Below are 121,896 nucleotides of genomic sequence, written 5' to 3' on the forward strand. Positions count from 1 at the left end.
GGGAAGTATAGAGAATATCACTAAACATGTTCTTTATTTCTTTATTCTTTATTTACATTTTTGTTGTGTTACTGTTTTGACAATTGAGGAATCGCTTAAGTTAATTTTCAAGCAGAAATGACAAACGGTCCTTGGTTATTTGTGAGAATGTGCTTCTTTCATAGTCTTATGAGTCAGTAAAATGAGCAGCAGTCTGAAGATGTCAGCCTGGACATTTTATTGACCAAGTGATTAATTAATAAAAATTAAATCAAATTTAATAATTGACTGAATAATCTCTAACCTAAATAATTGTTTGTCGCAGCTCTACTTTGGTAACATATTAGAACCATGTAAGTGATTCTCGTTATAGATTAATGTTGCCAAAAATATCAATTTATCAATACATATCAATTCTGAATATTTGAAACCATTACATTACTCTCTACCAGCCGTGTGTTTTCACTCTCGTTTCCAACAGTGAGTTGACACATTCACCGCTGCAGTGCCCACATGGCCCCACCTCCTCCAGAAGAAAATGAACTTTGATGCTGTTTTCAAATATTGGTATTTTTCAAGGTATTGTATCAAAGTTAGAAAGTCCAGTATCTTGACAACCAGGGCCATCGATAGTCTTGCTTGTGCCCAGGACAAAATGATCTCCAGCATAATTTTTTAAGGGTTAGCATGCCTTTTTTTTGCCCTTTTGGCCATCCTATGACTCAGGGCCTAGGAAATGTGACCTAGTGTCTTTTTTTAAGGCCATTGGCAGTGCGCTCACCAGGATGAAGCAGTTGTGCAGTGAGAGAGAAAAAACTGCACATGACTTAACACTCTCTCAATGTCTTAACATTGAGAATTAATTTCTTCCTAAATGAAGGAAGAAATATAATTAATATAATTAAATATAATTATGCTCACAATGAAATTTAACTCTGTCTCTCTATTCATTCATTCATATCAGCTTGTCTTTGTTAGCTTATCGAAATAAACAGCTACCTTGACAGCCTCCACTGTGGCATACATAGACAAATGGACAAGCAAGAGGATGGAATTCCTTCCCTAAAATGGCTGCTGGGCTAGCAGCTAACTAGCTGGCCTCGCTGTGTGTCTCTGAGTTAGGGTGATTGATTGAAGTCATTACGCTGGTGAAGAGACTCCTTACCTGGCTAATCCAGGAGTGAATTTAGCTGCAGGATGACTGATGGCCGTATTACACCCCCAGAATCTGCTGCCGGATGAGCTCTCCTGCACAGGACCTCCGCTATCAATTTATGCAAAATGGCTTGTATGATACACTTATCTGTAATTTACCTGATCTATCTTCAAATCCCAACTTTTGCACTTAATTCAAGTACTCTGAAAACATAAATGCTTTATAACTTGACTTATTAAATCATTATATTAGTTGTTCAAAATACATAACTAGAAAGGCATTCAGTAGAGCACATACCTCCACCAAGGCCCAATAGTCACCTTTAATTCAATCATGCCTAAACCAATAAAGAATTACGTCAGGCCTGGACTAAAAAGAGGACTCAGATGCAGAGGTTTTCGCAGATCAAGCAGGCTTTTATTCTGTGAATTCACTTTTCAGCTCTTAAGACAGAGTGATAAAAAAAAGGTTACATAACAAGGCTAGCTTAAACACTGCTCTGAAAAAATTACAACACAAAATCACTCTACTTAAGAGGAGACAAGGGAAAAAGAATACCAACTTTGACGCTGAGGACAAGAACTGTGACCATGGGGCTGGAGGCACACGAACAAACGAGATACTCTGGCACAGGACAAAGGGAGACGCGGACTATAAGGCACATGAGGGTAATGGGGAACAGGTGGAAACAATCAGGGATCAGGGGAGACGTCAGACCGGTGACACAAGAGGAAGGGCAAGTGACCTGAAATGAGAGGAGAGTTACTTTTCAAAATAAAACATGAAATTCACAAGATAGAAAAATCCCAAGACGAGACACCCCTCACCGCGGTGTGACAAATTAAACATATTCTGCTAGATACAGATTTCTACTAGGATCCAAATCTGCATCAAATTGTACTTTCTCATAGATACAAGCTACCTAAATACATCTGATGTTTTTCATCAAGATCGTGTTTCATAGTTTCTCCTTGCTGCACCAACATTAACCCTCTTTGTTTCACCATATTTACAGTTGTGTATGGAAGAGCGATCTCTGCTCCTATTGGTCAAGATTCCCAGTCCCAAATGCACTGACAATTGTCATCCACTACATATGACACACTACATGGGATAAAACAATTGAGTGTCACGCCCAATGTCAGTTGTCGCCCCCAACCCGATGCCCTATGTCTGCTGGATCGGGCTATAATCCGGCATATAAAATCTGAACCAGGCACAACACACACATTATACATGTCTCACAGACACACTGCAACTATGTATTTTATGAGTTTTAGTTAAAGCCATCATTCTGCCGCGTGTGTGAATGAGGCACAGCAGCTGATATGTGAGCTGGAGCCTGAGATGCCGGAAAACGCCCCAAATTGCAGCGTCTGCCATGCGGTGAGCCTCCCTCACCAAGACAGTCTTTTGTTCTTCCCTGCCTGCTAGCGGGAGAAGCCTGACAGCTCTGAAATGATCCTCTCTCCTCTTACACACACACACACACACACACATCCCTCCTTTTCTTTTCAACCACTCTACTATAGATTTCCCCATTTTGCGTGCACACAAAAGTGGTATATACACACATGCACAAAAACATACATTCTCATGTCTGTATATAGCCTCTGTTTCTACTCCCCACCTCTCATTTTCTCTTGCCGTCTTTCTCTCTCATTTTTCCTCACTGGCTGGCTGTGAGGATGGCGACTCCCTCATGGATTTCCGGAGGGTATCACCATGGAGACGGGGCTCTGCCACACGTGTCTATAGATCCTCCTGCTGGATAGGGGGCAAAGCCAGAGGTGGTGCATTCCCACCAACACTAGTCTGCTCTGCTGAGAGTGACAACAATGAGCCAAGGCTGGGGGGAAGGGGTTGGAAAAATGGGGGAAAAGTGGAAAGAGTATGTTGGGAAATATCGAAGAAATATGAGAGAGGAATTGAGGTAATATATACTCAAATATATATGGGGGAGGTAGAGAGAGTGTATGTATGGAAGGAAAGGGAGCAGGTGAGGTTATGATGGGTGAGAACAGAGGGGGAAAAATGATGTGGTTCGAATGTTGGGTGACAAGAGGAGATGATGAGAGAGAGGAGTCAAGGGAAAAGCAGCAATGAGAGGCGGCTGAAGAAGAGGCAACAGTGGCCTCGTCGCTGTGTCACAGATACAAATAGCATGTGATGCTAATGACTGGCTAAAGCTTTTGCCCCTGCTGAGAACAGCCGCTAATATGACTGCTAATAAAGGCACCGTGGAATGCTGTCGCATTCCAGCAGTCGCTCAACTGTCGCCCAAAATTAGCCGAACGGGAGTTCTCCGCTCTATTCTCCTGCCTCACATTAATGCTTCAGAAATGAGGACCTTTTTGTAATGTTTCCAGAAGGTTTTGTCTGCATTAAGGGCCACTTGCTCACAATGTAATAGAATTTGTTCCATCATATAATGCTGAGGATGCCCACTCCATACAATATGAAGTGGTCGTTTTGTTATCTGAAGCTCTTTTCTTCTTTGATTGCCACCTCTAATACCACAAACTCCTCCTGGAGGATTTTGTGATTCTACCAGGGGACAAAGCAATGGAGACTTAGAGTGACACAGTGTTTTCTCATCCTTTCCTTTTTCTGCACAATGCCTGCAGAATTTATTTTCCTTTTTAATTTAAATGCCACCAAATTATTTCTGGAATTTTAATTGCCAAGCAGTGAGTGGGAAGCATTGCCTGTGATGACGAATGTTGTAGCCAAGGTCACACAGCGACAGAGCCATGGAACGTGGGATGTAGGAGCTGTGGAGGCTTCCTGTGCCTTAGTCATCGCTGTGCATAGGAGCGTCGGGGTAAACACACCTCTCACAGTGTCACAGCAACCTCACAACGCCTTAACAAGAGTATGATGAAAAGTCATTTACCTTAGATGATCTGCAGTTGCATTCGATGATCATGAGCTTTTAAATAGGAACCAAATATCTGTTACACTGTAGGTGGATCTTTTAGCACATCAGGTTTTGTTCTTCACTCTCTGTTATTAAAAAGCCTTTTTGTTTGTACAATTCTGACTCAGGATAATGAAGTGCACTTGACTCCTTTTAAAGATACAAAACACACAACCCTTTTTTGATTCAGGTGTAGTCACCACTGAGCTAAATTGTGACTCAATGCTTGACAGCAAATGCTGTCTTAAGACTTTATTGTGAAGATAAAGGTAGAGAAGCAGGAGACAGAGAGGGATAAAGGGTTGATGGCCTGTGTCTGTCTGCCATTCCCACAGCACTTTTCCCTCTCCCTCTTTCCATGCCTGCAGTGCTCCCCCTCCTCCTTCCTCCCACTCACCTATCCTCCTCTCCTGCCAGGCTGCCTGCCTTGGCAGCCGCTAACCTGCTGGGACTGGCCCTTGATTTATTTGGAGAGGGCCCTGAAATGGAGGGGCCAGGATGAGTGGCATTTTAATGTGCTTTTGAGATGTTTAGTCACAAGCACTATTGATCACAGTGCCGTACCGCACACCCCCGCTCCCTCACTGTCCCACAGACCTTCGTGCTGCCCTGGGGGAGAGGTCTGGCTGTCAGGCAGGGAATGAGTTTCCATGTGGGCTTAGATTAATGCAATGAGGCCTCTGTTTGCGGGGGGTACAGGGGGTCAGACCATTAAGAAATCCCTGGACTGTGCAAGATTGAACCTGCCAGCTGACTGGACCCTGGCTGACTGATGGACGTCAGGGAGAGGGGGATGGATAGATATTACACTGTGGGACTCACTATATAACAACAGAAAAAGAGGAAACAGAAATCAGTTTGGAAGATTGTGATTCACCATCCTACAATATCACCTCACCATTGCCATGATCCTTTTCTATAGCAACTCCACCACAAAACCAGCACACATTGACTAACACCTACCATTTTCTTAGTCTCGCACACAGCCTTGTGCCATTCATTCACATCAGGTCTTACTCTAAGTAGCGTAGAGCCAGGGAAATGTCCAGAGGTTGTAAAAATAGGAGCCAGGGATATTTCACAGCTGAGTGAACATGCCCAAAGCGTGTTTAGCTCTCTTACACTCCAGCCTGGACAGGGGGTTTATTTGATGGCCAAAACACTCAGCAGAACTCATCATAATTCTGACTGTGTGGGTGCCTTTGTTCAAATGTGCCAAATGTTTGCACACAGCCACACGCATACACAAACTCATACATAAATGTACAAACAGTAGCACTCATTCTAAAGTCACACTCATGCAGCTTACTTTGGGGGGGCAGGTAGCAGTTCGGGGCTCTCAGAGGTTTGATGAGCGAAATGGATTAAACCCCTGTGATCAATAGCCTGAGCGAATACACAGATTATCAGATTAGGATCTGTCCCCCTGCTGCCTAGGGGAGCCAGAGAATACATTAAAATCTGAGGTGCCTTGGCAAGATTCAATTAATCAGGCTGCAGGTTGTCTCTTACAGTCAATTCCAGACAAGCAGTTGTGTTTTGCTGCACTTGGTTCACATCAGAACAAGGGCATACCAGTCTGGAACAAAGTGTTTGCAGAGCATGCACAGTGATTTTCTTTTGCCTGAAGAACAAATTGATGCTACCTGAATATAAATGAAACTGAAAATAAACTTAATCTTCTGCTTTGTTTGCTTCAAAGATAGAGATTTCATCTATTTGTATCTTTTTTCTGGAAGAAATAGAGCATTTAATATTATTGCTCAATAGTTAATGATTACATATCTAATTATGTTGGTTAAGCAAAGTTTAATATATCTCCCAGCAGACGAACTTAAGGTGTGTGTGTGTGTGTGTGGGGGGGGGGGGTTCCATTGCTGTTTTGTGCTTGTATTCTTTCCAAATGTAGTTTGTAAAGCACAACACCTTAACACAGAATCCTGACTGCAAATGAACATTAGCACTTCTGGCCAGGTGAGGCTAACAGCTAATGGCTGCCCTCTTATCTCCCCTCTGCAGTGTGTACGGCTGCCCTCTGGCCAAGAAGAGAAAGAGTCTAGACAGACAAACCCTGGAAACGTCCCCTAAGAGGAGCACCTACCTAGGTGACATGAACAACTCCACCATGGAGGATTGCTACGAGACAGACGGAACAGAAGAGATGGACAACAGGGAGGAAGAGGAGGAGGAAGGAACAGTAGAGGAGGAAGAGGAAGAGGGAGAAGTGGAGGAGGAAGAGGAGGAGATGGAAGGCTACATGGACTACAACATAGAGCAAATGGAGCATGAAGATGGGGAGATGGAGAGAGGGGACGGAGAGGGTGAGGAAGAGGAGGAAGAAGAGGAGGTAGAGGTGGAGCAAGAAGAGGAGGAAGAGGTCTATGAGGAGAGAGTGCAGGAAGCAGATGAAGAGGAGGAAGCGTTAGAAGAGGTGGACTTTGACGAGGGAGAGGAGGAGGAAGGAGAGCAGAGTCAAGGGCAAGGTGAGATTGCTTTCTCATCATTGAAACACATTGGATAGATGTCTCAAATACACCAAATGCACTAGAACAACCTTATAGAATTTTAAAGGAATAGTCCAACATTTCAGGAACAAATTTGGCTTTGAGTTGGATGAGAAGATATGTTGCACTCTAATGTGTATATGGTCAATTTTAGGGCTACAGTCAGCCCTCTTAGCACAAAGACTGGGAACAAGGGAAAAAGCTTGCCTGGCTCTGTCCAAAGGTAGAAAGATCCACTTAAAGATACAGTACTCCTAAATCTCAGTAACATGTGATATCTTGTTTGATTATTTATATGAAGACAAAAATGCCAATTTTCCATTTTAATGGGGTTATCTTTGCTCAGTTGCCACTTATCAGGTAACCAGTAAACACTCCAGCAAGTCACTGTGCCCAATAGAAGTAGTCTGGCATATAACCCCTGTAAAATGGCAAATTATTGTTTTTACACTTAGGTTTTTGTACTGATCAAACAAACCAGATCTAATGTTGTAATTAATGAAGGTGCTGCTGATAGTTGGAGTTTGTTATTTAGTTTAGTTTGTTATTTAGTTTAGTTTCATATTTACCCTACACACAGGAGAATAGTATCGAGCTTCCCATGTAACTTTCCACCAAAAAAACAAATTTACATATTTCCCTAAAATTCTAAACACTTCTAAACATTTCTATCTATTTTAAAATGTTGCCATTATTGTCAAGTACTGCATCTGCATATCTGTGGTTTATATTGTAATATCTGATCCAACCATCAGTGTTTGAACATCAGATGTTCAAACACTGATGGTGTTTTGCATTGGAATGAGATAAAAGACCTGAAACAACATACTTAGTCCAGCATGACTAAAGCCATACAATGTATTAATCCTGCAGTGATTGAATATTTCTTTTGTATAGTTTTTAGGCAATTCATTCATGAATTCATTTGTGCATTTTACTTGCATTATGCATAGTTATTTTCAAAGGCTTTACTACACTGCTAGTCTAAACCCACTAAAAGCTGGACGAGAGGTGCACTGGCGCTAAATTGTTAGCTACTTTCTTGATTTTTCATAGCGCTCTATTTCTTTAAAGTTATCTAAAGTGATATATGAAATTAGCAGGGTCTTCCTTTGCAATTATTTCCCACCCATTGAAATGTTTTAACCTTCTGCATAAGACCTTTGCCAGAAATATTAGATGCTATGTGGAGCTAAATCATATTAAATTGCTAAAACTGGAGCCATGATTATTTTTTTAGGACTATAAACAATCTAAATATTTTTAATAACAAAATAATGTTCAGTTGTTTGTCCCTTGACAAAATTAAATCTTAAGAATGTTAGAGTTGTTCAGAATCAAAGCATTATTTTAATCATGCCCATCTTTTTGTACACATGATACTGTACAAAATACATGGGTTACATCTAGTTTTGGGACTGGGATTGGAGAACCCCAATCCCTCAACGTGGCCAAGACCAGATTTGGCAGGTTTCTCTCCAGCAGATTCTGCATTACACCCCCGCATCACGATTGGATCTGACAGTGCCTTCAAGTCCAATTAAGAGTGAAGCTCTGAGAGAGAAGTGTGTTAACCCTGTTTGATGCGTAGCTCTACCCACACAAAGTGTTGATGTGGCATCTCAGCATCCATGCCTGTATTTTCTTGCAGAATGTGAAAACATCTGCTACAGACTGGTGTTCATTAGAGCCTACAGCCGAGGCCTTACCCTTAACATTGAGAAAGTGGACTGTTGCCGCTGTCTCTTCAGCCTGTCAAGGCTCTCTATTTCCATGGGTAGTAGCTGATTACCATGTCTTTTTGATAAGTGCAATGGACATGGTCACAGTACTTGTTGTTGTCACTGGAAGGTATTCACTTTCCCGATGAATTCTCCAAATTCTTCTAATCATTGAGCTCTTCAATTATTATGTGTGCTTTATTAGAACAGAAAGACCTAACAACATTAAAGTCTGCAGCATTTCCCCAAAGAAAAGCAGAAAAATCTTTCCTTATGCATCTTTATCATGCAATACTGGATGGTGGCTTGGCAGATTCTAGTCTCCTACATGTAATAGAGGTGACATTCTGGAGCTTCTCAGTGTTTCTCAGTGGCTTGCACATATGTGTAGCAAATCCATAGCCAATTCAGAGCAGGACAGTCTCTCTGTTCCCTCCTCTATCTGTTTTTTTCCCTTTTGTGTGCCTTGATTGCTCTTCAAATTGCGTTCCTGTGCCATGTTTCATGCCATCAAAAATTAAAACCCTGGTGCAGGAGGTTGCTGTAAGAAGCCTTCCACTGTCAAAATATGTGTCTGGTCAGTCGTGACTGTTTCCTCTTCCCACTCCAAAGCCTTCACCCCCAAAGCACTGATACTGTGTTACTCTAAGATTGGAGTGTGTGTAAGCATGTTTGTGTACAGTATGTACTAGGCATGAGTGAGGGAAAGTCAGTGTGAGTGTCTGTGTAGTCTATATGCAGTACAAGTATGTAGTTTGATATTATTCATATTTGTTTTTGAATGCATATTGTAATGTGTTAGCAACCTTCATATTTGTAATTTTGATCTGATGAGTCATTGTGTATATTGTGATTACAGACATGTCTTTGAACCTGGTGACATTTAGTGTTTCATCACTTGCAATTGCACTGTTGTAGTTACTACTAACTACTACTACTACTATTATTTTTTGTCTCTTCAATTTGGTTGGTTGGTTGGTTGGGGGGCGGGGGGGCAAATGTGACGCCAGTGTGAGCGATGTGCTCTTGGCGGCTCAGGGCGGAAATGTGAAAGGAGAGATTGGAAGTGCTCCAGGAGTGAGTGCTTGAAATTACTGACAGAAGAGGTTCAGTAACCTTTTGCAGCCTGTCAGAATCAATTAGGCAGTGAAAGGAATTCTAAAGATACTGATGATTGAAAGAAAAAGAACTTTAGCAAATGATGAATAGCTACTGAGTGTGGCAGATGGAACACTACATTATCTCTCAGATTTAAGACTCTCCTGTAAAAAAAAATTGCTATCTCTAACTCAAAGATTTCTCACAGTGTTTTGATTTACACTGCTGAATAATGAATAAAATGTTATCTCATTTGCAGCTATTTACAGAATTCTTTAGCAATACTGTTAATTATAAGACCTGTGAATATCATTTTCGAAAGACATCCAGGAAATAAGGCAAATATAACACTTGCTAAAGATATAGTCCCTGGTATCATTGATTCTCTTTTACTAGAGCATCTTTCTCTGGAACCTTCCCCAAACACTATATTTAACTTCCTGTGCTGATTCACAATTCAGAACACAAGCTGCTGTTAAGACTCTCAAAGTAAATTATTAGGGGAAGCAAAGAGTTCCTTATCCAATTTAGATGGACCAAGCCCAGAAATCTGATTTGCCAGTAAAACAGAATGACGGAAATTAAATTATAAGACATTTGTTCTTTCTTTCCAACAGAGGACGATCAGATGAGCAGTGGCCAGGGGGCTCAGGGCGATGGTAGAGGTGGTGGTGGTAATGCCACATCTGGCCAGCTGACGGAGAAGGACGACAACAACAATGATGAGTACGAGAACTACGATGAACTTGTGGCCAAGTCCCTCCTCAACCTGGGCAAAATCGCAGAAGACGCTGCGAACCGAGCCATGACGGAATCTGAGATGAACAGCAACTCGTCCAACAGCGCTGAGGAAGAAGAGGAGGAGGAGGACGAGGAGGAGGAGGAGGAAGAGGAAGACGATGAAGAGGAGGAGGAGGAGGAAGAAGAAGAAGAAGAAGAAGAAGAGGAGGAAGAGGAGGAGGAAGAAGAGGGGGAAGGGGATGAAACACAGAAGGGTGATCTGAGTTTGGACATTGACAGTGATGTCGTTCGGGAGACGGTGGACTCCCTGAAACTGCTGGCCCAAGGTCATGGTGCAGTAGTGGTTGACAATTTAGATGGACAGGAGTTTGGGGATGGTACAGCTCAGAATGGGGGTGAGAATGACTGTACTCACAATGGTGGAAATGCACACAATGGTGGTAACGGACAAGTTAAGACAACTAGTAATGGACAAATAGAAAACAGTGATGAGGAAGTGTGTTTAAGCAGTCTGGAGTGCCTACGGAACCAGTGCTTTGACCTGGCTCGGAAACTAAGTGAAACAAAGTCCGCTGACCGAAATGGGCCATCCCAGCAAATTCATTTTTCATGTGGGGATCCCAATCAGCAGTCCCAGCATCACAGCTATGGGGATTTCAGCCACAGCCAAGATGACAGGCGGATGCTTGATAGGAATTATTCTGACATGGACAATCTCATGAAGCTTGAGGAACAGCTGAGCCCACGCTCCAAGGCCTTCTCCAGTTGTGCACAGGACGACAGATATCACTCTATCCACCGGGACTTTGATGAGGACACAGCCTCTGTGACATCAGACCGATCAGAAGAAGTGTTTGACATGACAAAGGGTAACCTCTCCCTGTTGGAGAAGGCCATTGCACTAGAGTCAGAACGTGCTAAGGCAATGCGGGATAAGATGGCAGCTGAGGCTGCCAGGAGAGACGGGGTGAGGTATAACCATGACGACCACAGCCAGAGGCATGGTTACGGTGTTGAGCGTAAAGCCCGGCTACCTGATGGTATGAAGAAGCCTTTCTACCATAAAGGTGAGTGGCTCTTTCAAACATGGACATGCTCAGATGCACACCAAGGATCCATTGGAAACCATATCTACACAAGTGTAGACATGTTTACCTCATTTAACAAGCTCAGGTAAAATGTTTGTCTGCCACTGTTTGGCTCTATATTCTATCTATCCTGTACTGGAGACTAGACAGCCCACATGCATTCTGGGAACTTCACTATAACCCCAGGACAAGCTTTTTCAGCCAATTTGGAAATCTCGCATCTCGGTAGCAGCGGGAGCAGCAGCAGCAGCTTATGTTGTTAAAATAGGCCAGCATGGAAACATCAGAGGGTAGGCTTGTCAGGCATAAGTAATGGCAATCTGCACGGACTGTTTGGACCGCAAATCTCATCCCTTCGATGCAGCTTGGGGTAAAGCTGCCTATTTTTAAACCTGCACAAGCACTTGGGAGTGGAAGCTACAAAACAGAGACCCTCTGTCTTTAGAAAGGCTTCATTCTGTAGGGTACAAAGAAGCTTTTTACGTTTTTCATGACGCTTGTGACCTACTGTTCAGGTTGATACTTATTGATACATTACATTACAGAAAGACAAACACATATAAATGGATACATAGCACAAAGACTGCAGTATTCCATCAGTGGTAATTGTTATACAGTGTACAGAATATGCTTACATACGTGAGAGTAGAGTAGCAGTCTTACAGGTACTACAGTGGCATTTACAGTGGTCTGATTTCATCTTCCTTATTTGACTCCTCATCAGATCCTTTAGTGCAACAATATTCAGACTTTGTTAGGTTAAATTATTTCCTCCTATAAGGAAGGTATCGGATGAGGCCAACAAATAAGAGCATGCTAATTCACAGCAGGGTGATATCACACCTTAAATGCCACACAACTCACAGCAGGTATATATTGCGACTTAAATGCCACACAAATGTTAATTTCAAGAGCCTTCAATGGCCCCTGTGTCTGACTAATGTTGGAATAATGAGAGGACATGAGACAGTTGCGTCATGATAACATCTTTCCTTCAGGCAAGATAGTAGCAGACACTCGTTGACCAGGGTTCCTGTGTGATTCATAAAACAGAGCATAGTGAGGGAGGGGGAATGGGGGATGGGGGGTTCAGAGAAGAGCCCAGCTCCGAAGAGAAGCACAAGGCTAAGATGAAAATTGAACAGTATCAGAATGACCAATAACGAACGACAGGCCCACTGACTGTACATTAATTATCCAGAGATGGTATGGTAATGGAGGCCATTTGCTATGCAAAGCACAGACCGTCCCCAGCCACAATCAATATCCCCTGCTTTCTAATATGCCTTTCACTTGGCTCCTCTGCAATGGAAGCGTGACAGACAAAATGCACAGGCATCATGTATGTGTACGTGTGCGCTCGTGCATGCATGTGTGTGGAAATGAAGAATTATTTACAACTTACTGTTCAAGCACAAAGTCAGTGTAATAATGTGCCCCAAAATAATTAATTTTAATGAAAAGCCACATTTAACATGCAGACCAAGTTCTTTATCAACATGAAATTTCCCCGCCTTGACTGCACTGTTGCTAACAGAAGAGCCAGACATGACATCGCAATATTGAACCAAACTCATATACTTCTAACGTGACATAGATAGATGACAGCCACAGTGGATAATGAGGTCCTTTTATCTGATGAATGAGACAAGGGATTTCATTTGGTGACCAATTGTAAATGGATGAGTTGGTGTGCTCCATCCCACCTCTCAAATTTGTCCTTTCTCAACCCTTCTACCCCTTCAGTTGATTATTCGTTTTATTGCTCTTATTCCACAACCTCTGTTTCATTTTGGTTTGTCAGTAAGTGCCTTAAATGGAGATACTAAGTTGCGCAGGCCTGTAAATTTTAAACAGTGGTCTGTCTTTCTATGGCATGAGATAATAGCCACTCCCTTTTCCCTTTTTCCTGCTTTGCTAATCTTGCTTCAGATATTCAGATAAAGGTTTCTGTTACTCAAATGGATCCAAATTGATTGTACAATCTGAACACTATGCTCCTGTAACTCTGCTATGAAAAGATATTATACAAAACTATTATTAATTTGTAAATGTTCCTAATTTTCATTGCAAGTGGTAATGTCAACTGCATCAACAAGAGCCATTGCATGTTGATTGTAAGAAGAATCCTTGACCTTCTTTGAGAGTCAGAGTGTTTTAAAGGTGAATGGTTACATCTGCAGAAACGATGCCAGTTGGCTTGACAGTGCTGCTTTTTGGGGGTAACTATATCTGATCTGGGTTTCCGAGAAACAGAAGAACCAGATTTTGGGAAGAGAAAGACAATCCCATCCGGTGTGTGTGTGTGTGTGTGTGTGTGTGTGCATGCGCGCATGCTTTTTGAACCATCAGTGTCACACTCACCTTAATGAAGGAAAGTATGAAAAATTCTTAATTGGAACTAAACTGAAAGATGAAATTTTTTTGTTGAAGGTCAACGACACAAGAGTTGCATTGTTTCACAAATTTACAATTTCATTACAGTGAACAAACATCATGACCAAACAATCTGTCATCAAGCCAGTTATTGAGTCTTTGTCCTTGTCAATCTTCACTGCATTTCTTCAAATAAGCACAGCAATACATAATGGACTATGAATAAAAAATAAAATCCACTAAAAATTCAAATGTTTTTGGTTGCAGTAGTCAAGGGCCTAAATTTGGTTACAAAAGTGGGTTCTTCAACTAAAACTGTTTCCTGGATTTTACATATTTTTATCAATCTAGAAAATAGCACATAATCATGATTTGTATTTTAACATTATGTTCAGACTTACAACTTCACTACGGCCTAACCGATACTCGATTTTTGGGGCCGATGCCAATACAGATATTAGGAAGTTACAAAATGCAGATATCAATATATTGGCCGACATACACACATTTTTGGCAATGATCCTTTAAATGTTGTTATCATACACTTGTGACAAAGATATCAAACAGAGTAAACTTCACTGGGAAATTAATGATTACAGATTATCCCAAGCATGTTTTTCTGCATTATAATTTCTAAAAAAGTTTTTGTATCGGCGCATTGGACAACTGATCTGCTGATACTGATACCAGATACTAATACTAACCCAGCCAATAATTTCTGCAAAATGATATCAGCCAGGCTCTAATGTTCATCCAATAGAGTTATGTTATAGTTATAATTATAGTTATGTGGCTGACATAGTGCCAGCCCCACCTGTGCTATTTGGTGCAGTCCACCATTTTGTTATATGTGATGATCTTATTATGATTTTCTGGTAACAGATGCTTCACGTGCAGACAAGAAGGAGAGTCGGTGTCCGACACCAGGCTGTGACGGCACGGGTCATGTGACAGGCCTGTACCCCCACCATCGGAGCCTCTCCGGCTGTCCACACAAAGACAGGGTGCCACCAGAAAGTAAGCACTTCAGTCACACACCAGGCAAACACCGGTTTGGCTTATTTACCCAACCTATGGCCTTCATGTTCTTTGATGTTCAGGAATCGGCATGTTTCCCGTAAACAATACTGTGTCTAGCTTGTTTGGTGTGCTGTGTACTTGCTGTCACGACTGGACTGTGTTTGATATTTGAGCGGGGGGTACAGTGAGGGGTCACTTTGGTTGCAGCTGCACTCCTCTTGTGACCTTATGCATGGGGCCATGGTTTTGCTTGCTGATTGCCTGCCTAGTGTGCCGTGGTGATGAGATGGGAAATAAGACCTTGGTGAATAGTGGCCATGCAGCGATTGGTGGAATGGTCAAAAGCTGTCAATCAGTGATTTATTTGAGTGCATGAGACTATTGACTGACAGGGATTATAAGCATGCGATAATCCCATCAATTGTTGTTGCTTTTATCATTGTAGGGTAAATAATGGCAGCATGCTTCTTCGCAGCATGTTTTACTGACTGTGAGACTGATAAGAAAAGGTGAAATATCATGCTGTTATATTTCATTAATCTGTTTAGCTTTTTAATGTTAATTGAGTCTTAACATTTCATTTTTCACAAAACTTGAAAATGTTCACAGACCTTGATAACACTGAGCAAGGTTCAGTCATCCATGCCTTAAACCCCATTCATTTATTTGTATTCCTAAATTATGTTCTGTTGAATTGAAAGGCAGTGTCATATCTCTAAGCCACAGATCAAGTGAAGTGGCAATAGTGAGTTTTCCCTTTAAAGATTTCACCCCAGTTATTTAGTCTCATTCACCTTGTGCAAACTTCTCTATAAAAGCCCCTTTGCACGTTTCATTAACCGCTGTGTGAAAATCAAGTTATGATCTGCCATGATCCACACTGCAATCAAAATAAAAGAGGGCCTTAATAATGGCAAAGAAATTAGTTACCATGAAACCCAGGCTTGTAAAGACTAGCAGTGTCACAGATACATTTTGTTCTGCGGAGCGCCACTCACACAAAGGTCCCTAATCTGAGCTGTACCCTCCTCCCAGAAATGTTAGATAACTCAGAGCAGTTGACCTTGACTGGGATCTAGAGCCCCAGAATGGAATTTGGCATGGGCTTGAATTGATTGTCACTGGAGATTTTGGAATATTATGTCTGTGTTCCTCATCCTATTCCTCACTTGTGTTCATCAGGCTGACTTGTTGTGCAGACGACACCACTAAAATGCTTCAGATCACAAGAAGTTATCTTTTTAATCAGAATCAGAATCAGAAATATTTTATTATCTCCTATGGGAAATTGTTTGTGTTACAGTTGCTCCCATTCAAAATTCAGAATATGCAGAAATAATAATAATAATAATAATAATAATAATAATAATAATAATAATAAGAATAATAATAATAATAATAATATCAATATCAACAAAAACAAAACAAAAATACAAGAAATATACATATATACAGAGCAATAATGCCACACTCAGAGCGAGGAATAGCGAGAAAATTAATCTCTGTGGCATCATCTTCAGTACTTCTTCCCTGACTTCAGAAGGATACTTGAGAGTGAAACACACATACACACAGTCTTGTTGCTGTAAAAAGGTGACCTGCTTTAGATGGCATGATTTATCGCTATTGGGTCTCTGCATTATCAGCCATGTAGCAGCCAGTCACAGGTTTCTGTTATATGACCTCAATATTCTCATGCAGTCTGAAACCTTGATCCACCACTTTAAAAGTAAAGATGGGTACATGTCATACCTGTAGCTGCCTGTGTGGAAGATTCAGCTATGGGCAAGTATCTCCCCTGTTAACACATTTGCTGTACTGAATGGACAATGTATTATTAATGCACTGGCTTCATTTAATTGGGAAATCACACAGTACAACCAGGCTGTTCCTTGGGAAATGTGAGAAATGATGATTAAATTATATCTCAAATTCATTAATTCCCGTTCCTGTAGCTCTTTTCTGTCAAATGCTAAAATATTTAATCAGCTCACATGGGAGTCTTTGTTTTGTCTTTAAAATGAATTACCTTTGTAACATACAAGGCATTTGGAGCCACATTGCTTCCTCATGTCATTCTTTTCCTCAGCATCCCTGTAGTTCTGTCAGTGCCCACTGAATCAGGCCAAGTGCTTTCTTTCCATTTTATCTGTGTCTTTGCAAAAGGGCAGGGCAAAACTGGGATATGCATAATGTATTGGCTTGTGGCATGTTGAGGTGGCAGGTTTGTCCAATTACCTGCACCGAACACCAATTAGTATGTACGGGAAGGAGGATGACGAGGGGTTAAAGTTTAAGGGGATGATAATGATGAAGCTGGTGCCGATGGGGTTTGGCCCTGCGCACAAGACAACCCTTTCCTGTGCCTGCGGTGCTCCGACGGCTCCTCTCGGACATCCATAGATCATTAATCTAATTGGCTGGTTGCTGAGGGGAACTGAGACAGTTATGGACTGTTTTAATGGTAAATGGTATTGAAGACTGCACTCTCTACCCTAACAACGTGCGGATGATAACAAAGCACACTCTATCAAGGAGCTGTATTCCATCTGTCTGCTTCTTCCATTGATTTCAAGGCTTGTGTTTTGCATGATTGCTAGCTGTTGGTTGCTCTACTCTCTGCATGCCCTAAATTTCCTTCCATTTCTCTCTCTCTTGCTGGCTTTGTCCTGTTAAACTTAAATGACATCTTTTTATTCATGACTGTCCCTATTCCATGAATACTAATTTGAAAGGGCTGGGTAAGTGGAAGCAATATGGTGGGAAACCTTGCCTGCCCTCTTAAACTAGTCTTCATTAAAATGAAGAAGAGGTCATTTGGGTTCACACAGGCTCATTTCTTAATGATGTTTATAATGCCAAGCTCCTCACACACTAATAGAGCTCATGCGTGATTGTAAGGGGCTCCTAACCTTCCCTGTCTTTCACTCCTGTCTCCTGTCTATATGAAGTTGTGGCTATGTATGAGAATGTTCTTAAGTGTCCTACGCCTGGCTGCACGGGACGCGGCCATGTCAATAGCAACAGAAACTCCCACAGAAGGTAAGCGACAGCCTGCCCATGTGAAACTGGCACTGTCCATGTTGCACCCTCCTTTTTTCACAGTGGGACTTTTTTTCTAATGAGCTACCTAAAATAATTTTGTCATCCTCAGTTTTTTTTCACATCATCTTTTCATTTAGTTATTGTTAAATCCATTCTCTTTGTCTTTCCAACACATTGTCTTTTGTGTGTGGATAAGTACAGTTGGTCTTATGATGTTGGGTAGAAAGAAATAATTAAAGTATAGTTCAGCTGCTTAACGATCCCACAGTTTAACTGAGACTGATTGGAATGCAGCAATTCACACCACAGCATAAATCATTTATCAGCTTGTGGTGAAAAATGGCATCTATCAGGTGCAGGTTTGGAGGGAGAAACTGAAATAGCAGGGCACTCCTGCCAGTGCTGTCAGACGGGGCGAGGTGACAGTGAAAGAAGAGTGTCACCCGCAGCAGATGCTCAGGGAGTCGGGCATAGCAGCAGCCATTAGCACCTTTCTGCCACTCAGCCAGGGTGACAGGAGAGGTGCAGACCTGGGTGGGCCAGAATGCCTCCATGCCGTGCTCAGTGACACGGCTGCAGTGCAAAATAGGCATGCACAGTAAACTTTCACTTTAACTAGAAAGAGCTGTTATAAACCTCCATACACTACCACACGCTTCCGAACCTGATACATACTATTACCCCTGCACACATTCAGGTACGTCTGATGACAGGTGCTCATGGACACAACTCTATACTGGCTTCAGGCCATTGTCAAAGCAAATTTTTTCAGCACCACCCGGTACACTACAGTTGACAGACTGGATGGAGAATAATAGGGGTTAAGGATAACAACATGAACTTTTGTCACATTTGGTCAGTTACTTGTCAGGAAAAAGTTTTACAGTTCTAAATTCTGTAGGTGTAGATCCCAAGTGTATGTGAGTGAGTGTGTGTCTTGTCAGCATGTGTTTAAAGGACACAAGATGCTGCAGCATGCATGTAAAAATGCACATTTGTCCATAAGGGAATATCTATTCTGAGAATTATTTCAAGCCACTCAACCAGAGACATGCAAGCCATCACCAATTTTGTTGTTATGAAAGTACTAAAAGTAAGTCAATACAGTCAGTTACTTTCAAACTGATAGACAATGGAATTGATTGGCTGACAAACAGAGGTGCACAAGCTTTCAGGCTGGCAGACTGGCTGACAAGTACTCTAACAAGCCAAACATCGTACAGCATGTGCATTCAATGTAACATTTTCACATATCAAAATGTGTCTCTGATGCATGTTTCACTATTCCACTGAAGTCACTTTCTCATTTCAGTCTGTCAGGATGTCCTATCGCTGCAGCTGAGAAGCTGGCCAAAGCCCAGGAGAAGCACCAGAGCTGTGATGGCTCCAAGTCCAACCAGGCCTCTGACCGAGTTTTAAGGTAGCATTCACTCTTCAGCTGTGGTCATTCCCTGAAAGGAAATGCAAATATAGATTCTATGCTAAGGTGTACTGACTGTAATAAAAAATAGGAGTACTCAGTCATGTTGGAATGTTTTGTTCTTTTTTCCCCAGCAATTTGTAAAGCTATTGAGATTTTATGTATCCCTTTTTTGTTTTATGTTTATGTTCTCCTGTCCACTGAGAATACTTTCAAGAAACGGCATGTTCATTTCTCTCCTCACTATTGAAGGCAAATCGCTTTATTAGATTTTAACAAAATTGTTCTCATTTATCACAGTAAAGGCAAGGCTTTTTGAATGAGAGTTTCTCTGATAGTCATGAAAATGCTATGATGAAAAGTCATAAGTAATTGTAAATTTTATATTTATATCTAACTGAACATCAACAGTGCAAGATATTACTTTAAATTTTTTTCTGGCCTTAGATCAGGGTTATAAATGCACATCAAATGATAAAAGCATATCAGAAGTGTGCAAGTATAATAAAAGGAATGCAGAAATTCAATTTAGTTTTTTATTGACTAGGGATGAAAAAATACAAGTGTTTATAGGGTTATTTTTGTAAAGCAGAGGAAGAAAACATCCATGCTATGGTGTATAAAAGGGAGGCCCTGCACCCTAAATCACCCCACCCTCCACCAGTATCATCCTCCATATTCTAAGCCTGGATTATTACCATAGCAGTCTGCCCCTTCCCTTGCATCTGCCCATTTATTAACCAAACCCCAAGTTCCCTCTCCTCCCCCTGGGCAATGTTGAGTGCCTCGGTCCAACTTCCACCCCCTCGTCATTTATTTTCCAGGCCTATGTGCTTTGTCAAACAACTGGACTATCCACAGTATGGTTACAAGAACAATGTTTCCACCAGCACGCCCCGCTCCAACCTGGCCAAGGAGCTGGAGAAGTACTCCAAGACCAGCTTTGACTACAGCAGCTTTGATGGCAGTAACAACCACCAAGTGTACGGGAAACGGGCCATCGCACCCAAAGTTCATGGACAAAGAGACACCTCCCCCAAAGGATATGACGGTAATACTTTACAGCAAGATAAAATTGGCTTTGTTTATTTCCACTGTACATTCCCATTACATTCCTTTCGCTTCTCCTATAGTGGATTTACTGTTTTATTTGTGTTCAAGATGTAGTCAACTCATAAATGAACACACAATTATTAGTTTTAAGCATAAACATTTTGGTTGACATAAGAATATTTTGTTGGGTCTTCTGATGTGGCAAATTATTTTAAATTTGGATAAGACTGTCAATTAAAATACCAAATCTATCAGACCAATAATGTTTTATTTTCAAGGCTGAATCTAAAAAGTATAAAAGTTTGACAGAGTCAATAATCTCCTTCTTTTTAACTTAGTTCAAGATCCTAAAATGTGAACAGTGTTTGACAAGTTTGCAGGTTTTAATTTAAACATACACTACATGAAAACACACATTCAATTAACATGTAAATCCATATCATACATAATTGTAAGTATTCATTGAAATGGATTAAGCCCTCTTTCGAATGTCTTTAATGTGTCCTGCAGCCAAACGTTACTGCAAAAACTCCAGCTCAGCCAGCAGCACCACCAGCACCTACGCTCCCAGCAGTAGCAGTAGCAGCCTGAGCTGTGGAGGTGGAGGAGGGGGCGCAGGAGGAGGCAGAGGGGGTGGGGGTAGCAGCGCCAGCAGCACCTGCAGCAAGAGCAGCTTTGACTACAGTCACGACATGGAGGCCGCCCACATGGCAGCCACGGCCATCCTCAACCTGTCCACGCGCTGCAGAGAACTGCCCCATGGCATGGGAAGGAAGCCCCAGGACCTGTGCTCGCAGGTAGGAGGGTTGATGAAAGATCATTTTATGTTGTACATTTTGTCAACAAAATGCTAATAAAACAAAAAACATTGAGATCAACAGGTCTCAATAATCACCCTCTTCTGGTGGGTTTTTGGTTTGGTTGAGCAGGGCACTCTTATTTTGTAAATGAAAGGATATTACAAACATTACCCAATTTGACACTGCAGCCTCACATGACTTTATATTCACTGCACCTTTGTCTCCTGCTGCTGTCACAAAAAATCCACTGACAGATCATCTCTGTGCATCCTTCATTATACTAATGCTGGCAGTGAAAACTGACAAAGATAGGGAGATTTCTGCTGCGCACACCACATGGATACATACACACACTCACACACACACATTCCATTAAAGATCCGGGGCTGTGTCTTACACTCAGAGCTCAGCAGGGCAGTTTTTTATTTTCCGTCTGGGGATCAGATAGGACGAAGCAACGTTTGACACGGCGTGAGCCTAGTGTGTCATTTCTGAGGAGATAAGGTGACCATGTTTCTGTATTATCTGAGCCCAGATGCTGAGCTGGAAAATGGGGACCAGAAAGAGAGCGCACAGCAGAGGGCTAATGCTGACTTAATGCTAATGTTGATGGCGGAGATTGTCAGAGAATGAGAACAAGGGTGATAGAATTGAAAATAAAGAAAGAGAGCAAAGAAAGCCTTTTTGGTGGGAGGCTTCTAAATGTCACAAGTGCAGAGGGAGAGGAGAGAAGAAAGAGTTACAGAAGAGGAGAAAGGTACTGAGGAATAAGAAGAGAGGGCAGAAGAAAGGAGGAGGAAAGGCTAAAAGCCAAAAGCAACGTACTTCCAAAGAAAAGTGGAACGGAATGAAGTTGGTGGGAACAAATGCCTGAAGCAGTCAGGACTTCCTCTGGTCCTACCTCATTTTATTGTCTGTCCTCCTCCTGCTTCTGGGCCAGACAAGCAGGATGCTCTCAGGGCAGGATGGGAAGACGGGAGACTTCAGAGGCTTTTTTTTTTTCTTCCTCTCCCTCTTTCATCTCAACACCTCACCTCGTGGCACACACTGTTCTTTTCTATGTCTGAATGAAACTTCACACACATCTATTCTCGCCTCCTTGTTTTTTCAGCCTGTCCATCCACCTGTTTCTCTTTCTCTCATTCTGCTGACTGAATTTCCTGGTCGCTGGATAGACTTAAATACTGAAATGAACTGTGTATTTATTGTCCTAAAGTCACTGGCCAAGTATTTAAGCAGTTAAAGAGAAATTCAGTTTTTTTGCATAAATTATTAATTTCACACCTACTACTCACTACAACTGAATACTATACCTAACATTTATGCAAATACATTTTCAAAGCATGCCATGCTATAGGTTTTTCATAAGTTGTTTCTACGTTCAGGCAGGATGTTCCACTCCAAATGCCACAGACCTAAAACTTACTCTCACATTCAGTGTCTGACATACACGTCATACAAATGCACACAGGTGTAACACACACAGAATATTATTTCTCGCTATAATGTGATCCTTTTCACTTTTACAACATAATTCATGTTATTATATTTCATTATTACTAGATACCAAATTATTCAAATTTTACAAAAACCTGTCTTGTGAAGCCAGTTTATGCTTGATCCTTTTTACTTGTTTTAACAACATATAGCACATACTAATTGATCACGTGTTTTAATGTGGTACACTTATTTGGAAATTATATCTGAAACCGCTTATCCCTTTCAGGGTCACAGGGGGTCTGGAGCCGATCCCAGCTGACATTGGGCGGCGGTGGGGTACAACGTGGATAAATTGCCAGTTCACCACAGGGACAAACAACCATTCACACTCACACCTCGCACCTACAGACAAATAAGAGTAACAGATTAACCTAACTCTTGCATATCTTTGGATTGCGGGAGGAAGCCGGAGTATGTGGCAGGAACCCACGCGTGCAGATCTCTCTCTCTCTCTCTATATATATATATATATATATAGAGAGAGAGAGAGAGAGAGAGAGAGATACAGTATATATATATATATATATATATATATATATATATATATATATATATATATATATATATATATCTTGATATAAGTAATAACAAGAAAAATGTCTTGTTAAAACTGGATAAATTGTAATAAGAAAATAACCTGAAACACATCTTGTTATAACTAGGAAGAATCATGTAAAAGGTATTGATGAAGGTTCATCCAGTCTAGTCATTCAGAGAATTACCATGTAAAAGGTATAACACTTATTCAATATAACCAGAAATTATACAGAATTCCTTTTAGTCAAGGTGGCAGCAAAATGCTGTCATATACTGCATGTTTCAAACACATAATCCACTTCCTATTCTAGTAGTTATAATGTAATGTCTTTTAAAGGATATTAAATATCAAAGCTTAGAACAAAGTACAAAGTTTTAATTCATCAGCTTTAGAGAAGCTGTATTTCCCTTAGCAATGCTGTTACAGGTTCCATGGGCATCCCAACGTTTTGCCAAAATAAGATCATCTTGTTATCTGCATACTATTAAACTGCACTCAAAGGCATTAAAAACCATCCATGAATGTTTGTTAGGTTGGAAAACCAGCGACATTTTTGAAAAAAGGAGCCATCCTTCTAAAGACTATGAAAAGGAGGAAGGATGGTGAGCACAGTGAGAGAGTGAAGAACATTCAAGCGAGGAAGACAGGACATGATGCTGCTTTTATTTTAGGACCTGAACTAGGTGGGCAGAAGTAATGTGGCGAGAATTAGCAAGTGACCTGTCACGCTGTGGCCCTATTTCTCCCACCATTTCCATGGCAACTGAGGTCAGGGGTTACTGCGGGGCAGAGTGAGAGGGGGTGGTCTCTAACGAAGGAGGTGGGCTGCATCCTCACACATCACCCTTAATTAATTGTTAATTCAATATGAAGGGGTGGGTCACATTAATTGGACGGTGACATATAATATGATGGCTGACAAGAAGAGGGCAGTCCGTTGAGCATATTCACAAGGACAATACGAGTCATGACAACACATGATGAGGCATGTGCCATTGGATCTATTCCTCAGCTGCTTGACCTTTATTTTACAGTGACTGTTATTGTTGCTCTTACTGTCCCTTCTTGTTTCCTACTCATCTTCTGCCTCCTCTCTCTTTTTCAAGCTCCTAGCCAAACATGCAAATTAACATTTAGTGGAGTTTTTAATACCAAGTGTGTCAGCCTTACAATGAACAGTCTTTGTGTTTAGCACCACTTTCATCTCTGTGTTTGTTTTGCATGACTCCCAACTTTTTTGTCGTACATTTTATTTTTCAGAGTGAGATATGATTCTACACAGACTAATGACCAAGCAGTAATGATGTTTTTGCCCTTTCTTCTACTATTTTTAAGTCCTTGGTCACAGCTCTTGCAGTAGCCATGCCCAGTCCCAAATCTATCACCCTGTGTGTTTGAGTCAATGTGCGTCACAGAGGTTTTGGCTTCAGACACCAGGAGAATCCACCCCTAGGGACACTGTCAGCTGGAATCAGCATTAGAGCAGGCTTTCCTTCTTATGAAAGGGAGTGAGGAGGATGAGGAAGAGAGGGGAGATGAGAAGAGGGAGTCAGAGAGAAGGATATTAATGACAGCAAGGACACAAACACATGCCTACCAAAACATAATCCTAATTGGAGTGGGTCTCTTTCGGTATGTGCCCGTTGTAGATTAAAGAAATGAATGCTACATGTGTGCATAGATACATAGATCGAAACATACACTCAAGAGGCAAAGTGAATGTTTTAAGTGAACAGTCAGTCTTGTTGGATGTGGTCCACTTTGTGCCAGAACACAGTATAGTTCTGCCTCTATTTTTGGGTTTTGCAGCAGTCTAGTTCCAGCCACTGCTGCTCATCACTGATCTCAACCCCACCCCTAACCCTAAGCCCCTGCCCTCCTGTGATGTCCACTCACATTAGTCTCACACAGCACACAGCACAAAGTCATGCACACACCCCCTTCTGCCTGCACAGAAAACAGTCAGACCATAGCGGGATGGAAGAAAAGAGAGAGGCAGAGAGAGATGGAGAAAAGGAGGGGTTCACAGAGGGATGCACTCGTCCTTGAGCACTGATCACCTCCTCTTCTTTTGACCTTCTTAGAGTGTAAGACTACTTTGTTACTGTAGACTGCAATAGTATAATGTTTCATCCTAGATAGACTAAAAACAAAAAAGGATTGGAATATTTTTTCAGGTATTTGAACTGCAGGTGTTCTTGATCCATCTTTCCAGACATCTAAAAAGTTCACAAGTGAAACACATCACTGGAAGACCAGAAAATACAAGCATTTTTCACGTACTTCTTTAGTATTCATCGTGTACTCAGCTACTGTTTTGCCCAGCTCTGATCCTAGACTATGAATATGTTTGACTGCTATTTAATCAGAAACTCTCTCCCTCTTTTATCCCTCTCTCTCCTTCCCTGCCTCCTTATGTTCTGTGCATCCTTTTACCCATCCTTATAATCATCTTACTAAAAACACACAACTCACCACACACACACTCATCTCTTCCACATATACTGTCCTGACCACGGTCCCCCGACACACACACATGCATGCACAACACCCACATCCACATGCATTTTCCAGAGTCCTGGTCTAGATGTTGACGAGAACGGTACATTGGACCTGAGTATGAGCAAGCGTCTGTGCAGCAGCGGCGGCGGTGGAGGGGACTCAGTGCTCACCCCCCTAGAGCCCATGTCCCCCCAGAGGCAAGCCGCCCTGCTCGGCTCCCGCTGCTATGGCATGGGGGATGCCGCTGACTGCTGGGACCTGCCTGTAGACTACACCAAGATCAAACACATAGATGAGGACGAGAAAGAGGTAAAGGAGAAAATGACAAGGACAATGTTGAAAACTTACTTGACCGCTAATGTCTGGTTGCTGCTAGATAAATTAGATATTATATATCATTTTTTCAGGAGGGAGGGTACATGAATTCGCAAACATAATCATTTATGTTTCAAATATAAAAGAAGGTGCCTGTAAAGGTTGATTCACTTTAAAAAGATTAATCAAACTGTGCTATATGAAGCAGAATACCACATCAGTGTTTTTCATAAAAACATTTTGTTTTTGATAGCTAAACCTGAAATGCTGCTCTATTCTATGCCTGAGAATGCTGCATCCCATATTCAGTTTCCTTGAAGATGGTCATGATGATACTATGATTGTGATTAAAATGATGACAAGTGATGAAGAGAAGAATAGCAGAGAGAGATTACAAACAAATGACAGACAGTTGTGATGATGATGACGATAATGATATAATTATAAAGCAGTAGTATACGACAGTTTGCTGTTTTGGAAACTGATAGATAGCACAGTTGGCATGCATCACTTTTACTGTCTATTCAATGTGTCTCTGCCCAAATTATTTCCCTCCAAGCCATTGATTCAACACAGTGTCTCCAAGTCAAACATTTGCATTGCTGTCTGATTGTCTTCTAGGTTTCTTTCCTCCATGTCTGACTCACTGATACATGTTGAATCATTAGAAAGTCATATTAGGGATTTTTGAGGGAAACCTAATGAATCTGCATGTTAATTGATGTCAGCGTTGCCATGCACAGAGGTATCTGCTCTGTTTGTATCATGCTCCCTGCGTGCTGGCTTTCTGTTTTTACATTTCGCTCTCTTCCAAAATGAATTATGCAAAGTAGCACCTTGGGAGGGAATCGGAATAGCTCATCTCATCAAAGAACTGCTGGAAATCAATGCACCACTGCTGGGTGTGCCTGTCAGTGTGTACAGGCGCATGCATGTATAGTACATGTGCCTCTGTTGGTGTGCATGAGATGTGAATTTCATGAGTGTGTGTGTCTGTACCCACGTCTCTTTGGGAGTGTGTCTGCATGTATATGCGAGTTCCATCCCTAGCCTACTTTCTGCTCTGCGTCACTGCATGTATGCATGTGTCGTTCTCCTTCCTGTCTGCCTCTCAGCCTGCGCTCCCCTTAATTGGAGAAGCTCGCTGGCTGACCCAGCGTCATACACTCCAAGACAGCTTGAGCACTGGATAATTTGGGCTGTATCTGGACCTGTCTCTTTATGGGCATTACTGTACGTACACTGCCAGCATGGAAGAAAGGAAAGCGTATTTGCATCAACAGCCGTCGTGCCCTGGCTGCATGCACTGCAGACAAAGCATAGCCCCAAATAACACAGCCAGCAGCAGTGTGACACTACACCACAGTGCCATCTACTGACTGACTGCTGCATTACAAGAACAGAACTAGCCAACTCCCTGAATGTTCTGAACTCACTCAAATTCTTAAAAGAATGCTCTGTGAACATGTGCATACCCATAATACACACACAGACACACACACTGTTCATCTGGCACTGGGTCATTATTTCCTCATTGGGATTCTATTTTCTAGCTCTGTTAGACTGACAGGTGATGCGCAATAGTCACACAGGTTCAACCATATTTAAATCGACAAGACTATGGTCTGACAGGTGTGCATGTGGTGTTTGTATGAATGTGTGTGGAAAAAACAACAAAGAGATAAGAAAGGTGTAATGAAAAGAAAATAAGAGTTTTCATCATCTGGCATTTAATTAATAAAATATATTTTAACAGTCAGATTTCTGATTACATTGTATAATAATTAATAATAATAAATAATAAATAATGATGGAGTGTGATACAAAAAGCCCTCTTCATCTTTCTTTTCCCATTTCTCCTTCTGTCTTCCTCCTCCCATTCATCTCTTCTTCCTCTCTTCACTCTGTTCCCACCCAATCTCAGCAGGATGACCTCGATCCCTTCCATGACCTGCTGGAAGACCGCTCCTACACCACAGATGTTAACATTCCCAGCCCCAAGCCTAAGTATGTCCAGTGCAAAGAGAGTAAGAAGGACCTGATAACGTAAGAGCCCTCCTTCTGTTCCCAACGTCCCTGTGTTCCTCCTATCCACCTGACCCCACTTGATTCTCCCCACTCATGCTCTGCTCCACCACCCCCCCCCCCCCCCCCCAACCCCCCACCCCCACCCCCATCGTATTTCTTGTTTTTGTCGCCATCCCTGTCTTTGCTCCAGTTACCCTCAGAGACCCACTGCTCTCTCTCTCTCTCCCTCCTCATCCTGTGCTGCTGGCTTGCTATATGACTTTTGGTTAATAGCATTAGCCATTTGTCCACACTGATCTTAGAACTGGTAGCTCCTACTGATGCCTTCAGTGTAATTGACTTCTTTTGATATGCTTTATCTTTATAAGACACAACACCAGCTGTCAGTATCGTGCTCTATCGAGTGTAGCTGATCTCAGCAACTGCTATCTACATTACAGACAGTGAAGCTAAACTGGAAACAATGAAATCCAACAATTAAAAAAAAAAACAGAAACAACCCCTTTTTCTGTAATTTTCACATTTTCGTCTCCTTCCCTTTGGGCTTATAAATCTGTCTATTTTTCCGGTGGCAGATGTCCCACACCGGGGTGTGATGGAAGTGGTCACATGACAAGCAATTTCGCCTCACATCAAAGGTGTGACTTTCTTTTCTCCTGGTGGATTCTAAGTCTATTTCACTTTATTGTTTTCAGCTTACCTCGAATATACTGTCAAACACCTGTAGGAAGAATGTATCTCTCTTATTTGTTGGCCCTTTGACTATTGGCAACATGACATCCTATACAAGAATATCATGAAGTAAGGAAAGACTAAATTAATTAAGAAATTGGATACATGCTAAACCCTGGGATAAATTATTTTCTCAATAGGCCGTGTATAAAGCCTTATAAGCTGGTGTTAGTCAGTCCACTGGCCATTTCCACAGTGCAATGTAGACTAAGCATTTACTATTCAGGGCAGAAGACTCAAGCATAATTGCATAACTGTTGCAGTGTGAGGTGAGTCTGCAAGGACTGAATTATATCAGTCAGGGGGCTGATACGGCTGCACGTACATGGGTTTTCCGCTGTACAAGCTCAGGATTCCGACTAAGTTGTCATCTTTGAAAACAACTTCCAATACACTATTTTTTATTCAGTCCTAATTAAATATAGAGCAGAGCTGACCATGCATCAAAACAAGACATCCCTGTTATTACATATGAATACAAATACTCAGAGGGTTAACGTATTTAAATCAACTCCCTGCACTTGCACCATGGCTTTTTGCATTTCCTTGTTTATATTTTACGTGTGCATGTGTTTGTCTGTCTGTGTATACAAGGGTGGTCTGAGTGATTATTTTGTGTTGCAGTGGCTGGGGTGACTTGTCATCTTAGAGTAACTAATGTTCCACTGATGTATTTTTCAGTCTCTCAGGTTGTCCTTTAGCTGATAAAAGCATTCGAAGTATGCTGGCCAACAACGCGCAAGAGCTCAAGTAAGGCGTGAGATGACCCATTGATATATGTATGATTTGTATGTCTTGCTTATTCCTTGCCTAGGGTAAGGTCAACCTTACTGATGTTAGTGCACATAACTGCAAAAAGTGGCAACGTAAAGCACAATAAAAATAGAAATGAGGAAGTTAATATTAACTATGGAGTCATAGAGCTTTATCTCACTTTATCTAAGGAAATCTATTTTCAGTGTGGTGATATCATATATTTTTCATATTGCCAAAAAAAAACATTAAAAAGACTCTTAGACCCAACTAGCAATACATTGATCCTGCTAACAAGCATTGTGTGTGTATCAAAACCTGCTATCTTTTCATGTGCCATAGACCTCCAGTGTTGTCCAAAAATGTGTTGCATTAAAAACACATCAATGATCCACGCTGTTCCGACATGTTCCCTTTCTACCATGAACACGCACACTGGTTTATTTTCACATTATGCACCATCCCAAATACTCTCGCCTCACCTCTTTCACCCACCAAATGTGGATTAATCCACTGCTGAAAATAGTACACAAGAAATACACTATTTACTATTCTTTTAAGTAATGTTTGCTACAGTGCCCAGCTGTTTTAGGAAATTCTTTTGTCTTTTTTTAATGAAACTATATACATTCATCACCACCCATTTTTAGTCTGAGTATACTGTATAGTTAGATTTAGATTTAAGTCAGTAGTAACCATGGGCTTGGGGCTGAGTGCCGTAGAGCGGGTAGGGAAATCAGAAAGTATGCATCATAGGATTTGCTGACAGTAAGAAAATATACTGTACCATATTACCAGCCTTATTCCTTTTTAATCTATTAATTATAATCAATGTGGGAAATACATTGAGTGTCAGCGGCTCTCAGACTCAAAATCAAATATTGGGAGGTCTCAAAAATGATTAAATCTATGTTTTTAAAATCAATTTGATGTTGAAATCTTGAAGTGTATACAATACATTCTATACATACATAAATTCATTTAACCTCCAGCCTCTCTTCTGTATATTGGAAAGACATGATTTCAGTTCAACAACACAAAGCAGTCTTTAAATAGATCGATAAAAAATAATGGCAATTAGGCTACACTAAATATGCTCACTTTTATTCTGGAGATAATTTTAGAAAAGGTCCTGAAATTTCTGGAGGGATTAAAAATGTTTTCACTAACCCTAACCCTAACCCCTCCCATTTGTCATAGTGTATTTTGGATTCTGTGGCGTCACGGTTAATAGACAATGGAAACAACAAAGACTGTAAGAGCTGTAGATTATTTGCACGGCATGGGGTACATTATCCACAAGATACTGCACTGTTGCTGTAGACCCTGAGCCCTTTTTGTGTTTTCTGCCCCAGGTGCCCGACACCAGGGTGCGATGGTTCGGGACATATCACTGGCAACTACGCCTCACACAGAAGGTACAGCACACATGCATGAATCAATTCCCTGTTCTCAATGTCTCTCCTTTCTGTCTTACATACTGTTCATCTTACCTTACTCTGTTTCTACTTTTCTCCCTCTCACTCTGTCTCTCTCACACACACACACACACACACACACACACACACACGCACACACACACACACACACATGCACACACACACACACACACACACACACACACACACATGCTGTATGCTTCAACTTTGTATCACTGTCATTTATCTGCAGTCTCTCAGGGTGTCCACGGGCCAGGAAAAGTGGGATAAAGATCATCCACAGTAAAGAGAACAAGGAGGACCAGGAGCCTATCAGGTACAGTACAGACAATGATCACCAGTCTTCTGTCTCCCTTTAAAACTGTGATACTGAAATTCTTTCTCCTGCTACCATCACTGCTCACTGTTCACTGCTTAATTTACATTTCCCATGTAGAATATAAAACATGACATATGAATTTCCTGTTCCAGTGTACTATTAAAATGATCCAAGTAAGCTGTATGAATGGGAACAAAAGAGACGTGTTTTGTTTTCTGATCAGTACAATACTCTTTGACTTGCACTGATGCAAAAATGAATAAATCAGTATTAGCTCTGACAAGACAAATTTGGTATAAGTTTTAACCCAAATCTGAAGGTGCAGGAGAAACTTCAGAAGAGCAGGGTTGTAGCAATTTAGAGAGTGGAGATTCTGCTGTCTCTGGTGAACTCTTGCAGACACACAGGTAAGGAATGACAGAGAGGGAAGGATAGAAGCAGAGAGAGATTGATTAGACTCTACCTAAATCCCACAATGGGCTCCTCTGGTCTCAATCCTGCAGCTGCATTGATTTCTCTGGTGGTGAAGAGCACAAATAACACATTTTGGCTATTCTCGATCTTGTCATTCTGTTGGATTCTCAGGACAGTTTGCCACAGGTATATCTGTCAGTGTGCTCTGTTGATGTTAAAATAAAATAAAAAATATTGAATGTACAATTTGAAACTACTGTTTGAAATAGTAGGGAACATACTGTGCTTTGAAGAATAATTCCTTGATGTATGAACAAGGGATTACTGGTAATGTGGCAATTATTATGTCTTTTTTCAAATATAGTGTGTGTTATACATGTCTTATAAAATATGTTTTATTAATTTGTTAAATGTTATGCATCATTTGTTGGTAATTTCACTTCTGACGTTTGATTAATCTGCTGATAATTTGCTCAGCAGATTAATCGTTTTGTCCATAAAATTTCAGAAAATAGTCAAAAATGTCCTTTATAATTTCCTCATGTGGATGTTCTGTCTTGTTTGGTCCAACCAGAAGTCCAAGATTCAAAGATATTCAGTTTACCATTATATACTACATATAAAATCATCAAATGCCCACATTTCAGTGGCTGGAACTAGATAATATTTGGCCTTAAGAAATGACAAAAATGATTTTTTGATTATAAAAATAAATTAATTTTCTGTTGCTCAACTTATTGATGAATCGACTAATCACTGCAGTTCTATTAGATTGTATATTGTTATAATATTTCAAGATATTGGTGGAAGGTTTTGCTGTTTTTTTAAGTCATGGGGATGGGCCAGAGAAATCATTAATATTGCAGGTGAAGGTATTTTCAAAGACCAGTAAAAAAAAATAACATTTTCCCTGCTGCCTAACAAAGGTTTAACCCTGTTTTCTAAGTAGTAATAGTGCCAGACAAAGAGTTAGAAAAGAAATTTGAATGTGAGGTTGAAAATCAAAACATTACCAGATTTTCTTGGAATAAATCAATTGATTCAGAATGAGTGCACCTTATACACATCATCAGCACTGGGGCACAGAGATTCAGCAACAAAGGCTGTACTTGAGAACAGCTGGAAAGGGAGGTCAGACTTGACAGAGAAGGAAGTGATTGCATTAGTGGATTAAATTAAAGCTATGACTGTGTGTGCAGAATTTGAAAACGTTTGAATTATGCATCAAAGTATCAAAGAAAACACTGGGTGATGAAAGCAGCAGTTAAAGATCCCTTTAAGTTCTTACAGTATGGACACTATCCAATCATATTCAAAACGATCAAGATTTAAAATTTGACATCAATAAGCCTGAGGTCATGCTATTTCCTACAACTTGCCTTATACTGTACTAAGGTTTTTGTTGTCTTGTCAAATTTGTCAAAGTCATATTCGAGAAAAAACAACTCAATACTGAAAGTAGTGGCATCCCAATGTCATACATACTACTAGAGATCTATACAAAGACCAAAGAACAGCAAACTTTAACATCTGTGTCCAGTACTCACGTAGACAAACACACTGTGGATTATCTCTTTTTGTCACACAGCTTCTCAATTTTACATGTTCAACAACAATTTTATAAGTAAGGATCGATCTTATGTAAAACTGTTGTGGCAGCAATATCTTGAATTTGTACTTGAAAAGAATTTTAATAGAATGTGGTTAATATCTTAAGCATACATGTGTAAAGTTTACAGAAAACAAAATATTAGGAGATAATAAGAGATTTTCATACGTTTAAAGCTGTAGAGACAGAAACTGAGGAAGGACAATTGGTGTTGAAAGTTCAGTGTGGAATTGTTTAACGGAGTGTAACTTAGTCCAACCACACTAAGCTGAGGAAGCGTGGGTGAATGGATTAGTTAAGCCAATTTCTTTGACTTGTGACCTGAATTTACAAGGGGAAAGATCTTAAACACCACAGAAAAAGACACTGTGGTAGACAGCAGTGCACATGATACCCACTGTATCTTTTCTTCTCTGCCAAAATACCACAAAGTTTAACTAAAGCCGGGTTGCTGCTATATGCAGATAGAACTGATTATTTCACAAATGTAGCAAGCTTTAGGCATAATCCATTTTATGAGGTGTGACATATGGAATATTTCACTGCCTCATTGAGTCTGGTTAGCACCGGTGTTGATGCACTGTCAGCATTCCAAAACTGTGATAAGGCTCCCACTGGGACAGCTTTAAATAAGATGATGGTATCTTTGTTCATATGATAGCAAAAGGTATAGAGGGGGAACAGACAAATGATATTCACTCAAACAGTATATATAGTTTTACTACTCAGGAGGCAAACAGACTGTAGTGTATGCCAGAGAGCAACAGCTAAGCCTCAGCAGATCACTGTTTGATGGAAAAGAGGATGATATTTCCAATGATTTGAAAATTTGAAGTGTAAATAAAGCAAATAAAGACTATTGTTCAATGAATGAAGGTGTAAGTTAACCAATGAGAATGAATCAAGCTGTTGAGTGAGTCTTCTCTGAGAATATTTCATTCTGTCCCCCCAGGTGTCCAGTCCCAGGTTGTGACGGTCAGGGACACGTTACGGGGAAGTATGCATCCCACAGAAGTGCATCAGGATGCCCCATAGCAGCCAAGAGACAAAAGGACGGATACCTAAACGGCATCCAGTTCACGTGGAAATCTGGCAAGACAGAGGGCATGTCCTGCCCCACACCAGGCTGTGATGGCTCAGGTCATGTCAGCGGCAGCTTCCTGACACATCGCAGGTGGGGAACTTGGCTGTGTAATGTTGCTAATAAAGTACTGATTTAAAGGTGCCCTGTCCTTTTTTGGTCAACAAAACTAAAGTTGTGTTTACATTCAGTGTGACTCAACAAAAAGCATAGTGTGAATTTTTGAGGTCTAACAAACGTGTTGAATGCATTTCCTTCCTCACAAAAAAAGCTCAATGCAGCTAATGTAGCTCTTGCATTATTTACAAATAGTGTTGACTTGCTAGCAGTCCTCTGCTTTCCTGCATTTTTGGGGGCATTGCAACAGATCAGCTTATGTTAGTGCCACCTGTCCTGTAGATCAGTGAAATAGTGGGAAACCATTTGAAGGAATGCGTATTCTATCCCCCACATGCGCATCCATGTGCATGCACATGAGATGAACAAAACAGGTCCATATACTACACCTAAAAATGTCCAAAAAACAGATTTAGTTTAACATTCTCCACTGACTTGAAACTTAGATGAAAGGATTGAAAGCAGTGAATAATGACAACAGTTGATGCACTGATACACTCTGGGTTTTGTAGGGATTAAATAAACAAGATGTGACGTGTTAATTTTAGGCTTTAGAGACTTAGTGCTGGTTTTCCTTACCTTGGACAGAGCCAGGCTAGCTCATGTCCCCCCTGGCTGTGGCTACATACAGTATTTACCATACAAACATGAAAGTGGTATCAATCTTTTTATCTAATGCTCGGCAAGAAAGCAGATTTTGACCCATTCTCTTAATACTGATATCAGTGTCTCTCATACATAGACTTGTCTTGGGCAGGTCACCCAACTATATTTGGCAACCTGTTTGAGCATTTTTTCCTTTTTTTATCTGTGAAAGAGAAAGTTGCCATCTGCGTGGACAATCTGCCCTCGCTCTACCCCTCCCATCTACTGACATTTGCACATGCTTTGTAGAGAGACAGAGAGACAGAGAGAGAGGTGTTCTCTGGTGATAAGGTACATGCCTCCTGTAAAAGCACTGATTTTGATGTGACCTCTCCTATTAAATTCAGGCCTACTTATACAGTTGTTTTTCGGGGAGCTTTCTAAAATATGCAGCTGACAAAGAAAGTTAGTAGAGCAAACACATACAGGGAGAGCAAGACAGAAAAGCAAGGCAAAGCAGAGTGTGTGCATTGAGGTTGACAATTAAAGCAACACTATGTAGGCAAACTACACTGGTACATGGCCATTCAATGGGATACACTACTGACATTAATGGAATAGTTATTCTCAACTTCCCTGTATATAAAACTCAGCAGTCTATAAACCATGTTGAATAATTGTGTATGTGTGTGTGTAATATACAGAAACAATGCTTCTTCTCCTTGTTGCTGCCTCTAGTCTGTCAGGTTGTCCGCGTGCTACCTCCGCCATGAGGAAAGCCAGGCTCTCGGGAGTGGAAATGCTTACAATAAAGCAGCAACGTGCCAGCAACGGTAACTACAATTACCACTCAGCTACACAATACAGCCAATCAAGAACATAGATGTGGAATGATTTGCTGAACAGAATGCCAATTTCATATAATAAACCAATCGGGAGTGTGTGTGTGGTGAGCATTGTCTGTGTATAAATTGCCATTCAGGGGCAGGGTGCAAATAATTAGAAGATTTTTGGCAACAATCAGACATGGTATATCTGAGCTAGCTTGTAGTTGTGTGCCCATCTGTTTTCCTAACAATTCACCCTGGACTTCAATGTATCTCAATTTCTCAAAAAGGGATGTGACAGGATCACAATGGAATTTGTCTGTGAGATTGTTGAGTCTTAATCAACTAAGATGACCTGCCCCAGTTCTATTGTAGAGGTGAAGACAGTGAAAAGCAGAATTCTTACTTAACGAGAGTCATATTGTGTCATTTTTAATTTCTCTAGTCCAACAAAAGGCTGTTAATCTAATTTATGACTGAGGCTTTGTGGTTCCATGTTAGTGCTAAAGCTGCCTCCCACTTTGTAGGACTGGAGCATGAAGAGGACATCAAACAGCTGGATGAAGAAATCAAAGATTTAAGTGAATCAAATTCACAAGTGGAAGCAGACATGATCAAACTTAGAACACAGGTAAGTCACATTCTGTCTGCTAAATTATTGAACTGTGTTTTTGTATAACAGTGTCAAATGTGGTGTGTATCTTTGTGTCTATGAATACAAAGCTCTACTGCAACATCCTTTCATCCACTCCTCGTCTCCTCAGATTACAACAATGGAGTCCAACCTGAAGTCCATAGAGGAGGAAAACAAGGTGATTGAACAGCAAAATGAATCTCTCCTGCATGAGCTGGCCAACCTCAGCCAGTCACTGATTAACAGTTTAGCTAATGTCCAGCTCCCTCATATGGTAAGGGCCACCAGGAACGGCTAGCTGGCAAGTTCCAGAATATAGCTTACCATAGCACTATAGCAAGCTTATTAATTTATTTGTGTATTTAACCACAGTATATTGTGCATGCTTAGTCAAAAATGTGGAACATTGCTTGTCTTTCTAAACAGTGAGGGGGAGTTGTGAATTGAGGTTTGATTGGGCATTTTACAGTGTTAGCAATTCCAATCACAGAAATGTTTAGGTTAATCAAAAGTATATGCAGCATATATTGAGGTTTAATCTGCGTTTTAAGAGAGGTTTTATTGTAAAGTATATTGTGAAGTTGTTGAAATTTTTGAGGAATGAAACCAGTAATTTGACTGGATATCCATGTGCTTCAAACTCTATTATATTCTATTCTATTTGCTATCATTCTATCTTCTTTTTTTTCGCTCTTGTAGATAAAGCAAAAAGTATTACATTCTGTTGCTAAGCGTTTTACACACTATTTCATCCTATTATTCATCCTTCACAATGCCATTCATCATGATATTCTCTTGCATAATGAATTAGTTGACATTCATTGACAAAAGAAAGGATTATTCATCAGTTGAGCATCCTCATCTAAGTGGCAAGCCATTTTAATGATCATATCCTCCTTTTATATTATAGCAGTTGTTCAGATAGAAAAAAAACAACAGTCAATGACACTGGAGTAAAATAAATTTAAGCAGTTGGAATTTTACAAATGATACCTCCTTAAAACCAGCAGGCTATTCTGACACCGTGGACTGGGTTGGCTCTGTGGCCCTGTTTACACCTGGCCTTAGCGTGCATCTTGGGTGCAAGTGGACAATTAGTAGTACAGTTAAGTACAGGTGTGAATGCACCCAAGAGGCATTGAGATACGATTGCTCAGACCACATTTTGAGGTGGTCTGGGCCGCATAAGGCAGCATTCTTTTAGCAGTGTGTACGCAATGGGCCACATTGAAGGGGCGCCTGCTCAACTAACGTTCTCTGCATAAGTGGAAGTATGTAGTTATCACTTGCCAACTTCATCATATTAACATATGAAACAACAAGAATTAACCAACACCAGGCAAAATGGATTCTCCTTGATGGAGTAGACATGAAACATGCTGTCTGACGACATCCGGCTGCTCTGCCTCAACTCACTGTGATAAATGCAGGAACTCCAAACTCTTGTTTCATTTGTGGTCTGATAAATAGTAAATTCATCAAATTCAGGTTAAAAACAACAAAGCAAACAATGTTTTGTTTATTTGCATATGGAGCGGAGAAGTGAGATTCGATCATGAGTGGTTACTCAAGACCCATGTGGAGATACATTCCAATGCCAGGTGTGAATTGAGGTATTCAGAGCTGTCCACTTGTGATCAGATCACCCAGGCTTGTAAATGCCAGATTTAAACAGGGCCTTTCTGTGTCTTGATGTCTCGTATGTCTTCATCTATAACCAACTTCTATTTTTCCAGTCAATATACGGTCTTAGGTGTGTGGCTATATATCACATACTGCCACCTAGAGTATATATGTAACAATTACAACTTAGTTCCTCAAATCAAGCTAACAGAAATGTGTCCCTCCTTTTTTTCCATAGAAACCACTGGCACACAAAGAACCTCCTCTAAGGAATAACAGCTGCTTACAGTTGCACCAGCAAGCAAGTCAATGTTTTATATCATTTAAATTGCTTTGTTCATGCTCTGTACTTAAATATTGTATTTCTCTTCTTCTATAATGTTGTCAATAGTGTGGAAGCAACAAAAGGCCATAAGGATATAAAAGGATATGAAAAGCAACTGATTATCTAATTGTGAACCACAATACTTAATGTTGAAATTTAAATGCTACTAAATGTATGTATTTTGAATGATCTTTGAAAAAACTTTGTTGGTAACTAAATATTGTTGGTATGGAAGCCGTGAGAGACAAGTGAGAAAAATGACGTAATCAACCAATGTAACATCAGTGTCATGTCTTTCACATAAAAATAATTGTACCATGTGTTTAGAGCAAATTAAAATTCACCTGGAAGAGAACATGCTTTTAGTCCTTTTAAAACATGTGGGAGTGGTGCACTTCAGCCTCTTGTGGCCAAAATGAGTAAACAAGAAATTAGGGAAAATTATCCTGGCAAATCTTTTCTTTTTTCACTTATATACATTAGATTCAAATAGAAAATTCCAGTGCACAGAACAATACTACTTTAACATTTCTCAATTTCTATTGGTAATTTATCAATCAGACCTCTCTCCTATCAGTTTACAAAGTCATGTGACCCAAGACAGAGAAATCCAAATGATGTATTCATTTTCCGTCTGTATTTGCCCCCCTTTGTTTACTGTATAAAGTAATACTGTAATGATATAAATTCAGTGGTATTTATATTTCAACATAAAGTATTATGTGGGTATTATCTGCTTATAAATTGTTATAAATAAATTGAAATCATTATGACCTTTATTTACTTCCATACATTGTACTTTATGCATTGTTTTTCTTGTCATAAACCACATACAGTAGGTTTTTCTGATTTTGTTTTATCATAATTATGATCAATGTGATGGGAGCATGAAATTTAATAAAGCCTATCAGTCTATTGTCGTTGTGAAAGTGGTTTTGTTTATTCGTAACTATGCCTGACAGTAGACAAATCAGGTGGTACACAAATCAGTATTAAAAAACATATTTCTTCATATTTTTGTTAAGAGATATATTTGATCATATTTATTCTTCAAACTTTACATATGTGAGGAGAAGATTTTCAGACTTCTTAAATCCTCCCTCACCTCTGTTTTTCTCTAATAGCCTCCATCTTGTGTGTTTGGTCCCATAGGAGCCAATAAGCGAGCAGAACTTTGACGCCTACGTGACCACTCTAACAGATATGTACACAAACCAAGACCAGTTCCAGAGCCCAGAAAACAAAGCCCTGTTGGAAAACATCAAGCAAGCTGTTCAAGGGATCCAAGTGTAACCATTCAGCAAAGGGAGATTTTCCTTCCCCCAGCAGGTTCGGGTGGTGTATCAAATCCACATACAAACAGGCGGTGATAGTTTAATCTCTTCGGTTCGGTGCAGTAAAACATATAGTGTTATATATTCTAAATTCTGTTCATTCAAAAAAAGAGGTATTATGCTTAGAAAGACCTCGAGATTATTTCTTTCTTTTGTTCTTTTCTTTTTAGGCCTTGCTTTGAGGAAGAACATAAATGAGTAATGAGCAAAATACTTTTTGAGGACATTCACATTTTGTACGTTTTCATATGAGCTGACATAGTGTCATGTAATGTTTCTAGCTGCTCATGTATGCACATTTTTAGTGTATATTTCTGAACAGTAAGCTAATGATAACGGAACGTGAATTCTTTTTATTGCTTGACAACAAAGCATTTTAGATGAAAAAACTGGACAGTGAAATAAAAATGAAAAAACTACAAGCAAAGAGGAAGCTACTTATTTTTCTCCTCACTGGATGATTATGGACTTGATGATTTTAGATGTTTTTTTCTTCGTCTTCGCCTTCTTTTTAATGCTTGAGAAACGTTTGTGTTTTGTTTTGATGAAAAAAAAAAGATGTGTAGCTGTAGGTGGGGGCATTTTTAATTGGTGCTGTAAATGAATCCGGAGAGGAAACTGACCTGATGTATGTATGAATGTATGTATGAACAGTTATATTGTAAACATCATTACACGGAAACCTGATGGTGGAAACCCATTATCTAGGAGAGCCAAGTAATTCCTAGAGAAAGACATCAGTGCGGTGCATGCATGTTAACATGCTCATTCTTAACTAATCTCAAATAGAAATGATGTGTAAAGACAATGACCTATAGAGACCGCATTCTAGCCTTTCTTGTATCAAATCTGCTCAATTTCAAGACTTGTGTTGCTAGGATCAAGAAATGTTTCAGCAATATAATAAGTGAATAATTTGTTTATAGTAGGTATGGGATGCACTCTGCAAAGGAAAAAAAAGGTTGGGTATATGCAATTTCTTGTTTATAAGCATAGCGGGGTAACATGAATCTTTTTAATATAGCCTATGTAAAATATTGATTTTTATACAAATCTTTTAATACGAAAAGTCTTTTTAAAAAAGAGGAGGGAACCTGGACATTGAGTTTTAGAAGCGAAAGTATGAGTTCCACTTTTTTCTGTACGATTTTGCACAGGGACACCTTCGTTTCCATGTTTTGATGTTCTTACAGAAACTAAAAGCAGTACCCGAGAGCCTAAAAGGAGGGTTTCAGTGGGTTTTGTAAAGAGTATTTATAGAGTATGACAGCGGGACTTACAGGGTCACTGTCCCCACTTACGTGCCAGTAGACTATTTGCACTTGTCCTTGAAGATATTATCCTTACGTACGGCAGCGTGCAATTTTCCAGGTGACCTCTTTGGCACACGATTGGAGCAACCAACTGCTTGGAGCCACTGTAGGTGTGGATTTAGTACCACTGAGAGAAGAAGAACAGGGACTTGAAATCAGAGGAAAGGTTGACTATAACCATAGCAGTTAAACTGTAGGCTTTTATCAAGTGTAAAAACATTAACAATGTTCTTTCATTTTTGCTATGTTTTAGGAAGATAAAGTTATCCCCCAGCAGCACTTTATATCTAATCACTGTACAAAGGATTAAATAGTCAATCAAGTCAAGGTTTTAAAAAAAAGCAGAGGAAATGGTGAACAGACCTTCAAGGGGTGATACAATCCAGTGTCACGCCCGCGTGCCTGACTGTATGCACCCCTACATTCTGTTGTTCTAGTTGTTATCGATCATGTTCAGAATTTGCCTTTTTGAGAGCTAATGCAAAAGGTGCTTGTTGTTCACCTGATTGATTCTCATCTATTGTACTTTACTGTCCTACTTCAGGACTCTACTACCAATCATCCATGACTGCATATGCCTTTTTCCACAGCATTGTGTCTGCAGCTTTTTGCCAATATAGTAATGCTTCAGTAGAGTAATAGCTAGTACCAGTTTTTGAATTAATTATCATCATCAGTAAAAAGGGAAAAGGGATTTTAAAGCACAAACCGGCTGCTCATCTGATGTTGGTACATAAATAACAAACCTGAATAGAGTTATCTGTGACTATCTATAGGGATCACACAAAGGTTGTCACATATTTAGAAAGCTGATTTTTCATATAAATTATTGTGAATTCATCAGAGTTTATTATTTTATTTGAGCCAATTCATTTTGAGACTGGTTTTCAGTGACCATTAACAATGACAGGATTTTGTATGAACTATTGTGCTCTCTGTGGAACTGAAGTTTGATTTATTTTTGTACTACACAGCATGGATTTGTTGACATTTTAATTTTGCTATAAATGTGTGAGATCACAAGTTGCTGTGATATTTCATTTATAAATTGTGAACTTTGTACAATTTTTGTCATGCTGGATGTTGACACATCTTACTCTGAATAAAGAAAAAATGTGTTGCCAGAGACCTGTAAAATGATTTCTTTAGAGTGTTCATTCCATTGATAAACCGCAGATGCCATCTGCACTTTCATTCCTCAAGGGTTACACTGAACTCATCACCAGCAGATGTCAGCAAAGTCAAACTATACAATACACCAAATTCAAATTCAAATTCAAAGGAGCTTTATTGGCATGAAAGTTTTTACAACAATGTTGCCGAAGCATTAAAACATAACTTGTCCAAACATTCAGACAGAACATAACAAATAACAACACAAACACAACACCAAGATTGATTTACATTAATTATATATACAGTACATACAGTGTGTGTGTGCGCACCACAAGTATGCCTTTTGCTGTGCAGCTTTCAAAGGTGAACCATCACAGTGACTAGCTGCTGAAAAACAAATTTCCAAAGTGAAATGAAGTTAAGAAGTGAAGTTAAAAACATAATCACAGATTTGCAAGCTATCCTGAACTGGCACCCCTGGCACATGCCCCATCGCGCGCAGGAGTGCTCTGGCCCGTTCATCACTATATATCATTATACATACGCACACACACACACACACACACACACACACACACACACACACACACACACACACACACACACACACACATATATGTATATATATACGTGCACACACACACACATGTATATATATATATATATATATATATATATATATATATATATATATATACATATATATATACATATATACATGTACACATACACACACACATATATAAAATATGTTGTTGACTAATTACAAGTTAGGTTTAAGCATGTCAAGGATAGAATGCACCATGAAAATTTCATGTAAATTAAATAATGATTGTCGGACATTGTCGGCTTACTTCCTGTTGCTATTAGGTGGCGCAATGTAGATGTTTAATGGACGTGACATGTCAAATTTGGGGAAGATTTGACAATATACAGTAAAGTTACAATAGTTAAAGTTACGATAGTTCCTTTTCAAGGTGACAAACACAGTGCCACAGCAACAGCATCTAATGAGAAGCCACAATGTTTACAACACACCATAATCATGGCTATAAGGATTTTCTGAACAAATTTAAGGTGGATCTGGTCAACCTGTTAGAAAGAGTACACAGAACTATAGAAAAATCTCATTACCTGTTGCTACTCGGCAGTGCTCTGACTGTAATTGAATATTGACATGATAATTTGTTCAGGCCAGGATTCCTATCAAACGTGAAGTTTGGGGCAGTTTTGACCATGTACAGCACAGCCTTCAACAAAAAGCTTTTAATAACTTTTAATTGCAAAGCCACAGGGGCTGTTGTAAGAAGTAAAGAAAACTGTAATTTCATGTTGACTTTAACAGAATATTGACATGTCAGTGTCTTCAATAATATTATCAAATGTGTAAAGTTTGGGGCAGATTGGACCATGTATGGTTGAGTTACATGAACTTCCTGTTTCAAGGTGAATCATTGGCCTTTGCCGCTCTGCCACGGCCACATCCTTCGACAAACAAACTTCACAATCTTCATAATATAGCATCAGAAAGGTCTTAAGTGTTTTCTCACTATGTGTGAGGCAGATGTGGTCATCAGAGCAGTACCTCACAGTTTTAAAAACAAATCACATTTCCTGCTGCCACTAGAAGGGCGCAATGACTGTAACTGAATATTGACATGCATATGTGTTTGGGGTGGGACTTTACCAAATGTGTGAAGTTTGTTGCAGACTCGACCAAGTACAGTGGAGTTACAACAACTTCCTGTTTAATGACAAATCATCGACCCATGAGGCTTTTAATAACTTTTAATCACAGAGGCATTAAGGTTGGACAGATCAATTTGAAGTTGATCGGGTTAATGCTCTCGGAGGAGTTCAATAAATTCCAACACATGCAAATCACCAAAAATGAGCAGAAAAAATTCAAAATGGCTGACTTCCTGTTGGTTTGAGATACTGCCACCAGGTGCATTTTTGTAGGTGTCGGTGCAATAGATTTGTGCACCGAATTTCATACATTTATGTCAATACTAGCAGCAGGGGCTGTTGTGAGAACCATAGAAAAATGTCATCTTTTGTCGCCACTAGGTGGCGCTATGATTGTGCCTGATTGTCACCGTTTGTGTGACCAGCTCATTAATTAAGATTCAAAAGCAGCCAATCTAAATATACAAATTTAACATTTAGCCAAGATAACCCACTTCACACTGAAGCAATTAAAGGAGGCTGCAAGACCCTCTTCCATATCAATCTTCCCTTCTCTCTGTGTCTCTCTCATTTTAGTTCATACCTTATCTTGACAAGGGTAGGGTAATTACAGATTACATGTAATTAGGATTTTGTAAATTAGTAATTAGATTATAGTTACATTGTCAAGAATGAGCTCATTTCATTTTTTATTACATCGTTAAAATATGGCCATTTTAAACTTTTCATGATAACAATGCTCTATTAACTTGTGAAAAGGGCGTCTTGCATATGAGGTTCCTTCTTAATGATGATTTATGGATAGTAAAGTTTTTATTCCTTTTTAGTTAAAATGAAAATGGAAGATACAAATTTTGAGAAATTGCTTCCCCTGTGTTAGAACAGCAGCATCTTCCATGTGGCCTTTGATTTAAAAAACAGCAAGAAACAAAAATGTATACAAAAGAGGCATCATACCTCATGTTGTAGAGTATGCACAGTACACCTGTAGTTTGTGCCAGTACTGTTTTTGTAAGGGTAATTTGATTTGACCAGGTTATAAAGTAATGCTGAATATGCAAAATGCATTTTATTTGCTTTGAAAATATTTTGAGATGTCGAAAGAGAATTTGTCAAGCTCATTTTTTTGTGGAAAAGTGAATTTTTGTTATATATACACCGATAAGCCACAACATTAAAACCACTGACAGGTGACGTGAATAACATTGATCATCTCATCACAATGTGATGTTCTGCTGGGAAACCTTGGGTGCTGGCATTCATGTGAATGCCACCTGACACGAAGTGGCAAACACTGTTGTGGACCCAGTACACCCCCTCATCACAACAACACTACCCGATGGCAGTGGCCCCCAGCAGGACAATGTGCCCTGACACACCGCAAACACTGCTCAGGAACAGCTCGAGCAACACAATAAAGGGCCCAAGGTGTTGACCGGGCCTCCAGATCCCCCAGATTCCAATCTGATCGAGCATCTGTAAGACGTGCTGGAGCAGGTCTGATCCATGGAGGCCCCACCCCCCAACATACAGGACCTTGAGGATCCACTATAAAACGCCCTGGTGCCAGACACCACAGGACACCCTCAGAGGTCTTAAGTCCATGTCTTGACAGGTCAGAGCTGTTGTGACTGCACAAGGGTAACCTTCACAATATTAGGCAGGTGCTCATAATGTTATGCCTGATCGGTGTATATACAGTGTAATATTCAAATGTTTGATTATGATGTAATACAAACGTACTCTGATTAATTACACATTTTTGTAATCCAATGGATTATGTTACTTTTTACAAAATTTGCCCCATCATTTGTATTCAGTAACTGACTATATCTCAAATAATCTCAAGTTTTGTGGTTTGTAGTCCCCTCTTTGAAAAAACATGATATTAAATATTGTTGGGGTTTGTTGTTTGTTTCTTTTGCTTTTTGGAAATTTAATTTCAAGCTTGGATAGAAAAAAAGTTGCTCAAATTAAATTAGTAATTTAAAAAGTCAAGTCATAACATTAGGTTGCTCAAATTGGATTGGTTAAATTCACTGAAATTATAAATAAAAAAATCAAACTTTAACATAGGCTATTAAAGATAATTAATCAAGTTAAATGTAATCAATCAGACCTTTCTGCTATCAGGCTAACAGAGAAGTTCAGATATTGCAGTAACTGACTTGGGCTGCTACTGTAAAGACTCAACCTTAATACATGGTATATAATCTGTAGTGCATTTTATTAGTCACTATTTGCATGGTATGCATGTTTTAACTGTACACCCCTGATTTTTTTGTTAAAAGGTTGTAGTCTGTAAACCCAAACAGAGTTTACTCAAGCGATGTCACTCGAGTCATTTTCATTGCATTGACAAATCTCCTCCAGAGCTCAAATGAATTGTATGTGTGAGATCTGTAATGTAATGTAATTCTCCTTTAAGTGATGTTTTTTAATCTACTCTAGCACATTGGTTTTGGAATTAAACAGTGACTTTGCAGGAAAAAAGCTGACCCAGTGTTTGGATTCACATATAGAGTAGAGAGAACCTTTTTTACCCCTGGGTTATATGGACAGTATAAATCATGTTTCATTTCACAGACTCAATACACAGTCAAATTAAGAATTGTATCTGAATTAAAAAATGTTTTGCCTTTATTCAATAGCCACAGTGTACAGAGAGACAGTAACATGGGAGAGAGGGCTATGACAAGCATCAAGTCCACAGCAGCAAATCAGTTGTTTAACCATCAGGCTAGAGCATCCCATTAACTGTCTGAATAGTTCTGCATGTTATTGTTCCTTGGCAGAGTACCAAATGGTATCTGCATGGTTTATTTCCAGCAACAAAATGGTTTTGATGTATGCTCATACTTGGATTACTGATAGGGCAGTATTAAATTATTTTTTCAAGGTCAACCTCCTTAACCTTGTTAAGCACTTAATATGTATCATTTAAAGCCCCTTTTGGACACCTGACAGTGTCGAGGAAGAAAGGACACAAAGCTAGAGACAGACGTATGCGACAAAGGACCCCAACGGGCACCGAACTTGGGACACCTTAACCATTTTGCTAGTAGGGTGCTGAATTTTTAACCTTTATAACATGTCTAAATGGATACTTATCAAAGACCAGATTTTGAGAAATGGTTTGGTTTTTGTGTAGCAATCTTGTTGACTTCAAAATTGGCCAACAGTATAAGTCTTTGTGTGAGATTGAGATGAACTTTGTGCACTCTAGAAGTTAGGATGGAGAGCAATAATGACCTCCATGAGAAGAAAACGCACCAACGCACATCAATAAAATAAAATAAAATATACAGCTCCCTGTAAATAAAACACCCCAGCCCATAGACTACACTGAAACAATGCTACCATTGTAATTTGGTGCCTCCATGACTTTGGAAATGCGAACATTAGCAATGGGACAGCATTGTTAGCGGTGGAAATGTTAACAATGACACAGCAGCATGCCAGCAACATTAGACACAACTACCTCACACACACAATTCAGCATTCAGGGACGTGTATGTAGTCTACGCATGGTGAGCTGTTGCTGAGTAGAGGCTGTAATAGAAAATAAACTGCCAGTAAACTTATAGGTTATAAATAACAGGCTCTGGAGAGTAGCTCCATCATGGAAAAAGAGGCTGAGACTGTCCATTATTGATTGAAATGTGTAGAGACAGTTGGTGATCTTTATTTAGTAGAGCAGCTATTACGCCAACCACTTTTTCAGTTAAACTAATGCTTCTATGTTATTTTAAACACAAAACACATAATCTGGTGTTGATATTTACAGAACACAATTTAAAAAAACATAAAAATGTACATTTAAAATACTGGCATTATGCATCATTCTGTGTGATAACATATCAAATAGAATAGAATAGAATAGAATAGAATAGAATAGAATAGAATAGAATAGATATACTTTATTGATCCCAAGAAAATAAAAATAGGCTTATCTTAATTATATCAGGCTTGTAAATTGTTCCTTCTATTATATGCTACAGTAGCCTATATATTGGTATGTCACCTTATTTCTACATTTAACAGCAGATGTCAGCTAGGTAGGTTAAGGTTGACAGAATTTATCAAATTCATAGCATGGCACGGCTAAGCACAGGACTGTTTAACTCTGGTTGATGTAATGTAAAGCCCCACATCAATCAAACCACACATCAGCCAATTCCAAAGCACCTTCTGATTGCCAAGCATGTTACAGATGTGGAAAATTCCCCAGCCACGGAAAATCACAGGGCCCAGCCAGAGAGGTGACATGCCACACATGTGGAAAAAAGGACACTACAGCAAAGTGTGCAAATCAGCTAAGACAGTACATGTAATATATCCGAACAACACCTGTAATGACACAGGCACAGGCCCATGGTTTGCAGACTTGACAATTAGAAACCACAAGGTCAGGTTCAAGATAGACACGGACGCTGATGACACAGCCATTTCATCACAAATCACACTATAGCTGAGAACACTCATTGGGCCAAGCCAGACATACCGCTATTAGGCCCAGGTGGTATGCCACTTTCAGTCTTAGGTGTGTACACAGAGACACTGAACAAAGGACAATTCAGGAGAATGTCTATGTACTACAGGACTTACACACAGCTTTACTAAGCAGACCAGACAGTGTCAATCTCACCTTAGTGTCCAGAGTAGATAGCATTGACAAAACTGTTATGGAAGAGTCCTACCCAAAACTGTGTAAGGGTTTAGGTTTGTTGCAGCAGCCATACTCCATTAAGTTAAAGCCAAATGCCAACCCTTTTATCTGGCAACTCCAAGACAGGTTCCCATCCCTTTACTAGGGAAAGTGAATGCAGAGCTGGAACGCATGGAGAGACTCGGTGTTATCTCAAGGGTCTAAGAGCCTACCCACTGGTGTTCAGACATGGTTCCGGTGCCAGCAAACAAAGGTACAGTGCGTATTTGTGTCGACTTTACTCATCTCAACGAAGCTGAACATGTCTTCAGTAAGCTGGACGCTAACAGAGGTTTCTGGCAGATTCCTCTATCTATATTGATGCAATTGCTATTGCTTCCTCTATCCCCCGATTGCTGAATCGGGGGATGGAGGAAGCAATAGCAATTGCATCAATCTTTTTAAGTTATGACAACTTCAAAAGAAATAACATTCAATCAGCAGACTACATTGAGAAGTTTCATAGCATCAAAATAGAGACAATGATGGCCACGCCCCTGCTATTAGTTACTGAGGAAATTAAGCGTAATAATTTGGATGGTAAGAAACACATATCTAGATTTTATAATCTTTTGGCAAAGTACTCAACAGAATTAACATCAAATAGATTAAACTTAAGCTTGGAGAACAGACACACAGGAAGATATTGGTGAGGAAGTCTAGGAAATGGCATGTCTCAATTAAGACAAGATTCGAGGCCTAGTGCTCTTTCTGGGGCCTTGCATTTCTGTGCTGAGTTGATAGCCATGTTGGTGTTGGTGACGTATGTTGAGTGGGATGGTGTAGTTTCTTTATTTTCTTTTTAGATGAATTAATTTATTTTTAAGTTTTATTAGTGTATTTTTAATAGTGTATTTTTTCTGAAATAAGGTCCCATGGGGTCAATTGGAAGGGGCGTGACTTTGGCTCTTGTTGTTGGTGGTCTGAGCCCAATACTGTGATATCAGGATGGCAGAAACACATCTCTCACACTTGTTTTAGCATATTTGAATAAGTTGGATGTACTTGGATGAATTATTTGTATTTTTTTTTTTTTTTTTTGCAGTTTTGGGTTTGGTATTCTACTACTGGGATAGTATAAGGTACTTGTCCTTTATTGGAAAATTATCATTTTATACAACATTATACTACTTGATTACATTTCAGGGGCATTGGGTATTAAAGTGGCCTTGAAAAATGCAGTGGTGGTAGAAGTGCTCAGATCTTTTACTTAAATGCAGCAATGTTACATTGTAAAAATAATTACAAAGTCCTGCATTCAAAATCTTAATTAAATAAACATACAAATATTTTGTACATATTTTGTTAAAACATCAAAATATAGGCTACTAAAAGTTTCAAAAGTAAAGTGCTTATGATGCAGAATGGTCCCTCTCAGAGTAGTATATTACTGGATAATAGCCTAATCAGTGAGGTATTAATGTGTCACTTTAATGTTGCAACTGGTAAAGGTATGTGAAAGGTCAAAGGTAAGCTATTTGGGTAGCTTAACCTATAATAATAGACTATATCAATTCATGGGTTGATTTAAATTGTGTAGCCTATTAATAATCTGAATATCCAAAGGAACTTCTACATGAGTAGTAGTAGTAGTAGTAAAAAGTAGTTACAATGTTTCCCTCTGAAATATAGTAGAGTAGAACTAGAATAAAATAAATAAAATGGAAATACACAAGTACAAGTTCCTTAAAATTGTTCTTAAGATCAGTGCTTAAGTAAATGTAGCAACTTTGCTACATTCCACCACTGTGCAACTGTAGGCTTATGCAAAGTATTCAAAATTAGCTACATTTAGCCAATTCTGAACTTTTACTTATTTTAATGTAGGACTTTCGCGTGTAGGAAGAGTAGCTATTTTTCTCTTTGGAATTTTGGATCTGAATATTACACAAGGGACCTAAACCTTCATGTGATGGAGCCATGTCCCATACGGCAAAAAAGGTCTATAGACCCGAATCCCACCGTATGTTGCAAACCAAGTAGCGAACATTTTGTGATTATGAAAAATTGCAAATTATGGGCTTGGGGGGCGCTAGAGCAACTTTTGAAATGTACTACTAGCCTACATTTCAAAACTTTAGATAGAAGGTAGGCTACATAGCTGAAGTCGCAGCATTTCGTCTCTATTTGGTGCCTCATTGAATGACATTAAATACAGTTGTTCCACTCAGCTTTCTGTTCGACTTCAGTTGTGCTGGTAACACACTGCCCCACTTCTCTCTCTGTCTCTCTCTGTGTGTCTCTCTCTCTCTGTCTCTCTCTCTCTGTGTCTCTCTCTCTGTCTCCCTCTCTCTCTGTGTGTGTCTCTCTCTGTGTCTCTCTCTCTCTCTCTGTGTCTCTCTCTCTGTGTGTGTGTCTCTCTCTGTGTGTGTCTCTCTCTCTCTCTGTGTGTGTCTCTCTGTGTCTCTCTCTGTGTCTCTCTCTCTCTCTGTGTGTCTCTCTCTGTGTCTCTCCCTCTGTCTCTCTCTCTCTCTGTCTCTCTCTCTCTCTGTCTCTCTCTCTGTGTGTGTCTCTCTCTGTGTGTGTGTCTCTCTCTCTGTGTCTCTCTCTCTGTCTCCCTCTCTCTCTGTGTCTGTGTGTGTGTGTCTCTCTCTCTCTGTCTCTCTCTCTCTCTGTGTCTCTCTCTGTGTCTCTCTGTGTGTGTGTGTGTGTGTGTGTGTCTCTGTGTCTCTCTCTCTCTGTGTCTCTGTCTGTCTCTCTCTCTCTGTCTCCCTCTCTCGCTCGCTCGTCCCAACCCCCTCGCTATGTGTGTGTGTGTGTGTGTGTGTGTGTGTGTGTGTCTCCCAGTTGAACAAACTTGCTGGTAGTCAGTGTTTGAGGAGGAGTGGGGCAGCTGGCGCTCTCTGCTCGGCTCGGCTCACTGCTAGCAATGGCGCTGCGGGCTGGCCAGCTCTTTTCTCCGTGTCTCCTCGCGGCGGCTTTGTTATTGCTCGCTAGCGGACCACACTTTGTAATTAGCTGTCCGAGTCGCTGTTTATGCTTCCGAACTACCGTGAGATGTATGCATCTGAACTTGGAAACCGTACCAACAGTTTCTCCTCAGACTACCATTCTGTAAGTAGCCTTTTCCTTAAATCTAACGGGAACCAACCCTCCAGGCACACTGGACGGGAATGCAATGAATGCTTCAAGCCTTTGCATTTTATATTTCAGCCCCTTGCTTATAATCATAAGTTCTTATGGTTGATATCGCTTGAGTTAATTAATCGCAGTGTTAAAACAAACTTTTGGATTTAAAATAACTGATTTTAAGTTGAAATTTCAACAAAGGCTCGTGGAAATAATAGGTCCTGTAGTAGTGTAGATATTATTGCAGTGTCTCATGAAGTTTTCACGAAGTTCTGACACCTGCCAGTGAGTTCAGCTGTTGGCTGTAGAGGTTAATGAAGAGGGTTTTTAGGGTCACACAGCTGGTGAAGTCAGCCACAAGCAATATGGATTGTTAGGCTCTTCAACAGAGGTCACTGCATGAGAGGTTAGTATTACAAGAGTGACCATATTGGTGTGTTAACATCTCCTTTATGTACACATGCTTTAAGGACTTGAAACGATACATGATGATGCAATGATAGTTAGATTTTAGGTGAGACACAGATTTTAACTTAAGCCTTGTCCCGCAGACTTAATTGGGTTTGTTAATCATGTTTTGGGGGAATGTGTACACCAATTCCCAGGGATGATCCTTGTTCACAGTCAGGTTTGTCCAATGGCTTGTTTTTTCCAATCAATCTCTACAACACATTACAATAGAGAGGCAATGTGGAGCAGTTTCTAAAGCTGCTTCCTTCTCTGTGGTCAGAAAAGCTGTCATTGTGCTTGGACGGGTTTTGTTGCGCAGGTTAAACTCCATGTTTGACTGTCCCTCTGAGATGAAAGGAAGGAAATACTTCTTACTTGACAAGCACTTGTGACTGTGTCCTGGTTGACAGCAATCTACTACAGTCACCCAACTGAACAATTTCCTTTTTGATGTTGCTGGCCACAGTTTCTCAGAGCCACAATGAGAGAACACAGAGCTCCAGATCTGTCCATTCTCCCAAATATGTGGCACCCTTTGTCTTTATTTGGCCATTGCAACGTTGTTGTGCATTTCAATCCATAATACATGGGCCTATTAATAGCTTCTTTCAGCCTGTGAGCAGGGGGACAAAGGGGTAACTCAGCTAGCTCGTACCGCAGCAGCATGCTCAGAATTAGGAAGCCCATGGTGCACCCCTGCCCAGATATCCTCAAAAGATAGATGAATGTCCCCTCTTCATTTTAACATGAAAGGATTGTTTAGGTCTTCGGTTGGATGTGTCTAAATCTGTAAAAGGACTGATCAGAGCAGGAGAGCATGCTGTGGTTTCCTAGCTTTCATGCTGCTGAGCTTTGAAGCTGCATCCACTTGTCGCTTTTCCCCCTTGTTCGACTGTCATGTCAGGACATGAATGCAGCCTTCCCTCGGCTGTAAAGCACATCACTGGTCATATGCGGTGGGAAAACTTCTTCACACCTAACTCGAGCTCACCAGGCACTGTAGGGATGTGCAGGATTAGTCAGTTAAATGTATTTATATTTTTTGATTAATATACACATTTAAATTACATATTGACATAAATTGCAATAAAATGTCATGTTGTCTTAGTCAAATGTTGCTTTACAAAAACATTATCAACTGTTACAAATGTTAACAATGCCTGTTAACAGTTGCGTCTAAGATGTAATACATGCAATATTTTTCAGACTATGTTAACTTTACAGATAAAATTGTGTCCAGCGTTTTCTTACTATTAGACTACTATAAGTTAATGTTCCTGTTTAAACATCAGAAACATGAGTAGTTAGGAACATCCCTAGTCCAGAAGAATGTCTTAATGCAAGGCAGAGTTGTGTCCTTGCAGTTTGTAGTCTGCTTTCGATGGCTCATTGATTAAGCCTCATAACATGGTAGTCAAAGTGAATTGAAAAAGTTTTTTCACTGTCTTTTCATTGAGAATTTTGATGTAGAGGAGTGTACAGCTTCTAATTTTAAGTGTAGTTCTCTCTTCTGGTAACGTTAAAAGTGATAACATAGCAAATATGGTCCTTGAGTTCAAGGGCTCTTCCTCTAGATCCTGAGAGCTTTGCAGGATTAAGTAACAGTAGGTGAAGATGGTTTTTATTATATAGTCACTTGACCTGTAGGTATGTCCTGTATAGGCACTACATTCCACCTTCCATAAGCCTTTAGTGCAAAGGTAGTGTAACCTGATGAAAAGGTGAAGCATTTCAGTTATTCTGGGTAACAATCATTGTTAAACATAAGTATTTGTTAAACATGAAAATAATCTATTAATTCCATGTATTTTTTTATATGTTTTTAATATTTTGATTAAATGTCCTTTTATTATTAAGTCAATCCTTAATTTAGTTGTGTCTGTTCTTTTGAGATCTATTTATAATGCACTAGTATAAGGGACACCATCAGGTTTTTTGTAAGCTCAACTTCAACGTATGATAAACTTTTAACTGGTTATGAAACAGTCTAAATTTAATACTGACGCCTCTATGTGACTTACACAAGCTAACTAGACTAGAAATCTATTAGCTATTAGCTATTTCTATACAGTTATTCTTAATGGCTGTCAGCAGGACATGACAAAAATTTAAACTATTTTTTATGGTAGAGTGCTGAGGTTGAATTGAGGAGTTCCATGGCCTGAGGAAAGAAGCTGCTCTGTAGTCCGGCAGCAGATACTTCTGTATTGCCAAATGGCAGTAGAACAACTGGATTATAACATTTTATGTCGGCCTTGCTATTGAGCTATAACTTGCTGTTGGCTTATTGTTATGAAAAAATAACATGACAAGGGAATGTTAATAAATTTAGCTTTAGCCCAACAGAATTACTTTTACTGAACAACTGAATCGCTACCATGTAACCTTGGTGTATAAAAGTGCATATATTAATCTTACTTAGCCACAAATAAATACATTACCTCATCACCTGCATCCTTCCAAAACAAATACATGCTCTGGCCAGATCAAGATCTTGACAACACAAGGTGGTGGCTAGCTATAACTCTAGTGGAAGTAGCACCCGGAGTGAGATTATGCTCGTCTTTCTTACATCTGTTGGACTTTTTAGGTTTACCTGAACAACAATCTACATGCATTTTTTTGTTAAGGAAACACTCTAAATAACAAAGGGGCTAAATAAGCAGTTTTCTAGTAGTTTTATACATGAAATGTTAGTGCCCTCAACCGGTTGAAACTGAAAACATCATGTTCTGTTTCCTCTGGTCCACTGCAGTACAGAATAAGAAAATCTTGGCTCAGAAGTAAAGGTCCTATCAGTGCAGATTAATCGGCCAAACCGATTAATCGGTGCCGATAGGACCTTTAACAAACTATTGTTATCGGCTGCACAAACATTAATGATTTGTAAGAGTGGCATTTAACAATGTAACGGGACACTAGGGCTGTAATCTCCTAGTCGACTGGTCGATTTATTGGTCGATACGTTCTGGCTCTACCAAAATTTTGATTGGTTGATTTTTGGCGTGTTAATTACATGCTGCTATGGCAGTGCGTAAACACGCAGCGGGTCCTCTCCATCCCAATGCTGTGTGTCCTGCATATGGCATATTTGACTTCATCAGGAGGAAAGTACCAAGTGCTAATAGGGGGTGTTTTCAGAGCACCCCTGTTTCACAGGTAACAGTGTGTCTTCAGAACACCCCCCTTGTTTTCACTATTTTGGATTAGCCCAACCCACCACAGACAACAGATTGAAGAACGTACTAGAAGGCCTAGGTCCGGTGGTTTGTTAAATATGTATTTATTTTTAAGCGTTTCATTTACAGTCATTCCTATTCTACCATGTCAAAGACATCAGCAGTGTGGCAGCATTTTATAAAAATAGAAAATGGAAAAACAGTTGAATGCAAAGTTTGCAAACAACAGTTTGTATATCACAGCTCGACTACAAACATGGCATATCACCTAAAAACGGTAAACTGACTTGTCTGCGTTAGGTTGCTCCGTCCGTTTTAAGTATATGAACATATCAGAATTGGCGTATTTCAATGTTTTAGTCTAATAATCGTTTTATAACTGCAGGCGCACCCGCCTGCAACAGCAGCATCCCCTAGTTCGTGTCTCAGCCACGAAGCTGAGCTCCTGTGTTCAGTCTCATGACAGTCTCATGACAAGTGTCAAATCATAGCGTCTATAACATGACAAAAACAATTGTCTAAATATTCCTCAACAGTTCTTGTGCTGATATCACTAGTTGACAGTATATTTTTGGAAATCATGTGCTATGATATTGCGCAGATGCACGTGATGCAAAACGCTGTCTACCAAGACCTGTCTTAAAATATACATGACTATGTTGTACCTGTCCAGCTTTCACCAACAAAAAATAATACCCATTTTAATTATATAAATATATATTTTAAATCTCGGCCAATTAGTCGGCTATCAGCTTTTTCCTTCTCCCAGCTATCGTTATTAGATCAGCCTTTAAAAATCCACTATCTGTCGACCTCTACTCCGAAGTATGACTGCACATGGGCTTTGAGTCAAGAGCTTTTCTACATGACACTTGGACCAAGAAATGTCAGTATATTTTTCTCAGACTTTTGGGTGTTTTTTTCGGGCCTACATTTGTTTTTCAGCTGTTTTCTCTAAGGACTTTCTGTTGGAGGCATGACAGTAAATTACATTTCCTCCCTGTAATGACACTACTGCACATCTTCTCCGGGATTTGCTCGAGTTGGAGCACTAGTTTGCCAATATCAAGTCTGAACTGCTTGTATTACATGCATTTGCAGCTCAAGAAAATACTCAACATTCTTACATCTTTGTATGACATGCAGTATCAAAACTTGTCAGTGAAGATAAGAGTTCTATTTCACAAGTCATTAGCCCTGTGTTCCATATTTGGTAATCATAGCCATTTGCTCATTAATTTTCAAATGTATGTATTTTAAATCTAATTTTTCTTGTGTTTTGTTGCTCTATGTGATGCAACACAAAAAAACAAATTCAACATGAGCCATTCTATACACCACATATGTGTCTGCACAGCCTGGAACATGGCAGGCAGTTGAGAATTTGCCAATACACAAGTTCACAAAATGGTTTGTTACTGTCTTGTGTAGTTCTGTCTGGTCTGGTCTGGTTGGTATGAATGAGGTTCTTAAGCATAATTATGTTAAAACAAACATTTTGAAGCTTTGTACTTCTGCATTAAAGGTATGTCGTTGTTCACTGTGGGGCTGACTGTCAGTTCAGCAGCTGTGTGTGTTGGTTGAATAGCAGTGTTGAATGGAATTGGTGTCCAGATCATGAGTGGTTTCTGAGGTTTGTGGGCTCAGTGGGGGTTGGTGTCACCAGGTTCTCGATTTGTAGACTTGATTGCACAGTGTAGTTCTGCCTGGTAATGGCTGTGATAAGCAGAAACATTTCTCTGGCAACCCCCTTTAAGATCTGCATGGAGAACTACCTGGGGGTCAGCAGCCAGCCATTGTTCTCTGCCTAAATGTCTTAATGTCTTTACTCGTCACTCTGTTCGCTTGCCCAAAACAGTGGCCTGGTCTGACTGGGTGACAGTGTTGGTGAGTCAGGGAGGAAAAGTGGAGTTCCATTGTGTGGAATTTGCTGCAGTCAGGCTTTGTGAGGCGCTCAGTCTCTGCAGCATTATGGAATGCAAAGCCAGAAATCCCCAAAGCTTTGCTCATTTGCACAGGGCGATTGGGTCCAAGATAGTTGTTGAAAGGAACACTACTGGCCCCTTCCTGTGACCATCTAATGCAGGACAGCTGGTGGTTCACATTTCTTCTAAAATAGTTCCTGAATATGTATCTTTGTTAAACACTGAAATGTGGTTATTTTAAAACTGGACCTTATTTAACTAGTCACATCAGTAATTTCAAAGCTTACTGTTAAGGATGCTCCGATTTTTGGGGCCGATCACTGGAAGCAGAATCAGCCGCTACCGATCACCGATCACCGATCACCGATCAAAAGGATGTTTCTTCACTTGTTTGACATCTATAGTTGTTAATTGTTAGTGGCATAGTAAGATCATCATTAAAATGTTGAGGAAATAAATAACTATATTTAATTTATATTGATTCAAATAAATGTTGAAAACAAAATTAAAAGTTATCTGGAAACAGAATTTTGAAAAAATTATGTTTCTCATTCTCAGTTGTCTCTGTACTGAGGTCTTTGTGTTCTGAAGCCACTAGTCCACCACCTGGTAACTGCTTGAACCTGCTTGCTTAATGATTGATAAAATGTACACAGATGTAAAGTGTCAGTAACTCCAAACTCAAATTACTTTCACGTACAGACTGTAGTCAGCTGTAGTGTACTACAGTACATTTATTAGGTGTAATCTTGTTGTGTTGTCACATTAAACTGTAGTTCACTGTTTGACGCTTGATGTTCCTCTGAGCAGAAACTCTCAGTTGGGTTGTGTTTGTTTAGCTCCACTGTAAGTTATGAGCTCAGTCAGCTGTTAGCTCAGTTAGCTGTTAGCTGTGACAGAAAACTTATTTTTTTACAAACAGACAGTCCCAATGATAAATTGAAATTTATCTGTACTACTTCTGACTACGCTGACAACAGCGGAGCGCATCTTCTCCTGCTATTACCATAGTGATCACTCTCTCCACAGCGCTGTTTCAGCACTAGTTACAATCACTGACTGGCTTCTCAGTGCGAGACCTAACGTTACGATCCATCCATGTCCTCAGTCACAGATGGCTTGCTGGCAAGACGTTGTGAATATGAGAGTCCAGGGTCCTGCAGTGTGTATGGCTTTGTATCAGCACACAGCCACACTCACTACATTTACATGATGTTAGAAAAAGTCGGACTAATGTGTTCATCCGACTTAAACTGGTCCATGTAAACATTACACCCTCATTATCATAACCCTTAGTCAGACCTGAACTGGCCTCGGCGTTCAGTGCATGCACCACAGTCTCCTCGCCGGGCGTTAACCTGGAAGTCGTCAATGACATAAATCTGTAGCAGGAAGCCAGGAAAAACAAAAGAAGAAGAAGGCAACGAAGGTATTAATATATATTATACAATATGTATGTATATGTACAGCGCCGAAAAGTCATCCATGTTTTCACTGTTCGCTGTGTAGCCTATTTGCTGCTTCTTAACTTGTTTGGTATGTAACATAACAGGTCAACCGGAGGATGGTCCAGTAGCAACTACCTGAAACGGTGCATATCATCACTTACCGTGGCTGAGTCGGACATATATCCGTCAATAAAGTGATTCTCCCCAAGCCTCCAGGAAGTAGGTAGGAGTTTGAAGCCAATTTTTTGTAGTGGCCGAACAGTGTAACTACAGCATCACGTGATGCCCTGCGGCCCAAAAAAGACTTTTTCCCATAAGATAACATTGTGAAAGAAGGGGGTGTACAACGGTGGATAATTTTTTCTGAGCTTTACAACCCCCTTGAAACAACTCATGTCACTGTCATAATTTGAGCTATTTGGTCCAATAACATTTGGAAAGTCTAGGAGAAACTTTCTTCTAGACTTAAAAAAATTATTTTATCCGCTAAACCGGAAGTCTCTAGTGCGCACGCTCTATGGGCCGCTCAATGCGGAAGCTATGCAGAAAAACCTCGACCAGAGCATGGCCGGAAGTCAGGCGTTTTTGGCTTCATGTGCCACTGAGCAGCTTTAATGGGAATGAATGGGGCTCCGCCTTGAGGGCTGTGTCCACTAGTTATAGGTCCATGATTCTCCCCCGGTGCTTGTATATTGCGACAATGGGAGTAGTCCAATTTAATGGCCTAATCGAGCTAGGACCGTAGCTCGACTTAAGTGCGCATGGAAACGTACTGACAGTCTCTTGGGCGTCATAGAGACCACTGATCAAACTTACAATGTATATCAGCCAATAACAATTGGTGCCCAATCAATTGGAGCACCCTTACTTACTGCACTGTAGAAATGGGTGAACAGCCGGTTTGATGGAATACTTCAGGGAGGGCCAAGGCAACCTCTAACACATGAACACATGAAGCACATATTGTTACTCATAAAAATGTGCATTTACTTTCAAAACAGCCAATTATATGCCGGTTTCCACCAGCACTTTTGGCCGTGCCAAGTCAAACTGATAGGGATGCATGATAGGGATTTTTTCAGCCAGTACGATAACCAATAATTACGTGACTCTCATGGCCAATACTGATAAAATGACCCATAATAGAAACCAAATGTTTATGATTTTTATGCACGCCTTTTATCACAGGCTAAGATGATTTTATGGTTAAACTTAAGGACTTTTCCCCTCGTGTTGTGTTCTTCTTGTAAAAAAACGTTGTGACATGTGTGGCTCTACACTCTTGGCAGTTTGCCATTATCAGTGCAACATCAGCATGTTTGTTGTTCTTCTCTGTGCTTTTTGGCTGCTCAGAAAAAACTCTAAAGGTGCATACCACCACATACATACATTTACATACATAGATTTATCGGCTATAATTTCTTTATCTGCCGATAACCGATGATGCAAATTTTCCATTATTGGGCCGATAATTTATCTGTCCGATATATATCGTATGTCCCTACAAACCCAGATGCGCCGAATGGCTTTTCCATTACCAGTATTACTTCGACGTTTTGAGCCTAGCCAGCCGGCGATGGACCTGCTCCAGAGTAAGGCCAAGCCGTGGCCACCCCGCCTCCAAGCGGCAGACCCGTAATAAGCAACCATCTACCCTTCAAATTGACACTCAACTCATGTCTGTGCAGGAAACCTGAGAGAAAGACATTTTTAAAAGTCTGTGTGTTCAGCTCTCAGTACAGTTGTAGCTTCTAACCGAATCTCTTTAGTCCCTCTCATCCTGTTTGTACTTTCAAACATCTGCTGTGTTTTACTGTTTCATCGTGTTCGCTTTCAGCTGTTTCAGGAGTCATGCTTAGTTGCTGCTGGTGAAAACGCAACAGTTCCTGTAATGCTGCTTCGTAATAAAAGCTTTTAAATGACTAAATAATGGAGAGCGCTTTTCTTGTGAAGAAGTTATAGGAAGTGAAACGGAGCCATTAATTAGCGGCACCGCTTTGTTAGCATTGATTCTTCGATAGTACTGCAGAGATTGGGAAAAGCACGTCATTAGTTTAAGACAAACCTGCCAAGCAGGTAGCCAAGTTGTGGTGGAAATCCCAGCCGCGCTATGCTTCCGCACTGCCACGCCAAGTCACACTGAAAAGAGCCAGGCCAGCAGATGTTATGGCAATAGTCTGTGATATGATCCAACGTAGACTAGAGCTGCAAGGTTTTAATCAGTTTAGGAATTTTTAAAGAAAAAAGTCAAAATTCTCTGATTCCAGCTTCTTAAATGTGAATATTTTCTGGTTTCTTACCTGAATCACACTAAAAATCTCTCTCTCTCTCTATATATATATGTATATATATATATATATATATATATATACACACACATATATACGTATATATCTATATGTGTGTATATATATGTATATATATATATATGTATATGTATATATATATGTATGTATATATATATATATATATATATATATATATATATATATATATATACACATATATATACACATATAGATATAGACATACACCGATCAGCCACAACATTAAAACCACTGACAGGTGACGTGAATAACATTGATCATCTCATCACAATGCAATGTTTCTGCTGGGAAAACCTTGGGTGCTTCATGTGAATGCCACTTGACCCGGACCACCCATCCAAACACTGTTGTGGACCAAGTACACCCCCTCATCACAACAACACTACCTGATGGCAGTGGCCCCCCAGCAGGACAATGTGCCCTGACACACCGCAAACACTGCTCAGGAACAGCTCGAGGAACACAATAAAGGGCCCAAGGTGTTGACCGGGCCTCCAAATTCCCCAGATCCCAATCTGATCGAGCATCTGTAAGACGTGCTGGAGCAGGGGGGTATTCCAGAAAGCGGGTTTTGTGAAAACTCTGAGTTTGTTAACCCTGAGATGAGAGAAACTCTGAGTTTTCAGTTCCAGAAAGAGAGGTAACTTAAACTCTGGGTCTGTTACTGCGTTAACTTACTCTGTGAACCTAACCTGCTCACTGGCAGGTTTACCTGAAGAAACCCTGAGTCTGACGGAGCTGTCTGACAGCAGCTGTCCTTTCCTTCTCAGTCCGATCGTGTTGAAGCAGAAATAATTCACATAGTTTTACACCAGGAGGAGAATTTAGATTCATTTAGATGAGCTCTCACTCACTGACGAGGACTGAACCTCATCAGTCCGTCATTTATATTCTCCGGCCGCACAGCGAATATCAGGCTACACGTCATCGCTGACGTGCTCTCAGATCTGAACAATCCTCTTCGTTTTTAAAAAAAAATTTTAATCACTTTGCAGGTTAATCAATCACCTTCCAGCAGCCAGAAAAAGAGAAATAACTCACATTTCATTTGGCTTTCTTTATTTCTCACAGATAGCTACAAAAGTAACCATCAGTATAGCCTATTGTATTTTTTTTTCCAACAACGTAATTTCAAAGTCCGTGTTTCTAGTTTGCCGCCGCATTGAGTATAAGATTAAATGACTTCTAGTTCAATCTGTAGACAGTAAGTGTGTGTCTGCCTCTAATGTTGGGTCCTGGGGGTGAGTGACGCCCTCAGCCTCTGGTCACCCAGCGACCTGACTCAGGACCAGCTCCTCTGCCTCTGGCGGACGTGGTGGAGGTGGAGGTGAACACCACTTCATGTTCATCTACTCAGCAGGATGTTAGGACACAGATGTGTGTTAAACAGCATCTGTTGGTGGTAAAAGCTACTACAAGTTAAAATATCCACTGAATAAACTTTTACTTTGTTTAATATGTGAAATAAAACCAAAGTGAGGAGCCATCGTGAGACTGTTTTTATATTTCATTTTCAGCCGATTTAAATTAAATAAAATAGCCTAAAATAAAATAAAATAAAATAAAACATTGAACAACATTCAACCACTTCCTCAAAGGCTAATATAAAAGAAAGTGATGCTACATTCAAAATGAAAAGACAACCGCATCTAAAACTCTGTCAGTGATTTTTATTACGGCCGCAGCCATGTTACTTTTTTTTTTTTCCCAGAAAATGTCTGCTTCCTGTTTTCTCCCCTGTACATACATACATATATATATATATATATATATATATATATATATATATATATATATATATATACACATACATACATACATACATACATATATATATATATATATGTATATATATACATATATATATATATATATATATATATATATATATATATATATATATATATGTCTATATGTATGTATGTATGTATATGTATATACATATATAGATGTGTTTTGCAGAGAACCGCCGTAGCCATGTTTGGAGGTCCTGGTTCACTGTTCCTCCAACCAAGTGAGGAGCCAGCCATGTTCTTGTTTAACTAGTAATGACTCACGCACACCGAGAGTCCTTGGCAAATCCACTTGGGCATGTGTCACAAAGCCAAAGGACTCCCTTGACTAGAGAGGGAGAGAATGAGCGGAGAGGTCCACACATGGATCTCAGATGCTGGTTGAATTGGGCAGCAGCCAGGTTCACTCGTCCTCCATGCTCAGACAAGAATTTACAGAAACTTCTTCTGAAATTTTCCTTGCAGCTATATTCCCCATTTGCACAGAACTGCTGCTAGTATTATTAGTGGTTGATTATTTAGCAGGTACGCTCCAGGGTTAGGGCTCCACAACTAAATACATCATAGCAACAGTGAGACAGTTCAGCTACAAACATTTGGCAGCTAAAATGTACATATTCAGCACAGGATTCGTAAGTGATTTTTGTCTTTATCTATGAATCCAAAACCACAGCACACATTGAATGTTGCATGTTTATTAGCATTGCCTGCTGTCTTTGATGTTGAGATTGGCCATTTTAGTCTTACACTGTTATGTGCAGAATTTGTTGGACATGTGCCTGTGGACCCTTTCAACATGTTGTTGAAAGTGGGTCTTCTATTTCACCTCTTCATTGTGCTAAAGTGGAGCTATCTGCTTTCGGTCGTGCAACTGGTCACAGGTTCACTGCAGTTTTTCGATTAGCTCTCTCCTGATTACCGGTACTGTTGCTTTATTTTTGAGATGTGGAAGGTCAAATCACTCATACCACATACGTGAATATCCTGTTAACATGTGTGGAGCAGCCAATTAACAAACTGCAAATGTGAAATCATGTATATTGAAAAGATCAGATATAGAACATAACTATGCTCTTCACTTGTTGTGCAGAGTAACATAAAATAATATTAGAGGCTTTACTATCCTGTCAAAAATAATATTGTGGTAAAACGGTGACAGTGATGACACAGGGTTTTATTTTGAAAACTGACCAGATGCACTATGGTGTTTTGCTGTCTGACTTCCTGTCTGGCTCAATCTGCTCTGTGCAGATGTGTGATTTATATTTTTGTCAGACAAAGTTGCAATTATAAAACAAGAATTTATCAGCACATCTCAGCAGCTTGGAAATTAAAATGTATTGTTTATGGGCTTCTTAATAACTATTTCATACTCCATTGTCTGACAGCAGAAAGATACCAGGGTACCAGGATTAACATGTTGGCACTGAACTGTTTCTGCAAAACACTGATATGTTTACATTTGTACATGTCATGTCATACCATATTGTCATTTCTACAAAAACGTGTCATATCAAGTGAACATTACATGTTTATGACCTAACTTTCATATCTGGTGGTGGAAGGGAAGGTGTAGGACAGAGGTCCGGGTCCAGACCCAGACGCTAACCTATCTAGACCCAGACCTAAAATTGATAACATTTAGATTTTTTTTTTTTTTTTCACAAAACAGGACGTTCCTTGACATAGGACCTCCAAATCAAAAATAAATAATAATTGTGTGATAAAAAATAAAAATAATGATAAATATAATATAAGAAAATGAAATGAAATGAAAGGATAACAATTGGTATTTTACAAGGTGACAGACAATCTCAGCAGAGCAGGGTCAATAATATGGAAACATTTTCTATGGAATTTTGTTATAATATCGTTCTATTACAACAACCCCAAGACCTAGATATAATGTAACGCAGTTCCACCTTTAAGCAAAATTGTCCATCTTCATTTGTAGGCTTTCAGTCACTCGTTCCATTGTGTAGACCTGTTTATGTCTCTGCATCCATTGAGTTATTGTTGGTGGTTTTACTTCCTTCCAGTTAACAGATATCCTTTTCTTGGCAATCAATTAAAGAATCTGCAATATGTACCTCTGATCCGTGTTGTATGTTTTCTTAGTGACAGCTCCCAGCAGTAATAACAGAGGATCTAAGGGAACATTCACTTTTTCCTTTAACAGTTTACCAAAACCCTTGAATTATTGGGCAATACCAAAAGATATGTGTGTGATTCCCTATATTTCCATACTTCGTCCAACACAATGCGACAGGGTTCTTTAACATATAAAGAAATTATGAAAGGTGTATTGAAAGATCCAATTTTGATTTTTCATAATTGATTGTTCATTCCCTTATGACTGCTGGCACATACATCTTCCCATGTATTATCTTCAATTATGATATTTGATTCTAATTACCACTTTTATTCATTTTTGACTTTCAAAATGCAAATTTTTCAAAAGCTCTCTGTTATGTGTATAATCTTTTTTAAATGCAGCCCATATTTTACTTGAAAGAACATTTATTTACTAGAAACTGCTTATTTAAAGTCCCTTCAGTTCAATGGGAAAACTGACAATAAAATTATGGAACAGTACCTTATTTGATTTGACAGTCAGTTGTTGACTACATACAGACGTTGATACAACTGCTAGGCTACTTCAATATACTTTATATGGCACTGAATCATTATGCATTAGTTTGACATTATGATGGTCTGGACCTTCACTTACAGAAATTTAGGAGTTACAGGCAACAAGGCTGGCAAGCCAGTGACTGCAGATGTATGCATTTGTAAGGGTAACACTGCATTTGTGGCAACAAAAAACGGATTATTTTGTTTGGAAGTCACAACATCTCGAGCTGTGTTTGTGGGGACAGAAACAGGTGTTTTTTAAACAAGACCTGTTGACATAATCCAGCCGCGTTTGTGGCACATCCCAATCGCTGGGATAAATGTTGGATAAATGTATGTTTCCGCAAAACCACTGATACACTTAATGTGCTTATTTTCTGGTAAGGTTAGGGCACGAAAAATACTTAAGGTCAGGAAAAGCTGTACAATTGTCAGTATTTTATTAATAGAAAATGTTTTAATAATCATCTGGTTCTACATCAAAATACACAAAACTGTTCAAAATGCTCTCTTATACTGTTGAGAAAAACAAAACAACAAAACTAGTATACCATTATTTTTTAACTTCATCAAAACCACGTTTAAAAGGTTTCTGAGATATCTCAGAAATAAACAAATATGACTGAGTATGTCTTTGGCTGAGAATAATATGAAAATGAATTGTACGACAGATTTGACTCTGCTTATATTTATAAAAATCTCAACCTGAAACTTGGAAACCAAATCATGCGTGCTGGTTTCACACTAATGTTCTGTGTTAAACTTTTGAATGTGTGAGACACAACTCTGCTGCTTCATCTTTGTTGATCTTCTGGCAGGATGTGGAAAGGCAGGCGGGAGCAGTGAGGACAGGACAGCACTACTCTCTCGTAGAGTCTTTGGTGACCTGCAGTATCCTGCTGTCAGATACTCCATAAGGGCTGATGTACATGCTGGGAAAAGGAAAAAAATGTTATATAATATCACACACCACACCATACCTGTAACAATGACACGATATTCAAATACAATAAATACTTAGACCCCAGTCAATGAGGTACACCAAGTTAAAACTAATGCAGTCCAGTACAACAGCTCTGCAAGATTATGTATATTTATAATATACTATTTTTATCAGGGTTGGTTTATTTGTGATTTGTATAATGCCCTGTAAATGTGATTTTAATCTTTACCTTGAAAATGGCTTTGGCTTGGATTGGATCAAAAATAATTTTCAGTTACATATTGCACATGGTAAGTTGTACCTAGTGCCTGTGTGCTATGTTCATTCTTCGTTTTATTTCAAGGACGATGATGCTGATCGACAGAGCTAATAATAGCTCATGTTATACATAATCAAATGAAACATTTATAAATCTCCTTAAATTATTAATTGTGCCTTTGTAGGCTGTAAACTTGCCCTTAGCTATGGAACAACAAAGGCATACATTTAATGGACATCAGAAACTTTTAGAAAAATTTTCAACAACAAACTTGATCATCAGAAAATAATGCATTGTTACTGGAGTAACTGCAAATGCAGTTGGTCTCACCTGGTCATGGCATCGTTATGTAGTCCTGATCTCCATAATACCACCGGGAACATAATCCTCCTGTTTAAGATGAGTGCCTAATACAGCCATGGTTGTCATTGCAGATGCAGCAGTGAAGTCTGGAGAAAAAAAAAACACCAGGCACAAAAGCTAGCTAGCTAGCTAACCGTTAACTAGCTTTTTTTCTTAGGAAATGGTGGACTGTCTGGCTGAGTTTGTGAGTCCCAACAATCTCCTTTCGTCTTGTTGTCCAGCAGACTACCAGAGCCATGAAAAGCTCTGTCAGCGTAACTGGCACGTTATTATTTCCTAACTGTGTATTCAGTGTTTGCCTGGTTTTAGCGGGTTGACGTGTTTTTCTCACGTTTGGTTTGGAGAAACAAACCAGAGGCGCAGCTGATACAGGGGATTGTGAGCTGTAGTTTCCCTGCTGGTAAACACACCACCTGGCTGTCTCTTGCAGCAAAGAGCGGCACAACAGAATGAATAAAAGAGGTTGGTGTGTCTGTGTGAAGAGGTCGGAGTGTTTCTCCAGCTCAAGCACAGCTGAAAACAAACATTAATTGAGTCAAGCGTTGAGAACTAAATCAAGGAACCCAACCAATCAGAGGCGGCATAGGGCAGGTCTTATGATGATGTTCAAAAAGAACGATGCAGTGACAAATAGAGATAGTAGAATGCAGTCATACTGATTTCCCTTGATAGATCCATGACCTTTACAAGCAAAATAAACACATGCTAGGTTGGTAAGTATCGTCACAGTCCCACGACGATATTTTTTATCGCGATGTCGCCAAATTCGGTATATTGTTACATCCCTATTCCCTAGTACATTTCATAAGAAATTTTACTTGCAATATACACTTTAAGTGAAAGAAAAGAGCGCAAAGAAGGAGTTAGTTGTTTAAATGTTGTTCACTGTGGACATAGGTGTTTACAACAATAACTTGAAACGTTAATGTGGACACATTGTTTTCACATGAAGACAGTGTTTAAAATGTAGACAACTTTATGTAGGTGTATTCTAACCAGAGAAACTGCCATGTTACATGTTTATAGTAACAAATTGACCAATAAGTACTTTAATTGTCCTGTGTGGGGCCAGATATACTCTTTCCTGAAATCTCCTCAGTGAACTCACAGGACCTACTGCTCTGTCACACAAAATGTGCCCAAAACACTGCGGGCAGATTGTCAGCATCGTCTAAATAGGTCATTCTAATTATCTTTTGACAAATGTAAGGCTTGAGTTTGGTGTATGCCAAAAGCTGCAGTGCAAACCTGATGGTAAAATCATGCATTCAGTACAAAGTACAAAGCTCTCTTAAGTAGTAAGTTTGTTCTCTTTGTCTTTTGGCCCTGTTCTTATCAGCATGGCATGTAAAATTATGGGCCGACCACCCTGTGTGGGTAAATGACCAATTTCTTTGTTTCTATAAGGAAATCAAATCAGCATTTGTTCTGCCCTCACTGTATTAGTTCAGTTGTTGTCAAACTGAACTAGGCTCCTTCATCACTTAGCCAGGAAAGCAGTTTGGGCTTTTTGTTTAGGCAAAACCCAGAATAGTCTGTCAGCAAGCAGGGCTCCAGGGTGCCACCATTTTGGTCACATTTGCCTTCAAACAAATATTATAAACACAATTTATGTTGATTATTTCTTTAGCATATAGTAGGATTTCATGTACAACTTCAACATCTGGCCTGCGTGTCTGGGTTTGTCTGTGTGTGTGCGTGCGTGCATGTGTGGGATCCTGTACTCCGCCCACATTCCTTGGACAGAAACAAGAGAAATTAATACTGCAGGCAGTGATGAACGGACCCTCGCAGCTGTGAGCCGGGGCAGACCCGTGTACAGACAGGGACAGTTCAACACGCCTCTGAATCTTCATGTGTTTTGGACACTGCAAAGGAGTAAAATGTGACTTCTGAGTCCACAATGTGGCACTAGAGAACACTCACATATGAAGGGTAGACCACACTGTCTAAATGTCATATAAAACGAGTGGGATACACAATGCACATGTCATCAGCTCCAATACTTTTAGGACAGTCTGGTCAGCTGATGCTGCATCATGTGCTCCTGGGATAGTCCCACTTCCCAAGTTCAGAAGTCATTCTTCTGACTTTGGTGTGTTCGTATGCGTCAAGTCAGGATGTGGAAGCAACATGGACGATGTCTTGCTTTTTATCACTCTGAGCATTTTAACAACACATTGACGGTTGTTTCCGGTATTTGAGTGACAAGGAAGAGCAAAGGAAATGGATCATGTAGGCCAGCAAATATATTTCACAAATATTCATGTAATTCATCAACCCAATGTTTGCTTTCATCTGCCATGTTTAAGCATCACATGACGTCAACTCGGCAAGTTGTGTACCAAAATTTTCTCAGACTTTCCAAGTTGTCCCTCTGACTTGAGGGTGCTTTTGTGGATTTTCCCAGTCAGAAATACATTTTTCCAATTATTCCGGCACTGCATGAACGCATAATGAGCCTCCCCTTACCTTGTATCGATAGCTGAGGCCACTGCCATAGGCAACACTCGGCCTGACCTTTTGTAGCCTTCTCTGCAAACATCTCTACCATGACAGACACACACACAGCCAAAATAACATAGCCACCAACCGGGACAAATAGTTCAGTAAACAAACTCCCAATATTCAGGGGTTTGAATATATATACGATATGTGTGACAATACGAGTTAGGTGGTTTCTTTAAACTCACTGTTATTAGTTCATTTTAAGGAGTATGTATTGTTTTTTTTAGACAAGGTAAGTTTCGTCTGTGGAGTTCTCTTAACAGATTTAGAACTATCGTTTTCATCTATGCTGATGAGACGGGTGCTTTTCTAAACCAACACGTAGCAGCACCCTGCTCTCTTCCACCTCCTCGTTCTCGCCTCCATCCCAGTTAGGCAGTTAGGCAGAACAGCCCATGCCTTAGCATGTCGGTGCAGTGCACTCTGCACCAGGCCTGGAGAGAGGTGTTTTCCTAAGGGTGCTGTACCTCAGTGATGTCTGTTTTTCACCCCTCTTACACGACATGGCAGCTCATTTTCCTAAACGTCTCATAGCTGTTGATGCAAGGGACTCTTATTTCAACTTTGGTACTGTGAGGTTTTATGGTTTTATCAGTTCAGAAGCTATTGATAAAATCAAAATTGTGATTTGCAATGCAACAGTTTTATTTTGAAATCTTGTCTTGACATTAAGAATTTAATGAAGTGTCTGTCATATTAAAGGTCGTGCCAGAAACAACAATATCAGCGTAGCTGAGGACATTCCATGCAAAGAATGTCAGCTACAGAAAAGCTCTCTGAGTGAATTCTTGCACTAGCTCACAGCCTATATGAAAGGAAGTGAGCATATGAAAAAGTTGGACTCTGTCTGATTGGATCCATATGTGAGACCTTTTACAGAGCAACTGACCCATAAACATTTCACTGGCTATTAAATAACTTGATTTTATTATATGGCCCACATTTTCACAGAAATATGAGAAAGCAAAAAATCAGGAATGTATAACTTTATCCTGTGTTGCGTACAGAGAAATAGACAATATGAATGTTAAGCTAATGGATGAACTCAACATGTAAATTAAATCTGTATGCTTAACAGAAAAGGAGCAAAGGTAAAGCTGAAAAACACACTGATCTCAAGATTCTCATCACCCTGGTGTCTTGACAGTCTTGCATAATCAGTGAAGTATGTTATGCCTGTGTGACCCAGTCTCAGAGTATTTAGTTTGTAAGGTCATTGGCTAACAAGAATGTTGGTAGACAGTCCAAGCTGTTACTGGGGGAGCTGAGCTATCTAGGCGAGAACAGTTGATGTAGTTCTCTATTTCCGTAGTGGAGTGATAAATCTGCTATATGGTTCTACCCAATTGCTCTCTTTATTTTGTTAGCTGACTGGGTTTTCAATATGTTTTTCTGTCAGGATGCCATGCTTGGTTAAATAATGCACAACTTTTTACCATGATTGTAGTGATATAAAGGAATAACCAAAACAATATAATTGAATAAATAGCGATACACGTTAGAGAAAGATTATGTATTTTTGATTTTGGGGTGAACTGTCTCTTTAAAGCACCAGTAAAGACCATACAATTGTGGAGAGTGTGTGTGACTTTAGGAGCAGAGGGGGACTGAAATAGTGTTTTGAAATGCTCTACTTTAAAGGCTCCTCATATGAATGGCTGACTCCACTTGCATAATTTATCTTGCAAAAATACATTTAGTGAATGGCTTAGTTGAAGGTCAGATGACTTAGATCCTAAGTTCAACAATGATGTTCAGATGAACCGCTCCAATTTCACATAACTTGTCATTTTATAGCTAGTAATGCCACATGGAGTTCGGAATGATCTCACGTTCACAGGGCTAGATGCAGTAATAGGGTCTTGTCACTTTCATGGCATTTTAAGTCATTTGTTGTAAAACCAAGAGTGATTAGTGTCATGTCAAGCTATATTGTTATCACTACACAGCCTCTTTGAATTAGAGAGTTAAAGGAGAAATATACTAAAATCTGCAGACTGCTGCAACTAGCTAGATTGTTATCTTTGGGGCAAATATAAATCTGCGCTCATGATCAAAGCTTGACAAAGGCAGTCTTGTGAGATGAGTAATGTGTCTAATTATCCTTCAGGAATATTATGTGAAGGCGCTGCTGTGGATTATAGGTCATGCACATGTGTATTGCTTACTTTCTACACATTAAGAAATCTTCAAAGTACAGCTATTGGAAGTTATGTGCAGATTTCCTCTACAATATACTTAATGACATACTTTCCTTGATATAAATATATTTCCTTCTGTTCTACAGAGATCTGAGGTTCAACAAAATCAAGGATTTACAACCTGGTTCCTTCAGACGATTAAAGAACCTCAACACACTGTAAGTCTTTGCACTCTGCATGCGAGCTGTTGTAGACATATAGTATAACATCACCTTATTTTTGGTCTGAGATTGTTTCTGAAGAAATATGTGTATGAGTGTTAATGACATCCTGTTGGTTACAAATTTCAATACCTCTAAAAGACTACTATGGAAACTAATCAAGCCCATTTCCTTTAAACAGCACAAAAGTGATTGTCACTTCCCTAGAAAGTCCTGTTTGCATTACACACACACACACAGGCAAATTCTTGCTCTGTTCTGCTGCGGTTTCACACATGTAGGTCAGCTCGTAATCTGTGAGGAATTTATTTTTCCACTTCCACCCACAGGGCTATTTCTTATATGTCCAGCCTGCTACATGGTGCATTGCTAAGCTAATAAGGCAGAAATGTTCCAAGTGTTTGTATTTTTCATGAGCAATAACATCTTAGTTTAGCAACCTTCTCTCAAATTTGTGCATGCTTTATGTAGTCATATCTTGACAGCCCACATTTTAGACTGTTCAGCTGACTGCTCGAATAAATCAAACACACCTCACCTCATTCAAATATTTGCACACATTATTGAGATGCCTTTTCATCCATGCCTTTGTTGTACATGTGTGGAGTATGGCAAAAATATGCAAAGATCAGAGTAACAGCACCCTTTAGCATAATGCTTAAAGTGAAGCTGTGTAGGTTCAGTAATATATCCATACTAATTAATAAAGATGAGAATATGTGCAGGACATAGTGTCTTAGATTTAGTTTCAAAGTGAAGAAAAGTGCCTTAAGGCAGGAGAGAAGCCTAGCCAGCCACGCTGACTGTTGAGGGATTTATATCCTGAACAGCTCTTTATGGTTTCAGGCTGCAGTTCCACAGACTGAACAATAACACATCCTAAAGTCTATGAGTCTTGGAACCATAGCGACATGTTCAGTATTACTGTTGTACTGACACAAATACTCTATGTCTATAATGTCCACTGAAGGAGAGAGCCTTTTATCTTCTCTCAAGTTAGCCTATGACAAAGTGTCACTCAGTACAGCACATTTGAAATCAGAACCTTGTAGTTTTAATGATATAATAATATTAATAACGATCATTTTTGCATTACAATTTTCCTTAAAAAAATATTAAACTCATGATGAGGTGACATTTGTTGGGGTCTGTACCAAACAAGCATGTTTTCTTACATCTGGATAATAAGATTTGTAGGACAAGACATCTCTGCAGCACTACAGTACTTCATTATAATGCTGTTTGTCACACATTTCCTTAATAAAAATAAATGGATATTACACTTGGAATACTGCGATTTCGTTAATATTTCTCGGCAACATGATGTCACGCTGCAGTGCGCCGCGTTGGCTGATGTGTGCAAGAAGAACAAAGAACAAGACTAATGTGTATCTTTTAACCACCAAATAAGTTCTGTTTTCTTTTCTCCACAGCCTCCTCAACAACAATCATATACGAAGGATCCCCAGGGGGGCATTTGAAGACCTGGAAAACCTCAAATATCTGTGAGTTGCCCTTGTGTAAATTTTGTTTTGCTTTTGAAGAGATAGATCTTGAGACAATGGGGCAGAATCTTTTCCAGAAATTATAGGTTAGAAGACATTGTTCGGTTTACACTGTTCAGTCAACAGAAGAGGAAGCATGGTGAAACATGTCCTACACTTTTGTTGGGAAAAATGAAGTGTCCTTAAGTGACTGTAAAAGTGGAGGACAGCTGATGTTGCTCGACTGCTCAGTCAGTGAAAATGTATCAGTGCAGTACGGAAAATGCATCAATGAAAAGTCTCCGTTTGTCTGATCCCCTGTACTTATGTGTCTGGAAGTCTTGACCTGGAGGCAGAGTTGAGAACAGATATTTGAGGCGTGTGTAGCCTCAAGGTTTCTTTGTTAGTCACTTACATCATCATCGCACTGCCTCTGTTGTGGTGAGAGCACTGTTTGTGCTCAGAGTTAGATATGGTCTAACTCTTCTGCTTGAATTTGAGAGGACCTACATACTCTGTTGTTAGGTCAAAACTTGAAGATGTTGAACAGCATATTAAATTTTATATAATAGTGCTTGTGTTTGGGCAGATGTTTTGTGCATTTTGGGTCTAAGATGACATCATGTTTTCTGTTGTCTTTCATTAGGCAAAGCTAGTTGTCTGCATAGATCTGCTGAAAGATGATAAAGACAACATGTATAAGCAGTGAGTAATGGCAAAGGTGTGTGTGTCTGGGACAGAAGTAGTGTGATGTACTGTGAAATAACTGCACAGCTTGGACATACCAGCCCAATCTCACACCAAAGCATATAATAGAACCTCCGATCCACTAATGGACAATGTGTGTCACAGTTTGCCTTGCCTAAGTGCAAGAAGTACACACTTGTATGAAGGTGCAGTACCAAAAGGGGCCAGTAATGGTGACCGTAGTTCAAGGAGGCAGAATGTCTGCATAAGAAGGAAGTTGGTGTTGTAAGGGTCATTCACTTTTACCCAGGAGACTCAGGGTTTCAAATCCCATATGAAGGTAATAGTCAGTGGCGATTGTTTTAAGGTAGTAGAAAACATGATCTTTCCTAAACCTACTGTAACTAGAGCTGCACCAATTAGTCAATTAATCGAGTCAGGTCAATCAAAACAAAGTCAGTTGCCCATAGGGCCAGTAAGAAGGGCATCAACCCAACAGCAGGACTGTTACCTGCTCCTTTGTGCGAGGAGGAACGGGAGGAGCACTCCCAGAGCCCTTCAAAATGACCTCCAGCAGGCTACTGGTGTTCATGTTTCAGACCAGACTGTCAGAAACAGAATCCATGAGGGTGGCATGAGAGCCTGACGTCCTCTAGTCGGACCTGTGATCACACTCCACCACCGAGAGAAGCGAGAGAACACCAGAATTGCCAGGTCCGCCATTGGCGCCCCTTCTCTTCACAGATGAGAGCAGGTTCACACTGAGCACATGTGACAAGTGAGAAAGAGTCTGGAGACGCCATGGTGAACGTTATGCTGCCTGTAACATCATCCAGCATGACTGGTTTGGTGTTGGGTCAGTAGCCCCATTCACACTGCCGTTTGCATGCGGGGATCCTGCGCCAATTCTCCGCATCCGCCTCTGTGTGAAAGTGTCAGATGCGGCGAGGGGTGAAATTTCCCTCCGCCTCTGATGCGCCTCCAGAGGTAGTGTCAGAGGTAGTATTAGAGGTTTACTGATGGTGATTATGTAATTAAGAGAAAAATTTAACTTTGTCACTTTCCAGGATGTTTGGTGGGTCAGGATCCCAATCACAACACATTATAACAGCATCCATATGATTATAAACAGTCAGTGTGTACATGTTTAGATTATCAGGTAAACACCGGGGGAAACACGTTGAAAAAAACACGTCATCACCATGACACGTATCGTCACGCCTCTTTTGGAGCCGCAGCACCGGCTTGCTGTGTGAATTACACTCTGGTTTGTCTTTTACGCCGGAGCTGCCCGGCTCTGTGTGAACAACCAACGGCGGAGAATTGGCGAACAGCCGCTGCGGCGAAAATGCAGCGACTCTGTGTGAAAAGGGCTAGTGATGGTCTGGGGAGGGTTATCCTTGGAGGGTTGCACAGACCTCCATGTGAAATAGCCAACAGTACCCTGACTGCTACTGGAATGAAATCCTCAGAGCGATTGTTAGACCCTAGGTTCCTCCTGGTGCATTACAATGCCCGGCCTCATGTGGCCAGAGTGCGTAGGCACTTCCTGGATGACGAAAGCATTGATGCCATTGACTGGCCCTCTCGTTCCCCTGACCTAAATCAAACTGAGCACCTATGGAACGTTATGTATCGGTGCATCTGGCACTGCTAGTTATCACAACAGACTGTCCTGGAGCTCACTTATGCCCTGATCCAGGTCTGGGAGTAGGTCATCATGAGTCTAGTAGTAGGACACCATCCGCCGACTAATCAGGAGATTGCCCAGCGTTCTCAAAAGTGGCTTTGAGATACAACTGAACATTTAGCCCACTTTGTAAATAAAATGCTGAGATATTTATCGTGTATCGCCATTTAGCCTGAAAAAATAAATAAATATGAATTTCGGTCCATTTTGCCCAGCCCTACTTACAAAGTATTTTGACAATCAATTAAACATTTCAGAAATTTTTTAAGCAAAAATTTTAACTTTTGCTGGCTACAGTTTCTTAATTGTGAGGATTTGCTGGTTTTCCTTTTCATTTATTATAGTAATTGAAGAGTCTTTGGGTTTTGGACTATTGGTTTGGCAAAAATAATCAATGAAGACATCACTTTGAGCTCTGGGAAATTGTAAATTTTTTGACATTTTATAGACTGCAAGATATCTAGATAGATGGATAGATGGATGGATGGATGGATAGATGGATAGATAGATATTATAGATAGAGGACATAATTGTTAGTTGCAGCCCTAGTTACTGCCCTGCAGTAGTGATTTTAAGCCAAACCATGACGTAATAAGAACGTGTTGTTTTCACGTGTAAGCGGTATCATACACAACATGGTGGACCGATGGGTGTATAAGATGGTTTAGTGTGACACTGGGTTTGACATACAGCATACTTGATACAAGATCATCATCTCCACTCAACAAGAGAGAGGGAAGAGGGGGTGGAAAGAAGGGAAGTAGAGGCTTTTCTTTCTCAGTAGTTTGTCAGTTTACTGACACACAAACACACACATTCCCGGCATATATCCCAACTCAGTATGCTGTAATTATATCCTGTAGCTATTTAGTAACTATTTTAATTACAGAGTCCTTCTCACTTTACAGCAGAGTTGATCTAAAGCCTGAACCCAACCTTTGTGATTAGGGTAAGGTGTCTCTCCACCTCTCTCCCTTCCTGCTGATTCTGTGTTCTATAGCTGGGGGCTAGATTATATCTCCCGTCTCACGTCTTCACTTCCTTTGGACCCCAGTAAAGTTCATTCCCTGTCGTCTTTGTTCTCCAAACCTAATGGCCCCGATGGCTGTCTGTACAGGCGAAGCACATTAATGCAGGTTTCCTTTAATACATACTTAGAATGTATTTAAAGTTTCTGTTTTTGTGACTGTGTTGATGATGAAGTGATCAGCAGCAGTAAGGGGAAATCCTCCTGGGTCTCTCAACCAGACATCTTTTCTGGTTAAAGGCAGGCTGTTTCAGTGCATACTGTCTACTTTTTATGAGTATTACCACTAAATGATATCTGCTCACTCAAGTGAAGCCCCTTGTGATTTGAACCCACAATTTTCATATCCAGTTTTTCATGTAAACCCACACACACAGTGTTTTATTTATTCCTGCTGTGGAGTTCTCAAAAGTGAAACTTGAAGCCATTTCTGAGGTATTGAAACAAAACACCTTGTTACTCAGTTGTCAGTAAACTAAACAGATTACGCTTAAGGGTCTGAGTTTTCATTACCATCATAATTTATTTCAGAAATGCTCTGCATGGGAATGTAATAATAGTTTTGATTTGTTGTCAGTAGTTTCCTTGTAGAAGGTCATCCAGAACATGTATGCTCGCTGTATCATTTCACTGTGAATGTGATGTAGTTGTGGGTTTAAGCTCAACTTATCTTTAAAGTTGTTAATTTTTTTATATAAACCTTGTGTGAATCTTTTATGGTAGGAAACTGGATACCACAGACACAGACAGACTATAGCACTGAGAAGAGACTCAAATGATAAAAAGAGGGTGTTTATTTTTTCCATACATTGCATCACTTGTGCTGTTGGGAGATCTGTATCTCTCATCATATCTCATCATGAGTGATAAAGTGGAGAATAAAAGAGATAGATGGGAGATGAAAGGGCAGACAGCTGTAAGCAATTGCTTTTCCGGTACCACATTTCCTGAACAGGTATGATAGAGGCAAAACATGCACACGTCAAGAGTATTTGTCTTTCAGTGTGCTAAAACACTGTGTCAATCCTATACAGGCTGCATATTACTTCAGCCTGTTTCACGGTCAAATTTTGAGTGAATTAAAAAAAGTGGAGACATATGGAGGGATGATTTGACAAACATGGAAGTTGTTGACAACTGATTTTCAGTCTATTGTTGATAACTGATTTTTATAAGCACACACCATCTTAACAGCATTATTCCCTCCTTTTCCCAGAAATGTTCATCCGATCTTCAATTTGATAATGTGAATGTAAACTATGTAATTGGATGTTAGGACTTATTAACTGAATTTTATGTATTCCAAGAGTGTTAGACAGTATTTTATTGTAAAGTCTTAATGAGTTATGTTAAGTTGCTTTATTGTTGCCCATATTGACTTGATTACTGCAAGGTGTTGATTGATTGTTTTACTGAAATTGTTTTACTGAAATCATGTCAATCACCAAATACAATAATCTGTAAAGTATTCCATCACACACTGCTGTCACCATGGGAACATGGTGCATGTCTAATTGCTATCCAGTCAAGTACATCTGTGAAAATACTGTAGATAAGAAAATAACACTTGTAATTAGGGGTGTCACGATTTGTAAAGCGAAAATCAAATGTAATAAGCTTTCAATTTCAATCATTGAAATCAAAACCAAGATTTGCAGTTTTCCAAGTAATCTTTTTCTCCATCTTTGCAGAGAACAAAAACACTTAAAAGACAACACAGCTAGCTCAGTGTTAGCCTGCAGTTGCACCTCCAGAAACTTATCCTGTATGCACGGAGATGATCAACTGACTTGTACTGGAGGTGACTCCAACAGTGTCTGAGATGTTCAGTTAATTTTTATTTTCAGAAATCCTTTTTTGATTTGTTTAAAGGGACTTGGGGCAGGATCAAGAAATAAGACTCAATAGTGACAGGACGGCCGTTAGGGTAACTGCAGCCATCAGACAAGCCGGTGCGGGAGCGTGCATGAACTCTTCACAGCAGTGCAGCTGATGCCTTATCCCCTACACACATGAAGCAGCCGGCTCGCTGTGTGTAGCGACACACAAGCGCGGCGATTTACCGTTACGGTTGATGCAGTCTGACAGGCACAGGCGAAAGCAAAGACGGCATAGTGAGGGACAGAAATATCGTCTCTGATACGGATTGCTGTGTGTTAGCGGCTAATGTTGCTACACATACACAAACAAACCGTTAGCCTGTGGCTACAGCCAGCTGCTAACGTCACCTCCCGGATAACAGGTTGGGCTGTAGGTCCCATATATAAAGGGACATATTTCTAACTATTCAGTTTCAGACTAAAGGACCGTGGAAAATGCGCAGTCTGTAACTATTCAGTGTTACACAGCGGTGGACTAAGTTACATGTTTGCAGCTAACGCTACTTTGCACGTTAGGTCACTCCGAGTCCTCGGTGATCTCATATGATTTTCAAATCAAGCTCTAAACATGACCTGTAATGTTTTCTTACCTGGTTACTAGGAAATGAGCCATGTCAGCATCTGTTTTCAGTCCCAATTCAAGTTGAAGCTGCCTCCATTAGTTGAACGCGTATCCGATGTGTATTCGGGTGCCAGCCCGGCTTTGGTCGTAATTTCGTTTCGACTCACGACATGCCGCTGATAAAGCCTTCGTTTTCCTTGTTAGTATGACTTTTTAGTGGACTTTGTGTGGTGGTGGGTCGTTTGCTGGCCGTAGCAGAATCCATTACTACCCAAACACTAGTTTGGGTCCACCGCACTTGTCTTCTTCGCGTATCCAAGTCGAAAGACGTCGAGGATACGCATTCAGCGCCATCTTACGTCACGTCCGCAGGACTGCGCGGGAAATTCGGACACCGAATTGCAGTACATTATGCAGCACACAGCCTGTTCAAGGCAATGGAGAGATACGTGGGTGGGCTCATTCTTTTTGGTTTTGAACGCTTCATCACCCATTAGCATTAAAAAACTTAAAATGCATGTTTATTTTTTCACAAATCCTGCCCCAAGTTCCTTTAAGAAGAGGGTTTTCCTGGTCCTGGTTTTGTGAACTTTGGGATCCTTATTTTTGGTTATTATTTGAACTTGTCAAATCCGAACCTGCAAAAAGCCACCAGGATAAAGTCAAACTGTTGTGACATACTCTGATCTTTACAAATCCAGATGAGATAGTCTAACAATGGCAAAGCTGTCAGTTTGGAAAAAAAAAAGAAAAAATCTTTAAATCAATAATCAAATCAAATTGAATCGAATAACGGATTTGGAGAATCATGACATCCCTACTTTTGATGGATACAGTCAGTGCTCTACTTTTACCACAGAAATACATTCTCGTCTGAAATTTTAATTGTGAAATGTGTCTGATTTTGTTTCTGTACAACTGCTCAGCATCTTTGCAAGCTCAAAGAAAAGAGCCTCCCCTGCAATTAGCTACAACTAGTAACATTCATGAAGTAGGCTTATGTAGCATATACTTCACAAAATAAATACAAGTCTTAACATTTCTATCTTTTGTAAACGTAATGTACAAGTATTAGCACAACATGCTTATCTTTTTGAAAGGACAGCTGTAGAATTAATCAGAGCGTTTCTACTTTCTCTCATAATAACCAGGCAGAATTCAGATGATCCTGTGTGTGTGTGTGTGTGTGTGTGTGTGTGTGTGTGTGTGTGTGTGTGTGTTACTAATGTTACTGATTATCTCTCCTTTCAGCTATTTGTACAAGAATGAAATCCAATCAATTGACAGACAAGCATTTAAGGGGCTTGTCTCTCTTGAGCAACTGTAAGTGACCAACTTCCTCGTCAACCTTTTCTTTTCTGCTCACCTACCCTCTTTCTTTCCATTTGTAAAATCCCCCCCCCCCCTTCCTGAAAGATTGCTATAAACAATTCATGAAACCTTGTAAGGTCTACATGGTCATAAGTGATTTATAAGTTAAGTCATATGATGTAATAGTGCCAGGCATGTCACAGACGTTTTTTGAGCTGTTATGAATGCTTTGTGACATGACTGTGTAGGCCTTCTACAGGTATCATGATAGCTCTGTTCAGTTAGTTTTCAATACAGTGACAACCTCCCCCTCCTCCCACCCTACATGCGCCCCACTATCCACTTCTCCACCGCCACAATGCATGCCGTGTGTGCACCCACCCTTGTATGCCGTGCTGACCCTCTGTGACCCTTTTGCATGAGTCGCATGTCTTGTGATCAGGACGACAGATATGCGCCACCCCCTGCAAAGCTTCAAGCATGATATCTAGCCTTGTGCTGCTAGTAATGCTAGTGGCATGGCAGATTCTGCTTTAGAGCAAATCTTGAATGTATTGTATTGTATCCTGCTACTGCAGAAACCACTCCTCTGCTCTGATTTGCTAAAATCTGCTCCAAGTATCCATTTGTGAAAAACTTTGAGTGCATTATGTATGCTTAGTCTGTGTGATAAAATTCAACTGCTTCCTGCAAGTCTCGACTGTCAGAAACTTGATAGTTCTCTGCAGTTTTTACAAAAAACTCTGCCTCTGTTGTGTCTTTTATATTTGCATGTTTGACAAGAAAAATACATTAACAATTGCTGATTGATGTTATTATAATATGAACTGTTTTAAGAATAGAATTTCTGTGATCTCTGTTCGCAGAAATGATGACTGTAGTATGTTGATGAGCCAGCGTGTCATCATCACAACCAATATCGCAGCTATGCACCTTTTCCTTAGCAAATAAGGCTTTCTGTAGTCTTGGAGGAGACCGTGACTAACTGTACCTCTCTGTAACTGCAAAGAACAAATGGCTAATTCCCCAAGAAACACCAATTCCAACATCAGGCTCCATGCCTGGCAGCTGTTTTGAATTTTGCTTTTCTTAAATAATAGTATAGTATCAGGGAGCAAACAAAGATCACATAGGATCACAGCTTCACAATCAAAAATATTAAAAAAATATTCTGCTGATCCTTTTTACACATTTAAAGGGATAGTTCATTCTATCGTTCTATTGGTATGAGTTGCCGAGTTTCAGAGATATCACCTGTAGAGATGTCTGCATTCTCTTGAATATAATGGAACAAGATGGCACTCGGCTTGTGGTGCAACAGCACAGCAATGTTTATTTCCAGAAATCTTGACCCGGTTACTCAAGATAATCGACAGACCCTGTTGTAAGCAGTTTCATGGAACTATTTTCTTTCTGCCGAACTACACACGCCAACTGTATCACCAAACAGAAGGAAACATGCATCTACTCAGGGACGAGAGGCTCATTCTGGTGACAGTGCAGGATGTAAACATTAATGGCGTCCTTCTCGGCTGAGCTGTAATGTTAGCTAGCTTAGTTAGCTTAGCCTCTCATCCATGAGTAGATGCATGCTTCCTCCTGCACAGTGATAATGAAAGAAAATAGTTCCTACATGAAACTGCTCACTACAAGGTATGTGGATTATCTTCAGTAACCAGGTCATGATTTCTGTAAAGACATGAGACATTGCTGTTGAGTTTTTGAAATGTATGTTTTTGGCACTTTGACAGACATCCCTACAGCCGATATCTCCATATCTCAGCAGCTCACACTTAAAATTAATTCACTATTAGCTCTTTAAAACCTTTGTCTTCACTTATCTGGACTGTGTTGTGTTTTTCTATTCTGGCCCCTTTACAACACATATTTTAGGCAACACCCAAAGACATATTGTTGGATGTCCATTACAGCTTGTAAAAACACAGCTCAGAATCAACAGTTGAAATATACTTACAGACAAAAACTGAAATGAATTTTCTTGTGTGGAAGACATGTAGAGGAATAAAGCATTTTATTTGACATTCTTTTCTGTTTTTTCTCTGTCTGTCTGTGTTGCTACTGCAGCTGCTTTGACCATTGCTTGGTCTGTCTAAACAAGCCTATACACAATTGAACCCTTACAGTTAGCATTCAGCCATCAGTTAGATTACATTTCCCTAACTTTTTATTTGTTAGCATATCGTTTGATTTAGGTTTTCTCAGCTCAAAGGCTTTTGAGAGCATACATTTTTTGTTAATTCCATGAGATAATCGTTATATTTGCTTTTCACCAGTGGGCAATCCCATCTCAAACTCAGAAATCAGCCATAGATTTTCAGACCTTGTATATCAACTGTCTAACATGAATCCCTGATGTGCAAATTTATTCAGTCTATCTGCAATCAACTAGAAGCTATATATCACTTTTTGTGACATTTTTTTACAGTAACATGGTGTGCCAGGGATGGACAGGTGAACAGGGACATTTCAGTGTTCTAATTTTCTCACCTCTTAGGACCTTTCCGGGAAATTAAATTACATAATCAGACAGGGAGTCTTAATCATATTTCACTGTGCTTTGTCTACACTTTGTTCCTCTCCAGGTACCTGCACTTCAACAACATTGAGTCTTTGGAACCAGAATCATTCACTCACCTACCAAAGCTGGAAAGACTGTAAGTTCATCCTGTCTGACCTTTCTCCCAAGATTCCTAAAATATAAATAGTTCACACACACACTCCAAAAAAAAAAAATTCTCTCAGAAGGAAAAATAATTTTCTCACAAATCAAGGGATTCACAGATCCAGGAGCAACAGGACTCCTGATCTCTCTAGAAACCAGAAAGCAATAGCTAACATGATGTACTTATTATGGAAGTAAGTGTCAACTCAGGCAGGTCCAGACTTTGTTTAGCATGACATTGGAATAACCTGACCGGCCAAATGCTTCCCAACAAGCCTCTGAGGCTCCCTGTTGGTTTGTAGTTGCTTCAGATAATAACACAGTGATCATCACTGTGTTATTATCAGCAGATTCTGAAAGTTGATCCAGGCTTATATTTAGTTCCCATGAGGCTAATTTTGTTTGTCCTCTTTGAGCTGGAAGTGTTCCATTCACTCTGTAGTAGAGCCCGACCGATAAAGGATTTTTAACGCCGATACCGATACAAATATTTGGTGATTTAAAAATCCGATATTCTGATATATCGGCCCATATATATATACATATATATGTATGTATATATGTATGTATATATATATATATATATATGTATGTGAGTATATATATGTATGTGAGTATATATATATATGTGTATATGTGTATATATATATGTATATTATATTATTACATATGTATATATATGTGTATATATATATATATTATATTATTACATATGTATATATGTTTATATATATGTGTATATATATATATATATATGTATATATAAAAATCCAATTTATTTATACATTTTTTTTTATAAATATTTATTTATAAATCCAATTGCCAACTTACAATGAACACACTTCAACGATGATCTCAGTCGTGGATAACTGGTTTGCTCTACCCGACTCTGGCTGGATCAGCTGGTTGTAGGGTTTGTGGCGTTCTAAACACGAGTGTTGCCAACAGGGACATTGTAGAGTGTCCTCTGGTGGACAAACTATGCCACACCAACACTCATAACATTGTTGAAGGGTGTTTCGTCCGTTTTTTTTTTTTTTTTTAAATATTCATTTATCGGCCATTATAAATGCCGATACCGATAGTTTGGAAAATGCCTAATATCGGCCGATAATATCGGCCATCCCATATATCGGTCGGGCTCTACTCTGTAGTTTATTTGTTGAACAGACAAGAGTTCAGTAGTTTAACTGACCTATGACAGGAAATGTATTGGGATAAATCATGTCAACTTTTTTCTAATTATACTGCTTCCAGAAATACTCACACTTGACGAATCAGTCAGAGAAAAAGAGACCAAGAGGGAACTGAGATCACAATGTTGAGGTCAGAGTCCTGGACTGGTCTAACTAAGAACACATCTTGGCCTCATTAAACACGGAGCTGAGCTAATAGCAATCACAGATAAGAATGTGATGAACTTGTTCATCACAGATCACTGATTATTCTGCAGTAATATTTATCAGATATTTTAATGGGTTACTCCAACTCATTAGAAAAGTTGTAGTTTAAATCCAATTATCCTTATTTACTGCTTGTAGAGAGGTTCTTGGAAATCTGCCTAAGGTTATCTATATGTGTCAGCTTCATGTTAAATTAAGTAGTGATGTTAATGTTGTTGTCCCTGTCCCTGAATAATGCATAACCAGATTCGTAAAATTGTTTCAATCATGTAACAATTAACATGTCTTCCTCTTTTGTCAACAAACAACCAATCACCTTTGTTTGCAAATGACTAAAGCTGTTTTATATGTAGCCTGCTAGTCCAGTGCGCTGCCTGCAAACGTTCTGGATATGCACTTTTCTGACAACATGCAGATGTGATGTCGCCTCTGCTTCTAAAACCCTCCACCAGATGTCTGAAGAAAGTCCTGTTAAATTCCTCTTTCATTGTCCCTGTTTATGCCTAGTCTCTGGAGAGGGTGAAAAAGAAAGGACACCTGCTAAAGGAATTCCCAGATGCATACTCTGTGTCATGTTGGGGAATATCTCCATGGTCACGGTCAAAGCAGTCACTTTGGTGAAGTTGCCAGAGAGCATATCTGTAGATTCCGACAGCTAGGGATAGGAGATGAAGAACTGCATCAAAGATGATCTTAATTTATAGTTTTTAAAGAATGAATAGTTTTTGGGGAATGTTTGTCAGAGGAGCGTTATGTTATGATGTCTGCTTTTAGCTAAGGAATCCGAGTCTACGGGTCATCAAAATAAGCCATTGTTGCATGTCTGGGAAGATAATCATATTTCTCCTCCCTTTTGGAAAATGTAATATAACTTTGATTTGCTATCAACCTGAGGGCAATTTCCAAATACTATAAATATTAATTAATTTACGATACTCAAGTTCCTTACAGGAGACCTAAATGAATGAAGTTTTCGTTACTTTTGTGAGCTAACTATATAGCCATAGCTAGTTTTACAGTTCTGAATGCTGATAAACCATAATAGTTTTCCTCTCTTTTACTCAGATTTTTGCACAACAACAGAATCACCCAGCTAGTCCCGGGCACCTTCTCTCATCTTCAGGCCATGAAACGGCTGTAAGTGGAAAAGTCCCTAACAACCACTGAAAAATCTGTCTGTGTGAGAATGCATGTCTCCATCAATTTCTGCAGTTTAATCCCATGACACCAAGTATCAAGCGGGGCCTGTTTGTCAGTTAAATGCCATGTAACCACACTACACTGTTCTCACGCTTCTTTGGCTGCAAGATGGTTTCCATCAAAAGGCTTACAGCTCGTTCCCTCCCGTAGTTTAGCTATTCTCTCTTTGAGTCCTCCACAGTGGAGATTGGAAGGGGCTGTGAAAGGCACAGCAAGGCAATTCAAGGTGCTTTAATCTAGGGTGGGGTATGATGAGAAAAGCAAAGAAAATAAAAATTCTACTTTCCGTCATGCTCAAAAGTCAATAAATTTTCCCTGAAATATGAGAATTTGGGGACTTAGAACATTTGGCAAACTATATCTAATACAGCTTCAAACACCATCCTCCTCCAGCAAACAGACAATGAAGAACATGCAGCGGTTTGGTCTCATACGTATCGTTTCCTCCCCTCTTGTCTCCTCTTTAAAAACTGATTAATTCATAGCAAACTCTAAACTACTTTCACAAATTGCCTCACCAATGTCAAACCGTGCCAGTTAAACTTTGTAAAAGCCATGTCATGGATAATGGACGTATTGTGGTAGAAGTGGAAGCTGGATCAGTTACCAGAGGACGAGGCCAAGCAGAGAGATAGTTTCCCACGGCAGGAAGCTAGTGTCTTCCAACATGGCCCCGCTGAGCCCCACTGTTTAGACTGAGCCAAGCTGAGCCAGACCAGTTTTAGTTCACAAACTGCCAGAGAGGATTTAGACGATAAATTTACTCCACAGTTACATGTCATATCCTGTATGCTTCACGTATTGACCTCATGCCCATTTCTCACTTAATATGTGTCTATGTGTTTGTGCAATATGTCCGTGCGTCCAGGCGACTGGATTCCAATGCATTAAATTGTGACTGTGAGCTGCTGTGGCTGGCCGACCTGCTGAAACAGTATGCTGAGTCGGGCAATGCCCAGGCTGCTGCCACCTGCGACTACCCCAGCCGCCTACAGGGCAGATCGGTGGCAACACTCACCGCTGAGGAGCTCAACTGTGGTACAGAGAAAAAGCAGGATTTCCACTGAGAATGACAGTTCAGGAATATCATGAAATGTTTGTCAGCACTTTCAGAACAGGGACAGTCATGTTTTTAGATACCTGTGGGGGGTTTGAGGATATCATATTTTTATGTGCTGCATCATTAACAACATCAACTAGGCTCTCATGGTTTTGAAAGCCAACCTATTGAAACATAATTTTCTTTTCCATTTGGACAACTTCTGAACCTGAGAGGAGCAAACATCTGAGCGAGCATACATGAAGCCACACACACAAGTTTGTGTAGGAGGATGCATGTGTTTTCCATGTTCCTTTTCTTAAACACACTCTTCTAACCTAAACCACAACTCAGTCTTCATACAAAACATCCAGCCTTCCTGTCAGCAAATAGTAGGTATGCTTAGTCACTGTCTAACATGTACACCCACACACACAGACAGACTCATACACCGGTGTGTCCTGTCTTTGTGTCTGAGGTCTCCAGGCACCCAGATGTTTCACTCTTCATACCACACCAGCTGTGTCTCTGCTCTTTGTTAAAGGACCTCTTCAATTTTGCCTTGGGTTTGTCCAGTATGAGACAACCAACAGATGTTCAGTTCATATTTGAGATGAGGGTCCTGTTTTTATGTGCTTAACATACATACTACAGTACCATTTTCAAACATACAGTGTCATCAGTTGGTGACCATAGAGGGTCTATCTGACCTGTTAGTACAAATACTGGGTAGAGGGCACCGCACTGTCTATTTTATTTTTATTTTTGACTGTCACTATGCACGCCTTAGATCCCAGCAATCAAACAATAGGACATAAAGAGAGGTTTATATTCATAAATACTAATATTTCATCACTTGTCCAACTATGCCAGCAGGCACCAGACAAGTTTGGATCCATTTTTTTAAAGTCTTGAGCACCAGATATAAGCTTTGCGTAAGACTGTCTTACAAATTACAGTATAAGTCTGAATCTTACTGACTTGGATATTTCTTAAGACTTCCCACATTTCTATATGGCTGATTTTCAGACAGTTTCTATAACAGGCGGTTAGCTCCTATGGCAGTAAATCCAAGTGTCTTGGCTCGCTGTTTCCTCCAGCTCCCACTGAATTCTGTAGTCTGAGCCAGGCAGCCCAGTTGGCAGCCGACTGCAACCCAAACACTTTTAAATCTCAGCAGCTAATTTGATGGCCCCAACTTGCCCATTCTTGCTCGATGTAACCCTGTAACCCCTTCCACTTCATCTCTCTGCATAGCAAAGCAGCAGAGGTGGAATGTCTGCTGGTGGAAGCATTCCACACCTCCTCCTTGTTCTCCTTCTTTCCTCATGTAAACTGGGCAGAACAATGCACGGCAGGTTGAACAGCTGTCAAAACAGCTGTCCTCCTCCAGATGAAGTGCAACCTTTCTGCACAAGTGGTATCTGATGAGCTATGCTTGCCTTCTTATTGGACCACAATAGAGTTCATATTACCAAACAACAGGATTTTCAAACCACTGCTATTATAGTCACCATTGCTAATGTGGAGTGATTTGGTGGCAAGAGGAGATCTCAGTTGACATTCTCATGCTTTGTCCACACTGGCTGCTTATGTATCGCGTGATGGCTGTGCTGCTGTATCTACAGCTTCAGGAAGCATCCCTCCCATACATGGTTATCTGTTTAATAACATATCAAGGGGGGTGAGTGCAGAGTTCTTCCCACCTCTAGCCAGAGGAGTAGGATGTAATTAGATCACAGATACTAAATCAGCTAACATAGATAGATTGAAGGCCTCCTTACGAGTTTTACGCAAACAGTCAGCTTTGCCTTGGCTTGGTTTGTCAGACATCTGTTCTGCAGACATATCTACAGCAGTCTTCACTATCCTTATCCAGACTTTAACGTCTGTACAGGATACGTATGACGTCCTATTGTATGAGGACAGAATGACCTGGGAGAATGATATTTTTCTCCCACATTGACCACATACAGTACCCATGCAATTAGCAAGGTCAGTGCCTTACACCTGAGGCTTTTTGAATAATTTCCTCATGAGTGGTTTGTATTTGCTGTGGTACACTCTGATCTTAACTTAAAAGAGCTTCTAGTGGTGGCCAAAGGAGTATGGTTTGGACCTGCTCAAATTGGAAAGTGTCAATAGATGATTTTTGTTGTTAATTGGCACTATACAAATAACGATTGATTGATTATACACTGTGGTGGGCTATGAGGTAGACTCCTCCACAGCTCAGGCTAGGTAGCTGAAAGTGTCAGTTACCTTCAGATGTGATGACTCAGGAAATATGGCCAAAGAGGTTAGTCTATTAGTCTTAACTGTCTCTGAATATCTGTCTAGACATCAGCCTTGACACCCAGCCATTATCTTTTCCAATTCCCCCAGAGGTACCCAGGATCACCTCAGAACCCCAGGATGTCGATGTTACATCAGGGAACACCGTCTACTTCACCTGTAGGGCCGAAGGCAACCCCAAACCACAGATCATCTGGCTCAGGAACAAGTAAGACAATTAATCAGTGGTTGAGGAGGTTTTTGGGCCCTTTACTTGAACGGGAACTTTGACGATTTTAAACCAGCTTTGTATCACAACAATTTTGGTAGTATATTCAAATGAACATCTGTCAGACTTTTGTACAAAAGGGCTATTGTACAGCTACAGATTGTTCTGCATTTTGTATGCGCCCATCCATTGACATGGCCGCCATATTGATACTGTATTGTGAAAACGGAGACTGAAGAAACAAAAGCAGTGCTGATCAAATATGAACTACAATCCATTCATTGTCTATTTCTCTCCTAAAATGTTTTCAGAAACATATTTTAATGTACTGTTCAGATGTAATACGATGTTGTTTGTTACGAGCTGGCCTTACTCTTTCCTGTTTCAAAATGGTCATTGAGCCAAAACCAAGCACCCCCATCATACAGTACATCACCAATCAGCAGGAGTTTTTATTGGTCCGGTATGGTGCAGTGCATTCTGGTTTTTGTAGGTTTTCTATCTATCTTTAGAGCAAAAGGGAATACCACAACCCTTTTCCTCTTTGTTCTCTGGTCATGTAGCACCAATTTCACACATAATTTCATATAAAATCTATTCCCTTGCACTTAATGTTATGATCATGCTCAGTAACAAAAGCCTTCACTTAACTGACTAGGTTCAGTTTTAAGATTATTTACTTGTGTTTATGTTCCTATAAAGTGTTGAAAAAATTATTGAATGAGGAGTTTTAGACAAGCACAGTATGTGCTGTATACATTCATTGATTTATGTTTTACTGGTAGTGATGTATATCCCTGTGCCCCCCTGACAGCAATGCCCTGAACATGCGTGATGACAGTCGTCTGAACCTGCTGGAAGACGGGACACTGATGATCCAGGACACCAGGGAGACGGACCAGGGAGTCTACCAGTGCATGGCCAAAAATGTGGCCGGGGAGGTCAAGACTTCACAGGTCACACTGCGGTATTTTGGAGCCCCTTGTAAGTGGCTGTTTTTAATCTCAACCTCTGCTCATCACAGGCAACCTTTTAACAATTAAAGCAGCATATTTCATGTAGAACTCTCAGTCATATCGATATCCATGCTAATTAACCTACATCAGAGACTGACATGTCAATTGATATGTCTAGAAACATGATATGATTTCTTTATGTCACCAGAATAGAGCAAGGTTTGTACACTGTGAGTAACAGCGCGGTTACCTTCAGAGTTCAGCAGGTCAAATAACTGTGATGTCCCACAGAGCCGTGAGCAAACCCTGGAGGCTTCAATGTGAAATTTTTTTCTCCACATACTCCACACACACACACACACACACACACACACACACACACACACACACACACACACACACACACACACACACACACACACACACACACAGTGTACATTATGTCCTTTGTCTCTGTTGCACTTTCTCTCTAATCTTCTGCCTGATATACATGCACCCTTAAACAGTTCTCACACATCAATCAGTCATAGTCCTATTAGCTGTCGCTGTGGGAGGTTAGCATGGCTGTCTCTAGATGACCCAGAGGTCATCGGCATGTGACGGATGGCCCTAGTGACGACCCCATGTTAAGGAACACTTTTTGAGAGCAGATGTTGTGCGTTTCCTGTCTCTGTGTGATTGTAAATGCCAGGCCTCTGGCTGTGTACATATTTCCTCTGACTCCACAGTAATCAGCAACCAAATATGGACAAGACTCAACAACATTTTGTGAAACCCATAGGATGTTGTTTTAGCAGTAGTCAGAGTGTTATTGACAGAAATATACAAAGGTGCATGAACCGACCTTTCAAATGCACGCAAAAGTAGCTTTCTTTTGAACCGTTTGCCAGCATTTATTTCGGTACCTAATACACTACAGTTACTCAAACCAGAGACCCTAAAGAAAATTGTCAATGCCTCTCACCTAATTAACCTAACCCCATTCCCACGTTCTCTCCTCCCCTCCACTCTCCCCCCTGCTCCTCCAGCACGGCCAAGTTTTGTGATCCAGCCCCAGAACACTGAGGTGCTGGTGGGAGAGAGTGTGACCCTGGAGTGCAGCGCCACAGGCCAGCCGCAGCCCCGGGTCTCCTGGACAAAGGGTGATCGGACACCCCTGCCCAACGATGCTCGCATCAACATCACCCCTTCTGGAGGGCTTTTTATCCAGAATGTAGTACAAGCTGATGGAGGACAGTACACCTGTTTTGCCTCCAATAATGTTGATACTATACATGCTACAGCGTATATAATCGTACAAGGTAGGAATCAGAATTAATTTTTCTCACTTTGATTTATTCATACAAAAGACAGATTTTATGCTCAAAATTGCTTGAGGATGATTTACTTGAACGCACTGTCGTTCAGACATGAATCATTTCTTGGCTTGCTTGCTTACTTGCATCTTCCATCTTGTATGGTCTCTTTACTGTCAGCATGGTCTGTTTTCTTTCCTTCCAATGCTTTAGCAAAACTACGACTGGGGACTCATTAAAAGTCATTAAAAGTCTCAACATGTTTTCTCAAGTAACCATGCATCTACTTGCAATAAACAATTAGGCAACAAATACAGTGATTTTTACTGCTATTATCCTAGTTCCTCTTAAACATCAGGACCTATATTCTCACATGAACTAACACAAAGCAGCTTTACTGCGCTTGGTGGCATTAACCTGTTAAGAACTAGCCTCTATTTTGTGTCTTTGCTCAATAATTAACAGTGTGTCTCTGCAACTACAAGGTTTATTTGAATAATCAAGGTATCATGTTACCTTGATTATAAAGGGAAAACTTGAAATATTTTTTTCAGATGTGTAAGTATACGTATATATATCGATCAGGCATAACATTATGACCACCTGCCTAATATTGTGAAGGTTCCCCTTGTGCAGCCAAAACAGCTCTGACCTGTCAAGACATGGACTTAAGACCTCTGAGGGTGTCCTGTGGTGTCTGGCACCAGGGCGTTTTATAGTGGATCCTCTGGGTCCTGTATGTTGGGGGGTGGGGCCTCCATGGATCAGACCTGCTCCAGCACGTCTTACAGATGCTCGATCAGATTGGGATCTGGGGGATTTGGAGGCCCGGTCAACACCTTGGGCCCTTTATTGTGTTCCTCGAGCTGTTCCTGAGCAGTGTTTGCGGTGTGTCAGGGCACATTGTCCTGCTGGGGGCCACTGCCATCGGGTAGTGTTGTTGTGATGAGGGGGTGTACTTGGTCCACAACAGTGTTTGGATGGGTGGTGCGTGTCAAGTGGCATTCACATGAATGCCTGCACCCAGGGTTTCCCAGCAGAACATCACATTGTGATGAGATGATCAATGTTATTCACGTCACCTGTCAGTGGTTTTAATGTTGTGGCTGATCGGTGTATGTCACTGGGTCCAAGTAAATTAAGTTGGCACGCAGCATAAATGAAAGTTGTTGTTTTTTTTTTAAAAAAAAAAACAATTTTAGAATGAATATCCCTTAGGAATGATGCAGTTGCAAGTCCAAATCTCTAGCAAACCATAGCAAAACGTCTGAACATTACCCATGCTAACTTTTATGCTAATCAAATGAATCAGAACAAAATTAGAGGTTTTACTCAGGCAGAATCTCCAAATGTGCCATTCTGGCACATTGACCACACTGACTGCCCTGTAGCTCTCGCTGAGCAGCAGGGAGCTGTGTGAATGGCTAGTTTGCTACATTCAACAAGCTCCCTTATCTTTTTTAGTCTAATAAATACATGAATAAACAACCTTTTTAAATGCCACATTCATATAAACAAAAGCAAAACCTGTGACTGTTACTGCTTACTTGCTTGTGTAGGTGTGTGCTTTGTGCTAATGTTGCTGTGTTAGCCCCAGAACCAGTTTGTCACTGCTGCAGTGACTCATTCTCCAGCTCAGGAGCTGTGCACTGTGAGTGTTGCACATCATTGTCATCGCTAACTGTATCCAGCAATGCCATGTCTCACTCACATGTAAGAAAACACTTAACATTATCACGATGAATGAAAACAACAAATAAGGCTACTGATAGTTCTCAGAACTGTCAAGCTAGTATGTTAGTATTGGCTGCACTTTCTCTGTCGTTCTTGTGCAACTATCTCACTAATAGTTTTAGCAATGCATCCACCTAGCCCTGTGGAAGACTCCAGTCATGCCCAATGAATCAGGCAGGTAGGTAGACTTGCAAGTAGGCCATCCAATCATTCAGCCTGAATGAAATGATTGGTTGCGCTAATCAGAGGCCTGCAACAGCCACAGTTAGTGGATTTTTTCTTTTGTCAGATCATTTGAAAAATTGATCGCTGTCAGGATGTTAAGAGATTTTCAATAAATATAACAATAAATGCTCCTAAAAAACTTACCAACCCTAGTTTAAGGAAACTTGTTCCAGACCCTGCAGACGTTACCTCTCAAATACCAAACATGTTAATTAGATTGTTAATTAGTTTTTCTCATGATCAGTACATTTCTTTTGTTAATTAATCATTATTTTGCTCAGTACTAGTCTTTTTTTCTAACTGACTTATCCACTGCACTTACTGTATTTTCAGCTGTGGTCTGACATGGCAAGGAAAAGCTCCTTAGCAAGATTTAATTTTCATACAAAATTTTACTGTGTTTTTTCCCCTTCTGCCCTTAGCAATCCCCCAGTTCACAGTCACACCACAGGACCAGTCAGTCTTGGAGGGTCACACGGTGGACTTCCCCTGCGAGGCAAGTGGCTACCCCCAGCCGGTGATTGCCTGGACACGTGGGGGCAGTCCATTACCCCTAGACCGCCGTCACGTGGTCCTGTCTTCCGGTACTCTCCGCATCACTCGGGTGGCAGCCCATGATGAGGGCCAGTATGAGTGCCAGGCGGTCAGCCCTGTGGGAACTGTACGCACTGCTGTGCAACTCAGCATCCAGCAGAGAGGTGAGGGTGTAGGGTGAGGCTTCAAAGTAAATATAGATGACAGGACATGGAAATAAGGAAAAGGATGGTTCAGGTCACAGTTACATTAGATTAGGTACAGTTAATAGTGGCTCAATGTGGCTGAAACATGGCTGTACAGAGGCTGTTAGTGTGGCTGCTGAAAGGCCCTCTTCAAACACTGCATGATTGTGTTGTAGGAGGGGACGGAGGGGTGTGAGTTGGTAAAATGTTAAGAGGGCGGGAGTGATGCAGTAGTCTCCACTCACAGCTAATTTGTTGTTTACACATGCAAGCCTGGTATTAAACTATTACAATGCATGTATACACTGACAGACATGTAGCTGTGTGTGTGTGTGTGTGTGTGTGTGTGTGTGTGTGTGTGTGTGTGTGTGTGTGGTTTATTTGTGTGGGCAAGCTCTTCATCTGTATTTGCTAGTGCAAATGTGCTCATAGTATACTGTATTGTAATTCACTATACATTTGCCAGTGTGCATTTTCTTTGTGTCTCTTTGTTTCTTCGTGTGTGTGTGCCTGTGTGTGTGTGTGTGTGTGTGTTTGTGTGTGTGCGTGCGTGCGACTGAAATTACAGGCTTGGCGTAGCGCAGGAAAGCATGCCACTCTATAATCCTGTGATGACACCATGTTTTTCCATGTAGTAATGGCTGTTAACATGGCTCAAAGTACACATTGCATAATGGTCCCACACTGTGCTATACAAGCCCACAACCATACTGGCAGTGTATGATGGCTGCCTTATACAAAGAGGGTTGAACAGAGGATCAGACAAAGCTTTAAAGGAAAGTGAAAGCATGGATTAAAAGGATGTTACTTTTCTTGTAGGGATCTGTAGTATGTCTCCATTTAACAGAGATTTCAGTATCCCTGTAATATCATTAACTGTTTTTATGTTTTTATGTTGTTCACTCTTCTTTGTCACACACTTGCAATACATTGCCCACCACTTTGATGCTGTGTACTCTACACTGAAGTGAACCCTGTGTTTTAGAAGGTTCAACTTTGATTTAAAGGTAGTTAATTAGTATCAGATTACTATGAAATTGCCTCCCACTCCACTTTGTGTTCTCAAACTTGTGGGATTTTCCCATGGCCAGGAGGCTCAATACTGGCTGCTTCCTGGGAACTATGAAGGAATTTGGACATGGTGTGTGGGGGGAAAACATCCACCTCAGCTGCAGAAGGCTTATTTGATAGATCTTAGTCAGTATGAAAATGACTCACTCGGTAACACTGCTCAACACTGTGTTTGGTTGCCTGTGATGTAGTAAAGTTGCAGTTAGTGATTGTTGACCTACTTTTTACTTCATGTAATCAAATGAAACAGTGTATGGGACACGTGTATGAATCACATCTGTGATATAGGTACAAAAATTGACAGTTGTGTATTTGCTCATCTATGGTATTGAATTCTAACATATTAATAATATTTATGCATTCATTAAATTGATGTTATAAGATTTAGGACATATTTTGTGAAATTGTAACAAAGTGTTTGTTCAAACAAGAAATAACCTACTTTATTTAATCCTTTAGGGTCATTGTAACTGTGGCAAGTGGGTCATAAATCTACTTAACCAAAGTCAGTTTTTACTTGCCCCTGTATAAATTGTTTTATTTATTATTTGTAATAACAACAAAGACAAAAGACTCATAAGCTCATAAATGTCTTTACACACCATCATTTTCTTGCAAGTGCCCAATCAGTACTGCACGTGTGCAACTGTCAGCAGAGATGAGAAGGAAGTGAGATGGCTAACTCCAAAGTTACTTTCATAATCAGCTCTGGAAAAAACATGTTTAATTCTTTTTTATCACTTGCCCAATCAGACAAGTGAGTTGCTAGATTTACTAGCCCAAAGTAGCATTCTACTATCCCGGGCAAGCCGGTAATCATCTTTTTTGAGCCCTGCTTGAAACTATGATATTTTCTGAGACGGTTTTACAGTAGTGCTGTGAAAATCTCATACCCATGCAACCCTATTATGAGCACTTGCTCATTGCATTATTTGCTACCACATTATAAAATGCATTATTTTCTTCAAAAACACAGTATGCCTTCATCTCCCTTTGAACTCCACACTGACTTCAAGATGTTTTTTGCAGCTATTACAAAGAAAAATAGCAACTACAGTGTAACACAAACACTGTGAGTGTGTGTATGTTCTTTGAGCATACGCAGGACTGTAAAATGCCAAGATAAGCCTCAGAGTTTTATGTCTGCTGTGACTGATTGCAAAATGCAATTAACATGTAAAGTACTTTGAGCAGTGGTGTATAATCATTAACACATGCGCATGTGTGTGTATGTTTTAACTCATTCAGTAACGCCTGTTTTCACAAATGCTCCAAGGGACCTGACAGTGGAGTCTGGCCAGGACATCCAGATTCCCTGCAGCGCTCAGGGCCAGCCACAGCCTGTCCTCACCTGGAACAAGGTTAGATGATAAAGCTCCTATTGGCTGAGTAAAGGTGCCTGTCAGCTCACCACCACAGAGGTCATGGGGTTAGATAAAGTGTTTTAAGTGGTTGAAAGAGCAGTGGAAATGAAAGGGGCAGGGAATGGTGTGTGGTTACTTTATCTGTCATCTTGTGATTTAATACAAATAATAACAATGAAATAACTTAGTGATTTATGGTTTAGCTTTCAGTTTCTGTTTGTTCAAAAGCATCCATGCAAGCTAATCAGTTAAGTTGTCTGACATAATGCCTCCCATCTGTAAAGCTCTTCATCACAGTCTTGCAATTTGATACCCATCTCCACCTTTGCCTTTTGTCCCTCCCTTGTCTCCTAGGATGGTGTACAGGTGACAGAGAGTGGCAAGTTCCACATCATACCTGAGGGGTATCTGGAGGTAAAGGATGTGGGCACTGCTGATGCTGGACGCTACGAGTGCGTCGCCCGCAATCCCATCGGCTACCAGGTTGCTAGCATGGTGCTAACAGTCACAGGTGAGACACAACTGATGTTAGCAGTTCATAACCTGACACTTTGGCTTGTATCATTTTGTGGTTGAGAGTCAGCAACTGCATTATGTAGGCGAGGGTAAACATGTTGCTGTTGCAGTTTTGGTCACATGGGTGATAAACTGTGATGTTTTGTCATTTATAAATCTGTTCTTCTTTAATTCTTCAGTAATTTGTGACATGTAAGCTGCGCATTGGACCGTCATGTATATTCTTAGGGCTGTCCATTGATTCAAATATTTAATTGCGATTAATCGCATGATTGTCCATAGTTAACATTTTTAATCTGTTCTAAATGTACCTTGAAGGGAAGTTGAAGTTTTTAATACTCTTATCAACATGGGAGTAGACAAATATGCTTGCTTTATGCAAATGTATGTTTATTATTATTGTAACAATCCAAAACAATGACAAATACTGTCCAGAATATTCTCCAGAATAACCTCAAAAGTACTGCATGCTCAAAAATATGCTGAAAGCATAACATGGCAAACTCAAGCCCAACAAGCAACAACAGATGGGCATATTGATCTGAATGTAACATTACTTAGTTATTCTGACACAATGTAGTGTCCAACTTTACACTTGTAAAGGTTAACTAGAGAATATTAATCAGCCTGCAAGCTGTAGCCACCCATTTAGCTATCGCTGTTAAAAGTTTGCCGCATGTCGAGTTGTTCAGGCATCTCCGTTGCAAACTGTCCTGCGTGGGCTCTCTGCATCAGCTGTGCGCTCGGCCAGAAAGTGGTATCTGAGACTCGACGTACTCTGGTGGTAACTCAATTCATCACATCGATAGTAAATGCAAATAACTTTGTTCATGTCGAGACAACCATCTGGCAGGGCTTTGAAGCTGAACTTGATATTCAAAATTTTTTTCTTTATCCATTTCTGCTCAAGGAGGTTTGTTTCTGCTCGCCATCCACCACATTGCTGCTGCATCGCTTTCTGATTTCCCAAACTACGGGGCGGGCCGAGGGCCATAATGTGCGTGCGTTAACCGTGCGTCAAAAAAATTACCGCCGTTAAGAGGAATTGGGTTAACGCGATAATAACTTAACTTTTACAGCCCTAGTATTTTTTACAACATTTGCAATCCAAATTTAATGTTTTTATAAGCAGTAACTCTGTTTCCCTAGCAACACCTGAGGGTTTGTCTAATAGCTGAAACAATCATTACAATCACATTAGGTTTTTATATAATGGAAATGTTGTTCACTACTCCGACTCGACTCACCAACGGGAGATAAACTAGTATGCTCAGTTAATGGAACCCCTCAGCTCAACTGTTAGCCAGAAAGTTAACATTATGCCAACAAGCTTCAAAGTCAATAAAATTACGTACAGTAGACAAATACTAAATGCGATTTCACAGCATGTTAAACAAGACTAGCTGGCTTACCAGCCATGTTGCTTTCCCCGAACCGATAAAAAAAATTGTTTTTACCAACAAATAACTGGCAAGCTTCAGCCATAAGAAGTGAGTTGAATCGTGAATGGGATATGGGAGGACAGTTTAGCTAGCAGACACTGAGGTTACCCAATTTTTAATTTACTACAGCCCTGAATGTACGCTACTTTTTGCCACTTGTGTGTTACAAGCACCACCCTGTGGTGTTCAGAGGATGATGCACTGAAGGGTCACATGTTGTGTTGTAAATAAGATATTCATATTTTTTTTTATTTTGATTTCTAATGTCAAGGTGTCTTCAGCCAGCAAATTCCGCTGATTTTAGATATAGGCTATAGCACATTGGTTGAGAATGAAATTGAGAATACTCGCACTACTTTGGGATTTCCAGAGGTGTCTGTATATCTAAGGTTAATTGACACCCTCCAGCCAATGAAAATCAAGTATTCACTACGCTAATTTGCTGCAGAATAAAAATTGGGACTGTACCAGATAGTTTGAAGCTCTGAAAGCTTCATTCATAACAATGAATGAAGATACAGTATGTGAATGTTAATTCGTGATCTGCATTCATATGCTGTGCAGCTTCTTTTTTATTTATTTATTTATTTTTGCATGTCTGTTTAATGGGTCTGGAGAAAGATAGTTGAAAGTTTGAGTTGAGCCTCATTCCCAAGTCATCAAGTACTAACACTGAGCCACCACCTTGAAGCATCTGTTTGACTACCTGGGATTGAGACTCAACAATTAATTATCCATGAATGTGTTATTTAGACCTGAATACGGAAGTTTTTCTCAGTACCACTCCAGCTATTGCAGCAAAAAAATTCCCTGCTGCCTAAAAGCGTTTTCTCCATAGATCGCCATTATAAAAGAGAGAAACTTTTGACAGGACACCTCGAACTGCAAACAAGGTAAACCATGGAGGTTTTGTAAAACTTTCCTTGAGCCGGAAAAAAACTACTGCGCATACTCAGTGGGATGCATAATGAGGAAGTTAACCCCAAAGCCATAGAAGTTTTGTGGTGTATGCACCAGGCGAGCAGTTCCCATTTTATTGTTTTTACACTATGCTCCATTTAACCTAATAAATCTATTCAAATTAAGGATTTATTTTTTCAGATGATGACAAAATATATGACAGACTTCCTTCAAAAACCTTACAGACTTCATTCGAAAACCTTAGTAGAGGCATTGAAATTTCAAATTGCATTTAGTACAGCCCTGATAAAAATACAGTGCTGGACCTCACAAAATGTTCAAAACACAAGGGACACCCCTCTTTCCAGCACTAATGTGTTGAATCCACGTCAGAGCCATTATCCTTGAAAATAAATATTTACCAGTCACAAAGAAGAGACAGTGAAGCAGGAAAGTTGGAAAACCTTCCGTAAGCTGTGAGACAGGTGATGCAACAGGGGCTTTAACTCAGTATGAAAAAGTGTAGTATTGCTGTCAAATTAGTGTACAGTCTAGAGAGTGAGAAGCTTTCTGCTGGTCTTCTATGTCCAAGTCAGTCAGTAATTTAGTCACACTCTGCTGCAATGCTATCAGATTCCTGTCAGCTCTTCCCTGTGTGTTGGTGTTTCCTGCTGAGATTTTTCAGGTCAGACCACAGCACTCAGCTGGTGAACCCTAAACTGTATCAGTGTGCTCAGTTGTTGTTGGACTGTCACAGTTCTCACATCACAATCTCACTGTTTTCAATGGCACACTAAGATCAAGAAGTGTGCCAGAAATGTGTTCACTCCAACTTGAGGAGGGAAGTCATTTACAGGATTCTGGTGGATATAAAGAACACTTTTGAACCCCTGCTCAAAAGTGCTAATTTGTGGTAAAGCATAGCATGTATTGGCGCTAGGTTGTGTTGTATAATTACTTTATTAAAACATGTTTTGCTTACATTTAAATTGAAACAGCTTAATCAAACTTAAGATAACAGACTGAACCACAAAATGAGAAAGTGTAATAGAAATTTTCTGTTGGTTATGATGAGCTGGCCAATAAAGTCAGAGTTTAAAACATATCAGATGTTTTAACTGGGTTCTTAGTCTGTCTGTCTGTCTGTCTCCATGTGACAACAGTTCCTGCAGTCAGCAGAGAGGGAGACACCTTTGTGAGCTCTTCCATAGAGCAGGCCATCCGTAATGTGGACAGTGCTATTGAGTCAACAAGGAGACGTCTCTTTGATGGGTAAGATACGAGAAACTCACATAGCAAACCAACACACACACACACATCTTCAATTAGGTCTTACTGACAAATGATTTAACCAGAAAGGCATAATTATTATAAGTAATAGGTGAGTAATTGTGTAAAATAAAGGCTGTAAATAAGTAATAATTAAGATTGTGTCAAAGCTAAGTTCAAACTGTGATTTTTTTTTCCACAAGCCAACTTTTTTTGGAGATTGTTGACAAAAGCACCAGATCAGGCAAATCTGCGCTCACTCCCATGTCTGACGATCGTCATGTGAGAACCGTTCAAAGACACGATCCAGTAGCTCACCGACGTGTCATGGATGCCCACTGGATATCCAGCAGGCTATATATCTGGTATGAGTCGCTGAGGGGTTAGGGAGCCAGGAATGACCTACAGTCTTTGACATCAGACCCTCCATTCCTCCCTCCCTCTCTCCTCTGCTGTCATACGCAGTATTCAATTCAATTCAATTCAATTCAATTCAATTCAATTTAATTCAATTCAATTCAAAGGGGCTTTATTGGCATGAAAGTTTAACAACAATGTTGCCAAAGCATCTGTCCATAACAAATAACAACACCAACACCAGTAGCTCTCTGAACCCAGTCTTAGAATGCATCTGTCAGTATGGAACAGGCACAGTAATAGCATATAGTTTCTATCAGAATACAAACACACAAACTTTTAGTATTTGTAACTGTGTCATCCTTGCTGAACCACAAGACAAGCAGTCAGTTTTCAGTGCACAAATAATCCTTGCTGCCCACATATCCTAATCCATTCTCAGTCATATTCTTTTCTTTTTCTTTCTTGTTTTTTTTGCTGTAAATCAGCTCACAAACAACTTTTAATGCTTGGATTGCATCATTCTCGTGTCACACGAAATCTTAAAATACAGTACACAGTTTGTCTACAAGACATTGGAGACTCTTGTTTTCACAGTATAATCATTAGGTTTTATTGAGCTTGTACTTTTTGCTTTGTATTAGGCTTGCACTAAGTCTAGATTGTCATGCAGCTTCGTTTATACTGTATTTTATGTATACAGTATCTAAACGTTTTACATTAAAAGAAGTTCTCATATACAATAGCACACTATAATTCTTTACAGTGTTGCTCTTTAGAAATGTAAAATGTCTCATTTACATTTCTAAATAGAAATAGAATTTGCATAGTGATTGTGAACAAGCAGATGTAAACACCAATTTGCAACAGTGTTATGTCATTAGACCTTTTGCATTTGGACTACATGAAATATGTTTCCTGTCCAGAGTCAGTCCAGAGCTACATGCTCATGGGGCTTAACTTAGTATACAAATAGCTAGTCTCACATCATCTTGGCACATGACTTGCATGTTCTAAGTCTGAGTCAGAGCCTTCAGGGAAAGAGTGTGGCCATTCAGGATGGCTGCTGCACTTTCCTGTTTGAGTGTATGAGGTCTGCAGTTTTAAAGTTTCACATTAGAATGCTTCAATTAAAAACAGTGTCTAAGGCCACAGTACTAACAGCTATTAAGTCAGACAATTATTCTGACAGCTGCATTAAATATTCGACTGCTTGTTAACAGCTTTTCATTATCTTTACACTCTCCTTTTCATTTGTGCATCAACCTAATCATTTCCTGGAAGATAAAGGAAATGATTGTGTCTCGAAGTCTTTGTTCATCCAGTGAAGTTTTCTTTACACTTTCTGTCACCGAAAGAGATGGAGGTGGTTTGAATATAGCTCATAAGTGTTTCCATCCTGTTGAATTGATGTTGTTAGCAGTTGTGTTTTTCTTGGCATGCACAATCATTAACTCTGCCCACACATATACGCACAAGTACAGTGCATAAACACACATACACACATTGAGAAATACTGCATGCACACAGGAACACACAGTGCTAACCTAAATTGAGATTAGGGGATTTCCAGCTCTCTTTAATGACAATCACAGGTTAAGACACAGCCTCCTCCTTGGCTGAGGGCACCAGAGTCTTTACCAGGGTTTGGAAATGATCAAAATAAAATAGAGTGACACTGGAGAATGAGAACGTATCAGGAGAAAAGCTGGTAACACTTGTTACTCTGATCAGATAGCACATTGGCTGTGTTGCTTTCTTTGAGACAGTTAGACCTTGGGGTTTTGTTTGTTGATGGCAGCAGCTGCTCACTATATCAAACAAATAAATGCATGTGTATGTGCTTTTTCAAATTATCTAACCTAAAGTGATTAAGATAGCAATTTTGCCCACACTAAAACAATAGTGAAAACACACCTTTGATCAGTATTGGCAACAGTTTCATACCAATGTTAATGTTGTTAGCTGTAGGAGGAAGTAATGCATTATAAACCACAGAAAGATTGTATGTAAACAACCTGTTTTGCAAAGTATTGTGTGCTCAGGATGATAAACTTTATTACACCATATTATAATAAAGTTTTTTTGTAGAATAGATATTTATATCATATGCATATTTCATAGGTTTTGTAATTGTATGTTGTGTTTTTATTCAGAAATCCAATTTTAAATAAGTTACTTCACATATTTTTGGCAAAATTTCGGTTTTGAACATGTTCGTATTCCTGTAATGACTTGGCTTACATGCGCATTATGTCATCTTTGAATTTTACATGCAAAATGAGGCAATTTTTGTTTTTCATTGAACTGGGTGGGACATCTGTGGATCTGGCGCGTGGTATCCCACACCCTGAAGTCCAACTGTGGCTGAGCTTTTAAGGCTGGAGTTGAAAGAATGTTTTAAATAGTAGCTTGAGGTGATGGTAAAGCAGTGAACTTTAAGGAACAACACACAGCCATGTACACAAACTCAGTCGAAGGCTGATGATGAGGATTCATAAGTGAAATAACGAAGATGTTTGTGGATGTTTTTGGCTTCTCCCTGTTCGAACTCTCTGACCTGCTTGAGCTGCAGCAAAGACATTTTTTGGAAACTGTCAGAGAAAGCTCTGCCTGCTTTTCCTTCCCTCTAGAAAAAAAAGGAAAAATGTAACCAGAAGAATGTCATTTGAGCATGAAATTAGAAATTGATCTTTCCTTCTGCTTTCTTTTAATGTTCTTTAAACCATCTTAATTCCCACACTTTTTTTTATTTGTTTTTGTTTTAGTTCCTTAATCCTTATGTTTCCAGTACAAATACCATCATATATATTGTCTCTTGTCCTTCATCAATTCAATTTCATTTCAGTTCAAATGGCTTTATTGGCATTACATAACACTATATATTGCCAAAGCGAGCATTTGGACATTGGAAAGCTAAATATTAATTACGGAACATGCTACAGCAAATTAACATACTACAGCAAAGGGACACATTATAAGACAAGTCATGAAATATAACAGCAACAACTTGTGTCAGGTAACTGATCATCATTCTTTCTTTCTCTCCCACCTCCCTCACACCCTATTTGTCTATCCCTCATCCCTCCAGTCAGCCTCGTACCCCAGGAGAGTTGCTAGCTCTTTTCCGGTATCCACGTGACCCCTACACAGTGGAGCAGGCGCGTGCCGGGGAGATCTTTGAGCAGACTCTTCTGCTCATTCAGAGCCATGTCAACCAGGGTCTCATGGTCGACACCAATGGCACCGGTGAGACTGACAACCAAATATACTGTGCTGCTATGAAAAAGGGTCCAACCAGGCTGCCGTGCCTTTGTAACTTTAAACCCAGCAAATGAATGAAAAATGCTGTAACTATTATATGATTTAAATGAGACGCCAGACTGTGTACAATTTGGCTATACAGACTGATGCATAAAGGACTGATGAAATTAAGTGGCTCTTTAAAGATTCACAAAGCAAAATCAGCAAAGGTAAATCTTTTTGGCATTTCGCCTTTATTTGAGAACTGACAGTGTAGAGAGACAGGAAGCATGAAGAGAGAGAGAGAGAGAGTTATGTCTTCTTTTTAGTGTTAATTACTGTGAGAGAAACCCTGCTGTCTAATTAAGACACTGCAAATGAACCTTTTTGTGCCTAAAAGAAATTCTAGGTATGTATGAACATTGACAGGTAAACATGAACCTGCTGTTTGTTTCACTTATGTTAAGACAGTTTATAGTCACCTCTCACTTTCTATAAACCTAGCTCCATCATTAGGTCAATTTACCTAAAAATATTGTCTTGTTGATGGCTAAAAATAGTGACCTATACATATTTATACATACAGTACTTACTCACACAACATTTTTGAATAGAGAAACTCCATATCCTTTTTTTAAGATTGTAGGTGCCCATAATAATTAGAATCGATTACACACAGACTTAGTAAGTGACACCAATAGGGTTATTTTTTATACACAAACCAAACATTGCCAACAATGAACAATGAGCTATTGTATAGCTGACCTTCCAAAATTCAAAAACAGTTTGTTTGACCTGCTTCTGTACTGCCTCACCTATTACACATTGATATTGATATTGCATCTCCCCTAAGAAGGGAAGTGTCCTGTCCTTACAGGCATCTTGCGTCTTCTAGTTGAAGAAAGCCAAGCACTGCTGCTCTCTGCTGCTGTCAGGGTGTGACAAACTTTGGCAGGCCTGTGGAAGTGGTACTGGTGTTGAAGGGTGGAGCTTTGGCACACCATTGCTGTTAATTATGCTTAATACTTGGAGGAAATGAGTCTGACATCATAAATACAAAGTGGTTCTCATCTTGTTTTCAATTTTCTCCAGACTGTAGAGGTGGAAATTACAAATCACCGTCAGTTACTCTTTTAGTTCAGCGCAGAGATTCAATGTTACTGACACTGTAGTCTGTTTAAAAAAATAAAATAAAAATTAAATTAAAATTTGGGGGCGGCAATAGCTCAGTCCGTAGGGACTTGGCTTGGGGACTCAAAGGTGGCCGGTTCAAGTCCCACTCGGACCTAAAAAAGAGTATGATATGGACTTGTAATGGAGAATACTAGTTCACATCCTGGGCATTGCCGAGGTGCCCTTGAGCAAGGCACCGACCCCTAACACTGCTCGTTGGGCGCCGTTGCAGATGGCTGCCCATTCACTCGTTCTCCTCTATACACTGTGTGTGTGTGTGGGTGTGCATGCATGTATAACGTGAGTGATAAAAAGAATTTCCCCTTGTGGGATTAAAACAGTATAATAAATTAAAAAAATTAAAAAAAAAATTCACTTATTTCCCTAAATTCAGCAGTCACAGTTCAAATGCTGTGATGTCAGTAATATTAATGTGCATCAGTAGGTGAATGCATCATTGTTCATACAGCCTGATGTTCACCTGTGATTCAGTCATTGTCATGCTAGTCCAAGCTGTTACATTAAGTTCAGTAGCAACTATCTTATACAAGCACTGCATAAGGCATAATAGGCTCGAGGCATATGGTTAATGGTTCAGCAGCCTATTATTTGTGACTGAGTTATCAGATCATTTTGTGTCTATGGCATTTGCTTTCTTTGAATAAGCTTTTAACAAGGAAAGACGGTACTATTAATCACAGCTGAGGGTCTCTGAAGGGGTCAACTGTAAAAAGGTGATCCCCTTAGTGACAATGGTGATTTAGTACAGTCAGTTAATTTTGAAAATTCGCTGATAAATATTTGTTTGTACATGCATTCAACACCTCTATATGATATACATTGACCCTCTTGAGACATGCACAAAGTGATCAAAACTGGCTGTAATTTTTCCCATACACTGCACACAAAAAACCCAAAGTTGTGTCCTGTCATGGGGTTGTAATTACAAAATGACTTCATTGAAAATTCAATTTATTTGTATTTAGACAGAGGAAAATTCAGATAATCTTTTATATATACACAGAAGTATAGAAACGTAATTTCTTTTAAAACAAATACACATACTCGTACTTAACATCATCTGGCCATGAGTGTTTACATCTGTACTGCTGTTGTTGGGTAAGATTTAAAGAGGCTGTAGGCTAGGAAAGCGACAGTTGACAACCAATACAAGTAGTGTAATTGTACGTCTGTGGGATGCACTGAACTACATACAAAACAAAAAACACACACACCCTTACACATAATCCTGATACAGATATCTTGTAGGTTCACACACACACATGCATATTTATTGTTTGTCTTAGTATAATGAGTTTAGACAGATATACTTTTCCCTCTAGACCCTTGAGCATAAGCAGGTTAATGCTCCACTAAAGTCTGTGGATTCAGTTTGAAGCTCCCATATACTTTCCTGTGCAATGTTTAATTCAGCCAGTAATTTATTTCTCATCCACTATATATATCACCCTGCTATAGTGAGCAACATTTGGCTGTGGATAGGCCCTCCATCTGTGTGCCATTTTCTCTTAAGCATGACTAGAGGCGTAGAGATGTAATAATGGAGCAGTTGATGAGGAGCCCATTAAAGTTAGCCCAATCACTGTCAAACACTGGACAAATTTGAAGATGGTTTGTGTTAGTATACACATTGTCTCACTGATGCATGTGTGTAAGGATACTGGGAGAGCATAGGTTTCTTTGGATGTTTACATACTGTATATAAGCATCTGTCTTGATTTCACATATGCATTGAAACATATCCAGTGGACCAAGGAAGAAAACCAGAGCATGTATGTATTTGAATTTATGGAGCAACATTTACTCATTGTAATGGGGGTTTAATTTTAATACCTCATAGGTGAAATTGGCAGGTTGTGAAAATTTATTTATTTATTTATTTTGTTTCATGTGGTGTTGTGAAAAATGTTAAATCAAAGAACACAGATTGATTAAGTAATATTTAAGGACCAATAGTATGCTGAAAAAGAGTTGCATGAACAGAGAGGGGAAAGACAAATAGAGCTCTGTGAAACATGAACAAAGACAGAGAGAGGGGGACAGTGTTTTCATTACTTATGCCAACAACCAAGTGTTCATTGTTGCACTGGCCCCAAACCAAGCTAACAGAGAGAGTTCTGCCCGTCAGCAGAAACAAACGTGCTGTTTTTATTGTATCTCTATTTCATCTGAGAGGGCAGCCCCACAGTGTCCTCATTCTCCTCTGATTTCACACATGTAAACCCACACCAATGATGTGTGTAAAGTGAGAGCATGTTGGAAGCTGGTAGCAGGTGATGCCATTTAGACAGGAAGTCTCACCTAACCCTCATTGTGGTTAGCCGCACACAACATTTGTTCTCATGCACAACCATAACATCACATCGGTAACACATCACAGACACACACACACACACACACACATACACATTGATATATATATCTCGCAGGGAGTCAGCGCAGGTTGGGGAATTACAGCTACCTCTGCACAAGGTTTTTTCCACTCTCAGTCAATCAATGCAGTCAATGTGTCTACTATGAATAATATTAAATACATGTTTGTAAATCATATTAAAAAACACACATTAATATCCTGGGTACTTCAAGTATTTAAAAATCTGATGTGATTTTTTTTTTTTTTTTTTTTTAAACAAATCTTAAAGGGACAGTTCACCCCAAAATCAAGAACTCATATTTTCCTCTTACCTGTAGTACTATTAATCCATTTAGATTGTTTTGGTGTGAGTTGCCAAGAGTCATATTCTCTCAAATATAATGGGACTAGATTGCACTCAGCTTGTAGTGCCCAAAGTGCAAAAAATACAGTTGAAAAATTCCAAACATCCACAGACCTTGCGAGCAGTTTTTCCTTTCTACCAAACTACACCCACCAAGGGTATCACCACGCAGAAGAAAGCTGCATCTCTTTATGGCCGAGAGGCTTGTGCTCAGGACAGGATGGGATATAAACATTAATGGTGTCCTCTGACCTATATATAGCTGACCTATATATTAGCTAGCTTAGTTAGCCAGCCTCTTTTCCATGGTAAATGCATGTTTTGATCAGCACCGTAATAGAGTTGGCCAGTGTAGTTTGGCAGAAAGAAAATAGTTCCTACATGAAACTGCTCACAACAAGGTCTGTGGATTATCTTTAGTAATCGGGTCATGATTTCTGGAAAGAGACATTGCTGTTATGTTTTTTAAATGTATTGTTTGGTACTTTGATTACCACAATCCATCTAGTTCCATTATATTTGAGAGAATGCACATCTCTACGGAAGATATCCCCTAAAGTCTGCAACTCATAACAATACAGTCTAGATTGATAAAGCCCGAGGTTTTTTTGATTTCAGTTGTCCCAACCTGTCCCTTTAAGTCTATAACACTTATCCAGACTCATCATGTGTTGAATTTATGTTCCTTTCCCACAGCCTTTCGCTACAACGACCTGGTATCCCCGCACTTTCTGGAAGTGATTGCCAACCTGTCAGGCTGCACAGCCCACCGCCGCTTCAACAATTGCTCTGACATTTGCTTCCACCAGAAGTACCGCAGCCACGATGGGACCTGCAACAACCTGCAGCACCCTATGTGGGGTGCCTCACTCACAGCCTTCGAACGACTCCTGAAGTCAGTCTACGATAATGGCTTTAATCTGCCAAGAGGTGCTACTGATCGACTGCATAATGGATACAGGTTGCCTCTCCCGAGGTTGGTGTCTACCACCATGATTGGAACAGAGACCATCACTCCTGATGACCGATACACTCACATGCTGATGCAGTGGGGTCAGTTCCTAGACCACGACTTGGACTCAACAGTGGCGGCCCTCAGCCAGTCAAGATTCTCTGATGGCCAGCTGTGTACCCAGGTCTGCACCAATGACCCGCCATGCTTCCCAATCCAGTTCCCACCCAATGACCCACGGCAGCTGCGCAGTGGTGCTCGGTGCATGTTCTTTGTCCGATCCAGCCCTGTGTGCGGCAGTGGGATGACTTCTCTTCTCATGAACAGCGTCTATCCAAGAGAGCAAATCAACCAGCTGACCTCTTACATTGACGCTTCAAATGTCTATGGCAGCTCACGACATGAATCTGAGGAAATCCGAGATTTGGCTAGCCAAAGGGGGCTGCTCCGGCAGGGTATCATCCAACGAACAGGGAAGCCACTTCTGCCATTTGCGACTGGACCACCAACTGAGTGTATGAGAGATGAAAATGAGAGTCCAATTCCATGTTTCTTAGCTGGGGATCACCGTGCCAATGAGCAGCTTGGTCTGACCGCCATGCACACAGTATGGTTCAGGGAACACAACCGAATTGCTACAGAGCTACTGAGACTCAACCCCCACTGGGACGGGGACACCATCTACCACGAGGCCAGGAAGATAGTGGGGGCCCAGATGCAGCACATCACCTACAGCCAATGGTTGCCAAAGGTAACATCTGTCAGCTTTTAATGTTCTGTTGTTATGATGCTTATTGTATTTTTTACCATTTTGTTTAACTGATTATTTCCATGGTGAAAACAAAAAGAAAGGCATTCATTAAAAGTGATATTGTGGCAACAATCACAAAGATCGTGATAAGAAAGACTGATACATTCCTGTTCTCATTATCATCATTTCTCCAAGATCCTGGGTGAGGCAGGCATGAAGATGATGGGGACATACACAGGTTACAACCCCAATATAAACGCCGGCATCCTGAATGCTTTCGCTACTGCTGCTTTCCGCTTTGGGCACACCCTCATCAACCCAATACTCTACAGGTTAGACGAGGACTTCCAGCCTATCCCCCAGGGACACATCTCTCTACATCGGGCCTTCTTCTCCCCATTTCGCATCGTGAATGAGGGCGGCATCGACCCACTCCTCCGTGGGCTCTTTGGCGTTGCTGGTAAAATGCGGGTTTCCAGTCAGCTGCTGAACACAGAGCTGACGGAGAGGTTGTTCTCCATGGCCCATGCTGTGGCTCTGGACCTTGCTGCCATGAATATACAGAGAGGAAGGGATCATGGGATACCCTCATACAATGATTACAGGACCTACTGTAACCTGACCTTGGCACAGACGTTTGATGACTTGAGGAATGAAATTAAGAATCCTAATGTCAGAGAGAAAATTCAGAGGTAATTAAACACTCAAGATGGCTATCCATGCACTTAGAATTTAACATAGCTTGGGTTGAGATCAGTATGCAACAAAACAGCTGTTGGCAATGGTCATGCCAGTTTAAAGATGCATAGTCAAGGTCCTTGTCATCGTTTTTGACACAAAGAGATTGTGCTACAAAATTCTTCAGGATCACACTATATTTACATAATTTAGTGTTCCTGACTATTTCTCCTGTGTGGCAGGCTGTATGGCACTCCTATGAACATCGACCTGTTCCCTGCCTTGATGGCTGAGGACCTGGTCCCTGGCAGTAGACTTGGGCCCACCCTTATGTGCTTGCTGGCAACTCAGTTCAAACGCCTGCGGGATGGAGACAGGTACAGTAAGGTCACAGCTCATCTCACCATTCACCAACACGTAGCTGCCAAGAAAAACAAAGAATACCTCCAGCCCATCCAGTCAGTCAGTGTTATAGATACTGCCTGGTTGCTTTTTCCCTTCCTCTTTTTTTAGACGGCTATTTACTGAGGTCATGCATTCTGTTGATAAGCCAATGTAATGATGGAAGGTTTTTAGTAGGGTTGACAGAGTACTCTGAAATGAGTATCCAATACAGATAATGTACTTTTTCTGAGTACAAGTATGAAACATCATTAGTGTTGGATGTAATTTGTTACAAAGTAATCCATTAAAGTACTCAGATAACACTTTTGTTGTAACGAGTAATGTAAGGCCTTAGTTCTTCAATTCAAGTAATCTGTTATTTAGGTACTTTATCATAAAAGTAATCTGTTACTAGAAAAATTGCTGTCTTTTCCTTTCCTTTTGTCGCCACAAAAATACAAGAAAATCCCTAAAGCATTTGCACTTTTTCTGTTTCTCTCCTGCTGCTTAGCAGGTGGCTGCATGCCAGCAGAAGGTAAACCTACAGTTGTGTCAAGGCACATGCGTAGCTAGCTTATTCAGTGTAGCGAGATGGCAGAGAGGACAGCATTAACTTGAAATGGGAAACATTCCCATTATTTTGAATTTTTGGGCGAATAGGACAAGAACAACATCACAGTGAAATGCAAGTTGTGCTTGCAGGATAAGTGCTGGTTGTATTGTTTTCAATAAAACAGCTGTGCCTAATACTGTATGCCTCTGCCCAGTTCGCTGTCAGATTGAGCCGTAAATGTCATATTGCGTCTGTCATTCCTATTATTAGGCTGCAGAGTTACCGATTGCGGTCAATAAAGAAGGCTACGAAATGACGGTAGAGTCAGTATATTCAGAGGTACATGTACAGTTGGCTACACGCTGTCTGGACATATAACTGACATGCGCAACGAGTCACAAAGGGGTTTGACTGTAATTTTTGGTAACTCCAAACTCTTAACGCTTTACTTTTCTCAGTAGATGACGCAGTAACGTAACAAGTCACTTTTGTTATGTTACCCAACACTGTCCATCATCAAGTCTGAGGCTATTCTGTAAATAGCAACTTCTAATCAACCCATATCAATTTCAGGCTCAAATTGACAACTTCCAGCTATTCATGCCCATTCTGGTTTAAGCACCACCCACAACCAAATTAAGCTCCACCCATTTCAAGTGTATATCCATATACAGATAATATAGTTGGTTTAACAGATACAGATAATGGCGTACTCACAAATCCCAGTTATAAGCAAGCAAAGATCCGTATTAATTAATATATCTGTTAAAGTGTTATGATCTAAAATAAGTACAACAATAGAATATCCTGAGGCCTCAGGAGCCATACAACATCCTCACCTGGTGTTTCTCCATTGTGAGAAAGTGTGACTGTAAAGGAATTTTGATTAATTTTTCATCAGTCACGTCACTTTCTCCTGTCTGTCTTGTTCAGGTTCTGGTATGAAAACCCAGGAGTGTTCACTCCAGCCCAGCTCACCCAGCTGAAGCAGGCCTCTCTGACGCGGGTGCTGTGTGACAATGGGGACAATATCACACGTATCCAGCAGGATGTGTTCAGGGTGGCCGAGCTGCCACACGGCTACAGCAGCTGTGACGACATCCCTCAGCTCGACCTGCGCATGTGGCAGGACTGCTGTGAAGGTAAGAAATCACATGTTTTTTATAATTATCAAGAGTTTTGATTTTGTTATAATGGGGCTTTCATAATGTTGCTTTATGTGGTTCCTAAATTTAAATATTTTGTTCAACCCCATTTATGTACATAAGGACAGACAAGGCTGTATCAAAATGGATTTCATGGCAGTATCAGTTTACATAAATTAGCTGCATTATCTGCCTACATCAATCACAAGTGTTTTAAAAATATCTGCAGGCTCCATATCCAGTGTTAGTGTGTTGTATTCTGAAAACAGTTACATACAAAACTATTGTCTCCCACAGTCACATCTTTCTTAATTTTGGCTTCTCTGCAGCATACCTTTTTTCATGATGAAAACAACGAGTCACCAACTTACACTGGTCCAGTATCTGGGCTGTTTTTGTTTTTTAAAGCCATACAATCTCCTCATCCTTTGTTTCCCTTTGATAAAATCTTCCTCAAGGCAGCCTGGCTTCACAATAATCACCTGTTATTGCTGTAATTTAACCCCGCCTTGAAGGGAACAAGGTTGTTCTTTGACTGCAATTTACTTGAAAGCACTCCTGTCTGTACGGTAGAACAAATAATAGTAATACTGTTTTAGTAGTAAATAGGCAAATGTGATTTGACTGTGTGTGAATAAGAAATGAAATAGGTAAGAGCAGACATTGTTTCAGGCTTCAGCTCACAATGAAAAGGTTCGACTGTAGAGAAGCTTTGCCCGGGATAATTTTTCTGTGGCTTAAAGAAAGGCAAAACTTCCTTCTGTCAGAAAAAAAGTATGAAGTCTGAAGAATGCCATTAAATGTCAGTAATTGTTGCTCAACAAACCCTTTGGTGAACCAGCAGACCTCCTCTTCCTGAACTTTCATGACATAACCATGTTGTGCTTTCACAGACTAACTGTGGGGGAAGAGAAGGTATTTGGAGTTAAGTCCTGAATGTTTAAACATTCCACCCGTTGTTGCAGCTGACAAAGCGAAAAGAAGATGAATGAAGAGGCACCCCCTGCTGTTATAATAAACCAGCATTAGGGTTTATAGTGATTGTTTGCTTTGTATCTTTTATTTGGAGACATGATCAGTTGTGAAATGAGAAAATGGTTCAGATTACAATCTAAGGAATACACCTGGTTAAACTTTAGGGACTGAAAGCCATGCAGTGGGTTTTTAACTTTCAGCAATGAACTTTGTGGAATGAGTTTTAAGTATTAAGAAATTACTCATTTCTATCATTGTGCACAGAATCAAAGTCTCCTCAGCTTTTTTAAAGGGCTTGCAGGAGTAACATAATAAAAAGTGCTCCAGTTAACAGAGAATATAATGGTTTTTCAGTGACATAATGTGGCCATTTATTGCCTATAGCTACAGCCTCCCCACCCTTTTCCCATTGAATCCCTAATGAAGTGATGCAAGAAGTGTTGAGTGAAAAAGAGCATACAGATCACATTGCCGTGTATGCTTTCCAGATTCTACCCACAAACAGCTATGGTTTCATGTATATGTATGGGCTTTAGCCACAAATATTACCAGAGTCAATACAATTCCACGCAGCCACATTATACTGTCTAAACAATGTTTCTGCCATCACTGAAAAAAGACATTCCAGTGACAATGAATGAAAGAGTTCATTCAAAAAAACATTTAAAGACAGAGTGAGTGGATTTGATCCTCAGTCACATCAGACTTCCGTGTCAATTCATAATAGTATTTTGTGATAAATTAATTCTTGTTTGATGTAGAAGCTTGACAAAAATGTTTTAGATACACTATGATATGAAATATTAGATATCACGATGTGTTAGCTGTGTTGTGAGTCTAGCTTGAGGTTGTCTCGACTTCCAAAACACTAAACTCATCTGAAATGAGGCGCCCTCACCAATTCCTTGAGAACAAGCTGCAGTGTACACAGGATTAAAAAAAGATTTTAATAAGCAACATATGGTGCCTCTCAATAAATCTCCTTTAATCCCACATTCTGACCCTGGTGTTAACCCTTCTTTGACAAAATGTACAAGGGAAGAGTTCAACTAATAAACAGAGACTATCCCACCAGAAACAAGAGGGAAGAAAAGTTGGGGCACTTCTCTCTGTCTGTCTGTCAGCAGCAGCAGGGTATGAGCTGTGTGCTCATGCATGTCTGTCAGCATGAGACAGGAAGTCTTGTTGTGTTTGGATAGTCTATGTCTTTTACAGACTGTTGTCTGGTAAATCAAAGGCTCTCTGAAGTCGGGCAGCCAGTTTTTAACTTTTACTGATAAAGGTGAAGCCCTGTGGGGCCTGATCTCATTCATCTGTCCTTCCTAGCCTTATTACGCCTCTTGATGCTATTTGCTGATGTTCAGCATGCCCCAGGTGTGTGTGTGTGTGTGTGTGTGTGTGTGTGTGTGTGTGTGTGTGCATGTGTATCTTTTATTCTCTTTGATGTGGTTAAGTGATGCACCATGTGATTGCCATGGTAGTACAATAAGCCTCAGATCAGAAAAAGAAAGTGGCATCACCAGTCATGGTTTACTGTTTCATGTATACATATATATATATATATATATATATATATATATATATATATATATGTATGTATGTATGTATATATATATATATATATATATATATATATATATATATATATATATATGTATATATATATGTATGTATGTATGTATGTATGTATATATATATATATATATGCATGTGCTGGGAGGCTGCTCTTAATTGTTACCATTTTATCATATTGATTAAGAAAATATCACTTGAGCCTGAAAAGCCACATGGTATAGCAATAAAGATTCAGTTCTTGTCAATATCAGTGAACCACAGTCTATTGCATTGTGTTTGACCCCAACAGACTGCAGAACCAAAGGCCAGTTCAACGCCCTGTCATACCACTTTAGAGGACGCAGATCAGCTGAGCACAGCTACAAAGAGGACAAACCTGACAATAGCATCCAGAACAGGTAAAACAGTATGACAATCACCAGGAATTAAAGCTTGAGCAACACATTGTGCTGTCAATTTGTGATTATTATGTCACTGATATACTGGACATTTATTTAGCATTGGATTCAAGCATTAAGACTCAAAATTTGAGAAAAATAAGCCTTTGTGGGCACAGAAGAATTATTAGATGGTTTACTTTAACTTTAACTGAAAGTTGTAAAAATGCCTAATGTAAAACCTAATATCCCGTTTCTACATTTGTCTTTGCAGTCCAGTGGAAGAAGCTGTAGAAAGCCTCGTAAATGTTACTGTGACCTCCAAAAAAAGCACTGAACCCTCAATCAATGACTTCCAGGACTTTGTCTCCGACATGCAGAAGACAATCACAAGTTTACGAAAGCAGGTGAGTACCTGTACCTACGCCCACACACATACAGACTCATCTCTGTACATATGTTGCCTTGCCTTCCTCCCCTGATTGGCATTTTCTGCCAGTGGTTTTTTGGTAATCTCGATGTCTTTAAACAGGTTTGTGTCTGAGGATAAGGTGGCAGAATGCAGAGACACTGATGGTAATTTAGGCATCCTACTGTGGCAGCCACGGTCACACTTTCTGTCTCTATCTGTCAGTTATGGTTGTAAGATGACGGGCTTGCTGTTAATGCTGTTATGTGTGACTGCTGCTGATTCACCATCCACACCACCACTTCTTCAAATCTTTTTCTGAAATCTTCAGCTGTTTCAGGTCACAGGTCCCATATCCATGTACAGTAACACATAGCTAATTTTGAAAAAAAAATCAAAAACCCCAACCACCACGGCAGCCACCGTGACATTAAAAATCATTATGCCGAACACAAAGATGCCTTTACAGTGTGTGTAGTATAGTGTAGCAGGTGACGTTAAAGTCATGTGATTGTGGTGTAGTTTGTTTATAGCCTAATGTTAGCATGTCGGGATTAGGGCAGTTTTTTTTACTTTCTTACTTCAAATGACACTGAACTTTTGGCAGTAATTTAAATTATACATATTATGTTTTATTTTACTCCATATCACTCTCATTTCAGGGCTTACATTTTCCCTTACATTAACATCTTCATGTTTTGCTCTTTTTTATTCATCAATCATTTTCTTTATATGAATATTGTCATAATCACTACATTTTGTCTTCTATAGTTAGTAGAAAGTTAGAGTAAAAGTCTGTGTTTAGATGGTGCTGGATCGTTGTCCTTATAATACGGAACGGATGTGATAGTGTTCATAATGGCATAATCTTGCACTTAATAGTTCATATTGTGCAGTGTGAACATTCTCATGTATACTGTATTGTAATTGGCTTGTGTATTGTAAAATTTGTTGCAAGGGAGAGAGATGTGTTATAGTGGTGTAACCATAGCAGTGGCTTGTGTGAATAAATGTTAATGTCCTTGTATCTTCACAGATTAAAAGACTTGAGACCCGTCTGAGCAAGACTGACTGCACTGATAGTGAGGGACTTGAGCGAACAGATGGAGATCGGTGGAAGAAGGACTCCTGCACCATATGTGAATGCAGAGTATGTTTGACATATAAATCAATCAAAATGCAGTGCAAATGTTTTACACACCACACAAACACATACACACACAGTGCTTATGAGACAGTGCTTGTGAGAATCTGATCAGGTTTTATCATCTCATTGAGAACAGGCTGTCCATCAGAACCCTTTAATTTGTGAGCATTTTGACCAGTTTAAATGTCCCAGTTTCTCTCTGTCTGGTACTCTAGCCAGTGTTTCACCTCCTCCAGTTCCTCTTGGCATTACCCTCCTCCTGGCACTGTTGTCATCCCTGTGCACCGGCCACTTCTCTGCCTTTATTCTTTATCTCAGACACTGCTGGCATAGGAGATGGCGGCTCTATGCCAAACCTGGCTTCCTCTGATCGCCCACTTACTTTTTGTTGCCATCTTTCACACTTAAAGTTTATGTTTGCTTAGTACATGTAATAACACACCTGTTAGTTTCTCTTTTGTGTTTCTCTCTTTTTCCACTTTTCCTCGCCTCCCTATAATTTGAGTTTTTTGTAATAATTAAATCTGGCAGGCAGAAAGACGGTCTGGGAAAGAACAGTTGGGTTCAACACATCATGCTGTTGTTCTAAAACAAAGAACTTTATTGTTCTTTTCATCCTCGTCATGAGGCACCTCACTTGAAGCTTATCATAGGCTAAATGTTTCAGTTACTGTTTCATGCCAAACAAGAGCACAAGACAGAGCCTGGAAAATAACTAACAGCTTATGCCCACGCATGTTGAAATCAATAATTGACACATTATATTCCCATTATTTACATTTGTGAAATGTTTATATTTCTATTCAGACACACTTTCTGATCATATGCATCAGTTTGATCTGTTTTTTGTTGAATGTGTCATACAGTTGATTTTACGTTTGTATTTTGGTAACTGTACTGCAGCTGGCCAGTCTCCCCCCACACCGACACAAACATTTAATCGAGTCTAATCTAATAAGGTAATTGAATCTTTTCTGACCCCATCCAGAGTGCCCAGGTGACTTGCTTTGTGGAGTCATGTCCACCCACCGAGTGCAAACGGCCCGTCAAGCTAAAAGGCGCCTGCTGCCCATTGTGCCTCGATCAGGCGGATGTTGAGAAGAGGCAAAAAGCAGACACCCACCATGAATAACCCTCAGGACCCCCACCCACCCCCTGATAAACATTCTAATGGCTGAAAGTTATACACTCACATACAGACATCCAGAGAGAGGATGAGACTCATGAAGGTGTGCTTATCCACAGCCTCACTAGACCCAATAGCCTCAGTTTTTTGTTTCATTTTGTATCCTTTCGTGTTGATCAAGGGAGGGGGGGATTTTCTTTTCTTTTTGAAATGTTGCCCCCTCCAGGGCCAGCAGCCTGAGGCTCGGTTTGAAAATGCACTGGCAACCAGCCAGTGATCACTAAATGGATTTATTTCTGAACCAATGGCTGGATGGATGGATGGATGGATGGGTGGATTGTAAACAAGAGGGACAAACCTCTGTAACAGCCTGCTACCAACACTTGGTGACACAACGCGGGGCCACCTGCTGTCAACAAGCAGGAAAGGGAAGTAGATTGAAAGGTGGCAGCCATTTTGTTGTCTCACAAAAGTTTCTCAGGTTAGAGATGCCGAAAACTGGTGCTATTTCCCCCCTTTTTTATTAATGAATTAATCACTAAATACAAACCTTCAAAGTATTGTCTTTTGTATGCAAAGCAACCTATATACACTCAGTATATGCCTTTTTATGATAAATCACGACTGAGAGGCCGATTTTATTCAAACTAAAAGACTTTTTATGAATAGATTTACTTCATCGTTTAATCCAAGGTGCTTTATATCATGTTATGAATATGTATTTTTTTCTTCCCTTTTTGTATAAAAATGCTTACATATGAAGATAATGTGAAGCCCTACGAAAATGTTTGTAATGCAAAAGAGATGTCTACTGATTACTGCTCCTTTCTCCATGGACAACTTGTTGGTTAACTTACTTCTTGTCTCTGCTGGCCTGTCCTGAACTTGAGTGAGGCGGAGCCATGTAGCGCTCCCCATTGCAGGACACTCAAACCAGCTCTTGCACTGTTGTGCTCTTTTCCAAGTTTCATTTTGCTTTCAGAAAGCAGTGAAAGAATAATATCCATTTTTACCACTGTAATGTTGTGAACTTTGTCCCAGTATTTTCCTCAGCCTCGCAAAGCCAAATGTATGATTTAGTTACTTCTAAAATGACATAATAGCATGTGTGTATCTATGAAACTATGTATGAATGTTGTTGTGAGGTCAGGATTTAGCCTTTGGTACTGCTATCTCTACCACAGCAGTATTCTTCTGGCCTCCTTACAGATCTGTTTTCTTCATGCATAGTCTTTAGTCCACAGACTGCACACAACTGAAGGACTGTTACTGTTGACTGTTCTTCTCTGCTGTTGTGGACCTGCACCAGTTTAGACAAGGACACGCTTGCATGCATTCCTTTGTCAGGTATTCACTTTGACTCCACCTTTTCCCTTTTTAAGTTTTTTTGCTCATGTTTGTACAGTATTTGGATATTTCCCCCTTTGAGGACCATCTTCAGTGGTGGTATAGGTTAAGAATGCTTGCCCTGCTCATTTGTTTTTTCCATGTTAAAGTTTTTGAGACCGGGGTGACGTCTTTCGGCAGAGCATGTGTGGAGCGCAGGCTTCTCTAGCCCTCTGACCCTCATTCCGTTGTAATGGAAGCCATATGAGAGGGGAAGCGAGGGTAATGTTGGGGGAGGGGTGCGGATGATTGGGATACACTGTCAATCAAAAAAAGTCTCTACCATCTTTGTGAGACAGTTTTATTCCTCTGACTGTCAGCTGGTATACATGTGTAAACAAGTTACTGTACTGTTAAGACAAATGCCTCTTGTGCTCTGCACTGGCTTGCTTAGTGTACGTCACGTTTCTGTTTTCCTGTTTTGCTTTGCTCCTAATTATGGCAAAGCGGCTGCAGCTGCAGTGTTCCTTTCCATTGTTTTCTTTATATGGTAACGTCCTGAGCAAGCATCTGTCACTAAACAGAAATAATACTCTGCAGAATGTTCCGTTCAGGATTCCACATGGATTACGGGCCACGCAGTCGCACTGGTAAATTGGTATCATATCATATGTTTAAACAGGTTTGTACATCAGACTGTGTTTACAGTTGTGTATTTTATGCTCTATTACTCTCTGACTGTGGCTCCTCCAGTAACAACTGTATGAACACATCCTATTCATGTGCACCAATGTGTGTTTGTTTAACTAAATTTAGTTTTTTGAGATATTTTCACAAATTTTGTGTATGAATGAGCTTGTGTGTGTTGCTCCTCAGCAGGCTAAATGCATTTTGGCAAGTGTCCCAAAGCACTGTGAGCTCTGTTTGTTACCAGTCTTCATATTCATATACCTGTTGTATTAGTTGATTTTTATTTTTCTGTTTTCATCATACTTCCCTCTCTTTTTATTTCCACCCAAAAAAACTCTCAAGTGTCGATGGAATGCACTGCTCCCCAAGACTGAACATGCTTTACCTACACTGTCCCTCAACCAGTGGTCAATGTGGATATAATAGTACCTATTATGACATTTGTATTGTATGTTTGCCAAAGAATGGTTTGCACTGTAATGTATGCCTCTCGACAGTAAAAATAAATAAATAAGCCACATTTGAATTACAGTCATACATGTTGATGGCTGTTCTTTTTCAGCTCCTGTGCTTTGCAGTACTACTGAACAATAGATGAGATCAGTCCAAAAGATGTGACAATGCTCAGACATTTTGATCTTGCTTATAACAAAACGTTTTACTCTAAACATCAAATATATCTAAAAACCATACAGGTTCGTTCTTAAGTTGTTAACTTGTCATGGACAGCAAGGTTGGGTTAATATGGACAATTCATTTAGTAACTAACTATAGAATCTGGTACTTTGTACTTGGTACTCGGATTTACTTTTTTAGTAGTTGCCAGACTTCCTTAGAAGCCTAAAGTGCCTTTTCATATTTGCAGTTGTAGACTTAAAGGGGACATATTATGCAAAACTCACTTTTTCCTTGCTTTAGTATGTATATTTGCGTATCCGGAGTGCCTCCCCACCCCTTAAGCATGATTTTTCGACAACTAAGTCAATGTTTCGTAAACTACCGGAGTCAGGGATTGGGTCTCTAAACGAGCCGTTTGGATTTCGACCGGATTGTGACGTCACAATCCGGTCTTTTGCATACTCCAGTCCTGGCGCTGGCTATCTCCTCCCACACTACACCAGCTACCTGGACGAGGATCCGCCATTTTCTCGTTCTCGCTTAACTTGTACGCGACAGCCTGACCGCTACCATGTACAACACGACAGCCGAGCACTGCTGCTCTGTCGTCGGATGCACGGATCCTCCTGTTTCGCTACATGGCCTCCCTACCAAAGAGGATATCAGAGCGAAGTGGCTACATTTTATTTATCAGGGAAACGTCCCAGCTTCAGTGAGCAAAAGCGTTATGGTCTGTGCCAGTCACTTCACGTCAGACTGCTTCAGCAACCAGGTCAGGACTGGAAGCTGGACTGGCAACAAGATTGTACCACTGCTCGGCTGTGAACAAGCAGAGGAGATTGTATGAAATCGTCTCAGTTGTTCGCGGACGGTGAGCTACTGTTCCTCCGTGAACACGCAGAGGAGACGGGGTGAAATGTCTCGGTTGTTCGCGGACAGTGAGCTACGTTAATTCATTAGCATGTTGTGCTAAAGGACAGTGACCTGCACGTTACCTGCAGTAAAGCAATCACTACTTTGTCTTGGAGCCAGAGACG

The 121,896-nt window shown here is 40.1% G+C and overlaps 2 protein-coding genes across 2 annotated transcripts; both read left to right on the forward strand.

The window, feature by feature from the left end:
- The first annotated feature begins 6,045 nt into the window (after positions 1-6,045).
- LOC140995670 (myelin transcription factor 1-like protein) lies at positions 6,046-39,555 on the forward strand. Its single transcript, XM_073465749.1, has 19 exons — positions 6,046-6,538; positions 9,996-11,186; positions 14,466-14,600; positions 17,555-17,645; positions 18,961-19,068; positions 19,893-20,119; positions 20,632-20,918; positions 25,534-25,770; positions 27,701-27,822; positions 28,380-28,442; positions 29,218-29,286; positions 30,645-30,707; positions 30,961-31,044; positions 34,023-34,244; positions 35,592-35,686; positions 36,208-36,311; positions 36,445-36,588; positions 38,176-38,238; positions 39,415-39,555. The coding sequence occupies exons 1-19, from the start codon at positions 6,046-6,048 to the stop codon at positions 39,553-39,555; spliced, it is 3,939 nt and encodes a 1,312-aa protein (XP_073321850.1).
- Positions 39,556-51,291: 11,736 nt separating this feature from the next.
- On the forward strand, positions 51,292-120,776 carry pxdn (peroxidasin). The gene is made up of 23 exons (XM_073466030.1): positions 51,292-51,476; positions 71,608-71,679; positions 73,116-73,187; positions 80,264-80,335; positions 82,927-82,998; positions 85,475-85,546; positions 86,478-86,647; positions 89,034-89,151; positions 89,966-90,135; positions 91,136-91,408; positions 93,784-94,059; positions 96,400-96,512; positions 96,870-97,026; positions 100,537-100,645; positions 104,091-104,248; positions 108,850-109,856; positions 110,052-110,548; positions 110,777-110,911; positions 112,405-112,613; positions 115,456-115,564; positions 115,818-115,950; positions 116,989-117,102; positions 118,088-120,776. The coding sequence occupies exons 1-23, from the start codon at positions 51,292-51,294 to the stop codon at positions 118,229-118,231; spliced, it is 4,437 nt and encodes a 1,478-aa protein (XP_073322131.1). The 3' UTR covers positions 118,232-120,776.
- The last annotated feature ends 1,120 nt before the right edge of the window (positions 120,777-121,896 follow it).

The sequence above is a fragment of the Pagrus major genome, chromosome 5 (genome assembly GCF_040436345.1).
Source record: "Pagrus major chromosome 5, Pma_NU_1.0".
NCBI lineage: Eukaryota > Metazoa > Chordata > Actinopteri > Spariformes > Sparidae > Pagrus > Pagrus major.

Coding starts and splice junctions, on each gene's coding strand:
- pxdn (XM_073466030.1), top strand. CDS start 51,292: ATGGCGCTGCGGGCTGGCCAGCTCTTTTCTCCGTGTCTCCTCGCGGCG. Junction 104,249..108,849: donor GGTCGACACCAATGGCACCG/GTGAGACTGACA, acceptor CCTTTCCCACAG/CCTTTCGCTACAACGACCTG. Junction 112,614..115,455: donor GTGGCAGGACTGCTGTGAAG/GTAAGAAATCAC, acceptor TGACCCCAACAG/ACTGCAGAACCAAAGGCCAG.
- LOC140995670 (XM_073465749.1), top strand. CDS start 6,046: ATGGCTGCCCTCTTATCTCCCCTCTGCAGTGTGTACGGCTGCCCTCTG. Junction 6,539..9,995: donor AGAGCAGAGTCAAGGGCAAG/GTGAGATTGCTT, acceptor TCTTTCCAACAG/AGGACGATCAGATGAGCAGT. Junction 20,919..25,533: donor CCCAGGACCTGTGCTCGCAG/GTAGGAGGGTTG, acceptor TGCATTTTCCAG/AGTCCTGGTCTAGATGTTGA.